Source organism: Capra hircus, chromosome 26 (assembly GCF_001704415.2).
Source record: "Capra hircus breed San Clemente chromosome 26, ASM170441v1, whole genome shotgun sequence".
Classification (NCBI taxonomy): domain Eukaryota; kingdom Metazoa; phylum Chordata; class Mammalia; order Artiodactyla; family Bovidae; genus Capra; species Capra hircus.
Genome location: NC_030833.1, coordinates 42,213,560 through 42,357,738, shown reverse-complemented (window position 1 = coordinate 42,357,738; position 144,179 = coordinate 42,213,560). Strand labels below are relative to the sequence as shown.

At 39.3% G+C, this 144,179-nt stretch overlaps 1 protein-coding gene and 1 pseudogene across 2 annotated transcripts; both read left to right on the top strand.

Moving 5' to 3' along the window:
• Window positions 31,773-34,206, top strand: LOC102187020 (annotated as a pseudogene).
• Window positions 51,928-85,514, top strand: MINPP1 (multiple inositol-polyphosphate phosphatase 1). 2 transcript variants are annotated; one of them, XM_018041630.1, is made up of 5 exons: window positions 51,932-53,627; window positions 56,545-56,742; window positions 60,590-60,687; window positions 65,160-65,293; window positions 83,906-85,514. In XM_018041630.1, the coding sequence occupies exons 1-5, from the start codon at window positions 52,991-52,993 to the stop codon at window positions 84,297-84,299; spliced, it is 1,461 nt and encodes a 486-aa protein (XP_017897119.1). In that variant the 5' UTR covers window positions 51,932-52,990; the 3' UTR covers window positions 84,300-85,514. The 2 variants fall into 2 exon arrangements, with proteins under 2 accessions (XP_017897120.1, XP_017897119.1); XM_018041631.1 differs by lacking the exons at window positions 60,590-60,687; window positions 65,160-65,293 and having other exon boundaries at window positions 51,928-53,627; window positions 83,906-84,009.

Sequence of the window (144,179 nt, the reverse complement as noted above, 5' to 3'; positions counted from 1 at the left end):
GCCTTCAAGTTGGGTGTAGCACAGCAAGATGGGGAACCCAGAGGCAGGAAGTGGAACCCTCTCATCACAGAGACAAGCTTCAGAGATACTGGAAGCTGTTCTGACTTTATCGCTCTGCATCTATAATATAAGAAAAAACTAGGGAGGAAGTTCGCTGGACAAGACTAGATATTTATAGTTAATAGAGGAACTGGGACCTCTGAGCACTATTTTATAATGTATATACAATTTCATTTTCTGCTTTCTCATTTATAACATCAGCGCTTCTCCTTATGATTAAAAATGCCTTTAACTCTAGAAAACAGATTGACAACTTCTCATGAAGTTAGTCCTTAACACATGACCCAGTAATCCTACTCCTAAGTATTTACCCTGCTGCTGCTGCTGCTAAGTCGCTTCAGTCGTGTCCGACTCTGTGCGACCCCATAGACGGCAGCCCACCAGGCTCCCCCTTCCCTGGGATTCTCCAGGCAAGAATGCTGGAGAGGGTTGCCATTTCCTTCTCCAGTGCATGAAAGTGAAAAGTGAAAGTGAAGTCGCTCAGTCGTGCCCGACTCTTAGCGACCCCATGGACTGCAGCCTACCAGGCTCCTCCATCCATGGGATTTTCCAGGCAAGAGTACTGGAGTGAGTTGCCATTGCCTTCTCTGAAGTATTTACCCTAGAGAAATAATAACTTATATTCACACAAAATCTTGTACAGTAATGTGTATAGTTGCTCTATTCACTACTGAACACAAAATGACCCAAATGTCCTTCAGTGGGTAAATAAACTATGCTACATTGCATTTGAATGATACTCATCAGTAAAAAGGGAAAGAACTATCGACATGTGCAGCAACAATGATGAACCTCAAAGTCATACTGAAGTGAAGGAAGCCAGTCCCAAAGGACTGAAGTGCATACCACTGAATCCATTTGTATGACTTTTCTGAAAAGACAAAACTATAAATACAGAAACAGTATTGGTTGTCAGGAATGGGTGGAGAGGCAAACATAGGGTGTGATAACAAAGGAATAGCACAAGGAGTTTTTTGGGGTGATCAAACTGTTTCTTATCTTGATTTTGGTGGTAGTTATATAAATCTATATAGATGCTAATATTCATAGAACTGGTCACAAAAAAATCAACTTCATTGTATCTTAATTTAAAAAATAGAATAGGTTGAAATGCTTTTAAGATATAATTTAAAATAACTTGTTAATAATCATTCCATTAAGAGGTGTGTATCATAATTTCTTCACCTTTTCCGCTGGTGCAAAACTGTTGGACTGTTCCCATCTCTGTGTAAATAAAGCTGTACTGAAAACTTTAAGGTGCACATCTTTGTTCACAGCTAGGATACAGTCACAGAAGTGGAATTACAGAGACAACAGGTATGAACATTTTTAGAACTCTTAGTGTATACTCCCCAGGTGCTTTCCATTCAGGGTTATATCAATTTGCCCACCTACTGGCAGTGTCTGAGAATAAGTGGTTTGGATATCCTAAGAATGTGAAATTAGGAGACTAATTCATGGTTGTCTGGAAAACCACTGAAGGGAAGAAAGAGAATGAAGAGAAGCAGAGGTGGGTGAGGGGTCTAGACCAGGAGAGGAACTAGACCTTCAGACCTGAAAGTTATCTGATTCATATTTTTGTGTTTTTCTTATAATATTCCTTACCCTTCTTTGTCCTACTAGCTTTCAGGATGGGTTTTTGTTTCTTATTTATTCTTCCTCCTCTCTTCCAACTTTAATGCAAGACCAAAGTTAGCAAGGCCATTTTACATAGTTAACTAAACAATCTCTTTTAAATACTAATCACGTGAAAGCACTGTGCTAACTATTGTGAGGGGTGGCAAAGAGTGATAAGAATGGTCTCTGTAATCACAGAGCTAACAATGCAACAGGAAGAGGTGAAGATAATATTTTTCTAGGCAATATCATGCTTTTCCCTTTAACACTGCTGCTGCTGATGGTGAAAACAGTAACACCAACAGATACTGTTTAGTTGTTTGAAGAAAGAGCTATCACTCCAAGTCAGGTTCATCAATTTCACAAAAGATGTGAAATGAAGTCATGCCTTGCAAGATAGGTGCATCCAACTAAATGCATTCTGGGTGGGGAAGTGACATGCGCAGAGGTAAGAACATGGAACTGCGCTTGTTTCCCCTTGATGTCCTTGTAAGGAAATAATCAGCACTAGAAAAATCTCCTCTCCTGAGAAGGATAGAAGCTGACTCAACAGCCCATTTCCATGCACCAGCTTGCTGGGGAGAAAAATGGAAAGGACTATTCCCCAAAGCTGTGTTCCTCTCACACAGATAGAGATATCATGTATAATAGATTGGGAAAACTTGCGAAATGAAACATCTGTTCTGCATGCTTAAGCATTGAGGCACTCTCAAGATACAAATTTCTATTCAGTATTCTAGGTGCTGTGGTGACGAGCTGAGAGTGAGTTTGGAAGGTTTGCCTCTTTCCAATAAAAACAGCTTCATCATCTCTCTAAAATTTTTATGATAATTATTTTGGAACATTATAGATAGGAAATTGAAAGAGACAAGAGAAAAAGAATGAGGATAGAACTAAGGAAGAATTTATGGAAGAGTCAATAAAGCTAAGAAACTTTGAGAAGTGAATTTTAATGATGAAGTCAATGCCTTCAGCTAATTTAGCCAAATCAACAAAGCCACTATACTGTATGTATATGGTGTTGATTTTGCTTCAGATCTATGTATACAGAAAGGTACATTGTGAAATACAAAAACCTCCTGTATTTAGGATCTGAATAATTGCATAGATGTTTGAGAAAATAAGATGTGGATAATTTTATTGTATGCTTTTAGAACAAAATGTCTTTCCCCCCCTGTAGTAAACATTTTATTCTTTCTGGATGGCCTCAATTTCCCCTACAAGGTAGAAGCTGTATATCACTTTCTAATAAAGCATTGTTAATTTTTAATCTAGACCAGTCTTCAAGTTTACTCTTGACCTTATAATATGCAAAAGCAATTCATGGGTAAGCAGGTGTGATTTTTTTTTGAGGCCGGTTTTGGCATAGATTATCTTTTTTCTTACCATGATGCTAAATATTATTGGTATTAATACTACATTTTATAGATTTCAAAGCCTCATTCCAAATATTATCTCATTGAACTTAACTAGAACTTGGAGACAGGTTTTGCAAATATTTTTATCCATCATTCTAATAAGAGGGAAACTGAGGGTCCTGGTTGACTTTCCCAAGGTCACACAGGGAACTAGGACAAGACACACGTCTTCTAAATCCCCACTGTTCTGCTCTTCTGTTGTGCTTTATACTTCATGTTTGAATATAACCGAGATGAGTTTTCTCTTAGGAAGAACTCTCAGAAGAAGTGTTTCCTAGCCCCACACCCCTTTGCCCTTGTCTAATTTCTGCTTAAGCCCATATCCTCTCTCATTTCCCCTTCTTGGCAGACATGTGTTATCTGCAATGTGGAGAAAGCTAGTGATGCCAGTCCAAAGGACAAAAACTTCATAGGCACTTTTAATCGTGGTCGAGAGCACTGCACTGAATTATTGGAGACACCAGTCACCAAGTGGGCATAGGTACCTGGATAGGAATCATGATACATGGGTATAGAGCCCCACATGATGAACTAAACTAGTGAGTATCATGGCCTAGCCACAGGGTAAACTGGTCTACCTCTGAGGGCAGTATTCAGAAGGGAGCTTTGACCAGCAGTGGACTAGGGTGGGTGATATCATCATTAGGATTGGCACCATAACAAAGTGGCCACTGGGACAAGGGTCAAGCGGGACAGTGATACCTGCATTCCAGCCTGAAGGGATGGGATAGCATGCATTCTGTTTTCTGCAGTGGTGGCCATCTGTGCACATGAGGGTACAATCATTTCTCCTAATTCTTGGACTCTTGTCTCCCCCCCGACCCTTCTTAGGAAAGAGAAGAGGCATGTGAAGGATAGGCAGGAGCAGAAAGAAACACTTTAATATTAACAAATAGTCTAGGAAAAACTGGGAATCCACAAACAGAGGGTGAAATTGGATCCTTATCTCACACTACATACAAAAGTCAACTCAAAATGGATTAAATACAATGTAAAACTTGAATCCACAAAATTCTGAGAAGAAAACACAAGGAAAACATATTGACATTGGTCTGGGCAATAATTATTTTGGCTATGATACCAAAAGCAAAGGAAACAAAAGCAAAAATAGACAAGTGGGACTGCATAGCAAAGGAAACAATTAACTGAGTAAAAAAGCAACCTGTGGAATGGGAGATAATACTTACAAACCATTTGTCTGATAAAGAGTTAATATCTAAAACATTTAAGGAATTCATACAGATCAACAGCAAAAAGTCAAGCAACCCAGTTAAAAAGCAGACAATGGACCTGAAAAGACTTTGTTTTTAAAGGAAACATACAAATGGCCAACAGATATATGAAAAGGTGCTCAATATCACTAATCATCAGGGAAACATAAATCAAAACCACAATGAATTATCACCTCATACCTGTTTGAATTTCTACTAGCAAAGAGACTGAAGATAAATGTTGGTTACGATTTGCAGAAAAGGGAACCCTTGCACACTGTTGGTGGAAATGTTAATTGATATATCCATTATGGAAAACAGTAAGAAGGTTCTTCAAAAAATTAAAACTAGAACTACCATATTGTCTAGGAATTCTACTTTGGGTTATATATCCAAAGGAAATGAGATTTTTATCTCAAAGAGATATTTACATCTCTGTGTTCATTGCCACATTATTTACAAATAGTTAAGAATTGAAAACAGCCCAAATGTTCATCAACAGATGAATGGATGAAGAAAATGTGGTATGTATATTCATGGACTATCATTCAAGCTTTAAAAAGGAGATCTTGCCACTTGTGACAACCTGGATGAAGGTAAAAGACATCATCCAAGGAAAATAAGCTAGACACAGAAAGACAGATATTTCACGATCTCACTTTTATGTGCAACCTAGAATTGTCAAACTCAGAGAAGCAGAGAGGAAAATAATGGTTGCCATTATTGGCGTACTTGGTGGGAAGGGGGACATGGGAAGATATTGGTCAAAGAGCACAAAATTTCAGTTATACAAGATAAGTAAGTTCTAATGTACAACAATGTGGCTATAGTTAACAATACTGTATTGTATACTTAAAATGGGCTAAGAGGGTCTTAAGTGTTCTCACCACACAAAAAAGAAAGAAAATGATAACTGTGACTCAGCTATGCTTATTAGCTATATGGTGGTGATAATTTCACATCAAAGAACTCGCCTGCCAATGCAGGAGACATTCAGTTCAGTTCAGTTCAGTCGCTCAGTCATGTCCGACTCTTTGCGATCCCATGAACTGTAGCACGCCAGGCCTCCCTGTTCATCACAGCTCCCGGAGTCCACCCAAACCCATGTCCATCGAGGTGATGATGCCATCCGACCATCTCATCCTCTGTTGTCCCCTTCTCCTCCTACCCCCAATCCCTCCCAGCATCAGGGTCTTTTCCAGTGAGTCAGCTCTTTGCATCAGGTGGCCAAAGTATTGGAGTTTCAGCCTCAACATCAGTCCTTCCAATGAACACCCAGGACTGATCTCCTTTAAGATGGACTGGTTGGATCTCCTTGTAGTCCAAGGGACTCTCAAGAGTCTTCTCTAACACCACAGTTCAAAAGCATCAATTCTTCAGTGCTCAGCTTTCTTTATAGTCCAACTCTCACATCCATACATGACCACTGGAAAAACTTTGACTAGATGGACTTTGTTGGCCAAGTAATGTCTCTGCTTTTGAATATGCTATCTAGGTTGGTCATAACTTTTCTTCCAAAAAGTAAGCGTCTTTTGATTTCATGGCTGCAATCACCATCTACAGTGGTTTCGGAGCCCAGAAAAATAAAGTCTGACACTGTTTCCGTTGTTTCCCCCATCTATCTGCCATGAAGTGATGGGACGAGATGCCATGATCTTAGTTTTCTGAATGTTGAGTTTTAAGCCAACTTTTGCACTCTCCTCTTTCACTTTCATCAAGAGGCTCTTTAGTTCTTTACTTTCTGCCATAAGGGTGCTATCATCTGCATATCTGAGGTTATTGATATTTCTTCCAGCAATCTTGATTCCAGCTTGTGCTTCCTTCAGCCCAGTGTTTCTCATGATGTACTCTGCATAGAAGTTAAATAAGCAGGGTGACAATATACAGTCTTGACACACTCCTTTTCCTATTTGGAATCAGTCTGTTGTTCCATGTTCAGTTCTAACTGTTGCTTCCTGACCTGCATACAGGTTAGAGACTTCGGTTTGATCCCTGGGTCGGGAAGATGCCCTGGAGAATGAAGTGGCAGCCGACTCCAGTATTCTTGCCTGGAGAATCCCATGGACAGAGGATCCTAGCAGGCTACAGTCCATAGGGTCTCAAGGAGTTGGACACAACTAAAGAGACTTAGCATGCATGCACACATGTGTCAACATTCATTGTACACCTTAAGAAAAAGAAGTCTTAAAAACTTAGAAATTGTTTTTAACTGAATAAAAATGAAAACACAATATATCAGAATTTGTAGAACTAAGCAAATTGAGTTTTTAGTTATAAATACTTTTATGTTAGAAAATGGATTAAGAGGGTGGGATGATTTGGCAGAATGGCATTCTAACATGTATACTATCATGTAAGAATCGAATCGCCAGTCTATGTCTGACTCAGGATACAGCATGCTTGGGGCTGGTGCATGGGGATGACCCAGAGAGATGTTATGGGAGGGAGGTGGGAGGGGGGTTCATGTTTGGGAACTCATGTAAGAATTAAAGATTAAAAAAAAAATGGATTAAGAATTTGATTAATATTTGGCAGAAAAGCAAAACGAAAGAGTTACTAAACTAACAAATTTTTATCAATTATGCCTATAACCACAGAAATGCAAACCAACACATATGTTATATATCACTTATTCCACATGAGAAAAAGATGTGGACAATACAAAATGTTGGTCAGAATGTTGGGATTTGGTGGCTGTGCTATTTGCACAATGGGTTTGGAGTAGTTTCATAAAATTGCAAAAGTTGAAAATCCGCTTGTAGATAGCTGACCTATTGAGGCACTTCCATAGGTTATAAAGAAAGCCAGAGTAAAATGTCTATTTAACACTGCAACTGTGAAAAATGAAAACCCTTTTGAATTTTTGGATTGACGATTAATTTAAAATACAGAATGAATTATATAATGCATGGTATGTTCACATGGTAGACTACGAAACTATAGTAAATAATTTCATTGGTTTTATATCTATCAGCATGGGTATCCTCAATATAGAATGTTAAATGAACATACAAATTAGAAATTAAAGAGAAATAATGTGGAAGCACCAAGCAATAGGAAGAGATACAATGAAGATATAAAAACATCCAGAACAACCTCGTCTCTGGGAAAGGAAGTATATGAATAAAGTCTAGAAAGACCACAAAAGGGTATTGCATCTATCTCTCATTTTCTTTCCATTGTCGTCTTCATCTTAAGGCACAGGACAAAATGTCAGCTATATGAGGGTTTCTTTATATGCTTGCCTATTTGTATGAAATGAAATGAATGGATAAAAACTAAAACAAAAAATAGGATTTCCCTGGTGGCTGCGACGGTAAAGGCATCTGCCTGCAATGCAGGAGACTCGGTTTGATCCTTGGGTTGGAAAGATTCCCTGAAGGAGGCAATGGCAACCCACTCCAGTATTCTCACCTGGAGAATCCCCATGGACAGAGGAGCCTGGTAGGCTACAGCCCATAGGGTAGCAAAGAGTCAGACATGACTGAGCAACGAAGCACAGCACGGAACAAAATAAACAGAAACTTCAATCGGCTTATGAATCACCTGAGAATCTTGTTAAAAGGCAGATCTAATTCATAGATGGGGACTGGGATTCTGCATTTCTAACAAGCTCCCGGGTAATAAAAATGCTGTTAGTACAGAGGGTACTTTGAATACAAAGATTGTAAAGTGTTTGTTTTCAAATCTGACTTCCCACTAGGGAAATCTTTGGGTTTTTTTTTTTTTTTTAGTAAAAATTGTTACTCTTAGTTCATTGAAACTGGTTCTCTTTCATTTCCTGTATTGACTCTTGCAATGGAAAGGAATTGCTAGGGGATTCTAAAGTGTAGACAAAGTTGAGAACCACTGGTCTAGTGAGACAAATGATGGAGTCAAAGCATCTGAAGATAGGACCTGGGCTTTCCTGGTGGTCCAGGGTTAAGAAATCGCCTGCCAGTGCAGGGGACTTCAGTATGATCCCTGGTCCAGAAAGATTCCACAAGCTGCAGGGCAACTAAGACCATGTGCTACAACTACAGAGCCTTCACATCCTAGAGCCCATCAGCTCAGTTCAGTTCAGTCACTCAGTCGTGTCCAACTCTTTGCGATCCCATGGACTGCAGCACGCCAGGCTTCCCTGTCCATCACCAACTACTGGAGCTTACTCAAGCTCATGTCCATCGAGTCGGTGAGGCCATTGAACCATCTCATCCTCTGCCATCCCCTTCTCCTCCCACCTTCAATCCTTTCCAGCATCAGGGTCTTTTCCAATGAGTCAGCTCTTCTCATCAGGTGGCCAAAGTATTGGAGTTTCAACTTCCGCACTGATTCTTTCAATGAATACCAAGGATTGATTTCCTTCTGATTGACTGGTTGGATCTCTTTGCAGTCCAATGTACTTTCAAGAGTCTTCTCCAACACCACAGTTCAAAAACATCATTTCTTCGGTGCTCAGCTTTCTTTATAGTCCAACTCTCACATCCATACATGACTACTGGAAAAACCATAGCCTTGACTAGACAGACCGTTTTTGGCGAAGTAATGTCTCCACTTTTTAATATTCTGTCTAGGTTGGTAATAGCTTTCCTTCCAAGGAGAAAGCGTCTTTTAATTTCATGGCTGCAGTGATTTTGCAGTCCCCCCAAATAAAAGTCTGTTAAAACGGTTTCAACTGTTTCCTCATTTATTTGCCATGAAGTGATGGGACCAGATGCCATAGTTTTGGTCTTCTGAATGTTGAGTTTTAAGCCAACTTTTTCACTCTTCTCTTTCACCTTCGTCAAGAGGCTCTTTAGTTCTTCTTCACTTTCTGCCATAAGGGTGGTGTCATCTGCATATCTGAGGTTATTGATATTTCTCCCGGCAATCTTGATTCCAGCTTGTGCTTCATCCAGCCCAGTGTTTCTCATGATGTACTCTGCACAGGAGTTAAATAATCAGCATGACAATATACAGCCTTGATGTATTCCTTTCCTGATTTGGAACCAGTCTGTTGTTCCAAGTTCAGTTCTAACTGTTGCTTCCTGACCTGCATACAGATTTCTCAAGAGGCAGGTCAGGTGGTCTGGTATGCCGATCTCTTTCAGAATTTTCCACAGTTGATTGTGATCCACACAAATCAAAGGCTTTGGCATAGTCAATAGAGCAGAAGTAGATGTTTTTCTGGAACTCTCTTGCTTTTTCGATGATCCAGCAGATGTTGGCAATTTGATCTCTGGTTCCTCTGTCTTTTATTAAACCAGCTTGAACATCTGGAAGTTCGTGGTTCACACTGTTGAAGCCTGGCTTGGAGAATTTTGAACACTACTTTGCTAGTGTGTGAGATGAGTGCAATTGTGCGGTAGGTTGAGTATTCTTTGGCATTGCCTTTCTTTGAGATTGGAATGAACACTGACCTTTTCCAGTCCTGTGGCCACTGCTGAGTTTTCCAAATTTGCTGGCATATTGAGTGCAGCACTTTCACAGCATCATCTTTGAGGATCTGAAATAGTTCAACTGGAATTTCATCACCTCCACTAGCTTTGTTCATAGTGATGCTTTCTAAGGCCCACTTGACTCCACATTCCAGGATGTCTGGTTCTAGCTGAGTGATCACACCATCATGGTTATCTGGGTCATGAAGATCTTTTTTTGTATAGTTCTTCTGTGTATTCTTGTCACCTCTTCTTAGTATTCTGCTTCTGTTAGGTCCACACCATTTCTGCCCTTGATTGTACCCATCTTTGCATGAAATGTTCCCTTGGTATCTCTAATTTTCTGAAGAGATCTCTAGTCTTTCCCATTCTGTTGTTTTCCTCTATTTCTTTGCATTGATCACTAAGGAAGGCTTTCTTGTCTCTCCTTGCTATTCTTTGGAACTCTGCATTCAAATAGGTATATCTTTCCTTTTCTCCTTTGCTTTTCACTTCTCTTCTTTTCATAGCTATTTATAAGGCCTCCTCAGACAACCTTTTTTGCATTTCTTTTCCTTAGGGATGGTCTTGATCAGTGCTTCCTGTACGTGAACCTTCGTCCATAGTTCTTCAGGCACTCTGCCTATCATATCTAATCCCTTGAATCTGTTTGTCTCTTCCATTGCAAAGGATTTGATTTAGGTCATACCCGAATGGTTTAGTGGTGTTCCCTACTTTCTTCAATTTAAGTCTGAATTTGGCAATAAGGAGTTCATGATCTGAGCCACAGTCAGCTCCCAGTCTTGTTTTTGCTGACTGTATAGAGGTTCTCCATCTTTGGCTGCAAGAATACAATCAAGCTGATTTCAGTATTGACCATCTGATGATGTCCATGTGTAGAGTCTTCTCCTGTGTTGTTGGAAGAGGGTGTTTGCTATGACCAGTGTGTTCTCTTGGCAAAACTCTATTAGCCTCTGCCCTGCTTCATTTTGTACTCCAAGGCCAAATTTGCCTGTTACTCCAGGTATCCCTTGACTTTCTACTTTTGCATTCCAGTTCTCTATAATGAAAAGGACATCTCTTTTGGGGTGCCAGTTCTATAATATCTTGTAGGTCTTCATAAAACTGCTCAAATTCAGCTTTTTCAGTATTACTGGTTGAGGCATAGACTTGGATTGCTGTGATATTGAATGGTTTGCCTTGGAAACAAACAGAGATCATTCTGTGATTTTTGAGATTGCATCCAATTACTGTGTTTTGGACTCTTCTATTGACTATGAGGGCTACTCCATTTCTTCTAAGGGATTCTTACCCATAGTAGTATAAATAATTGTCATCTGAGTTAAATTTAGCATTCCAGTCCATTTTAGTTCACTGATTTTAAAATATCAATGTTCACTCTTGCCATCTCATCTTTGACCAGTTCCAATTTACCTTGATTCATGGACCTAATATTCCAGCTTCCTATACAATATTGTTCTTTACAGCATCGGACTTTACTTCCATCACCAGTCACATACACAACTGGGTGTTGTTTTTGCTTTGGCTCCATCTCTTCATTCTTTCTGGAGTTATTTCTCCACTGTTCTCCAGTAGCACATTGGGCACCTACCGACCTGGGGCGTTAATCATTCAGTTTCCTATCTTTTTGCCTTTTCATACTGTTGAGGGGATTCTCAAGGCAAGAATACTGAAGTGGTGTGCCATTCCCTTCTCCAGTGGGCTGTGTTTTGTCAGACCTCTCCATCACGACCCGTCCATCTTTGGTGGCCCTACATGGCATGTAACTCAGGTAGTAAAGAATCCTCTTGCAGTGTGGGAGTTCAGTTCAGTTCAGTTCAGTTCAGTGGCTCAGTCATATCTGACTCTTTGCGACCCCATGGACTGCAGCATGCCAGGCTTCCCTGTCTATCACCAACTCCTGGAGTTTACTCAAAGTCATGTCCATCAAGCCAGTGATGCCATCCAACAATCTCCTCCTCTGTCTTCCCCTTCTCCTCCCTCCTTCAATCTTTCCCAGCACCAGAATCTTTTCAAATGAGTCGGTTCTTCCCATCAGGTGGCCAAGGTATTGGAGTTTCAGCTTCAGCATCACTCCTTCCAATGAATGTTCAGGATTGATTTCCTTTAGGATGGACTGGTTGGATCTCCTTGCAGTCCAAGGGACTCTCAAGAGTCTTCTCCAACACCACAGTTCAAAAGCATCAATTCTTCAGTGCTCAACTTTTTTTACAGTCCAACTCTCACATCCATACATGACTACTGGTGAAACCATAGCTTTGACTAGATGGACTTTTGTTGGCAAAGGAATGTCTCTGCTTTTTAATATGCTCTCTAGGTTGGTTATAACTTTCCTTCCAAGGAGTAAGCATGTTTTAATTTCATGGCTGTAGTCACCATCGGCAGTGATTTTGGAGCCCCCCAAAATAAAGTCTGTCACTGTTTCCAGTGTTTCCCCATCTATTTGCCATGAAGTGATGGGACCAGATGCCACTATCTTAGTTTTTTTATGTTGAATTTTAAGCCAAATTTTCCACTCTCTTTTAGTATAGATTTTGAAAAGCCACAGATAAAAGATACATTCATTTCCTAATAGTTGATAATAACTAGTGGTTTTCCCAGGTGGTGTTAGTGGCAAAGTAACTGCTTGTCATGCAGAGATGTAAGCAATGTGGGTTCAGTCCCTGGGTTGGGAAGATCTCCTGGAGGAAGACATGGCAACTCACTCAAGTATTTCCTGCCTGGAGAATCCCATGGACAGAAGAGCCTGGCTCACTACAGTCCATAGGTCAAAAAGGATTGGACACAACTGAAGTGACTTAGCACGCATGCACACAACAGTTACTAGTAAGAGAAACCTAGTATCTTCTAATACTTCTGTCTTATTCTGGTCTTAGGATTTCTTTCTTTCTTTCTTTCTTTTTTTAGGATTTCTTAAACTAGATACATTACTGGAAGGAAGAGTTCATTGGCAAATGTCACATTTTTCTTTATTCACTTAATTATACTTTAGCTTTTGCTTAGGTTAAGATTAATTTTCCTATTCTGCTAATGTATAGCAAATGCCTTTAGTCTTTTATGGTAAAAAAGATGCCTTTGAAATTTTTAAGAATTGGGAAACTATTTCAGATAAGCCATCATGTGCATAAAGTTAATTTATTCATGTGAAATGTTCAATAATCAGAAAATACTGATTTAAATAAAACCATTTCCCAATTAAGTAATATTTTTGTTACGGACATTGATTTCTTCTAAGAAATAAAGTACCTATCTACATGAAGAAAAACTAAGATAATGGTAACAAATGTTGATTGGATCCAGCTAAGTAAGCAGCATCTTTGGTTTTACAGATATTGTTAACTGTCTTTAATTCTATTTCAGTGTCTGTAATGAAACCTTGCAATTGGAATAATAGCCTTATTCCTGAGACTAATAAATATTTTTCAGCTCCTCTGTCCTAAATTCTCTGCCTGATAATAATCCTTTTTAAGGGAAAAGAGAACATAATTAGTGATAAATCTATACCAAAACATTGCTTTTATCTGAAAAGTCCACACACCATCTACTTCTTGTAAACCTGGAAACTAGAGAAAATCAAAGACATTAAAACCTTTTAATATGATAATCAATGGCAATGTATTTAGGATCTTGTTATATTTTATAAAGATTTTCTTTCATATCACAGTGTCCAATTTTGTTTTCCTGATTTCTCACAACTGAGCTAAACACTTGTGGGATTTTTTTAAACATTTATCATCTCATTTAGACCATGAGCCTTTTGAGAGCAAGGACTGACTTTATTCCCAGTGCTTATCACATAATCGGCACTAAATAAATACACATTTCCAACCTGCACTACTACCTAAAGAAAGGAATTTTCAAATTTTACTGTCTTCATCTTAGTTACTCAAAAACATTTTCAAACTTCTAGGGGTGCCCCTTCGGCTTATCCTGGCATTTCGTTAGTAGAATACGTCTCTTTGTCTATATCTTTCATGGCTGCCTGGATTTTGATCATGCCCGTGGATCTGTACCTTTCACATCAGTGAGTCCCAATGTGCAGGCTGTCCCCCAAAGCAATTTCCTACTGCCCTCATCAGTTTGCTTGGTTGAAGGATGGCGGCCACTATCATCCTTCTCAGATGGTAGGCTTCCCAGGTGACATAGTGGTAAAGAATCTGCCTACCAATGCAGGAGATGCAAGAGATGTGAAATCAATCCTGGGTCAGGAAGATCCCTTGGAGTAGGAAATGGCAACTCAAACCAGTATTCTTGCCTGAAAAATTCCACGGACAGAGGAGTCTGGCCAACTACTGTCCCTGGGGCAGCAAAGAGTCGTACATAACTGAGCACACCACCATATATACAATACCACAGATGGCGATAATAATCTCCTAAATGTATTTGCTCATGATGCTCCCACCATTTAAGTAGTTTTCTACCCACTGGGATTTTAAAAAGTGGTGGTAATGAGATAGTACAGTTCAGTTCAGTCTCTCAGTCATGTCTGACTCTTTGTGACCCCATGAATCCCAGCATGCCAGGCCTTCCTGTCCATCAGCAACTCCCGGAGTTCACCCAAACTCATGTGCATCAAGTCGGTGATGCCATCCAGCCATCTTATCCTCTGTTGTCCCCTTCTCCTCCTGCCCCCAATCCCTCCCAGCATCAGGGTCTTTTCCAATGAGTCAACTCTTCACATGAGGTGGCCAAAGTATTGGAGTTTTGGCCTTCAGGAGAGATAAGAAAGCCTTCCTCAGCAATCAATGCAAGGAAATAGAGGAAAAGAACAGAATGGGAAATACTAGAGATCTCTTCAAGAAAATTAGAGATACCAAGGGAACATTTCATGCAAAGATGGGCTCAATAAAGGATAGAAATGGTATGGACATAACAGAAGCAGAAGATATTAAGAAGAGGTGGCAAGGATACACAGAAGAACTGTACAAAAAAGATCTTCATGACCCCGATAATCACGATGGTGTGATCACTCACCTAGAGCCAGACATCCTGGAATGTGAAGTCAAGTGGGCCTTAGAAAGCATCACTACGAACAAAGCTAGTGGAGGTGATGGAGTTCCAGTTGAGCTATTTCAAATCCTGAAAGATGATGCTGTCAAAGTGCTGCACTCAATATGCCAGCAAATTTGTAAAACTCAGCAGTGGCCACAGGACTGGAAAAGGTCAGTTTTCATTCCAATGCCAAAGAAAGGCAATGCCAAAGAATGCTCAAACTACTGCACAGTTGCACTCATCTCACATGCTAGTGAAGTAATGCTCAAAATTCTCCAAGCCAGGCTTCAGCAATACATGAACCGTGAACTTCCAGATGTTTAAGCTGGTTTTATAAAAGGTAGAGGAACCAGAGATCAAATTACCAACATCCGCTGGATCATGAAAAAAGCAAGAGAGTTCCAGAAAAACATCTATTTCTGCTTTATTGACTATGCCAAAGCCTTTGATTGAGTGGTTCACAATAAACTGTGGAAAATTCTGAAAGAGATAGTATAGGACTTGGTGAAATGCTGGCTTAGAGTTCCTCCTCCAAACCTCTAGACTATAATCTTTTCTCTTTTCCTTCTTCTTCAGCTTCTTTTTCTATAATAGAGCCCCTAAAGTGCACAAGGAAAGTTACTTTGAATGTGAAAATGATTGTCCTGCAGTTTTCTCAGGGTGGACATTCTTAGTGAACTCTTCCTGTGGGCATGTGTTTCGCTCTCAGTGTTAATAACTCCCTGAAGCTCTGTGCTCTTAATGCCAGTACCCACTGTTTAATGTATATCCCAGCAAGCAACAAAGACCTTAAGACTTTCCATATCCCTTTTTCTCCAGTCTTCTCTTCCAGTGTTGTAAACCTCTTTGCCTTATGGGTCCAGTCCAGGACCAACAAAGTACCGTATTCCATACATACAAATATAGTGCAGATAATCATAGACATTGTCCCATTTTTCACATTAGCTTAGCAAATAATAATAATATGTATATAGGAATTCTATAGGTATGCTGCTACTGCTGCTGCTGCTAAATCGCTTCAGTCGTGTCTGACTCTGTGCGACCCCATAGACGGCAGCCCACCAGGCTCCCCCGTCCCTGGGATTCTCCAGGCAAGAACACTGGAGTGGGTTGCCATTTCCTTCTCCAATGCATGAAAGTGAAAAGTGAAAGTGAAGTCGCTCAGTCGTGTCCGACTCTTCGCGACCCCATGGACTGCAGCCTTCGAGGCTCCTCCCCCCACGGGATTTTCCAGGCAAGAGTACTGGAGTGGGGTGCCACTGCCTTCTCCATCTGTAGGCATGACTCTTAGTTTTAGATTGTCTGTCTGATTCATCCTTTATTTATACATTTATTCTAACTCTAATGGTATTCCTCCCAGGTACTTTGAGATAAAGAGCAGTAGCTCCCAAGTCTTCCTTTATGTTCCATGATTAAAACGATTCTCTTTAGAGCTAGATTTCTTATCCCAGCTTGAGTGGCTCCCTTGTCCTGGATGGAGATGTTGTCTGTCTTGGACATCTGTCATCCTGAAAGCAAGGAAATTCACTCGTGCCTGTCCTCAGCTTCTGTCTGTCATGCTTCTTGTGCTTTTAACCCCTACTGTATCTCTAAAACAATTCATATGTCTTTTCATTATTAAACTTCTTTTTCCAGAGTTATCCTCCATAGCCTATAATCTTTCTTAAATGTAAAATATAATCTCCCTTCATTGCATTTCATTACCAAATTTATAATGGCAAAATATTTTACTTTTCATGTAACCATTCTTTTATTCTTTCAAGAGGAGGCACTGTCAAGTGATCATAAGTACCTAGAATTGCTCATAGTGTTCCTTGTAAGGGTGCATGATAAATAGATTAAGATATTGCTTGACAGTTGGATTTTATATGCTTCATGACAGTGCTGGTCCAATCTTAAACATATTGGTCTAATTTAAAAAACAAAACCCAAGCCAAATCTAATTAATAATACATTCTAGATTATTTGGAAAACATAATTAATTTCACCAGCCAGAAAGACATCTTTTTCCTTTCAATTTTTATACACATAAATTTAAACCAATCTATTAAAATGTGATCTGTAATACACATAGAGAATTGAAATAATCAAGTATTTCTATTAAATGTATATATATAAATGGTAATCAGGAACTATTTCCAATATTTGGTTGTTTATTGTGGTGTATCTTTTCCTCATCTTTAAATAGTTGTTTGGTTTTCTAGACTGGCCAGCAAATATTTATTTAATCTATAAAGTTACTGAAATGCTCTCCATCTTTAACAATGGTGAAATATTGTATCACAATTTTAGTGATTAAATGAAAGTAAAATATAATAAAAACAAAATTAAAATATTTATCTTAAATATTGAGAATTGACACAAAGTATATTTGATTTTCAATTGAATGAATATCAAGAGATAGTTGAAAAATTTTATAGATATATGGTGATTTTACAAAATGTTTTTGAATGATGGCACTAGTTATTAGGTTTATTTCATTCCAAAATTCCTTTTGGTCAGTGGAGGCATATTATTAACACTAGTTAACACTAGCTAAGTATCGGTTGATATACTGGATATGGAAGTGTTAGGTGAGGTCTTAAATACTGAAATATATATAATACTCAAGTTATGAATACTCAGCTGGAAAAGTCCCATGCTGGTGAATGGTTCTTTTACACTTCAGCTTCCTTCTTCACTGAATTGCCGCTCTGGGGAGCAACCTTGCTATGCAAGCTGATAGCACCACCTGCTGTCTAGTACCCAGGGCCCATGCACAGGGATTTTCTTATCTTCTCTCAGGGTCATTACAGCCCTTTTAGTGCTGGAGACCTTCTTACCTTTCACAACTGAGAATTAGTTTATTTGACTGAAAACAATTATCCACACAATCCTCTTAAACACTTTTTTTAAACCTCCCTATGGAGGGATTCTCTGGTGACTCAGACGGTAAAGCCCATAATGCAGGAGACCCGGGTTCAATCCCCTGGTCAGAAGATCCCCTGGAGAAGGAAATGGCAACCCACTCCAGTATTCTTGCCTAGAAAATCCCACGGATGGAGGAGCCTCGTGGGCTACAGTCCATGGTGTCGCAAAGGGTCGAACATGACTGAGCAACTTCATGGAGGTTTCCCTAGTTAGTTACTTCAGTTAGGTCTCATTTTTCCACTTACTTTCTTTCTTTAATTACCATGTTTTTGCTTTGCTTATTCTAGTCTCCTTTCCTGGAGATCTCCTTTCCTCAGATCATGAACTCCTTATTGCCAAATTCAGACTTAAATTGAAGAAAGTAGGGAAAACCACTAAACCATTCGGGTATGACCTAAATCAAATTGCTTAGGATTATACAGTGGAAGTAATAAACAGGATTAGATATGATAGACAGAGTGCCTGAAAACAATGGACAGAGGTTTGTGACATTGTATAGGAGGCAGTGATCAAGACCATCCCCAAGAAACAGAAATGCAAAAAGGCAAAATGGTTGTCTGAGGAGGCCTTACAAATAGCTATGAAAAGAAGAGAAGTGAAAAGCAAAGGAGAAAAGGAAAGATATACCCATTTGAATGTAGAGTTCCAAAGAATAGCAAGGAAAGAAAAGAAAGCCTTCCTTAGTGATCAATGCAAAGAAATAGAGGAAAACAATAGAATGGGAAAGACTAGAGATCTCTTCAAGAAAATTAGAGATACCAAGGGAACATTTCATGCAAAGATGGGTACAATCAAGGGCAGAAATGGTGTGGACCTAACAGAAGCAGAATACCAAGAAGAGGTGGCAAGAATACACAGAAGAACTATACAAAAGGATCTTCATGACCCAGATAACCACGATGGTGTTATCAGCTAGAACCAGACATCCTGGAATGTGGAGTCAAGTGGGCCTTAGAAAGCATCACTACGAACAACGCTATTGGAGGTGATGAAATTCCAGTGGAGCTATTTCAAATCTTGAAAGGTGATGCTGTGAAAGTGTTGCACTCAATATGCCAGCAAATTTGGAAAAGCCAGCAGTGGCCACAAGACTGGAAAAGGTCAGTTTTCATTCCAATCCCAAAGAAAGGCAATGCCAAAGAATGCTCAAATTACTGCACAATTGCACTCATCTCACACGCTAGCAAAGTAATGCTCAAAATTCTCCAAGCCAGGCTTCAACAGTATGTGAACCATGAACTTCCAGATGTTCAAGCTGGATTTAGAAAAGGCAGAGGAATCAGAGATCAAATTGGATCATGGAAAAAGCAAGAGAATTCCAGAAAAACATCTATTTCTGCTTTATTGACTATGCCAAAGCCTTTGACTGTGTGGATCACAACCTGTGGAAAATTCTGAAAGAGATGGGCATACCAGACCACCTGACCTGCCTCCTGAGAAATCTGTATTCAGGTCAAGACACAACAGTTAGAACTGAACTTGGAACAACAGACTGGTCCCAAATCGGGAAAGGAGTACATCAAGGCTGTATATTTTCACCCTGCTTAACTTATATGCAGAGTACATCATGAGAAATGCTGGACTGCATGAGATACAAGCTAGAATCAAGATTGCCTGGAGAAATATCAATAACCTCAGATATGCAGATGACACCACACTTACGGCAGAAAGTGAAGAACTAAAGAGCCTCTTGATGAAAGTGAAAGAGTGCAAAAGTTGGCTTAAAACTCAGCATTCAGAAAACCAAGATCATGGCCTCTGGTCCCATCACTTCATGGAAAATAATTGGGTAAACAATGGAAACAGTGACAGACTATTTTTGGGGGGGGCTCCAAAATCACTGCAGATGGTGACTGCAGCCATGAAATTAAAAGACACTTGCTCTTTGGAAGAAAAGTTATGACCAACCTAGAAAGAAAGAAAGAAAGAAAGTGAAGTCTCTCAGTCGTGTCCGACTCTTTGCAGCCCCATGGACTGTAGCCTACCACGCTCCTCCGTCTATGGGATTTTCCAGGCAAGGGTACTGGAGTGGGTTGCCATTTCCTTTTCCAATGACCAACTTAGACAGCATATTACAAAGCAGAGACATTACTTTGCCAACAAAGTCCTAGTCAAGGCTATGGTTTTTCCAGTAGTCATGTATGGATGTGAGAGATGGACTATAAAGAAAGCTGAGTGCTGAAGAATTGATGCTTTTGAACTGTGGTGTTGGAGAAGACTCTTGAGAGTCCCTTGGACTGCAAAGAGATCCAATCAGTCAATTGTAAGGAAATCAGTCCTGGATATTCATTGAAAGGACTGATGCTGAAGCTGAAACTCCAATACTTTGGCCACCTGATGCGAAGAGCTGACTTACTGGAAAAAACCCTGATGCTAGGAAAGATTGAAGGCAGAGGAGAAGGGGACAGCAGAGGATGAGATGGTTAGATGGCAACACCAACTCAATGGACATGAGTTTGTGTATAAGCTCCGGGAGTTGCTGATGGACAGGGAGGCCTGGTGTGCTGCAGTCCATGGGGTCTCAAGAGTCGGACATGACTGAGAGACTGAACTGAACTGAACTGAGTCTCCTTTCTTGTTTTCTAAGAGGTGGTCATGTATCTAGTATTTGCATCTAGTGTTTGACAATACAGGAAAAGGCTGGCTTGAAAGACTGTGAAACTGGGAGGCTGTTGCTTAGCACCACTGATGTACTGAGCAGTGTAGATGGCCGGAACAGAGCTATTAAGCACCAACTGAAATCCCAATGTGAGTCAAAGGGTCTTGTTGGCAACTTTTAAAGAGATCCTCAGCACTGGCAACCAGAGGGCAGATTAAGCTGAAAACCAGGCATATACCTTAATTCACAGTGGCAGAACGTCAGAGCAGGTGGCTTCTTGGCCTGGGCAAGGGCCCACAGTGAAATCAAGGGCCCTGGTAAGAAAGCAGTGAGACTGTGACACTTGGGATGCAGGCACCTGATTGTACGGTCAGCCCTCTCAAGGCGGTTGTTTTGCTCCAGTGGAGCATCCACTGCTTCTCCTACATCCTGCTCACATGACTGACCTTCCTACGGACTTGTCCCAGGTCCCAGCTAGTGAGCGTTCTTATGCAAGGCATGGTGAGGGGCATGCCCCTCTGCTAGGACCTTGGTTACTCAGTTGCCCCTGAACACCCTCTGGCCCTACAGAGATGGCCCTCTGTCTTGTTGGAAGACAGGAAAAATTTCTCTTTGCTTGAAAACCTATATAGAAGCTTCAGGTTAGTCAAGTATCTTACAAAATAACACTGGCCCTGCTCAGAATTCGTCTTATTTCTCTCTTACCAGCTAATTCTAGACTCAAATTTTAGTATGACCCACCTGGGGAAGTCCAGGGTCTATTAAGGGAAGAGAGAAATATATGGCAAAGGATCTGCTGGATCTGGTTGACATTTACCAGCAGGAATCCAGGGAATAAGCCTGGAAGCAGATCCCAAGGGTGCTGGATCAAGAGGATGGAATATGAAGCTGAAAAGGAGAGCTTGCCAATATTGTGGTAGTATTGTCCAGGGACACAGGATTTAACACACTGGGCAGAGCCCTGGAATGACTCTCGGAAGCTTGGCTATCCTATTTCTGTTACATTAGTCACATTTTAATCTCACCTGCCTCATCTATAAAGTAGAAGACTTGACATTGTAATTCAACTGTACTTCAATAAAAAATAAATGTAAAAAAGGCAGAAACCTCCCACAATACTGAAATTCAACTATACTTCAACTAAAAAGAAAATTTCTTAAAAAAAAAAAGGAAAATAGAGGACTTGAACAGTGCTTACTAATCAATTGTTTCAGCAAATATTTACTAGCTCTTCAACATACACTAAGTAGTGTGTCTTCAATGTTCCTCAAGATAGACATAGCCCTTCACCTCCTGGAGCTTAGTGGGAGAGACAGATAGTAATCAAGTAAACAAAACAATTAAGTAATTCAGATTGCAACAAGCTCTGTGAAGGAAATAAGATACTGTAATAGTGACTAGTGGAAGGGAGGGCCCAATTTAGCTAAGGTGATAAGGAAGGGCCTCTCTTAGGAGGTGTTATTAAGCTTACAACCAAAAGATAAGAAATCAGCCATGTAAACAGTAAAAGGTTTCCAGGTCAAAGGGGAATGGAAACTGAAAGGCCTTAAGGTAAGAAAGGGATTGGTACTGTGCTGTGCTCAGTTGCTTCAGTTGTGCTTGACTCTTTGCAACCCTATGGACTGTATGTAGCCCACCAGGCTCTTCTGTTCATGTTCTGGATTGTCTTCCAGAAACTGATAAAAGGTTAGAGGTACACTATGTTCCCTTACTGTTGTTTTGCTGCTTAGGTTTTGGAACTCTACTTAACATCAGAAGAAAAGTGAAAAAATGTCTAGGCAAAACTACCTTTGATGTATACTACAAATAAAATCGAGTTTCCCAGGTGGTGCTAGTGGTAAAGAATCCACCTGCCAAAGCAGGAGACATAAGAGATGTGGGTCTGATCCCTAAGTTAGGAAGGTCCCCCAGAGGAGGACATGGTAACCCACTCCAATATTCCTGCCTAGAGAATCCTGTGGACAGAGGATCCTAGGGGGCAACAGTCCATAGAGTCCCAAAGAGTTGGACACGACTGAACCAACTTAGCATGGAGGCATGCATAGACACAATAATTTAAATAATTAAAAGTTTCTAATATGAACTTGCATTGTTATTTTTGGATATAAACAATACCATTAGATTTCATTTATTCATCCTGCTAAATACCATGTACTTTATAAATACTCCTTAACTTTAATTTTCCCAACAATCCTTCAAGATGGCTAATATTATCCCATTTATAAATGAGGAAACCAAAGCCTAAAGAAGTTAAATAACTTGACTGAGGTCACTTAGTACGAGCAAGAGGATTTTTTTCCTACTGTGCTGTGCTCAGTTGCTTCAGTTGTGTTTGACTCTTTGCAACCTTATGGACTGTAGCCCACCAGGCTCTTCTGTTCATGGAATTCTCCAGGCAAAAATACTGGAGTCAGTTGCCATGCCCTCCTCCAGGGGGTCTTCCTGACCCAGGGATTGAACCCTGTCTCCTGGCCTCCTGCATTGTAGGCAAATTCTTTACCATTAAGCCACCAAGAAGTCCTTTCTTCTTGCACCAAAAGCCTACTCCAGCAGACCTGATTGTGTATTTCCAAATACAAAATCCAAAGAACTTTATTTTAGTTTAAAGATTTGGCCCTGAAATATAGCATATTACTTTATGACAGAGGAAAAAAAGAGGTTTTCTTTGATGGATACAATGAACACCAAGTTAACTTTCCTAGTTTGCATCTAACAATTCTCTTCTTAAGATAACAGGATACTATTTCAACAAATTAGCCCAGGTTCAATATGGATGGCAGGGCTAAAATAATTCAACAAGGTTTAAAAGCTAAATTCAGTAAATAAAGGAGCAAGAACTACATAATGACAACAATAACAAAGATAAGTAACCAATAGCCTGTTAAATATTTAAATTTTTAATGATTATGTCTGAAGAAACTCCTCAGTGTTTTATAATCTGAAGGGCTGTTGCTAGCAACTGAGGAAGCTCTGGAGTGTACTAGAGAAGAATTTACAAATTAAACTTATATTTTAAGGGCCAATCCAAAGGCTGTAAATCCAGTAGCTAAAATTCAGATGTGTATAGACATGTAAACAAGCGAACTTTGTACTGTTGCTGAGCTTCAGTTTCTTAATTATAGAACAAAAAGTCAATGTTATCCTTTCAAAATTCATAGGAAAATTACAATGGACTAAATGAAGGAACATTTTCTTGGCCCAGAAATATACTTGTTGAGTTAGCACAGGATCAGATTCAAAGGCTATGACTGGCATGTACTGAGGCAAGGATAATAAGCAGATACCTTTGGTCGAGCAATTCAAGGTAGTAAAAGAGATGGTGGCAGTTTCAGCTCAATAGAGCTTCCCCAGTGGCTCAGATGGTAAAGAATCTCAGTGCAGGAGACCTGGGTTTGATCCCTGGGTTGGGAAGACCCCCTGGAGAAAGGGATGGCTACCCACTCCGGTATTCTTGCCTGGAGAATTCCACGGACAGAGGAACCTAGCAGGCTACAGTCCCTAGGCTCAGACACAACTGAGTGACTAACACTTTTCATTCAGCATAATGATGAAGAGAAGACACGCTGAGAGGAGGTCTGCCTAGTCTTTCTAGTCAAAGTGGGAAATATAATGACATTGAAACTGCTCCATTATAAATGTCCAGTGACTCTCATTCCACCTGCAATGGAACCTGATGGCACTGAGTGACTAGCAAGGTTAGCAGGACAAAGAAGTGGGACCCAGGGTGAAAGGAGCAGAGGTGGGCAGTGGTCCTCAACCTAGACTGTGCATTGCCTTGGTGGAAATTTAAGGGGGAAAAAAAGATGCCCATGACCTTACCCCAGAACAAAGGAATCAGACCCTCTAGGTGTGGGGCCTAGGTATTAATGAATTTGAAAAACACCTTAGGGGATTCTAATGTCTAGTATGGATTGAGAATCATTGGGTTAAAGAAACTCAGGAGCTGTAAAGCAGAGTGGAGGGAGAAGGGGAAGTGTACAAAGCGAATGGATCTTGACAGACTGAAGGAATCATGCCCCTTAAAGTGCTGAGGGCAGGTTGAAGAGGATGAAGGAGCCACACCCCAACCCCTTAATCCCCTCTGAACCTTGTATGGTTTGGAAGATACAATTCAAACATATACCAGTTAAAGGACCAAAGCTTCTTCCTGACTTTTCATGCACATCACTGGCTGAAATAAAGATTGAACCACTCTTCCTCTTCACTTTTAAGTGCTTAGTACTGAGGTTTCATTCTTTTCCAAGGTTGTTCTTATAATAGAAATAGGAAAGTTTCAAATGGATTCACTTTCTCTGCCATCCATCATGCATTGCTTGTCACCTGTAAATTATTTCAGTTTGAGCTGGTGCCTGAAGACTGACCAAATTTCAGTTGCTAAGTGTCTGTGGTAACCAAGTCCTTCATAGCCTTACACTGGATTGTTTACACTACAAAGTCTACATATGAGCTACTGGACCTGTGCATGGTCGGTAAGAAAAAATTACAGAAACTCTATCACTTCAAGTAATACCTACAAAAGGAAATTCTGAGGAAACATAAAGGTTCCTCTTTAGACTTTGAATTGATGTAAGTTCAGAATAAAGAGTAAGCTAGGAGTTTAAGGATCCCAAGACAGCTTTTTTTCCCCCCAATATAAAAGGTTTCTACTGGTCCTTGTATTTCCCACATAAATCATGTATTGCACCTCAGTACAAGTGCAAATATTACTTCAGATAAATAGCAGCATTAGTTCAATTTATCACATTAGCCAGTCAGCTGGCAGAATCCTGAGAGCAGGAAGAATCACCAAGTTCTAATAAATGAAGAGAAAGATGTTAGGTTTGGGACGCTACCTTGGACTAGTAAGACTCTAAACTGGGAGACTCCAGACTTGAGCAATTTCTCTGAAATCATTGGGTATATGTGGGTGCCAAACATATATTAGCTTCTTTAAGTCTGGGTTTGGTGGCATGGGGGCTTAGTATGAGAATCTCCATTTTGAACCTGTCTTTAATATACTTCCTAATCTGAAGAGTGCTTAAACATAATGAAGGCTGCTCAACTAAGAAACATAGGGTTAGGATGAAGTCTCTTGAGTTCTGTTCCCTGAATTTCATAGTAAATCTGAGCTTTTTCCAGGAAATATGCTAGATATTCACTTTGGATCAGTCCTGTGATCTTACATTACATTGGAGACTCTACTAATAGAAAGATGATTGTACTTTCTTTCCTCTTTGACAGACAAGGGAATATATTGGTTATACCACTCAAAACATTCTAATACTTAAATAACCTCCTTATGTTAGGGATGGAATGTATTAGTTCAAATAATATTAAGGACCAATTGTTGGGGTTCTTTAATGGACCGGAACCTGGTGGTCCAGAGTCGATGATAAGAAAGTGAAAGAGAGAGCTGGAGAGAGAGAGAGAGAGAGACACGGGGACCCAGTCTCTGATGGAGCAAAGGTGCTTTAATGATCTTTCTGTGAGTATATATAGGCTGTTGTACAAGAAATTTCTTTCGACAATGATAAAGATCAGAAAACCAAATGTACAGCAACCATTAGCAAGGGAACAAGGGATTAATAATGGTCACCAGGTCAGGAGACAATCCATATCTCAAGAAAGAGGATAGAGACTAAGCAGTTTTGTTGTAAGGAGAATGTTTACTGAAGGAGAATCAAGCCTGTCTCATCCTATGACCTCAGTCCTGGGAGCAGCTTGCCATTCCACTGGTATCTGGCAACAGAAACTGATAAGGAACAGAGGATTTATGAGAAACAGCATGTAGGAATCCTCCTATTAAACATTCCCTGACAACCAATCTTTAAGATGTTCTAATGCCATGCAGAATAAACTCTGATATGGAAGCAAAATATTATATGTCTAATATCCCATTTATTAAACATCTATCCCGATCTCTTCTTTGCCATATTGTAAGTTTTAAGATGCTCAAGTCTCCTTTTAGTCTCTAACTAATCTAATGACTTTGATAATGCTTCTCACAATAAGACTCTCAGGAAGAAAAGAAGAAAATATTCCCTTGATATGCAAAAGAGCACACATTATCCCATATTGTAAAGCCAGTTCTGATGAAGTAAAGAATTTAGGACATCCACAAAAACATCACTCCTATCTCTTATCCATGTGAAGACCTGTGAAAGTGAAAGTGTTAGTTGCTCAGTTACATTCAACTCTTTGAAACCCTGCAAAGCTTCTCTGTCCATGGAATTCTCTGGGAAAGAATACTACCATGGGTATCCATTCCCTTCTCCAGGGGATCTTCCCAACCCCATGATCAAACCTGGGTCTCCTACACTGCAGGCAGATTCTTTACCATCTGAGCCACCATGAAGCCCCTGTAAAAACTACATAATATACTTTAACCTTCCTCTGTTTAAAAGAAGAGTCTTTTAAGATACTTGAATTCTCAGTATATTGCTATATCCTGTGAAAGGGACCTTATAGTTGTCAGATCTCTGTAATTATGATTGGTAGACTTATGTAATAACTTCTTGCTCAAATAACATTTAAATTGGCTGCTTTTTTTCTGAAAAGTATAAATGCTTGCAGGATTTCTTCACTAAGCATGAAGAGCTTCATAACGTCCTTCTTGTTCCTTTATATTTAAAATAGCAATAAACCTATGATTCTGTTCCATTCCTTATTTAAGAGTTTGAGAGACTTTGTCTCATTTAAATTCACACTGCTAAGTGCTATGATGGAGGTTAAACGAAGAATCATAGCTGTCAAGAGGAAGTAACAGTTCTGTCTGAGAATGAGGACCTGAGAAAGCTTCACATAGGAGATGACATTTAAGATTCTGTGATGCAACAGTAAAATCTCTGCAAGCGAAAAAGAGGAGAAAGGATTGGGGAGAGAACATTTCAGGCAGAAGAAGTTGAAATGCCTTGAAAACATAAAGTACCAAAAGTTTAAACAATATTGCCCATTTCAATGTGTAAGGGATGGGAACTGGTTACTAAATGAATCTGGAAGAATTGATTGAGTCAGATCAAATGTGATATTAAGTATTTTGGAGCTTTTTAAAATTTAAGTTGTGATATGCCAACAGATGTGTGTGAATCGAGAAGTAATGTGATTATCTATTTACTTAGAAATGTAAATAGCAGAAGGATGGAAGACATACTGAAGAGGAGAAAACCTAGACAGAGATACCATTTAGGAAGCTACCTGATTAGTTTCTGTGAAAGATGACAAGAACAGTAGTAATGAAAAAAAAAGAGATTGAGAATTCTAAAGACATTTCAGAAGTGTAATCCTTTAGAAATAGAAAATGAAGAAAAAGGTTGGATACCCCTAAAGCATAGGTTATGGAAAGGGGTTACAGTATCTCTTTTTAATTTTATGTTTGTAATATTTGCACTGTATACTGATGGGCTGTTTCAGAGGTGAAAGAGGAGTAAATTAATTACTTGAAGTTTTTCCTAATTCTATTATCTGTGATTAAAAGCCTATAGCCATATATGTAGCCTATCTTAGTGGAAATCATCAACAACAATTAAAATATCCTATACTCTCTTTCTATGAGACCATCCTAACATTTCTACTCTAGAGAACTTTAATAATATTCTTGTTCTGGAATGCTCATCTTTCAGCATAGTGACTTCCAAATTTACTCATATCCCAGAATGTAGCTATGTGAATAATGTAACCACTTTTTTACATATGCAGAATGAGTTTTGGCTTTCAGTTCAGTTCAGTCACTCAGTTGTGTCCGACTCTTTGAGACCCCATGAAACGCAGTACGCTAGGCTTCCCTGTCCATCACCAACTCCCAGAGTCTACCCAAACCCATGTCCATTGAGTCGGTGATGCCGTCGAACCATCTCATCCTCGTCGTCCCCTTCTCCTCCTGCCCTCAATCTTTCCCAACATCAGGGTCTTTTCAAATGAGTCAGCTCGTCACATGAGGTGGCCAAAGTATTGGAGTTTCAGCTTCAACATCAATCCATCCAATGAACACAGAGGACTGATCTCCTTTAGGATGAACCGGTTGGATCTCCTTGCAGTTCAAGGGACTCTCAAGAGTCTTCTCCAACGCCACAGTTAAAAAGCATCAATTCTTCAGCACTGAGCTTTCTTTATAGTCCAACTCTCACATCCATACATAACCACTGGAAAATCCATAGCCTTGACTAGATGGACCTTTGTTGACCTTTGTTTTGGCTTTACAGAGGGTCAATAATTGAACATTATAAGATGTTTCTATAATCCCCTCATTCACTCTTAATTTATCAATTGTTCCCATCCTCTGAATCATTTCTCTTTAATTCAAATTTTATTATTTTTGTCTTTAAGTTTCATTCACTTTTATGGTAAACACCTTTGGTAATATTTTTCATGAAGGATAAATTATAAAAATAAATGATACAAAGTAAGCCATTGATGTGTTACATCATTGGGATAAATGATGCTTGGTAATTTTAGAGCTCTAGTTTGATAAAAGTCACTAACGCAAGTGAAAAGGCTTAGCATTAAGGTGTTTTAAATTGTTATACATTGAGATTTAATTTTAGAAACGTTATGATCATGGAATATGCATCAACAAAATAAATTGATAAATTATCTTCATCTCCAGCCAACCACATTATATAATTTTCCAAGACATGAATTTTAATGTAATGCAGGGTAATTTTATTCTCTGAGCTATCTGAAATGCTTGTTATCAGAGACAGACCTTGTCAGCATTTTGATTTTTATTATAGATTCCAAACTATTAATGAAAACAAAAAAGTCAACACCAATTTATAAAAGAAGTAGGAGAAGAGGAAAACATGCACATTTCTACATATTTTGCAGTCATTCAAAACAGAAAATAGTTTTCTCTGCAAGGGCAAGACAGAAGTGGGTGTTTTGAATGCACATTATTGAGATAAGCAAACCATTTGGTTCTAGCAGATGGGGGCTATATTGAATGATTGTGTGCATGTTTGTGCTCAGTCTCCCAGGCATATCTGACTCATTGTGGCCCCATGAACCCCCTGGCCCACCAGGCTGCTCTGTCCATGCAATTTTCCAGGCCAGAAGACTGGAGTGGGTTGCCATTTCCTACTCCAAGGGATCTTCCCAACCCAGGGATTTATCGACAGATATTTATTGAATATCTATCTCTGTGTCAGGCACTGGGATTACAGCAATGTACAAAACTGATAAAAATCCCTGCCCTCATAGAGCTTAAGTTCAAAGGGTGGTAAATGTTATAGAGGTAAATGCAGACTGTTACAAGAACCCATTCAACACAAACCCAATAGTTGTCTAACCATTTGTTCAAATATCTCTTGGAAAGGGCCAGGAAACTGACTTCTGATATGTTTCCTCAGGAGTGAGTTCAGGCAGTAGTAGACTAGAGAGCCTGAGAATGATGGAGTAGGGTTTTGTTTATGCCTGAAGACCCTGTACCTTGCAATTATATTTTTTGCAACGTGTAACCACCATATTGATGAGGTGCACTTAAGTTAGTGGATGTCTCTTGCACAAACCTAGGCTGGAATACATACAGGAATGTGCCAGCATTGCCTATATGGATGTATATATGCTTCAAAATGGAAAAAAAGAAACTTTTTTAGCATAATGATGTATAGAAAATATATAAGACAACAAGGGAGTTGATCTTTGAGAAAACTGGCACAGTTTACTGATATGTTTTGTTGTAGTGAGGGATAATTATTAGGAAACATTTAATGAGCACTTATTCTATGTGGGCACTGTTTCAAGCCCTCTACATGGTCTAGTACAGGTGTGGGATATCTATGTGTGAATGTGAATACTAGGTGCAAATAATCTAACCACATGTATTCTTTTAGTTAATGTTTAAAAAACCACAGAGATACAGATATTGAATAACAAAATGGAAAAAGATGACTTCTAAATGAAAGAGATGAGATGAATCTTATACAGGATATGATTGAAGCTGAAACAACTGAAAGCAACATAGCTTAAAAAAGCTAAGAACTGTTTTCATTAACATGACTGTATTCTAGGAAATTCTTGCCCCAGAAAATAAAGTTACAAATAATTTTTTTGTTTGTTTTAAGAATGTCCGGAAAATCTATAGATCTGAACAAAAGACTACTCACACAGCCTTCATCAGAGCAAATAGCTCCCTTTCCAGAACAAGAGATCACTCAAATGACTATTCAGACGGCTTTATCCTTCAAGTATGTCTTCATAAACCTTGCCTCACCTTATCAACAATCCTACCATTTTCCTATCCTGAAGTTTGTCCTATCCAATCAGACCCACTACCTCACATTGAAAGACATACTCTAAAATTAGTCAAGAGGATCAAAAATATCCACTTTGGCAGATACTTTGAACTGAAGTCACTTACATAGCAAAGGACATCTGCAGATGTAATTAAGGTTACAGACCTGGGGAAAGTACCCTGGATTATCTTGGTGGGCCCAATCTAATTACAGGTGTCCTCTGTCTACGGTCAGAGGGAGATGTAAAAATTGAGGAGGGTCAAGAGAAATGAAACTTTGCTGGCTTTAAAGACAGAGGAGGGACTTCCCTGTTGGTTCAGTGGTTAAGACCTCATCTTCCAATGCAAGGGGTGTGGGTTCGATCTCTGGTCAGGGAGCTAAGATTCCACATGCCTCGGGGCCAAAAAACAAAACATAAAGCGGAAGCTATATTGTAACAAATTCAACAAAGACTTTAAAAATACTTCAAATTAAAAAAAAAAATCTTTAAAAAAAAGAAACAGAGGAAAGAGACCATGAGCCAAGAAATGTGGGCAATATCTAGAAGCTAGAAACACTGGGGAAACAGATTTTTCCCTAAATACCCCAGAAAGAAACATAACTCTTTCAACACCTTGCTTTTAGTTCAGTGAGGACCATGTTTGACCTCTGACCTATAAAACTATGAAATGATAAATTTGTGGATTTTCTTAGCTACTAAATTTGTGGTGATTTGTTATGGAAGCAGAGAAAACTAATACATGGTACGATGTAAAAGTTCATCATTTTTGTGTATGGATATACAATAGAACCAGTGGTACCATTTGTTAAGAAGACTATGCCTTCCCTATTGATTTACATATTTGTTGATAATCAACTGATCTCATATGCATGCCTATTTCTGGACTCTTCTTTACATTTCATTAACCTACATATGTATATATGCATAGTGTTATTATAATATTAGCACTGTAATATATAATAAGGATTTTCCTACTTATTAGAATTAACAGAAGCTAGGCATAATCTATTCTATTCATCTTTTTATATTTCAACTATCATTTTTATACTTTGTATAAATTTTCCTTTGGGATATCATTAGAAACTCATGGTCTTTTAAAAATTCAGTGAGTTCTAATTTAACATGATTATTATAATTTTTATTATCAAATTGACTCAACCTGGTTAAGGGAACATCCTTAAACTGGCCTGTTTTGCTTGTTTAGAGTTCCCTCTAATGATCCCAAGAACATCCTGACTTTCTTTAAAGAAAAAAAAGAATTTCTGGATGCTTCTCATTTTTTTCCTGCTGCAGGACATGACATTAACTATCCTCAAAAACCTCAGTTTCCTCTAGAAGAGAATGACATAGAGATCGAAGTATGGGCCCAGAGGTGGATTTTATAAGCATGGTGGTAAGCAAAAGTGCTTCTTCTGCGGCTGCACTGGACTGCCACAGTAAAGATTGCTCTTTATGGCTCGCATTGGTAGTTTCAGTTTAACACATTCTGTCATTGTACTTTACTTATTGTTGTATGGTTCCATCAATCACTAAGACTTTCCTCACACTGGCACTTCTAACAAAACAAAACAAAAGCCAGAAGTAGGATATCATTTTTCATCTTATACACGGGAGATTAAGAAGATTGATGATGCTCAGTGTAGGCCAGAGGGAAGGGAAACAAGACATTCCCATCAACTGTTGGGGGTAGTATAAACCGGTATTACATTTTTAAAGAACAAGTTGGTAACATCTACTGATAGCAAAATACTTGTTGACTTAGAAATTCCATTTTTAGAAAATTTTCTTACATATAAACTCATATACAAGTATGCATGATTACTGCAACATTGCTTGACATAGTATATAACAGGAAACCATCTAATGTCATCATGAGAGGACTCATTAAATAAATTATGGTACAGCCATAAGATAAAATGCTATGGAACCACTAAAAAATGCATTTCCATGGAAAAATGCCTAAGATACATTTTTGGGTGAAAAAGTAAGCTAAAGAAAATTAGTTTGATCCTCTGTGTGTGTATGTGTACATATACACATATATACACATACGGGTCATATAGATATACATGTTTGCATTCTAATAGCAAATGTTGGGATATATAAGAAACAATGGTTTTACCTTTGGAAATTTGAATAGGGAAGATCAGAGAGAGGAAGACTTTCACTCCCTATTTTATAATCTTTCGTACTAATATAACAGTTTAAAAAATACTGTCAAATTAAAACAGGGAATAGAAAAGAAGGTTGTGATTACAGTGTAGCAACTTTCTAACAAAGAATTAGCTATTGAAAGATGTTTTGGAATCTTATTAAGCCTAGGTTGAAACATGAAGAACTATGACATTTATTTACTGGAGATGGAATCCATGGGAAAGAGCTATGATGGGAGAGCTTATATTATCACTGGCATGTGGAATAGCAATGCATCAATATTTTGGCACTTAATGAAGAAACTCCAAAAGATAAACGAGTATATATGACTGTGGCAAAGGATATGGTAGTCACGGAGGCAGTGGAGGCTATCTATTTTCAGCTGGAGACAGCTGTACATGTGTACCCTGCAAAAGAGTGTTTGTGGCATTTTAGGAGAGACCCTTTTACTTCTTTACAAGGTTGGAACAGCCTGAGGGAAAAAGCCGTACCAATTCAGGAAATACATGAGGTGGTAAGTTGACAGTGCAAGTCTGAGAAGGAGGAACCAATCACTCCTGTTGGTGGATGGGGTCCAGTGTCACCGCAGGAGGACGAAGCAGAAGAGGAGAGTGATAATGAACTCTCAAGTGTGACAGGTGGTGTGTCTAAGGACTGTCCTGAGACGATCCTATATTCTGGGGAGAATTGTTAGGAAGATGGTACAATAACATTGGTGCACGACAGTAAGGGCTATCTGCTGTGGGAAAGAGTGGTGTTCCTGAAGCATTGAAGGAAGAGGTAATGATTAGCAGGCTGCCATGACAACGAGGCAATACTAGATAGATATCAATTTCTTATCACAGCGAACTAAGCCCAGGAGAGTGATAGTCATCATACATTTCTTGCATATAATTAAAGATACCAGAGGACATGGACAGGAATTGCTCTATAAGATCTGCAAGGCCTATGCTATGATGAAGACATTCATCAAGAACAGTTTTTTCTTGCTGCCGTATCACTGCTGCATATGCCAGAGGAACAGCACTCTGTGTTTTGGTGAAAATCAGGAATGACTGTTTATGAGACTTCAAGAACAGCTTTGAAGACCATCACTGCAAATTCTATCAGTCAGAGAGACTGTCAAGGGCAGTCTCTGGACCTGCACAATCACTTTTCTGATCTGAATCTGGAAGCTCATATGTATGAACCCCAGTGGTTTCTCACTCCTTTTACTGTCAAGTTCCACTCTGCCTGGTCTTCCCTATCATTGACTTACTGCTTTGTGAAGGATTGAACATAATCTTTCATGTAGCCTTGGCTCTCCTAAAGACGTAAAAGAGAGATTTTCTGTAAGCTGAATTTGAAGGTACTTTAAAGTTCTTCAGAGCTCAGCTTTCTAGAGTTAATTAGAGATGGCAGAATAGGAGGGAGGCTCAAGAAGGAGAGAGTATATGTACACATATAGCTGATTCACACTGTTGTACAGCAGAAACTAATACAATCTTGTAAAGCAATAATTCTTCAACTATTACAAAAATCAAGTTATTCAGAGATACAAGGCAGAGGAAAATGTAAGAAGGTTAATGGAGCAGGCTTGCAATATTAAGGTATCAACAAAGAAACTGAGGAAAAAAGAAAAAGAATATCAGACAATGTGAGAGTCATCTGCAACAGGAAGACCCAGTGGATCTATAGTTTGTATATTTGCAGGTAACTCTCCTCTTGTTTGTACTAGGAATCTTCATAAGCTGAAAGAAAGAGAGGGAAAAAGAAAGAGAAAAAGTGGATATCAACCACCTTCAAAAATGGGAAAAAAGGAAAATGACAAAGTACTGTTTTAGCTGTGCATGGTCACATCCTAATCTACTTTAATCTTTTCCTTCATACTATATTATATCCTTCAAGATCCCAAAGAAAAGCAATGATTTAGTCAAATATTTGATTAAACATAGTAACTAGTTATATTTGTTCAACTCTTATCACTAATAGTGTCAAGTTGAGAGCACTCTAAATGTCCAATACTTAAATTTTAAAACAACTTAAAATGTTCATTGCCTCATACCAAGCTTCACGTTTACATGATGCATAAAATTTATAATGTCTGTAGTACTTCAGAACATTTAGTGCTGATCGATTTGCAAAAGTTTTTAAACAATTTAAAGAAATTGCCAAACAAGCAAAGTATGCCTGATGGACTAAAAATGAATTAGAAAAAAATAAAAACTGAAATGGTAGAAAAAAATTTTAACACATTTTTTTGTTGTTACTTTTCTTATATGTACTTTTTTTCATATATTATGAAAGCAAGGCATAACATTACAATAGAAAGCAAAAAGAATATAATGTGCCCCCTAATTCTGTCTATCCACAGATATTAATAGTAGAATTTAACAATGTGGTAGAGCTTTGCTCCTAAACACATACTTTTCTTTCCTCTGAACACAATCATCTTTCATCCTAAGGAGCCCTGTCATTCCTGTCACCAGAGTCTTAATGTTATTAGTTTTTAAACCTGAAGGAGGAAAAGGAAGGCTGAAGGATCCAAAAGGAGCATAGTATAAAGAGGCAAAATGACTGAAATGAAACTTCATACTTCACAATTTTGCTTTGGATTAATTGAGGCCTAAAAACTACCACATAGCTACTCAATAACTGTTTGTCAAACAAATAAACAAATGTGTCAACAAGTAAAATCGATATAATACATATTTATTAATATTTAGTGTTCAATTTCTCATAAGAATGTTATTTCTATCTTTAGGATAAAATTTCAAAGCAGTTTTCAGCTCCTGACATATTTATCTTGGGCCTGACACTGTCCCTTTCTGTTTCAATTCTGTTGTATCACCATATCTGAACCAACCACTCTGAGGTAACTAGCACATTATCACTTTACATTTTCCTCACTTTCTTAATCCTATAACAGACATGAATATTTTGTTTAATCCTATGTACTTCAGTTGTTGCTCATGTGAAGAATAGATATCTTATCATTGGGATTTGGTTTGAGGGCAGAAATTCTGTCACAGTAATTGGCCCAAATATTAAGAATCTAGAAATGCCTGTAAAAAACAAGCAGCCATTCCTTATCTATATCCCAAATCATCAAATGTTTTTATATATTCTCTTTAAAAATTTTAAACTTCTTTAAAAATGTTTTATTGTATTCACATGTAAAAGAGAGGATAATAAGTAACCCAGTCCTCTAGATTTCCTATTGTTTGCAAACTGTATATATATGAAATACACATCAAATACTCCAGTTATAGGAACAATAGCAATTATTTAAGAACTTCAGTAAGTAATACTTTTACCTAATGTACAATGTAACAGTGTTCATTATAAAGAAGTTTCTCCCTTTTTAAAACATTTCCATTTATTTATTTTTGGTTGTAGTGGATCTTCGCTGCTGCGCACTGGCTTTCTCTAGTTATGGAGAGTGGGGGCTCCTCTCTAGCTGCAGAGGGCAGCCTTCTCATTGCGCTGGCTTGTCGTGTTGCGGAGCACAGACTCTAGAGAGCAGCTGTGGCACGCGGGCTCAGCTGCCCTCAGTATGTGAAATCTTCCCAGAGCAGGGATTGAATCCTGTGTCACCTGCACTGGCAGATGGGTTCTTAACCACTGGATCACCAGGGAAGTCCATGAAGAAGTTTTAATACGGAGGGGAACGTTCCCCTGCCCCCCCGCCCCCAGAAACTTTAAGAAAATATATTCTTCTTCAAGAACATTTAAGGTTTCTGAATGTTTGACTTTCAAACACCAAGCACAGATATTAGCAGAACAGTTTTCAGTCTTTTTACCTTGAGGATGATGTTACCTGGGAGTTCATTATATATAGCCTTTGTCATGTAGAGACAGTTCCCTTCTATCCCTAGTTTAATTAGGGTTTTTATCATGAAGAAATGCTGGATTTGTCAAATGCTTTTTCAGCATCAATTGAGATGGACATATGGTTCTCCTCCTTTATTCTATTAATGTGGTGAATTATACTGATTGACTTTTGTATGCTGAACTACACTTGCATTTCTGGGATAAATCCCCCTTGGTTAAGGTGTGTGATCTTTTTAACATGCTGCTGAATTCTATTTGCTAGCATTTTATTGAAGAATTTTGTATCTACATTCACAAAGAATATTGGCCCATAGTTTTCTTGTAGTGTCTTTTTGACTAGCTTTAGTATCAGGATAATGATAACTTCATAAAATGAGTTAATAAGTATTCTTTCCTCTTCTAAATATTGGAAGAGTTTGAGAAGTAATCATGTTAATTCTTTAAATGTTTGTAGAATTCACCAGTGCAGTTATGTGGTCCTAGGCTTTTCTGTGTTGTGAGATTTTCAGCTGCTAATCCAATCTCCTTATTTGTTATAGGTCTATTCAGATTTTCTATTTCTTCTTTAGTTAGTTTTGGTAGTTTGTGTGTTTGTTATAGGGGCTTCCCTGGTGTCTCAGATGATAAAGAATATGCCTGCAATGTGGGAGACTCAGGTTCAATCCCCGGGTTGGGAAGATGCCCTGGAGAAGGGATTGGCTACCCACTCCCATGTTTGTTATAATACTTTTTATTCCTGTAAAGTCAGTGATAATATCCCCTATTTAATTTCTGATTTTAGAATTTGAGTATTTTCTCTTTTTTCTTAATCTTTAGATTGGTCAATTTGTTGTTTTTTTCTTTCAATCAATTTTTGGCTTCATTGAGCCTCTCTATTGCTTTTTTAGTCTCCATTTCATTTATTTCTACTCCAGTTCTTATTATTTCTTTCCTCTTTATGGCTTCAAATTCAATTGAATATAACATAAGCAGGAATTAATTTTTTCTAAAATGCCTAAAATAGAAGAATAAATAATAATCTCTGAGTCATCGGGGAAAGACCAACCTATTTGTTAGATTTACTGTTTAAATCCATGATAACAGCTCTCATATAATTTGCAAAAGAATATTACTATATCATTATGAAGATACCATATTTAGAAAAGGGCAAAAGTAATGAGGGAAAACTACTATACTTTGAATGTTGAAGCTATCTTCTAGTTTATGAGACTTGTGCCAGGCTGAAAGAAGGTAGTACCATGGGCCTCTGGGATGTTTACAGGAAAAACTAAAATCAAGCCTCTCATTTTTAGACCATCATGTTATCATGAGACACATCCGAACTTGGTCTGTTTCTGAAGAAAACAAGCATGACAAGCATTCTCTTATATACCATGAACATTGACTTCTTCCTGGAGAGAAGAACATGGGTTGATGCCACTACTATAATATGGGTTTCACAACTGTCCCCCAAACATATGGCTCCTATGTCCCTAAGACTGGCTCTACTCAGAATAGTCGCCTTCTGCCGCGTATGACAAACCCACAGCTAATATCATTTTAAACAGTGAAAAGCTGAAAGCATTTCATCTAAGATCAAGAACAAGACAAGGATTTCCATTCTCACCACTTTTACTCAACATAGTTTTGGAAGTCCTAGTCAAAGAAATCAGAAAAGAAAAAGAAATAAAAGGGATCTAAATTAGAATGCTACCAGAAAACTATTAGAGATAGTCAATAAATTCAGTAAAGTTGCAGGATACAAAATTAATACACAGAAATCTCTTGTATTCGTTATATACTACAATGAAAGATCAGGAAAGGAAATTAAGGAAACAATCTCATTTACCATTGAATCAAAACACATAAAATACCTAGGAAGAAACCTATCTAAAAAGACAGAAGATCTGTACTCTGAAAACTATAAGATACTGATGAAAGAAATCAAAGATGACACAAACAGATGGAAAGATATACCATGTTCTTGAATTGGTAGAATCAATAGTGTCAAAATGACTATACTACCCAAGGCAATGTACAGATTTAATGCAATCGCTATCAAATTACCACTGGAATTTGTACAGACCTAGAACAAAAACTCAAAAATTTGTACAGAAACATGAAAGACTTCGAATAGCCAGAGCAATCCCGAGAAAGAAAAACAATGCTGGAGCAATCAGGCTCCCTGGTTTCAGACTAGACTACAAAGCTATAGTAATTAAAAGAGTATGGTACTGGCACCAGAAAAAAAGAAAACCACCAGAAATATATATCAATGGGACAGCTTAGAGAGTTCAGAAATAAACCCATACACCTATGGTTAATTAAGCTATGACCAAAAAGGCAAGAATATACAATGGTGAAAAGATAGTCTCTTTAATAAGTGATCCTGGGAAAACTGGACAGCTATATGTAAAAGAATGAAATTAGAAAATTCTCTAAAACCATACACAAAACTAAACTCAAAATGGATTAAAGACTTAAATGTAAGGCTGAACATTATAAAACTCTTGGAAGAAAACATAGGCAGAAAACTCTCTGACATAAACCATAACAGGGTCTTTTTGATCCATTACTCCTAGAGTAATGAAAATAAAAACAAAAATAAGCAAATGGGAACTAACTAAACTTTTTCTTTGCATAGCAAAGAAAATCATAAATGAAACAAAAAGACAACCATCAGAATGAGAGAAAATATTTGCAAATGAAGCAACTGACAAGGGGCTTAATCTCCAAAATATACAAACAGTTCATGCAGTTCAATACCAAAAAATAACCCAATCAAAAAATTGGCAGAAGACCTAAACAGACATTTCTTCAAAAAAGATATACAGGTGGCCAAAAAGCACATGAAAAGATGCCCAACATCACTTATTATTGTTACTATTTATTCACTAAGTCGTGTCTGACTCTCTCTAACCCCATGGAGCGTAGCCTGCCAGGCTTCTCCAACCATGGGATTTTGCAGGCAAGAATATTTGAGTGGATTACCATTTCCCTCTCCAGTGGGTTGTCATTTTCTTCTCACTACTTATTAGAGAAATACAAATCCAAACTATAATGAAGTATTACATCATATCAGTCAGAACTACCATTATCAAAAAAAAAATCTACAAACAATAAATGCTGGAGAAGATGTGGAAGAAAGGAAACCTACACTGTTGTTGGAAATGTAAATTCATACAGCCAGTATGGAGGACTGTATGGAGGTTCCTTAAAAAGCTAAAAATAGAGCTACCATAGGTCCAGCAATCCCACTCCTGAGCATATATCTGGAGAATATAATTATTCATAAAGATATATGCACCTTAATGTTCATTGTAGCACTATTTACAATAGCTCGGATATGGAGGCAAACTAAATATCCATCGACAGAGGATTGAATAAACAAGATGTGGTACACATATACAATGGAATATTACTAAGTCATAGAAAAGAATGAAATAATGCCATTTGCAGCAACATGGATGGACCTAGAGATTATCACACTATAAGTGAAGTAAGTGAGACAAAGAAAGACAAATATCATATGATGTTGCTTATATGTGAAATCTAAAATAAATGATACAAATGAACTTATTGGCAAAATAGAAACAGACTCACTGATTTCAAAAAGAGACTTATGATTACCAAAGCAGGAAACATAGGGGCAAGGGATAAATTAGGAGTTTGGGATTAATTTACACATACAAATATGTATAAAAAAGAAAATCAACAAGGATCTACTGTATAGCACAGGGACTTCTACTCAATATTATATAATAATCTATATGGGAAAGGAATCTGAAAATAATAAATATATGTATAACTGATTCACTTTGCTGTACACCTGAAACTAACACAACATTGTAAACCAACTATATGCCAACATAAAATAAAAATTAAATTAAAAAATAAGTAAAGATTTGAATACTGCCCCCTCCCACCCAGAAAAATAAATAGTTGCCTTCTCTCTGTTTTCATTTGCATCTCCCACTTAGCTTACATTTCACTTTACCTGACCAGGATCACCTCCATCACCAGGTATCTCATCCTACCCACTCACTTCCTAATTTTCCCAGTGTTTCCTATGCTTTATTAACTATGATCATTCAGAGACCCAAAGTCATATGTAATAGGTTGTAATCAGACAATCACCATCTATGATTTTCTGTTATTCTCAGTAGATGACTTAAGGGAAATCAAGAAAAGCATGAAAGGACATCCTAAGTGGTTAAGCGTGGTTAATAGATATCAATACTTACCCCAATTAGGAGGCTTTCTACAGAAAATAATGAAACATTGGTTTAAACAGGAAAGGCATTTATCACCTTAGATGACAAGAAGCTCATAGTGAGTATACTCCAGGTTTAATCCATCGGCTCATTAGCATCATCTAAGACAGGTTCTTTTCATTTTCTTCTGTGTGATCTTATTGCTTTAGCTTTGTTTTCAAGCTGGCTCCTTTTTTGGTAGCAAGATGATGTAGCTGGTCTAGTTATCTTCAGACATGCTAGTGTCCAGGGCATTTGCCTCTTCCTTGAGTGTATCTCTCTCATTTTAAGACTGAAAGTTTTTAAGATTATATTTTAAATTATTTACATCTTTGTGCTGCTGATCTTTTTCATCTTTCCAACCTTCAATGGCATCCATTAAAAATAAAATGTCTATGTAAAATACTTTAATAACATTCATGGAACTGTTGCTGAGTTAGGTGAGGGTTTTTAGGGGTGGGGTGGGCAGTGAGGTGCACAGGCTACTGGAAGGTGAGATGCTACTGGGGCTTAAGTCCAATAAGAACAGAATTTAGAAACAGGAACAAAAGTTTCGATTCAAAACTTCTTGACCTCTCATTTTTTTTAACCTCCTTACTTTTAAAAGATTTGGGACGTTGTTAATATTTACAAAATGATGAATTTGGAAATCCCTTATGACTTTACAGTGGAAGTGACAAAAAGATGAAAGGGAATTGATTTTTGTTGAGGAAGGAGAAGGAAGCTGCTGTCTCCTACATCATCAGTTTCATGATGTCACTTTCCAGGGCTTTATTCTTTTAAAATAAGTGATTTTTGAATATAGTTTTAGATTGGCAATTTTTCTTAGCACATTTAAGGTTTTTCCTACGTGACATTGGCTTCTCATGTTCTTAGTGACTCCGGTTTTAGCACAGATATTTTGCAATTTGAGGTAATATAAAATAAGTCTCTGTCTCAGTATTTTTCTCTTTGTCAATTTCTTTCTATTTCTTATCACTATAGCCAAAGTAAGCTAGGTTTTAATGTATTAATGAGCAGCCAATATTTTTTTTCTCATACGACGTGTTCTATTCAGTTTGCTATGGCAAAAGGGAGAGCAAGATAGATCAACAAGGGGAAACCATAGCTTTTGGCATGTCAGTCTTACCTCAAATAGGATTTTTTTTTTTAAAAAAAGAATTCTTAGCAACCTGAAGAGTATCATCAGAGATCTGCTACTGGTGAGATTGGAAAAGATATTCCAGTTGTTATCAGAATGTCTGATGAATTTTCCAGGGTAGAAACCTACCACAATAGTTGGAATTGAGGAAGATATTATCAAATATCACAGCAAGCTGGGAATATCCTTGGTAAATACTGTGACCACCCAATCACATTCTAGTTTACCCTTTGGCTCAGATCAAATACATTTAGACTGGACTGTGTCATTATTATGTATCATTTCAAAGTTCTCTTAACCTCACTGTCCTTAGTTTTGCTTCAGCTATTCGGAGATCCAACCAGTCTATTCTGAAGGAGATCAACCCTGGGATTTCTTTGGAAGTAATGATGCTAAAGCTGAAGCTCCAGTACTTTGGCCACCTCATGGGAAGAGTTGACTCATTGGAAAAGACTCCGATGCTGGGAGGGATTGGGGGCAGGAGGAGAAGGGGATGACAGAGGATGAGATGTCTGGATGGCATCACTGACTCGATGGACCTGAGTCTGAGTGAACTCCGGGAGATGGTGATGGACAGGGATGCCTGGTGTGCTGCAATTCATGGGGTCGCAAAGAGTCGGACACGACTGAGCGACTGAACTGAACTGAACTGAACTGAACTCTGTTATAATCTTCAAGCTTCAGGTTTTCCTGAAGCCTCAACATCGCCACAAATAGGATGTGAGCTCCCCACCCCGGCAAGCAGGTGCACCAGTGTGATGAGAGTGCCACAAATCCCAAATCTTCTCTTCCTCTGTGACCTACTTACATTCAAAAGCACCAATAAAATGCCCTCAGGTAGTTTCTTTCTATTAAAAAAAAAAAGATTTGGGAGACCATAGGGATGGTAAGGGGAGGGAGGAGGGAGGGGGATTCAAGATGGGGAACACGTGTATACCTGTGGCAGATTCATGTTGATGTATGGCAAAACCAATATAATATTGTAAAGTAATTAACCTCCAATTAAAATAAATAAATTTATATAAAAAATAAATAAAATGAAAAAATAAAAAAATAAAAGATTTGTATTCTATAAATTACCTTGGTTAAGCTTTCTTAATCGCATATTCTAAAATGTCTCAATTAACCAATAACAACCACTGTACCACCTCCAAAATATCCATTAAGCATTTCATTCACTAAATACCATTTTCCTTCCTTCCAGAATATTTTACTGTGCCAACTGCAATATTCCTCTGATTCAATAGAACTTCCAATCCATTGACCATTGACTGATCATCACTCCATCATTTAATTCTTTCTTAGACCCAAAAAAACTTTCCCAGAAACTTCCTAGTAGACTGACCTTCATATCTTAGTGGCTGGAACTGAATCATACGTTCTTCTTAAACTAAAATCGTTCAGAAAAATAGAGTTACCAGGATTAGTTTAAACCAGTCAGGATGTTTTTCCTGAGGTGGGACTAGTTTAATTTCCTGAGAGGCAACTACCTGCACATTAATTCCAAGAAAATATGGGGACTAACTGTTGCATAGTTAGCCAATAGTAACTGCTCTAGTGGTGGTGGTGGTTTAGTTGCTAAGTCGTGTTTGACTCTTGTGACCCCATGGACTGTCGCCCACCAGGCACCTCTGTCCATGGGATTTTCCAGACAAGAATATGAGAATGGGTTGCCATTTTCTTCTGCAGGTGCTCTTACCGACCCAGGGGTCGAATCTGTGTCTCCTGCATTGCAGGTGGATTCTTTACTGCTGAGCCACCAGGGAAGCCCAACAACTATAGTATTATACTATGTGTAAAATTTATTTTTTAGCCTCAGCTACAAGTGACACTCTTTGCAGTCACTGTTCATTTGTCAGGAATATGATAGGTATTAAGTATAGCTCTGTTTCCACCAATCACACTCTAGAACTGGTTCTACCAAATGCTTGTTGGATGACTTTAGGTAAGGCATCTAACCTCTTGATTTCCACACCCAAACATGATACAAATATTGTTCTTCATATGCCAGGGGATAGCTGGGGAAATAATTACACTGAACAAATGCAAAGCTATCTAATTTTAGCTCCCCATACTGCCTGTTCTATTTTCATTTATTCATTCATACACCCTTAAAACAAATAGTTGTTGACAGTATGCTTTATATAATATACGAAATAAATATTGGGGAATCAAAAAAGGTTTCACCATACCCCCTGCATCTAAAGTATTAAGCAGTGAATGATTTAGCAACAACTACTTACTCTTGGAGTACAGAATCAGGGAAGTAAAAGATGCCTTACAATGCAGTGTAAGATGTAAGACAAGAAAAGTTAAGTGGGATAATGAGAGGTGTTGTTTGTGGAATCATAATAGTTGCTTCAATTGGCATGTGATCCACCCTATTTACTAAAGTGGCTGCACCCAAGTGTGTGGGTCCAGTGATGCCTACATGGCTTTTCTAGGTTAAGTATTAACTGGGTTTTAATATTTACTGATACATAATATAAGCAAAACAACAAGATGAGTTTATGCTACAACAAACCAGTGAACAAGAACTAACAGAAGACTGGTTACTGCCTGAGCTAGTGAGAAAAAAAATGAACCTGCCATTAATGGACTAAGTAAAAAAACTGCCTTCCTGATGAACTAATAAACTTTTGTTCTGGAAGTTCCCCATTGTTTGGAATGATAAAACAACAACAACAAAACACTCATGGTTTCAGAGTCAGCTGACCAATTGTCTAAAAGATCCCACAGGTCAAAAATATTTTTCAATTTTGGAAAACTAACATTTCAGAAAAAAAAAGTTAAAATGCAATTGCTATTGTCTGTATTTGTTCTTAAAAAATATAAGGGAGAAAAATGTCAGACTCTTTTTGACCCCATGGACTGCAGCCTGCCAGGCTCCTCTGTCTGTGAGATTCTCCAGGCAAGAATACTGGAGTGAGTGGCTGTGCCCTCCTCCAGGGGATCTTCCTGACCTAGTGTCTTTTATGTCTCCTGTACTAGCAAGCAGGTTCTTTATCACTGGTGCCACCTGGGAAGCAATATATCAATATTTTGGATGGAAGAGACTTCTGGAGGGAATTATGCTTCTGGCATGTTGAAACTTGTTACAGAACAGGACTAGAAAGTGAAAAGCTACAGGTTCCTGCTATTAATGGGAGTAGGAAAGCATAGAAAGAATATTGGTAATTTAAACTTATGATAGTTTTGTATCTGATTTCTCAAATAGTTCTGTAGATTCAGAACCAGTATTTGATGGGAGGGGAAAATTCCCAAAATCAAAATCCTAGGATTTTGACAGTAGAACAGCAGAAGAGAAGCTTTGTCACTGCCAAATAACTCCCTTAGCAGGGTATAACAGAGAAAGTAAAACAGCGAGTCACTTCCATTTTTGCTGTGTGGTTCAGTGAAGTTCTAATTCATCGGTTGAAACAACTTAAACAATTCACATTAGCTTTGCTATGCTGGAGAACAATATGGCAATGCGCTCCTTTGGAGCAAAGCTATCCTGCAGTCTGTGGAGCTTGTGATCCTTGCAGCCTCTATATTCAAGCAAGGTTGAAGGCACTGTGGTTGAAGCATGGACACCTCTTCTGTTGTCCTCTTCTTTCACAGTAAAAAGCAAGTAAGAGCCAAATCCATAACTGGCAAAGGAAGGATGAAACAGCAGGGCACTGAGATACTAGACAAAACTTTCTTGGCAAAGGCACAAGGTAAGTTGCTTGACATAGCTGTGAGATAATAGATATCTATGAAAAACTGGTTACTTGTCAATTTACTTGGTTAAAGGAGAAGCAATAATAAACATTTTAATTTTGTTTGCTAAAAGTAACTGATACTTATTTGGGGCCAGGAACTAACATAGCATTTATGTAAACTGTTTCATTTAATCTTCTGGACAATCCCATGAGATAATTACTTTCCTCACTTCACAGAAAACAATTGAGGCAAAAGTTTAATTTATTTAAGATATCACAGATATTAAGTGATGGAGCTGGAATTTTAAAAGCCAGGAATTCTGACTAGAAATCATGTTCTTAGTATATACTGTCCTTTCAGAGACTATCCTTTTCCACATAGAATTTATCTTTTTCTTTATCTTTACTTCACCCGAAAGCCATCTTTCATAACTTTTGTTGGGGGGGGGGGTGCTACACCTAGAGCATGTGGGATCTTAGTTCCTCAAGGGATCGAGCCCTCACCCCCTGCTTTGGAAGCACAGAATCTTAAACACTGGACCACGAGGAAAATATTTTAATAACGCCTTTAAAAGTATAGTAGGTAGCTGTAATGTAAAATACTAAATATATGTCATCATGTAATCTTAAGAGTGGAATTACTTTGTTGTTTCAAAAGTCCTATGAATAATCTGACAAATAACTTATTCTTTAATGTAGTAGATTGATTAGAAAAGAAGTTCTACTTAAGACAAATTAGAATAATGTAGAACAATAGAATTCAGGTTTGGTTTTTTTTTCCACTCTGACACAACAGATAATGTTGACTTCTGGATAAAATTGTATAGCCACGTGCAATTCAAGTCTTTCATTTGGGTTGTCTCAGAGCTAACAACCCAAACTTCTGGTTATTTCCCCTTTTCTCTTCACTACAAATCTAAGCCATTTCCACATTCCATGGGACTTAATTCCCATTCCCTCATCTCTTCAGACAATTTTGCCTCCTATGTCACTGAAGAAGGTGAGATCACCAGGCTTGAAATCCATGAATTCTCTGCTGCTAGACTAACAAATGTATCCAACTGTGTATCCATCCTTACAATCTTCCCTCAGAAGATAAAGTCTCCTCTCCTTTTGGTCCAAATTGAATTCTCTGCCTGTGCTCTTGGTTCCACCCTCTTCCATCTCCTCAAGGAAGCAGAACCATGAATTTTCCATTTCATCTCTTGTGTTGTGGTAGATTTGTCAAATACATTGCTGCCATGCCCACAGCCTCTTATGTGGGAAGGGAAACCATCCAGTCTTTAGGTGAGATGAGTGGATTTTTTTTTTTAAGAAAAGTTATGAAATGATCTTTGATGTGTGTCTTGTCTGTGGAGGTCATTCACTTTAAGATGAAAGTTTATACTGCACAGTTGCTAGAGAACTAAGCATCTCAGCACAGGAATGACAACAACATTGAACATTATTTATGGTAAAAATATAATTCATAGCAGTCTGTAGGCTTTAATCATCTTCTATTCTCAAAGAATTCCTGCAGGACAGGTTCTAATATTCCTACTTTCAGATAAGGAAACCAAGCCTCAGAGAACGTAGGTAATTTCCCAAGGTTAATGAGTCACTGAGCTGGAGTCTGGATACAAAGCTTATGAAATTTCTGTTCTTGTCATGCTAGATTTTCCTAGCCAAAAACATGATGGCAAAAACATTAACATGAAGTTAATTCTATTTTATCATTTGCCATTCTGGCTTGACATAAAAAATAATTGGAGTTGGTTTATGTAAGTATATAATCAGTATAAATGAACAGATGAATAATTAGAGAAAGAAAAAATAAAATCAAGCTGGGGCAAATCTAGTGTTTTTGAAGTTAAACAAGTTCTCTAAAGATGACTGCATTAGGAAGGAGTGATGCTGTTAGGATTTCGTAGCTCCTGAGGACTCAAAAGATTGGTCATGAGACGTGATCATTATTTATTTATTTATCATTGCGCTGGGTCTTCATTGCTGCACTTGGGCTTTCTCTAGTTGCAGAGGGTGTGGGCTTCCCATTTCGGTGGCTTCTCCTTGCAGAGCAAGGACTTTAGGTGCACAGGCTTAGCTGCTCTGCAGTATGTGAAGTCTTCCCTGAACAGGGATCGAACCCCTGTTCCCTGCATTGGCAGGCAGATTCTTAACCACTGGACCACCAGGGAAGCCTGAGGTGATTATTAAATACATGCATGTATTAAGTAAATACATAATAAAATGTATGTATTTTATTAAGTAAAATACAATATGTATTAAGTAAAACATAGTGAGATGCATCTGGCACAAATGTTTGCTTAATGAACTGTAACTAACAAGGACCTACTGTTCTAGTCAATGTAATCACACTAGGACCACAGCCTTGTCTAACTCAATGAAACCAAGCCATGCCCGTGGGGCAACCCAAGATGGGCGGGTCATGGTGGAGAGGTCTAACAGAATGTGGTCCACTGGAGAAGGGAATGGCAAACCACTTCAATATTCTTGCCTTGAGAACCCCATGAACAGTATGAAAAGGCAAAATGATAGGATACCAAAAGAGGAACTCCCCAGGTCATTAGATGCCCAATATGCTACTAGAGATCAGTGGAGAAATAACTCCAGAAAGAATGAAGGGATGGAGCCAAAGCAAAAACAATACCCAGCTGTGGATGTGATTGGTGATAGAAGCAAGATCCGATGCTGTAAAGAGCAATATTGTATAGGAACCTGGAATGTCAGGTCCATGAATCAAGGCAAATGGGAAGTGGTCAAACAAGAGATGGCAAGGGTGAACATCAACATTCTAGGAATCAGCGAAGTAAAATGGACTGGAATGGGTGAATCTAACTCAGATGACCATTATATCTACTACTGTGGGCAGGAATCCCTCAAAAGAAATGGAGTAGCCATCATGGTCAACAAAAGAGTCCGAAATGCAGTACTCGGATGCAATCTCAAAAACGACAGAATAATCTCTGTTCGTCTCCAAGGCAAACCATTCAATATCACAGTTATCCAAGTCTACGCCCCAACCAGTAACGCTGAAGAAACTGAAATTGAATGGTTTTATGAAGACCTACAAGATCTTTTAGAAGTAACACCCAAAAAAGATGTCCTTTTCATTATAGGGGACTGGAATGCAAAAGTAGGAAGTCAAGAAACACCTGGAGTAACAGGAAAATTTGGCCTTGGAATGTGGAATGAAGCAGGGCAAAGACTAATAGAGTTTTGCCAAGAAAATGCACTGGTCATAGCAAACACCCTCTTCCAACAACACAAGAGAAGACTCTACACATGGACATCACCAGATGGTCAACACCAAATTCAGATGGATTATATTCTTTGCAGCCAAAGATGGAAAAGCTCTATACAGTCAACAAAAACAAGACCAGGAGCTGACTGTGGCTCAGATCATGAACGCCTTATTGCCAAATTCAGACTTAAATTGAAGAAAGTAGGGGAAACCGCTAGACCATTCAGGTATGACCTAAATCAAATCCCTTATGATTATACAGTGGAAGTGAGAAATAGATTTAAGGGCCTAGATCTGATAGATAGAGTGCCTGGTGAACTATGGACAGAGGTTTGTGACACTGTACAGGAGACAGGGATCAAGACCATCCCCATGGAAAAGAAATGCAAAAAAAGCAAAATGGCTGTCTGGGAGGCCTTACAAATAGCTGTGAAAAGAAGAGAGGCAAAAAGCAAAGGAGAAAAGGAAAGATATAAGCATCTGAATGCAGAGTTACAAAGAATAGCAAAAAGAGATAGGAAAGCCTTCTTCAGTGATCAATGCAAAGAAATAGAGGAAAACAACAGAATGGGAAAGACTAGAGATCTCTTCAAGAAAATTAGAGATACCAAGGGAACATTTCATGCAAAGATGGGCTCGATAAAGGACAGAAATGGTATGGACGTATCAGAAGCAGAAGATATTAAGAAGAGGTGGCAAGAATACACGGAAGAACTGTACAAAAAAGATCTTCACGACCAAGATAATCATGATGATGTGATCACTCATCTAGAGCCAAACATCTTGGAATGTGAAGTCAAGTGGGCCTTAGAAAGTATCACTATGAAGAAAGCTAGTGGAGGTGATGGAATTCTAGTTGAGCTGTTTCAAATCCTAGAAAGATGATGCTGTGAAAGTGCTGCACTCAATATGCCAGCAAATTTGGAAAACTCAGCAGCGGCCACAGGACTGGAAAAGGTCAGTTTTCATTCCAATCCCAAAGAAAGGCAATGCCAAAGAATGCTCAAACTACCACACAATTGCACTCATCTCACATGCTAGTAATGCTCAAAATTCTCCAAGCCAGGCTTCAGCAATATGTGAACCATGAACTTCCTGATGTTCAAGCTGGTTTTAGAAAAGGCAGAGGAACCAGAGATCAAATTGCCAACATCTGCTGGATCATGAAAAAAGCAAGAGAGTTCCAGAAAAACATCTATTTCTGCTTTATTGACTATGCCAAAGCCTTTGACTGTGTGGATCACAATCAACTGTGGAAAATTCTGAAAGAGATGGGAATACCAGACCACCTCACCTGCCTCTTGAGAACCTGTATGCAGGTCAGGAAGCAACAGTTAGAACTGGACATGGAACAACAGACTGGTTCCAAATAGGAAAAGGAGTACGTCAAGGCTGTATATTGTCACCCTGCTTATTTAACTTCTATGCAGAGTACATCATGAGAAACGCTGGACTGGAAGAAACACAAGCTGGAATCAAGATTGCCAGGAGAAATATCAATAACCTCAGATATGCAGATGACACCACCCTTATGGCAGAAAGTGAAGAGGAGCTAAAAAGCCTCTTGATGAAAGTGAAAGAGGAGAATGAAAAAGTTGGCTTAAAGCTCAACATTCAGAAAACGAAGATCATGGCATCCGGTCCCATCACTTCATGGGAAATAGATGGGGAAACAGTGGAAACAGTGTCAGACTTTATTTTTTTGGGCTCCAAAATCACTGCAGATGGTGACTGCAGCCATGAAATTGAAAGACGCTTACTCCTTGGAAGGAAAGTTATGACCAATCTAGATAGTATATTCAAAAGCAGAGATATTACTTTGCCGACTGAGGTCTGTCCAGTCAAGGCTATGGTTTTTCCAGTGGTCATGTATGGATGTGAGAGTTGGACTGTGAAGAAGGCTGAGCATCAAAGAATTGATGCTTTTGAACTGTGGTGTTGGAGAAGACTCTTGAGAGTCCCTTGGACTGCAAGGAGATTCAACCAGTCCATTCTGAAGAAGATCAATCCTGGGATTTCTTTGGAAGGAATGATGCTAAAGCTGAAACTCCAGTACTTTGGCCACCTCATATGAAGAGTTGACTCACTGGAAAAGACTCTGATGCTGGGAGGGATTGGGGGCAGGAGGAGAAGGGGATGGCAGAGGATGAGATGGCTGGATGGCATCATGGACTCGATGGACGTGAGTCTGAGTGAACTCCGGGAGATGGTGATGGACAAGGAGGCCTGGCGTGCTGCGATTCATTGGTCGCAAAGAGTCTGACACGACTGAGCGACTGAACTGAACTGAACTGTACACCACGGTGAACTCTATTCAATACTCTGTAATGGCCTATATGGAAAAAGGATCTAAAAGAGTAGATACATGTATAACTGATTCATTTTGCTATACATCTGAAACTAACACAACATTGTAAATCAACTATACACCAATAAAAAAAATTTTGTTTAATGGAAGTCTATAAAGAAAGATTAGATGTTCGTTAACATTAATTTGAGCATAGCCCTGTGAAATATCACTGACATAAGTATTCAGGCACTAACATTCCAAAATATGGTATAACAAAAAAGAATATATTCTAAAAATGGTAACCTGTCACGGTTCTTAAAATTTTGAAGCATTCAAGTTGGAATCTATTCTTGATTTTACACCATTTTCCTTACTGCTTAATGTTCACAGGTACACGTTTCTGGACCGGAGGGGCACTTCTATGGATAAAAAGGATAAAGCTAGAGACGGACTTACCAAGAGCAATTACCAAAAAACACTTATCAAAAGTGTCTTTGAAGGAAAAGCTACACTTAGAAAAACATAACCAAAACTTCCTCCTATTTGGATCATTCTATGACTTCTTTGGGCTTCCCTGGTGGCTCAGTCAGTAAAGAATCCACCTGCAATGCTGAAGACATGGGTTCAATCCCTAGGTCAGGAAGACCCCCTGAAGAAGCACATGGCAACTCACTCCAGTATTCTTGCCTAGAGAATCCCATGGACTGAGAAACCTGGCAGGTTGCAGTCCACAGAGGTGCAAATAGTCAGACACGACTGAAGCATCTGAGCAAAGATACATAATTTCTGTAATACTCTTTCCTAGCTGGCATATAAACTAGGATTCAAGTGGAAAAGGACAGAGTCTGGTGGCTCAGATGGTAAAGAATCTTCCTGCAATGCAAGTGACCTGGGTTTGATCATTGGGAAGATCCTCTGGAGAAGGAAATGGCAACCCACTCCAATATTCTTGCCTGGAGAATTCCATGAACAGAGGAGCCTGGCAGGCTACAGACCATGGGATTGCAGAGTCAGACACGACTGAGAGACTAACAAGTAGAGAAACCAAGGTACTGTTCAGATTTATGATTTCTGGAGTGAGATTCTGAGCAATAACCTACAAAAAACCCAGGGGTTGATTTGAGTATGTAATTACGTGGGAGGAAGAGTCTGGACTCAAAGTGGCGGTAAATACAGACCTCGTTTGCTTCACAAAGATTAGCTCATACTTAATAAAGGAGTAAATCTGTTGGGCCATAACTCAACGAACCCGAGTTGTCAGGATTGCTGTCTCTACTGGCTAAACCTTAGTTATGAAGCCAATACTTCTGGGATGCTGTCTCGCTGATGTCAGCTTTGACGCTCCATGTCAAAAAAGTACCAAAGGTTCAGGAATTACATTTCCTGGAGAACTGAGCCTCTTTTCAGGTTCTTCTCTGCCTGCTGTAGAGGGCAACTCAAACGCGGGAAAACCTTGGGCTTAGGAGGTATTTGGGGGCAGCATCCACGAATCTACATTTTCATCAATGGCTTCAGGCAGATTTGATGCAGCTGGTTCAAACTACATTTTGAAAAACAGAGTACAATATTAAGAATGATGACACAAGAGTCAGCTGTTAAAACGTGTCCTGTTTTGGCAGCTTTGGAGACTAAGCCTGAATCCGGGTTCATTCACAGCCAAGAGAATGAAAACAGCGTGGGAGTCTTCGAGTCAGTCCCTGAGGCGCCAGCTATGAGGAAACTCGCTCACGTTTCAGGGCCAGGAGATGCAGGCTCCACCTTAGCCACAGGTCTCCAAAACTCCTCGGAGATTTCTGCCGGCTTCACCTGAGCCACGGGTCCACTGGGCTTCTCGTTGCATCCCGCCTGTCCTCTCGGTGCTCTGCAAGGCACAGCTACCTCTTCAGAGCCGGAGGGCTGAGGACTCTCAGTGAATCCCAGGGGCACCGGCCGGAAGCGCCCTTCAGGCCCGCCCCCTGCCCTCCGGAGCCGGAAGTCGGGGACCCAGCCGGTACGTCACCCTCCGCGGGTCGCAGCGCACCATGCACCGCGGCCCGTGCAGCCTCGTCAGGGTCTCCGCAACGCCCGTCGCGGCCCTGGCTGTGGCGCTGCTCTCGTCGCTCTCTCGCTGCTCCCTCCTGGAGCCGGAGAACAGTGTGGTCTCCGCGCTCAGCCCCTACTTCGGCACCAAGACTCGCTATGAGGATGTCAACCCCGGGCTCCTGCCGGACCCCGAAGCGCCGCGGCGGGACCCGGAGTTGTTAGAGGAAACCTGTACCCCGGTGCAACTGGTCGCCCTCATCCGCCATGGCACCCGCTACCCGACGACCAAACAGATCCGCAAGCTGCGGCAGCTGCACGGGCTGCTGCAGGCCCGCGGGGCCGAGGATGACCGGACTCGCGCTGCCGGCCGCGGCGACCTGGGCGCCGCGCTGGCCGACTGGCCGCTATGGTACGCTGACTGGATGGACGGGCAGCTGGTGGAGAAGGGGCGGCAGGACATGCGACAGCTGGCCCTGCGCCTGGCCTCCCTTTTCCCAGCCCTCTTCAGCAGAGAGAACTACGGCCGCCTGCAGCTAGTCACCAGCTCCAAGCACCGCTGCGTGGACAGCGGCGCCGCCTTCCTGCAAGGGCTCTGGCAGCACTACCACCCGGGGTTACCGCCACCCGACGTCGCAGGTGACCACCCTGGGCCGCCCCCAGATCCTGGACTTCCCCGACTCCAGCCTCTCCTCGCTTCCCTCTGACCCCAGTCCCCCGTCCTTCTCCGCCCACCCCGCGTCCATCCTTCGGGATGTTCAGCACTTGACTCTCTCCCTTCTCATACATAATGTTCATTTATTCTTTCATCAGGGATGACTTTGGTTACCTTCTACGTACAGGAAGCTGTAGTAGACGTTGGGGGATCCAGTAGTAAAGGAGACAGGCCAGGGCAGTTTTTGATCATCCATTCCCAAAATGAATTTCTCTCTCTGAGCACCAACCAACCCTTGTCCCTTTCCTCTCTCTCTGACAGCGAGTTCTACAGTTGGGCACATCTTTTTTTTTTTTTTTTAATTTAATACAATCTATGAGTTTTTTCCTCAGGCTTTACCTCTGATAGTATTTGGATTTTGGTTAATTTTTTTCGTTAACTTTTTCAGATATCAGTTCTAGACCTACAATCTATTTTAGGAAGCAGCTCTCAGATTTTCTTTACCGCTCTGCTTTTTTCTCTTTTGTTGCATGTACTGTAGAGTTACTCTCTTTGTAGCTGTGGTCCGTCGTCATAGCACAGTATTTTACTAATTTATTCCATTACTTATGCTTTTGCAAAGTTTGGGAGATCATCTAGCATTGCTCTTATTTCACAGGTCATGGTGCTGAGCCCAAGAGTATCCCTTGCCTGATTGTCCTTTCTTAGTTTAAGGGCTAAGAGTCAGGCCCAGAATCCAGGCCTTATGTTTTCTCTGGAATGATGCTTTTTTCCTTAGAAAGTGTTTTAATAGTCATAGACAACAACAATAATAATAACAAACACTTAATGCTTGCTGTGTGCCAGGCATGCCTCACACTTATTTCACATAATCTTTACATCAGCTCTCTGAAGTTGATGGCATTTTTGCCCATCTTAACAGGTGAGGAGGTTGACACATAGAAGCAATAGTTTTTCTAATTTCAAACAACTAGGTAGGGACCCAGGGAAAATGATTTAGAACTTGATCTTTTTAACTATATCTACACTATATAGTTGCACTATATCTACAACTTCCATTTGTCCTATAACTTAAGGATGAGAATGAAAACATGACATTTTTTGTGCCAGAAAGATGAAGAAGTGTTAATACTTCTTGATCAGCTTTAAGGTAAAAGTTGAGGTGAGGCATCGTTTAGCTTTAAAAAGCCCAAGTGAAAAATAAATTAGAAGTAGACTGGTTTGTCATTTCTCAAATAGCATCCTCTCTTTAGCTGTTCAGCCATCTCCAAGAGGTTCTTCCTTTGACACTGTCATGTTACTGCTCTGTGGGTAACTTATTTTGCTGACTGGTGTTTAGTCACTTGTTGAATTGTGCTTTTGAATTAAATAGCTAGACTTTTTTCCTTTAATACGGGTGAAAGTTTCCCACAATTTTTTAAAATTAGCTGAATGTTGGTATACACTAGTGTACACCAGAAAGGAACTGCTGGACCTTCTGGGATGAATGGATTTTTGCCCTTAAATGGCATTGTGAGCGTTAGCTTTTGCCAGCCCTGGGTCAGAATAGTTCAGGGTAAGCTGCCCCTCACCATTTTCAGTCTCAGAGATTAAACCTTTTGCTTAGCTGCATTATTATTATCTACAGACAATTGTTTTGCCTGTTTTGTACATCTGGGCTTTGGAGGGAAGCCACTGAATTGGATTTTGTATTCTTACAGAAACAGAACAATGCCTTTGTTTCTGTTTAAAGAACAGCAGTTATTAGATAATAGCAGGGGTGAATTATCCAGATCCACTTAGGAAATTTTGAGGCCACAGAAAAAGATGATAAAGATGACTTATTTTCTTAGTCAAGATGTTTCTTAAGAACTGTAATCCAATTGCCAATTCAGTGGGCTTAATTATTTATTTCAGGATTTGGAATGAATACATACACATACATAGAGATATTTTCACAGACACATCCAAAACAAAATGGTATAACAAGACATAATTTTCTCATTTTAATTACAGAAACTGTTATATACTTAGTGTTTTTGTCATAGTAAATTTTTGCAGAAATGATGACTGAAAATCTGTGTATTTTAAATATGACTGAGAAAATTTAAAAGGCACCCCAATAGTTGGAGCATGATTATGAATGCTTTTCTAGTGTGTATTTGTTCCTTAATTGGGTAAATAATGTAACATAAAATTATAAATGGAAAGTTATGTAGGAGCTCCAATTAGAAAATAAACCAAATCGGAAACATCTAGCACAATGAAATATATAATACCTGAAACTTTAATATATCTTGTGTTGTTGTCAATACTTTTTGTCCAGAGCAGTCTTTTTGCAAAGTAACACAGATTTGAGAAAGTTAATTGAGAAAATAAAATACTCTTTATTTAGACTTTGGATTAAAGTAGTAAAACAGAGTCTATCTTGAATTCTCTCTCACCTTGTTATTAGAAGCTTTGCTAATTCTTTGTTTAATTTCTCAAATTTTCTATGCCTGATAGAAACAGGACCTATGTAATACATTTTTGTACTTCTTATGACATTCATGTCAAATCATTTTTTATTTTTTTAAGAAAACATTCATTTCAGTTTATTTCATAGTGTAGTATTGCTCTAACATTTTATTTTACCTTTGATGTTCTCTGTTTCATTAGTCCTTTTTAGCGTCTTTTTTTCATCCTCTTATGAATTAACAATCTTTACAAGCGGGAAATGGTTTGCTCCATGTCTTTCATAAGCAGTGTGTTTACTTATTTCAGATATGTTGAGGTGTGAATAGGTTTTTAGTGTTCCTTTTTATACTTGAAACAAAATTTTCAATAATTTGAAGTTGTCATTCCTATCAATGGATGTGTGTGTGTGTGTGTGTGTATATATGTACACACATGTATACACACAATATTTTTTTCTCCTTTCAGATATGGAGTGTGGACCTCCAAGAATTAATGATAAATTAATGAGGTTCTTTGATCATTGTGAGAAGTTTTTAACTCAAGTGGAAAGGAATGCTACTGCTCTTTATCATGTAGAAGCCTTCAAAACTGGACCAGAAATGCAGAACATTTTAAAAAAAGTTGCAGATATTTTGCAAGTGCCAGTCAACAACTTAAATGCAGGTAATGTGCCTGTTATGTTGCATTTGAACTCTGAAATAATTTAAGTGATTTTTAAACTGTAAATATGGAAAAATATGGAAGCATAAAGCTATTCCTTTTAAAGGACCACAATTGATTTTACATTGAGAAAATAATGTATTCTAGGTCAAGAAGATTCTTTCTCATGCTTACTATTTTTAGGTTCAGATTTTGCTTTGAGTTTTATGTAAGTTAATACACAAAATTCTTGACATAGACTGGATTTTTTTTTTTTTGAGGGCAAAGTTATATGAAGCTTCAACCCCAAGCATTATTTACAAAACAGAAATTATCTTTTCTGAATTATCTCCTAAAATCACTGCAGATGGTGATTGCAGCCATGAAATTAAAAGACGCTTACACCTTGGAAGAAAAGTTATGACCAACCTAGATAGCATATTCAAAAGCAGAGACATTACTTTGCTGACTAAAGTCTGTCTAGTCAAGGCTGTGGTTTTTCCAGTGGTCATGTATGGATGTGAGAGTTGGACTGTGAAAAAAGCTGAGCTCCGAAGAATTGATGCTTTTGAACTGTGGTGCAAGGAGATCCAGCCAGCCCGTTCTGAAGGAGATCAGCCCTGGGATTTCTTTGGAAGGAAAAAAAAAGCTGAAACTCCAGTACTTTGGCCACCTCATGTGAAGAGTTGACTCCCTGGAAAAGACTCTGATGCTGGGAGGGATTGGGGGCAGGAGGAGAAGGGGACGACAGAGGATGAGATGGCTGGATGGCATCACCGACTCAGTGGACGAGAGTCTGAGTGAACTCCAGGAGTTGGTGATGGACAGGGAAGCCTGGTGTGCTGCGATTCATGGGGTTGCAAAGAGTCAGACATGGCTGAGTGACTGAACTGAACTGAAAGTAATACATATGGAAAATCATATAAAAAATTCTTTAGCTTTTAAGTAGATGTTAATGTTTGAAAGGGATAAAGTTTTAGAAAAGGAGTGTGATTTTTTATTTTCTCTTTGAGGCTTTTGTCCTAGAGATTTTGAGAAAGTGAATAGACATATCTGTCATAAGCTGTTGCAGTGGATTCATTGCAGCCTGGGTAAAAGGAAACACTATTAATAATTGTGCTGGGAGAGCAGGTGGAAAACCAGGATACATGCTAACCTAGCAATGAGAAATTAAGAAGAATAATTTAAAAATTTCTGCTGTTTTCTAGGAATGCGTAATCCATACAGCAGATACTGACCAATCTATATATAGAGTGTGATTTCTTTATAGTGTGAATAAATTTCCAAGGACTAGAAGTAGGAGATGTTGGGAACAAATTAAGTAGACTAGCATCTGTTGATCTGGTGTCTAAATGCTTTATATGAGTGCATGCTCAGTCATATCTGACTCTGTGACACCATGGACTGTAGCCCGCCAAGCTCCTCTGTCCATGGAATTCTCTGGGCAGGATTACTGGAGTGGGTTGCCATGCCCTCCTCCAGAGGGTTTTCCCAACCCAGAAATCAAACCCCAGTCTCCTGCAGTTCCTGCCTTGGCAGGCAGATTCTTTACCACTGCACCACCTGGAATGCCAAAGGATCAGAAAAGTAAAGATGCCTAGTAGCATTTAAAATTGAGTTTTTTTCTCTTTCTTCAACTGGCTATGCATTGGAGTCATTTGCAGAGCTTTAAAAATTACTTATTTGGGAAATAATTCAAGTACATAGATAATAAAGGGTAATATAATGAGTATCTATATACCCACAACTTAGTTTGATCAGATTTTAAAATTATGCTTCAGTTAGTTGCTTTAAATAAATTGAGGGTCCTTAGGCCCTCTCCAGGATTTCATTCCTTTCCTTTTCTCCCCACAGGTAACTATTGTTATGAATTGAGCATTTAACTCATCCCATGCCGGTTTTTAATATTTATATTTATGTACCTAAATGGGATATAATTTGCAGATTTTTAAACTTCTAGGAATGATGTCAAACTATGATATCAGTCTGAAATTTGATTTTAATTCAACTTTGTATTTTTTATTTAATGCATGTAATTCTAGTTCTGCATTTACACTTATGTATAGAATTGCATTATATAACTACCAGTATCTAGCTGTTATTCTGTTAGTGGACATTTAAGATTAAGATTTTTTTTTTTTTAACTGTTTCTAGTCTCTGAATTGACAAGGATTTTTGTGTTTTGGACTTCTCTGGTGGGTCATTGGTAAAGAATCTGCCTGTCAATGTAAGAAACATGAGTTTGATCCCTGGGTCGGGAAGATCCCCTGGAGAAGGAAATGGCAACCTGCTCCAGTGTTCTTGCTTGGGGAATCCCATGGACAGAAGAGCCTGGTGGGCTATGGTCTGTGGGGTTACAGAAGAGTAAGACACAACTTAGCAACTGAAAACGACAACAAATTTCTGTTTTGCTGATTGGGTGAGAGCAACTTTTTGGAGGCAGTATTAGCATAATGGTTAAAATCATGGGTTCTGGAATTGGACTGTTTGCATTTGATTCTTGACTGTGTTATATTTTTGAATAACTCTGATCTTTATACATCCCAAGTTCCTTAATAACTATGTCATGCTTTCTTTCTGTGTAAAACAGATATAGGAATCGTACCTGCCTCATGGGATTATTGGAAGGATTATATTAGATTTATTCATGCAAAGCATTAACACAGTACCTGGCACAGAGTAGCTGCTCAAAAATACGTTAGCTATTTAAATACCTTTTCTTTTTTTACATAGAAAGGTGAAGTTGAATGTATTTTTTGTAATTTATTCTTATTTAGAATGTAGCTGTGTAATTTTTTTTAATTGTGTTATTTCAAAAATATATATGATACATTTTTAGGTCTATACTAGTTAAAAGTTATTTACCCCATCATTAAGTTTTACTGGTCAGAGAGGCTGAAGCTAATACAGTCCAGATTCTTTGTATAGGAAATTACTTTTCTACTGAGGTTTTTCTTAGTTTTTAACTCTTTCAAATAATGCAACAGTGAACATCCTTATAGTCTGCTTCTTGCACTTGAGAATTTATAAGATAAATATAGGTAGACTTATTGGATTAAGGAGCATGAATATTTTACATCTTGACATATACTACCAAATTGTTCTCTGAAAGTGTAGAGAAACTTATATCAGCAATATATGAGAATGCTCATTTCCCGTAATTCAGCCAATAGTGGATATTATTAGTCATTTTGATTAACGAAAAATGATATCTAGCTTTATTTTGTGTTTCGTTGGTTACTTGTAAGGTTGAACATCCTTTCATATGTTTATTAGTTATTTCATTCCTACTGTGAGTTGCCTCTTTATAAACCTTGGCCATGTTCTGTTGGATTATTCTGTTTTTTCTCATTGAACATGGGTACCCTTTATGTGTTATAGATATATTGATATATATTCTTTACCGTTGCTTAACAAAAGGATAAATGTTTTGCCTATTTTGTGTTGAGATCCAGGCAGCCTAGAATGAGTTACCCAAGATAATTAGTGGCTGAGTCCGGTCTCATAGTATGATTTTTCCTTCTTTCTCTCCTTCTTGACCCTTTGTTTCACCTTCCTCCTAACTCCTCACTTACTCTACCCTTTTTCTTCTCTGTTTTTTTATATCCTTCTCTGTACTTTCTTCTTAATAGTTATAAAGTAAATTGTTGTGTAGTTTAAAGAACTGTTCAATAAATGTCCCTTGTTATTGCTAATTTTCAAGTTGGGGATTAAAACGTTTTATAACTTTATCTCCCCTCTTCCAACCCTCTAAAATTAACAGAATCAAACTATGTTTTATGTAGTAAGTCCTTGACATTCTGTAGATATTCAGCCTTTGGAAAACTGCATAGAATAGTAACCCACAAATTTTACTCTTTTTTTTCCTCAGATTTAATTCAGGTAGCTTTTTTCACCTGTTCCTTTGACCTGGCAATTAAAGGTGTTAAATCTCCTTGGTGTGATGTTTTTGACATAGATGATGCAAAGGTATGTATTACTTTTGAAGTTTCTTTGCCTTCTTTGAATGGTTTTCATTGTTATTTGAAGCAGCTTTTCAAAAAAGAGTAGGGAACATTAAGTGTCTTGGACTATCTCATAATTTTCTTAACAAAGATTAATTGTTCAGATAGGACCTGTCTGTTTGTAAATAGTTTGTGTTCATAAAACTCTGGGAAACATTCTTCCTTGTGATTTGATTTCTAGATCCACCCGTTTAAAAACCTACTTCACCCATCAGCAAATTTTACTGCCGTAAAGGATTGTAGAGCTAATATAATCCAAATTCTTCTTTTTATAGGGTGAATGGATTTCCAAAGTTCAGAGAGGATGAATGGATTTCCAATACCTATTCTTTTATTAAATTTTCATAACATATTCAGTTCTGTGCTCTATCTGGTGATGGCAGTAATTCATCTACAGTTTCTGCCTGCCTAGTTGGTATTCCCTTTCTTTCCTCTTCATTCATATGGCTTCTTTGTAGAAGCCAAACTATTTTTGGAGCTGTTCCAGTGTATATCTGGAACCTATCTGGAAACCTATCTTTAGGCTTCTTCCCACATCTTTTTTTTTTCTCATTTTGTACTCTCTTTCTTAAATGATTATTTTATTTTCTTAAGTCTTTAGAATTCATGATACTATATTTAATTATAGTTTTCATCTGCTCTGTAGAATTTCTAGGGTGAGGGGGCTTTTTTTCTGGCTGTTTTATCTGTGTAGCTGTCTTGTTTTTAATTTATATGTTTGTATAGACACTAGCACTTTTTAAATTACTCATCTTTGCAATGAGTTCAGCTTTTACTTCTCAAGTGGCCAATAGGGATGAGCCTGTTGGTTCAGAGATAAGTAGTATTCCTTACAATTTAAGAGTTTTTCTCTGAGATTCTTTGCAGAACACTTCATGTAGAGATGGATGGTCAGTATGTTTCCTGTAATGGTGTTACAGACTGTCCAGGGAGGCTCCTGTTAGACATCATTGTTTCGAGCCAGGATTGCTGGATTTGCGTCTGCAAGTTACCATGTGCTTCGAGGATCTGTCTTCTGCTGGTTTTATCTGAGATGTTGTGTTTGATCTTTACTGCATTTGGCAGTCCGTCCTCATTTATGGTGGTGGCTCAGGGTACAGAGGATTTCTAATCTCTTTGAAAGGAGCGTTTGCCTTTCTCTTTCTGATTCTTGTTTTTTAGAGTGATTTCTGAGAGAAGAGAGCAGATATATCTTTGTATTTTCTAGTTAAGAGCACGTTCAGTTTTTCATTATAAAATATGTTTGGCATAGTCACCAGTAGTTATCCTTACCAAGTTAAGGAAATTTCTGTTTCTTGTCTACTCAAACTTTCTGTTTGTTTGTTGTTTTTAAAATTAAGGATGTGCTGAATTTCTGGCATCTAGGAAGATGATTATTTTTTCTTCTTTAATCTTCTAGCATAGTTAATTACATAAGTACATTTTCTAGTATTGAATTGTGCTTGTATTCCTTTTTTCTTATGATAGATTCTTTTATTGACTGATTTTTCTCCTGGTTAATGTTATGTTTCTTATTTCTTCATGTATTTCTAGTAATTATTTATTAGATAAGGGACACTGTGAACGTTACAGTGTTGAATACCTGGATTTTGTCTTTAAGTGTTGAATTTTGTTTTCTTCTGCAGTTAAGTTACTTGTGGATCAGTTTAATCCTCTTGAAGCTTCATTCTTCCTGAGTTTCATACTCTAGACCTGACCTTAAAAAACTCCGACACAAGAATTTACTTATACACCTGTCTTTACTATTAAAATATGACCCTTTGGCGTCCAGATTGAAATTCTGGATCTCTTGGTGTCTGTGGAAACTCTCTATTTAAGCTGCTTGGAAGGTGAATATCTCCTAGCCTTGTGCTAGTTCTGCAGTTGATCAGCTTACAAATCCCATAACATTAGCAACATAATCAAGGGGATTCCCCCCGCCCCCTCCCACCTCCATGATTTTTGGAGTTCTTTTTCTGCGTAGCTTCTTCCTCTCTTCTCTAACCTGCTAATTCCAGTCACTTAGACTTACTAAACTCTGAGTACTGACTCCTTGACTCAGCAAGATGCTGCATTCTGCCTGACATTCTTTTCCCTGTGTCAGTTCAGAGTGCCTCTTCTTTTCATTTCTGATTCATTTCTTGAAAAGATTTGGCAAAACTTTGTCTAATTCTTTTTATTTTCACTAAGCAAATTTTTACTTTGTCCTTTTGTTAATTTCTTTATTTAATTACCTCTTTAGCAACCCACTGCAGTATTCTTGCCTGGAGAATCCCATGGACAGAGGAGCCTTGTAGGCTAGAGTCCACGGGATTGCAAAGGGTTGGACATGACTGAGCGATTTCACTTTGGCTTTTAGTATTTGTTGAGCTTTGTTTTTAGTACATGGCACTGGCCTGTCCTTGCTCTTGCTTTTAAACTTACAGCTAGCACTTAATTTCTTTAGGGACTTTTCTGGGAAGAATGGCTCATAACAGCTATATAGTCTTCTCTTGTACCTCTTTTGGATTGCAACTTTTTATCCTCTACTTTTGGTGTTAGATCGAATGATACGTGAATACAAGTTTTAACATTCAGATAAAGGCTACCTTAATCACCGACTCCAAGTTAAGAGCTCTCCACAGAAAATCTACCTTTCTTGTCAGTTTGATGTGTACTTCTCAATCTTTTAACGTATGTGTATATTTTGGTAGTAAATGATATTGTACTGTATTTATTCTACTTTTTTCCTTTAACAAATGTCTTTTACAAAAATACAGAAATTCACAAAAAAATTGGCGTTTATTGAACAGTGTCTGTGTGCTAAGGGCATTTTTGAGGACTTTGCACAGTTCTGAGGAGGTGCTGGAACTCTGAGCAGATAATGCAGTAAATCTCAACTAAATTATGGAATGTGTCCAAGATTTCAAAACTCAGAATGAAAGAGATCCAGCATTTTAAATAGATCTCTGAAAGGCATAAGGCTCCAAACATTGAAAATAACTGCATAAATTATAGCTTTCGATTACTTCTCAGGAAAATAAAAAAAGAAGATTAATATATTCCACTACTAGTCCACACTTAAGATGTCAGCAGGACTGGTCTCCTCTGAGAGCTGTAAGAGAAGGATCTGTTCCAGGCCTTTCTCACTGGCTCACATATGACCATCTTCTATACGTATCTGTGTGCCAACCTTCCCTCCATCTTGCTCTTCTCTCATTAACAACAATAGTTAAACAACATACACTGGGCTACATAAAAAAAGTCCAGTAGGGTAGGAATACTCTGGCCATGACAGGTTCAGAAATGCCTGATATTGCCCCATCGCACTAAAGTGGGCTTCCCAGGTGGCTCAGTGGTAAAAAATCCACCTGCTAGTGCAGGAGCCGCAGGGGACACGGGTTTGATCCCTGGGTAGAGAAGATCCCCTGAAAGACGAAATGGCATCTCCAGTATTCTTGCTGAGATAATCCCATGGACAGAGGAGCTTGGTGGGCTACCGTCCCAGGGTCACAAAGAGTCGGACATGACCAAGCAACTGAGCATGTTTGCACACTTCAACAGTAGTTAGTGGTCTGATTTGCCTGTGGTGAGGCCAGCAAGTATTTATTATTCTTAACCAGCTGTTCTCATTCAGTATTATATCTTGGAGATCTTTCCACATCAGTTCATGTAGATCTATAAATAATCTTATAGTATCCATAGTATGTGTATATTATAGTTTAATTATCTACCTCTTAATGAAGTTTAGGTATTTCCAGGATTTTTTTTTCCTTTGGTTCCTATAAGCATTGCTATTCTAAGATATTCTTGTACATTGTCTCTCATGTTCCTCTGTGATTATTATAATAAATGGAATTAATAGGTCTTAGAGATGTGTGTCTTTTGCCAGTTTGTCCTTTAGAATGTTTTAATATATTAATACATTCCTTCTAATACCAATTTTCCATAATCTTGGTCTACTTTTATTGCTATTTTTATTACTGTTTTTGGTTACTTGAACCAAAGTAACTCATTTTCTATCTGGTTTCTACCTTCCTAAAATTCTTTAAAATTCCTGACTCACTGTGAGCAACTTTCTGTGCTATAATGAATATTTTTCTATGTATGTTTTCTTTTTTCTGTATCTATCTTTGCTATCATCTTAGTATAATTTTAGAAGAGAAGGGAGCATGTACCTGTCTTTATCCCACTCTTCTGAACTGTCAAGGATGCTGGGATTGTTGGCTGTGAATACTGCTGACTTGCTCTTGCATGTCAGTCTCTACATTCCCATTCAGGTTTGTGTCTCAGCATAAATCTCTGGGTCTCACCCTTAAATACTTGAAATGGTAAATAAAAATTTTGCAACTGCTAAGATTCTCCTGTGCTTTTTGTAGAATAGTGATTAAACAGTGTAACCTTTTATGAGAGATCATTATTAAATCAGAAAATCTGTTATAGTAATAAAAATGTAATTTTTGAAATGTTTATTTTTAGGTTTTAGAATATTTAAATGATCTGAAACAATATTGGAAAAGAGGATATGGATATACTATTAACAGTCGATCCAGCTGCACCCTGTTTCAGGATATCTTTCAGCACTTGGACAAAGCAGTTAAACAGAAACAATGGTAAAAACTTTTAAAAACTTTTAAAAACAGGATTAAAGCCCAATTAAGCTTCTGGAAAATGTTTTATAATGGGTGATTCTTAAAAATAGATTTTGCTTTTATGTTTTTAGAAAATAATTATACTTACAAAAGAATTAGATGACCTATGTAAGTTATAAAGCATGTACACCCTCCATTCAACCCAAGAACTGGAACATTAGTAATAATTTGCATTTGTCTATTTATATACTTGTCCGTGATTTCATTTTCCACTCTCCCCTGGCCCTATTTACTTCCTATCCCCTTTGCAGACTATTCTTCATTTGGTTCATATTATTCCATAGTCTCTGTAAAATTTTTTTTATTATGAATATATCCGTGCCCAAATGACATGCTTAGTTTTGCTTGGAGACATATGCTTACTGTGTTTTGGGATTGTTTCTTTCCCCCTCCAACATTACATTTATAATATTTATCATGTTGTTACATATACTATAGTTTATTCATTTTTATTAGAGTACAGTATTCAGTAATGTTCATTATTCAGTAAATAAATACCATAGTTTATATCATCTTGTCACTGAGCGTTTGGGTAGTTTCTAATTTTTGCTATATTTTAAATAGTAAAATTGTACAGGATTTCTGGTTTGAATTTTTCTAAGTTTTTATTTTAAATGAGAATTTCTCATCAAAAAGTATCTTTAACATTCATACATCTCAAAGTTAGAAAATACGTTTCATAATTTGAACCTTTGATAGAATCTAAACTGTTTGACAAATATGACTCCATGAAAGCTTTTATATTCACAGTTGGAAATGAAAATCTTTTAGTAAAAGATTGTGACAGAAAGACTGAAGATGGTACATTTGATTGAGTTTGTGGTATTAAGTTTTATATACATACAGATATAGAGAGAAAGTGTGTGTGTGTGTGTGTGTGGATGACTTTAGTTTGTGAAATTTCCTTGGGTTAGATGGGAGTTAGGGAAGAAAACCAGGTTTAGTATATGTGGTTCCTAATTCATGATTTATGATGATGGTTCCACTTAAAAGTTTTTTACTTTATGATGGTGCAAAAATGATACACATTCAGTAGAAGCTGTACTTTTCCCAGGCTGGCTATCTGCAGTATGATGCTCTCTCATACTGCTGGGCGTCGGCAGTCTGCTGGAGCTCTCAGTCAGCTGCATCTCCGGCAGTGACGCAGTCGCAAGCCAAACACTGCCAATATTCTTAGAACCATTTTAGACCCATGCAGCCATGCTCTGTTTCACTTTCAGTACAGTGTTTAATGTGAAATATTCAGCACTTTATTATAAAGTAGGTGTTGTCTTAGGTAATTCTGCTCAACTGTAGGCTAATTTAGCATTTTGAACACATTTAAAGTAGGGTAGATTTGAGCAAATGCCAGGAAATAGCAGGACAGGGAAGCCTGGGGTGCTGCGGTTCATGGGGTCACAAAGAGTCAGACACGACTGAGCAATTGAACAACAGCAAAAGGTTAAGCTATGATGTTGGGTAGGTTTCTGGCTGGATGTTTTCAGTTTAATGAAGTGTTTATTGAGATGTAACCCCACCATAAGTGGAGAAAGAGCTGTACTTAGTTTCTGCAACCAAACACTTTTTTGGCAGCAGAAACAAAATAGTCAAGGCAAGTTCCCTCTTTCAGATAGGTATTAATTTCTTTCCTACTTGGTTTTATGAATGTTTTAAAACCCTTAAACTTTATGAAATAACAGATCTTTGCTGTTTTTTCATTGTTTAATGTTTATCTCATTGATGAATGTGAGGTATGGCAAACTTAAAATTGTGTCTGAAAGATTCTTAAATAACTTCTGCAAAATTTGCTGTTAAAACTTGTTACCAGATTCAAAGCTTAAGTAAGAAATTTATCGTTGGTATTTTAAAAATGAGTGTTTCTGTACACTGAAAACTACAAAGCATTACAGAGAGAAATTAAAGATAACCCAAATAAATCCAGAGATATACTATCTTTATAGATTGGAAGATTCAGATTGATCATCTGTAGACTGACTACAATCCCTGTCGTAACTGCAGTGGATCTCTTTGTAGAAATAGAGAGGCTTATTCTAAAATCTATACAGAAATGCAGAGGATCTAGACGAGCTAAAACAATTTTGAAAAAGCAAAAGGACTTAATAAATACCTGACTTTAAAACTTATTATAAAATTGTAGCCATAAACAAATGGATCAATATAATCAAGTCAAGAAATACATTCTGATATATATATGGTCAGTTTTTTGCACAGATGCCAAGGTAATGTATTGGTGTCCTTTCAACAAATGGTGCTGGAACAGTTGGATACCCGTATGTTAAAAAAAACTGACACTCAGACCCTTCCCCACACAATACAGAAAAATGGATTATAGAGTTGTATAAAATTTAGAATTAGAAAACTTCTAGAAGAAAATGTAGACTCAAGCAGCAAGGATATATTGTGCAGCACAGGAAAACATAGCCATTATTTTGTAATAATTTAGAGTATAATCTTTAAAAATATTGAATCACTGTTATACACTTGAAACTAGTATAGTTGTACTACAATTTTTAAAAAGGAACAAACAAAATGTAGGATCAATGACCTGGATTTAAAAGCTATAACTATGAAACTCTTAGAAGAAAACATAGTAGTAAGTCTTCACCATCTTGGATTAGGCAATGATTTCTTAGATACAGAAACAAATGCATAATCCATTAAAAAAAATTGAAATGAACTTCATCAAAATTAAAAATCTTTGTGCTTCAAAAAGCACTGTTTGGAAACTGAGAAGACAGGCAACAGACTTGGAGAAAATAGTTGCAAACCATATACATGAGATTAAGGATTTGAATCCAAAATATATTAAAAAATTTATATCTCACTGATAAGGTGACACATAATCCAGTTTTGAAAAGGGGCAAAAATCTGAACAGATACTTTACTAAAGAAAGATATATGGATGGCAAATAAGCATGTGAAAAGATACTAATAAACTATTTGATAATATCATTAGATATTAAAATCACAATGCTGCTGCTGCTAAGTCGCTTCAGTTGTGTCCAACTCTGTGCGACCCCATAAATGGCAGCCCACCAGGCTCCCCCTTCCCTGGGATTCTCCAGGCAAGAACAGTGGAGTGGGTTGCCATTTCCTTCTCCAATGCATGAAAATGAAAAGTGAAAGTGAAGTCACTCAGTAACTCTTAGCAACCCCATGGACTGCAGTCTACCAGGCTCCTCCGTCCATGTTATTTTCCAGGCAAGTGTACTGGAGTGGGTTGCCATTGCCTTCTCCAAAATCACAATGAAATGCCACTAATACCCCTAAGTTGGCTGTAAAATAAGAGAAAAAATATATATGTTGGTCTCTGCCCCAGGTTCTTGACATTGGGCTCCTGAAACCATTGTACTGTCTCAGGTGGTAAGAGTTTCTTTTGTTTTAACGAGATGACTGGATGGCTTTAGGATGATGGCTGTTAACTGGAAATAACAAGCCGTGATTAGAAGCTTGGGATTTTCAGCCTCATCCTCCCCCTTCCCCCAAACACCACCACCATTCCCCACAGTTCTCTTGAGAAGGGAGAAGGGCTGGAAATGGAGTTAATAATCAGTCATGCCTGCGAGGTTCACAGGACTTCTGGGGTGGTGAACAAGTAGAGGAGTTGAGAAAGAGGCATGTCTGGAGAGGACATGGGAGCTCTGTGCTCCTTCCCACTTAGCTTTCCCTGTACACCTTTTCCATCTGGATGTTCATCTGTGTCTTTTATCATACCCTTTTATAGTAAACAGGTAAGTGCAAGTAAGTATTTTCTGGACTTCTGTGAGCCACTCTAGCAAATTAAACCTAAGAGGATCATGAGAGCCTTCTATCTGTAGCCATATCAGATAGAAGCTGTGGGTGACCTAGGTGAAGACCTACTACTTAGAGTTGGCACCTGAAGTAGGGGGCAGTCTCATGGGACTGAGCCCGTAGCCTGTGGGAGATAATGCGTAGAACAGCCATCTGGTGTCACAGAGTATTGCCTAGTGTGGGAAAAACCCTGCACATACGGTAACCAGAAGGGTCAGAAACATTAGGAATGTGAGAGGAAACGAGAAACAAAGGAGGAAAGGACTAAAAGTATTTTTCCTATTCACTGGCTAAAATAAGAAAAAAATTTTTTTAATTTTTCTTAAGTGTTGATAAGATGTGGAGCAGTTGGTAACCTTATGCATTTTTGGTGGGAAAGTAAAATTGTTTAAAAAGAATCTTTTTGAACATACACCTTATATGTGATTTATATTAAAATGAAATTCCAGGTTTAATTTATTTTGTTATGCTTTGCTTATCTTACCCACAAGTAAAGGATAGCGGGGAAAAAAAATTGCAATGGACTGACTATTCCATTATGTTAGGTAATAGCTAGTTGTGTTTTTTTATCTACTCAGACGCTAATGAGACTAATTTTCATGTCATGGATGTCTTGTTGAATGAGAGGCAGTAATAGAGAAGCCATGGGATGTAGTAGGCAGATGCTTAGATTTGGTTTTGAGTCCTGGTTCTACTGTATTGATGCTGCAGATTCCTCACTTCTGAAAAGAATTATTGTCCTCACAGGGTTGTTAATCAAGTGAGATAATTTCTATTAAAACACTTAGTATAATGTAGGATACAGATATGGTATTGTTACTGTATGTGAGAGCTCTCTGGTCAAAACATGTCCTTAATATCTTTGTCAGACATTCACATACATTTCCTCCCCCTGCTGCCATGATTATTCAAATATTAGAAACAAATACTTTCTAGTACTTAACCTCTTCAAATTTTTATGTTCTTGAGCTCATTCCTTAAATTAATTCCCTTTCCATCAGCAAGATAGAGAACATTTTTACTCCTTTTGGAGGATTACTCTTGTATTTGTGAATTGAAAAGAAGGTTCATTCAACAGTATTTTAAACATCTACTGTGATATGTGTCAGGCAGTATCATATGAGCTGGACAAAGTCATGCACTTGTGACTGTTAACAATATAGAGAAAATAGAAATGTATAAAAAAGCCATGGGTTGTGATATAGCTATTAATGTAAGATTGTAAAATAGTATGGTTATTCCCTCGTGGTTCAGTTGGGAAAGAATCTGCCTACAATGCAGGAGACTGGTAAAACAGTATAAAAGTTAAAGGAAGGAGAATTTGACCTTGTAAGACAAAATTTTTTTGGCCACTGCCTCCTTTTCTAGCTAAGGAAAGAAAGTCAGCACTTATTGTGAAGAAACTGGCAGATACTTTTCAGGTACGGTTTTCTCTATACTAAAAGACTGATTAGGGATTTTAAAATTTGTTTAACTGTATCAAGATGAAATCTTAAACAGGTAAAGGGGAAAAATTAAATTTAGAGACTTCTGTCAGATTGCTTTCCAGAAAACAGAGTGATACTAACCAATTTTATTAGCAGTGCCAAAATTTAGGATACTTCTCAAGAAAACCAATATATGCTCAGTACAGAGAGAATAATAGGTTTTAAAACCCCAAAACTAATAGACTTTGTTTTTTAGAGCACTTTTAGGTTTACAGCAAAAATGGGTGGAAATACAAAGTTCCCATAATCTATCCCTTCCCTCCCAGACATAGCCTCCTCCCCTACTAATTTCACACACCAGTGTGGTATAATAATAATGTTTTAACAGAATATTTTATATTTATATTTTTTATGAACTGTTTTATCAAAATATTATTTTTACTTCATGACTTTTTTGTATTTGCATTTAGAGTTTGTACTGAGTGTGTTTATATATGTATTTGTATACATATATACAGAAACAATATTTATCCTTAATATTATCTGAAGAAATGTCTTCACTCATTTCTAGAGTTCTGAGGCTATTTTTGCTTTCTCCATCCCTCCTCCACCCCGTATTGAGATGGTACTGTGTACACAGGTTGTGATCTTTTTTTGTTATCTTGTTATAGTAATGTTAAATCAAAGATATTCTTCAATGTTTCTGAATACTTTTCAATATAATTCTAATAGTGTGATTTTACTTCACAGGAAAATTGGAGATTGTAAATAATGTTAATTGATAATTATCAACATTTTGGTTAAATACAACCAGTCCTCCAGATCCATGATCCTTGACACTTATTAGGATCTTGACCTTATTTTCCTTCTTAACGATCACTACAGTCATGGGATTAAAGTTAAAACCAGTAACTTTAGTATTTAAGCAAATTTGAACAGCTATTGCTGTTTAAACAGCTGTGGTTAGAAAAGCAGGTTAAACTTGAATAAGTAGGATTTATCTGCATTTTATTCTACTTTCCCATTCCCCATTGTCTGTTAATATATTTTTATTTTTAATTGAGATTCAGTAAGTCACTTCCTGCTTTTTCAAAGAAAGGTTTATATTCTGAACTATGTGATTGCTTACCTCGTGAGATCTTCCATTTTGTCAGGGATACTCTCAGATATGCAAATTAATTATTGTAAATATATGTTACAGTCATTTAATAGCTCTCATTAATCTTTTTTCAACCTTTTCATTCACTATTGAATAAGGGTATGGCTTTTTAAGATTGTGTAGTTCCACGTGTTAACCTAAGATGGCAGTATTGAAATAAAAGTATAGTGACACCAAGTAATTACTTGGCCCATTGTAAGGAGTGAGCTTTGTCTTTTGAAGTTCTTAGAAGTGTATGCAGATTCTAAATTCTCAGAACTTGTTACTGTTCTGAAGTTATTGTTCCATGAGTTTAACTAGGTACCACAGACTCTTCTAGTGCTAGTTGTTGAAAGATACTGGCTGAAATAAGGTAAAAGTTAATATAACTAGTCTGGCTATGCTTTGAATTCAAATTCAACTGTCCATTTGTCTTTTGGAAAGACATGTTTTGACTTTCAGTGGACTGTAGATCTGTGATGGCTAGAACTTTATTTCCCTGGTCTGTCCTCAGTCTCTAGAGCATGCCTGCCATGCAGTCGGCGCTTAGTGTATAATGAAGGAATATCCACAGCTCTGTAGTCATTTATCCTCCTAGGCCTCTAAGCCGCAAACCTGTGTATTATTCTTGACTCTGCCTCCCTCACCTTCTACATCTACTCACCATAATGTGGTATTTGGTTGTTGTTGTATTTTCTTCACATCAAGTTCTTTTACTTTTCTTCGCCCCCACTGCTTCCACCTCAACTCATATCAAACTGATATCGTCTCTCTTTTTGATTTTAGCGGTCACCTCCTAAGTGCTTCCCTGATTTTAGTTTTACTTCTACTCAAATTCAACAGCTAATTATAGAGAATAATAGGTTTTAAAACCCCAAAACTAATAGACTTGATTTTTTAGAGCACTTTTAGGTTCACAACAAAAATGGGAGGAAATACAAAGTTCCCACAGTCTATCCCTTCCCTCCTAGACATAGCCTCCTCCCCTACTAATATCACACACCAGTGTGGTATAATAATGATGTTTTAACAGAGTATTTTATATTTGTATTTTTTATGAACTGTTCTATCAAAATATTAGGCAATGGAAGGTATATACAAAGATGAAGACATTTAAATTATGTCTCAAGGCACTCATGTCCTATTTTGGAGCATATCTATATAGCAGCACTAAAACGGGTAAGAAACAATACTGAAGAATTGATTTGAACCGTTGGGGGTTGGTAAAGCCTTTATGAGAGCAAGAGTCTTTGAGGTTGGTCATATCAACCCTTAACACTTAACTTTATGAAGTATAATTGATGTGAAATAAACAGCACATATTTAAAGTATACAACTTGATAAGTTTTCACCTATCTATACAGCCATGAAACTGTCACCATAATCAAGATAATGAACTACCCATCGCATGCAAACATTTCTTTGTGACTCCTTCTAATATAGTTCCCACCCCTCATTCCCAGGCTGATCCACTGATCTGCTTTCTGTCACTATAGATTTTTTTGTATTTTCTAGAATTTTATATGATGGAACCTTATGGGATGTATGTGTACTTTTTTAGGGGTCTGGCTTCTTTCACTTAGCATAATGGTTGTAAGATTCATTTGTGTTTTGAGTGGTTTCGTGGTTTAGTCACTAAGTCGTGTCTGACTCTTGTGGCCCCATGGACTGTAGCCCACCAGGCTCCTCTGTCCATGGGATTCTCCAGGCAAGAATACTGGAGTGGATTGCCATTTCCTTCTCCAGAGGATCTTCCCAACCCAGGGATTGAACCCAGGTCCCCCACATTGCAGGCAGATTCTTTACCGACTGAGCTGAGGGAAGCCCTTCAGATCCCGGATCTGGAGCGCTGCGACAGTATCAGTCATTTATTCCTTTTCATTTAGTATTTTACTTGTTGTTCAGTCACTCAGTCACGTCTGAGTCTTTGCATCACTATGAACTGCAGCACGCCAGGCTTCCCTGTCCTTCACTGTCTCCTGGAGTTTGCTCAAACTCATTTCCATTGACTTGATGATGCCGTCCAGCCATCTCATCTTCTTTGGCCCCCTTCTCTTTCTGCCCTCAATCTTTCCCAGCATCAAGGTCTTTTCCACTGAGTCAGTTCTTTGTATCAGGTGGCCAAAGTATTGGAGTTTCAGCTCAACATCAGTCCTTCCAATGAACACCCAGGACTGATCTCTTTTAGGATGAACTGGTTGGATCTCCTTGCAGTCCAAGGACTCTCAAGAGTCTTTTCCAACACCACAGTTCAAAAGCATCAGTGCTTCTGCACTCAGCTTTCTTCATAGTCCAGCTCTCGCATCCATACATGATCACTGGAAAAACCATAGCCTTGATTAGACGGAGCTTTATTGACAAAGGTCAACAAAGTAATGTCTCTGCTTTTGAGTATGCTGTCTAGGTTGGTCATAACTTTCCTTCCAAGGAGTAAGCGTCTTTTAATTTCATGGCTGCAGTCACCATCTACAGTGATTTTGGAGCCCAGAAAAATAAAGTCTGACACTGTTTCTACTGTTTCCCCATCTATTTCCCATGAAGTGATGGGACCAGATGCCATGATCTTCGTTTTCTGAATGTTGAGCTTTAAGCCAACTTTTTGACTCTCCTTTTTCACTTTCATCAAGAGGCTCTTTAGTTCTTCTTCACTTTCTGCCATAAGGGTGGTGTCATCTGCATATCTGAGGTTACTAATATTTCTCCTGGCAATCTTGATTCCAGCTTGTGCTTCTTCCAGCCCAGCATTTCTCATGATGTACTCTGCAAAGAAGTTAAATAAGCAGGGAGACAATATACAGCCTTGATGTACCCCTTTTCCTATTTGGAACCACTCTGTTGTCCCATGTCCAGTTTTAACTGTTGCTTCCTGACCTGCATACAGGTTTCTCAAGAGGCAGGTCAGGTGGTCTGATATTCCCATCTCTTTCAGAATTTTCCACAGCTGATTGTGATCCACACAGTCAAAGGCTTTGGCATAGTCAGTAAAGCAGAAATAGATGTTTTTCTGGAACTCTCTTGCTTTTTCCATGATCCAGTGGATGTTGGCAACTTGACCTCTGGTTCCTCTGCCTTTTCTGAAACCAGCTTGAACATCAGGAAGTTCACGGTTCACGTATTGCTGAAGCCTGGCTTGGAGAATTTTAAGCATTATTGTACTAGCGTGTGAGATGAGAGCGATTGTGCAGTGGTTTGAGGATTCTTTGGCATGCCTTTCTGTGGGATTGGAATGAAAACTGACCTTTTCCAGTCCTGTGGCCACTGTTGAGTTTTTCAAGTTTGCTGGCATATTGAGTGCAGCTCTTTCACAGCATCATCTTTCAGGATTTGAAATAGCTCCACTGGAATTCTATCACCTCCACTAGCTTTGTTCGTAGTGATGCTTCCTAAGGCCCACTTGACATCATTCCAGGATGTCTGGCTCTCGGTGAGTGATCATACCATCGTGATTATCTGAGAAGTGATTCAGTACTACACATTACAGCCCTGGCAGAGACAGGAAAAGCTGTTAAGGGCTCAAGATAATACCAGTTATGCTAACAGCCATACAACTAGTGATACTGAGGTTAGTTACCATCCTTGTGTTTACTTTGGTTAAGTGTTCAAATCTTTTGCCATTTTTTAATTGGGTTATTTATCATTTTTATTATTGTTGCTTTAAGAGTTCTTTAATGTATATTCTAGATACAGAGTTTTTCTGAGATTTATACTTTACAAGTATATTCTCCTAAACTGCGGTTTGCCTTTTCTGTTTTTATAATAACGTCTTTTATGGGCTAATTTTGCAACACTTTTGAGTCAGTTCCTCCTGAGCATCTATTTGGTACCCTGTATATTTTGAGATTTTCCTATAATGGCTTGTGTGAACACAAACTATTCCTGGCCTTTGTTAGCTTTGGGGATTCTTTCCTATTCTTTGTGTTCAGTGCTTTTTGCCTGGATTTGGATAGCTTTCTCACAGACAGTGATCTGATGAGTACTAGCTGACATCTTGGGAGGAGTCACTGCACATCTCTCTTCTCTGGTGTGCTAGCCTGTAGATTCTAGTCTGTTGGGCCTCGATGAATTTCCGGTTCCATCTCATCTCTCGGGAAGATTGATGTACTCTGTTTGGGTTCCCGTGCCCTGTGCTGCAGCCTGGAAACTAGGCAGTTAAGATGGGAGAGCTGTGGGGATTTGCCTCTGCTCACTCTTATTCTCACTATTGTTGAGTATCTGGAAACTGCCTTTTCATATCTTTTGTTTAGCTTTATAGTAGTTTAAGGCAGGAAGGTAAATCCAGTCCCTGTTACTACATCTTGGATGAAAGCAAAAGTTATTTCTATGTATTTTTCTTGAGAAAAAACTTTACACTTGAATCATTTCATTCTATATTTGTGTTAAAATGTCAAATTTGATACTTTTCCAAATGCCACATTGGAGCTGATGGTTCAATCAGATGTAAAATAGGATTAAATTCTTTTTCCTTGTAATTTTCTTCCCAGAGCATCTCATATATCTGGCAGTTCATGTTGCTTATTTGTGCACTTACATAATTGTGGGAATTACACAAGTCTAAAGCTCTATTTGATATTCTCAGATCATGTTTAAAAATACACTTTGTGTAACATTACTTGAGTGTGAAACATGATCTAAGAGCTTAGAAAAACCTAAGCTGAGTACATTTAGGAGAAAACATGCAGTTATTAGTTGTTTTTCTGGTTGAACTTTTTCCTGGGTCTTTTATCTACTTTGAACACATGTATACATGCATAGTTATCAAACCTCATTTAACGTTATTTTAGACTTCAATTTAACTTTCCTTTTTAATGGAAGATTTAATAAAATCTCCTTACCAACTTATGTAAGTAAAAAGAGGGCTGAAATTTGGAGAACTGCAGTCTTACTTGCTAGATAACATTAGGTAATTCACTTGTCCTTTCCCTATTTCTAAAATGAGAAGTCATGACCAGATTTCTCAACCCTAAAATATTAGAATTCCAACTGTGTATTTCTACATATAATTCATGTAAGTTATTCATTTGTTTTCTTGTATTTGTATTGATAGCATACATTTTCTAGTGTTTTTAGTTTTTAAAGCTAAAATGAACCTCTGTTAAAAGTGGTTTTGTCACTTTTTGGAAAATGTGATATCTCAAATTTAATGCATTTTTATCAGAGGGATAGGGCAGAATTAAAGGTACATTAGATGCCTTTTGTTCTTTTTTTTTGAGACATTGTGCTGCAAGTCCTAAAGAATAGCATTACAAGTCAGGGATATAGTTAATATGAGAGATGTGACTGACTAATAGAAGTCTATGTTGGAGAATTGGAGTATGCAGTCAGAATGTAAAGAATAGAAACTACACGATTCAAGAAAAATAGAAATGTTCACAGCAAATTATAAACTATCTGCATTTTCCTTAATTTGGTGTTGTGTATAAATTTAAAATGTAAATTAATCTATTTAGACATTTTAAATGTAGAGCTCATTAGGACAAAATTATCCGACTTCTCTGAAACACACATGATGCAGGAGATAAGAGCTAGTGTGGAACAGCATTGTAGATGCACTGCTCCTCAGGACGTCAGACTGTAATATACAGCAGAGGGGTTCTTAGGATGTGTAGAGTCTGAACTCCCAAAACTGTATTCAAGTTTTTATGGGTTTGAGCATTTCTCTGGGATGAAATCTCATTCCTTTAGATTTTCAAATGGTTTCATGTCCCCAATAATTATAAAACTATAGACGCAGTGAGTATTGAATACATGTCATTACTGATTGCCTTGGCAGTTCCTTCTTTAAAAAAATTTTACATCTTCCTACCAAAAGACTGCAGTTTTTAGTTAAAGGTAAAAAGCTAGTTCTTTCTGTCATGGCCTCCTGAACCTCACAACTCTGTTTATTGAATGGCCATATGATACAAAGAAAACTATATGGGACCACAGGTAGAATGGAATGTAGCAGTCTTTATGCTCTCTGCAATTTTCTGACAAAATTATGTGGCCTTATCACACACACACACACACACACACACACACACACACACACTCACACTCTGTACCCCATAGGCTGGTGCCAGTGTTTTGGACTTAATCATGAACCAACTTTGCTTTAAATAAGCTTGGGAATAAAACCCAGAAAATTTCTCATGGCATCCTTGAAACTTGGATATATTTAAGAAGAAGCTGGGGTTCTGGTTCTTTCAAACAGCAGTTGGGCTTGTACTTAAAGAAGTAAATCAGTTTTTAGCAGATAGCTTAGAGGGGGTTCACTGTGAGGATCTGGAAGAGTTCACATCCCCCATGACTGGTCCCCTGAAATTTTTAACTCTTACTCTTGTCTACACCAAGCCTCTAGCAGTTTGTCAATTTACAGTTTTAAGTTTTCTGACCCTGGCATAGGTTCCTGTGGAGGTTTCTGCTCCTGTAAATTGTGGTTCTCTGTGTCTGCCTGTCTCTCCAATATAGTGGGCAGCAGTTTGACCTGTGACCTCACCTCTCTAATGGATCTAAGATGAACCGTTTTCATTTTGTTTGGCTCTTTGCTGTTAGGGTACAATGGCAGTTTCTAAGCTCCTTACAGACTGAAAACTGAAAGTTCTAGTTTTTTTTATACCCAGAGTTTTCACAATTGAGTTTCAAACAATAAAGTAGAAATCAGTTCATGTATTGCTTGCATGCATGTGCGTGAGGCAGAAATACTGGAGGGGGTTGCCATTTCCTCCACAAAGGGATCTTTCCAACCCAGGGATCAAATTCACGTTTCTGGCTCCTGCATTGGCAGGCGGATTCTTTACCACAGAGACACTGGGAAGGCCAAAATATGAGATCCACATATTGTTTAGTCATTGTTTATAAGTGAAGAAAAGCGTTCTCACATTCTTAGCTGTAAATAGGCCCTTGATTTGAAGTATGTAGTCTAAGAGGACTGAAAAATTATTAGGTAAGTTCTTTTGAATTATGTACCTCATAAGTCAGATGTTTTACTTCTGCTATTTTAGGGAGCCTTGAAGATTACATGAAGAATTATATTTATTCTAGTTTTAGCACTTGAACCATTAAGGATTACCAAGTTGAATTCCAGCTAAGAAAAACAAATAGTGAAGAAAAAGTTTTGTTTGAGTCTCGTGATTTATATGCTGAGCTTTTATCTGTTGGGAATACTTTTTGAGTTAATGCAAAAATTACTTAACTTTTTTTTTTTTAATCTTGTAACTTACTTAGGAATGTGTTAAATTCTGCTTCTTACCCTTAAAATCCAACCTACATATTTTGTGAGCTCTGAATTTATTTTGAAATAAAATCAAGAATAAAGAGTTTTAGAATTGTTTAAAATATGGAGGTTCAGTTCAGTTCAGTCACTCAGTCATGTCCGATTATTTGCGACCCCATGGACTACAGCACACCAGGCTTCCCTGTCCATTATCAACTCCCAGAGTTTATTCATACTCATGTCTACTGAGTCGGTGATGCCATTCAACCATCTCATCCTCTGTCATCCCCTTCTCCTCCTGCTTCAGTCTTTCCCAGCATCAGGGCCTTTTCCAGTGAGTCAGTTCTTTGCATCAGGTGGCCATAGTATTGGAGTTTCAGCTTCAGCATCAGTCTTTCCAATGAATATTCAGGACTGATTTCCTTTAGGATGGACTGGTTGGATCTCGTTGCAGTCCAATGGACTCTCAAGAGTCTTTTCCAACACCTCAATTCAAAAGCATCAATTCAAAGCATCAAATGTTGGATCCCACCAAGGAAAGATACCCCATGTCCCAGAGCAAAGGAGAAGCCCCAGCAAGATGGTAGAAGGGGTGAAATCGTGTCTAGGATCAAACCCCATGCCTGCCAGAGATGCCTGGAGGGCTCAAACAAACCTTGTGTGCACCAGGACCCAGAGACCCCCAGAGCCTGAGCCAGAAGTGTGTTTGAGCTTATACCTCCTATGGAGTCATGGGTCAGCAGTGGACTGCCACAGGGGCACGGGCTCTGGATGCAATAGACCTGGGTATGGCATAAGCCCTCCTGAAGAAGGTTGCCATTAACCCCACCAAGGAGGTGCCAGGACTTACACAGGACTGGGGAAACACACTCTTGGAGGGCACAAACAAAAGCTTGTGTGCACCAAGACCCAAGAGAAAGGAGCAGTGACTCCACAAGAGGTTGACCCAGACTTGCCCATGGGTGTCCAGGAATCTCTGGCAGAGGCATGGGTCGGCTGTGGCCTGCTGCATTCTGGGGGCAGTGAGTCAGCTGTGTATGCATGGGACCTTTTGAAGGAGATCGCCATTATCTTCATTACCTCCACCATAGTTTGGCCTCAGGTCAAACCACAGGAGGGGAACACACGCCCACCCATCAACAGAAAATTGGATTAAAGATTTACTGAGTATGGCCCCACCCATCAGAACAAGACCCAGTTTCCCCCTCAGTCAGTCTCTCCCATCAGGAAGCTTCCATAAGCCTCTTATCCTTCTTCATCGGAGGGCAGACAGAATGAAAACCACAATCACAGAAAACTAACCTATCTGATCACATGGACCACAGCCTTGTCTAACTCAATGAAACTATGTAGGGCCACCCAAGAGGGACAGGTCATGGTAGAGAGTTCTGACAAATCGTGGTCCCCTGGAGAAGGGAATGACAGACCACTTCAGTATTCTTGCCTTGAGAACCCCATGAGCAGTATGAAAATATGGAGGTGGTTAAAGATAATTTTAGACACTTTAGAGTTTTTGTTTATGTTCATGTTGATAGTAGCATATTTTACAAAGTTTCATAAGGCATTCTTTTCTATTTTTTATAAAATAAAAAAGCTCTTTATGAGATAAAATTTCTCTAAGCCAGATTTTTAATACTGTTCCTTGGCACTTTTAAAAAAGATATAAACCAAACCAAGGCTTCCCTGGTACCTCAGATGGTGAAGAATCCACCTGCAATCCTGGAGACCTGGGTTCAATCCCTGGGTTGGGAAGATCCCCTGAAGGAGAGCATGGCAACTCCATTATTCTTGCCTGGAGAATTCTATGGACAGAGGAGCCTGGCCGGCTATAGTCAGTGGGGTTGCAGAGAGTCAGACACAACTTAGCACACACAACACACAAACTAAACCAGTGAAGTACCTTCTTACTCTGTGTTCAATAAAGATTTGTGTACATACATTTAGGAATGATTTACACATAATTCTTCAAAGTGGTTATTTGTTCTGAGTGATTATATGATACATACATACACATACGTACGTACATATGTTTGTGTTGTTTGTTACACATCCAACAAGGGGTGATATTGCTATCAAAAAAACAAGAAGTCAGGTACCATCCTGAAATAAACTAGTGCTGTATTTTGTAATTAGGTATCTTAGAAATGGGCAAAGTGATTTTAATTATGTCTGGGAAATGAGAGATAAAGAGGGGGAGATTGGTTGGCAAGGCAAAGATGTTCATCTATAGAGAAAAAAAAGTGTTTAGGAAATTGTATTCATTGGATCTGGATACAACTTCAGTACAGTGTTCCAGATAGCTATTACTTATTCATTGGAGTTGAAACATTTGACCTAGATACAGCTTCTCTGAAGTTAAAAATTGTCATTTTTTGACATATTCTCTTCGTGCTATAATAAAGGAGTTCCATACACTCTTTATTACTCAGCAAACTGAATTCAAGGCATAAAGTATAATTACTATGTTGCAGAAAATTAGGCACATCCATTTTTGTCCAGTGCTTTTTGTGTGTAAATACAAGGGACATCAGCCAGCTTCTTTTTCTGAAGTAGCAATAGCATCTGCTCTGTGTGCACGACCCTAAGGCACAAAGGGTAAAGGTAGGCAAAAAATAATTATGAGTGAAATGGTGCTCATTTCTCCTTTATATTTGGCATTATTATAAAAATATGTAACCTACAAAGAATTATAAGTTGCTTACTATTTTCTGCAAGCACATTTAATCTCTTAAGTAAGCTGATGATTTTAGTTTTTTACATTGTTTTGAGGAAGGCTACGTTAGTTTTGACCCTCTAATATGTAGTTTCCCTTATCTTTCATTATCACTGTTGTATTTATGGATTTAACCAGACCTTTAAAAATACTGTTTTTTATATATTTCATCCTTTTGTAATGGAGATTGATCTGTAATAAGATAATATTTAGGCCACTTACTTTTTAAATTGTGTTTTTCCTTTCTGTTGAAAATTTCTTGAAATTCTAAAATATCTTCTTTAATTTAGATGCATCATATGGCAGAAGACAGTCATGTATTTTTGTTGATTTGGCTTCATGTGAATCTAATTACATATAAGCTTGGTTTCCTGTAAAACTCCCAATAAGGATTTTTAAAGCACAGTTTTTCTCAACTTGCTTCTCAAAAGTAGCTGATTTTAATATGTGACTGAAAGTAGTCAGTCAAAAGAGAAAATGGAATTTATTGCACTTTATATAAATCTAAGGAATCTTGGTTTGAAACTTAAGTATGGGTAACAGTCTAGATTTAATTTCTTCTGTAGCTTGTGTGTATGAAGTTAATAGGACTTTGAACTCATCGTTTGTACCCTGTTGGTCTGTCGCCTTCCCCCAGCACACGTTTTTTTTTTTTTGTTTGTTTCATATGTGTTTTTGTTGTTTGTCTTTTATCTTTTTGTTTCCTGTTTTCTCTTTGATTGACTTTTGAACCCAAGTATGTAGGTAAGTCTGTTTACTCCACTGCCTATTGAACGCTTTTCCACACAATAGCCCACCAGCCACATGTGGTTATTCAGCACCTGAAAATGGGGCTGGTCTGAATTGAGATAGCTGTAAATGTAAAGTGCACGTGGCGTTTCAAAGATTTGGTAGAAAAAAATTAAATAGTTGTGACTGTTTCCCTTGGGTTTTGGATCTGCTATCCATTTGCTCCATCTATTTTTATGTGAGGAATCAGGAGGCTTCAGAAACTGCTGCAAATATTGCTGTCCTCCCAGAAAATATGTAACCTAATGTTTGGTTAACTGTGTTTGAATAGAGTTGTTTTGTTTTTTTTTTTAATTGAGTATAGTTGTTTTACAGTGTTGTGTTAGTCTCTGCTACACAACAAAGTGAATCAGCCTCACGTATGCATATATCCTGTCTTCCTTGGATTTTGTGTTTGAATAGGCTTACAAATTATATTTGAGAACAAAAGCCATAGTCTTTTGATAAAAGTTGGAGAAAAGGGGAAATAGTCATTTGCTGCTGTTTTTGAAAAATTATTTCTTTATTTTTGGCTGAGCTAGGTCTTCTTTGCTGCTCAGGCTTTCCTCAAGTTGCGTCAAGTAGGGACTGTTCTTTTGTTGCAGTGTGGAGGCTTCTCTTGTTGCAGGGCACAGGCCCCAGGGCACACAGGCTCCAGTAGCTGTGGCCGGTGGTCTCAGTGGTGGTGGCTTCTGGGCTCTAGAGCACAAGCTCAGTAGTTGTGGCACCCTGGCTTTGTTGCTCTGCAGCCTGTGAAATCTTGCCCAGTTCAGGGATCTAACCCATGTCCTGCATTGGCAGGTCGATTCTTTGCCAGTGAGCCACCAGGGAAGCCCTGCTGCTACTTTTGGGAGAAGTCTTTATCAGAGAAAAATCATAGAAAACTTGAAAGGAAATTAAAAGGTGACCTAGCTCATGTGTTGAAAGCTATTGTTTCTGGCAGTGTATAAACTCCATTCCCAACCACAGACCTAGTTTATTAGCTAGAATAGGTTGTGTCATTACCTTTTTTGTGACTCTCCCACATTTGGTGACCAAGTCAGGTCTCATAAAACATTGAAGAATTATATGCATTACCATTCACTGTTCAGACTTGGTTTTAACCAAGAAATTTACTGAATAGTGTCCTAATTCCCTAAAGATGAAATAACATTTGAAATTCATTCAGACGAGCTCCAGAGAGTAATCAATATTTACTAAAGGCCAGGTGCTCAGATGCATTCACAGAAAGGCAACAGTTTTGAAATCCATATCAACTTGAAGTTCCCTTATCTAGCAGTAAAGACTCAGCTCTCTTTAAGCTTAAAGAATAATATGTGTGTTTTAGATAGATTTACAATATGCAGTGATCCAAATTTTTAAAATGTAATTTTAGTGCTTTCAGTTCAGTTCTCTGCCACACAGAATTTAGCCATACTGTTGTTTATATAAAGACTTTTAAAAGATGAGAAAGTTAATTAATTCTAAGTGTGGTTTTTATGTTAAATTACTATGTATGTAGAAAATGTTTTATATGTACCTTTTTCTTTATTTCTTTTTGAAGTTCTCAACCAGTTTCCTCTCCAGTCATCCTCCAGTTTGGCCATGCAGAGACCCTTCTTCCACTGCTTTCTCTCATGGGCTACTTCAAAGACAAGGAACCCCTAACAGCTTACAATTACAAGGAGCAAATGCATCGGAAGTTCCGAAGTGGTCACATTGTACCCTATGCTTCAAACCTGATATTTGTGCTTTACCATTGTAAAAACGCTAAGACTCCTAAAGAAGAGTTCCGAGTGCAGTTGTTACTGAATGAAAAAGTGTTACCATTGGCTCACTCACAAGAAACTGTTTCTTTGTATGAAGATCTGAAGAACCACTATAAGGACATCCTTCAGAGTTGTCATACCAGTGAAGAATGTGAACTACCAAAGGTGAACACATCTGATGAGCTATGAGTGACTGCCAAACATTTTTAATTCATCAGCAATCTCCAGGGAGTGATTCCATGCTTAGAATAGGTGGGCAGTCCCTGAGTACAGAAAGCTTTAACATTTCTTGGATATTTCTGTTTTTTCAAAGAAAAATGTTTCTTTTTGAGTCTGGACATGGATATGTAAGAAATGATTTTTCACTGAAGCAGCTCTCATGGGAAATCTGTTCAGAGATAACTGGTACTACATACATTTACAGAAATTAAATTCTATTTATGTAAGAGATCTCACACTGAGATAGAACATGATTTCAGAATGATACACAGAAGTTTTGGAGTAACAAAATATTTTGTCAGTTGGACAATCCATAATGTGACTGGACTAAGTCTAGGAACCTTACCAGTTGTGCCGCCATTCTTTCTTTTTTCCTCAGGTAGCACAGTTCTAGCATTATCTTCTTAATCAGAGCTGTTAAGATTCACTGGGAGTATCACTTTGGAAGAAATTAACATCTCTAGTTGAGAATTTGAAACAATATTAAGAAACAGTATGATTAAAAAGAACACCTTCACTGAAGGAAGACAAAAGTGTAATTAAAATATCTTTGTTAAGAGCATTTATAAAGTATTTGAACACAATTTCAATAATTCCTTTTAACCTCTTAGTAAGTCTTGAAAGGCCGTTATTTAATTATTATCATACCTGTTTCACATATATAACTGGAAGAACAAAGAGGACCATTAGCAACAAGGCAGAAGAATAGAATCAAACTTAAATCCATTGCTTTATGTGTTTTAAACAGTTGTCACTTTGCTTGTGTTTGTATATTTTACTGTTATGTGAGATACAGCTTTTGAGGATTTAATTTCTTTTTTGTTCTTTATTTTTGTAAAGACTGACTTCATACTGGTGGGCTTTCAGTTTCACATATGCTGCTGCTTAGTCAGTCATGTCTGACTCTTCGTGACCTCATGGACTGTAGCCCACCAGGCTCCTCTGTCCATGGGATTCTCCAGGCAAGAATGCTGGAGTGGGTTGCCATTCCCTCCTCCAGGGGATCTTCCCGACCCAGGGATTGAATCCGGGTCCTCCACATTACAGGCAGATTCTTTACCATCTGAGCCACAAGGGAAGACCTTTCACAGATATGAACCCATTTCAAAGCAATATTTCTGAGTTCTATCAAATGTCATAAAAGTAGTTTCTATAATAATAAACATAATTCTTATAACTTTTCTACCCGTTTTTTTTTTCTGCTTTCCATATTGATACACAGTCAGTTCAGTTCAGTTCATTTGCTCTGTTGTGTCCAACTCTTTGCAACCCCATGAACTGCAGCACACCAGGCCTCCCTGTCCATCACCAACTCCTGGAGTCCACCCAAACCCATGTCCATTGAGTCGGTGATGCCATCCAACCATCTCATTCTCTCTTGTCCCTTCTCCTCCTGCCCTCAGTCTTTCCCAGCATCAGGGTCTCTTCCAATGAGTCAGCTCTTCGCATCAGGTGGCCAAAATATTGGAGTTTCAGCTTCAACATCAGTCCTTCCAATGAACACCCAGGACTGATATCCTTCAGGATGGACTGGTTGGCTCTCCTTACAGTCCAAGGGACTCTCAAGAGTCTTCTCCAACACCACAGTTCAAAAGCATCAGTTCTTCTGCGCTCAGCTTTCTTTATAGTCCAACTCTCACATCCATACATCACCACTGGAAAAACCATAGTCTTGACTAGACAGACCTTTGTTGGCAAAGTAATGTCTCTGCTTTTTAATACTCTGTCTAGGTTGGTGATAACTTTCCTTCCAAGGAGTAAGCGTCTTTTAATTACACAATCAGTAATTGATGGTAAAAGGATAGCATTTCAAACAGCTTTGACTAATCAGGCAATCTAAGGACATTTTCTTCCAATAAAAATTTCTGGGGAGGAAGGCTCAAGACAAAAGTAAAAAAAAAATAATATAATATATATATATATATATATGAAATTATGGCTGAATTGCATCATTGTATGGCAGAAACCAACACAACATTGTAAAGCAATTTTCCTTCAATTAAAGAATAAAAAATTTCTTAGGTTTTCACTTATTAAGAATGGAAATCTGTTTTGTTCAAAATCTAAATAAAATGTTACAACTGTATATTGAAATTATAAAAGAAGATGCATAGATCATTGATCTGTAGATCATTGATCTTCAACTGAGTGATGTTCACAGAATAGATGCTTAGCTGATAAATACTACTGATACATCAATACACTGCTGATTATTCCTACAAAGGTCTGATATTAATCATTTTCTTTTTTAAGAATTCATCTAAGGCAGACAAGAAGAGAACAATATAATGAGCATTCGTACCCATCATACTGTTTATCAAAATTAACATTATATCATTTGGTTTAGATCAAATAAGAAGAATTGAAGACTTTTATATGTCTACCTGATGCTTTTCCCTCACTGCCTGCCTGTAGGTAACCACCAACATGAAGTTCAGTATTCACCATTCTACTGCATGCTTGACTCTGAAATTTCATAGTATTTTGGGAATTTAAACTTTTCTATAAAAAGGACTTCACTGTGTGTATCATTCTTGAATAATTGATTAAATTGCTGTGTTTGTTTTTCAAGACTTTTTGATCATTTATCACAAATCAACTATCATTTCATGAGTCATGTACTTTTTATGTACAAAGACTAGGCTTAGACTGTGAGGGTGTTAAAGTTGAATAAGCCTAGTTTTTCTTTCAAGGGGGTTATCTTAAAAGACCTTACAACAAATTTACTTGATGTCTGGAACATTAAATAATTTGATTCATGAAGTTTTCATAGACTATTGAAGTTTTAAAGAAATTGTGTAATTTATCTATTGTTAAGTAGAACCACATAGTTATCATTGTAGTCTTTGGTATGTAAACTATTTCAGGATAGAGGGTAAGTATGGTCCATTTTTGTTGACGTTACAGAGGCTGTGACATTATTCTGGTGCTATTACTCTCACTTAAGAAATACCTGAAACTGAAGAATCTTATGATAAAAGCAAAAGGTCTTATCTAGGATAGGATATATAAAAAGTTGAATGTTGAGAAATAACCTTTGGCCAACAAGAATTCATTCATGATAGGTGACCAATTTAGTCAGTTAAGCCAAAATGTAATTACTATCGGTTCTGAGATTTTGGTCAATTAATAAATAGCCTGTGAACATTAGTCATTTTTCTGTCTATTGTCTACAACTTGATGTATGCAGTGCGTTTGTCTTTACTCTTTTTTTATAGTCATTTTATCATTTTGAAGTTTCTGCTCTCCAGCACATAATCCTGCACTTGAAACTGTCTTTGTATATAATCTTGATCTTAGTTTTAACACTGAAAGCAGAGTTCAACTTGTAAAGGAAAAGGAGCTTCATTTTTTTCAGGCAAAAGTCGAATTTTATATCTTTGAGTGCTTTCCTTTTGTAAACTGCAGAATTGATGCATGACCTTAAATATCTGAGAGTTACATACAACCAAACAAGAATTTGTAAATATAAATTTTTGGAATGTATTTCTTTAAGGTGGTATTTCATACAGTTCATTAATGATCCTTGGAATTTGGACTATTCTGCCAAATGTAAACTGAAAATAAATATTTGCATTACAATGTAATTTGCCTTTTATCTAGCTCTTCTCCTGAACTTACCCAGTCACTTAACTCTCATAGAATAACAGATCACTGAGTTCTCTATTCTTTTTCTCTCACTTACTTAAGCATTTCCTTCCACTCACCTATCAGCTTAACCTACCCTTAAGCACCTTCACATCAGTCTATTAAGCTATTTTTTAATTGGTGTATGTGTATGTGTGTGAGGAGAAAGAGAAGAAAAAGGAGTGAGCTTTTTTGAGAAAATTCCACAGCAGGAAGAAAGATGTCATATTATTCTAGTTAAAAGAATTGTAGTTTGGGCTTCATACCTGGCAGATTAGGAGGCACTTAACTTTCAAACTTCATTTTATCATTACTGGAGTAATACATTTTAAGATAGAAGGATTCTTAAATATATTATGTCTAAAACTGGTCTCAGTTTAACATCATCCATGTACTGTTCCCAGATGCTAAACCATTCTTTAGAGCCAAACAGTTTATATTCACACTTCTGTTTGTTGCACTGGCAGAACAAATAATTATTCATTAGAATGATAGCCTTCAAAGTTTAATAGGACTCCTAGTATATAATGAGAACATTTTGCTAACATATTTTACATTATTTATGAAGTAGCTAATGTGAAAATTGGGGTTCCCAGTGGTAAAGAATCTGCCTGCCAATACAGGAGACATGGGTTCAGTCCCTGGTTTGGGAAGATCCCCTGGAGAAGGAAGTGACAACCCACTCTAGCGTTCTTCCCTGGGAAATCCTGTGAGTAGAAGAGCCTGGCGGGCTGGTCTGTGGGGCTGCAAAAGAGTCGAACATGACTTAGCAACTAAACTACAACAAACAATATGGAGAATTAAGCTGGGATTTATTGATTGTGTTTTTCATTAGAGTTCATTCTACCAGTTTTGGTTCTGAATGTTGATAATTTGGGTGCTTTTAGAAACTTTTTTTCAGTGAACAATCTTATCCTGGAAAAAAAAAACTCCACCTTTGATGTAAATTATAAAAATTATACTTGTGAACCATATCTTTGGATACACACAGATGAGAGCGTTCTGTTGATAAAACATGCCTAATTGGAGATAGGAAGAACATCAGTCATGCTCTAGCTATAGTTTCTCTTCGTTTGAGCAGCCCTTAGTTTCTTTTTCTTACAAGTTTTTTTCTTTTCCTTGCTTTCCTGAGAAGCTAAGACTAGTCTTTGGAAGACAAAAAAAGTGCTTTTTTTCCTTCTGTTTGCAGCATTACTCCTTGAAATTATCTGTCACTCTTTGCATCATGGAGACTTGGTGAGGGCCTGGTTTCCTAATTTGACTATTTTAGGTAGAGCTGTGTAGCCTCCTAAGTTCTATCCATGGTGGGAAGTTACAGTTGCGTTTCATAACTTTGTTTGGTACTTCAGCACTAGATTACTGAGAAGAGTCTGAGGAGAAATACTGAAATCCTTGGGCAGAAGTCTGAAGAAATGAGAAACGATCTGCCTTTTCCTTGCTGAGAAAAACAATGCGTGAAGGTCCCAGATGGAGATAGGAAATAAGAAGTAGCTGGGATTCTAAATCCAATTGACTCTGGTTGCAATGCTTCAGGTCTTTCTAGGAAGGGAAATGGAGTAGAGCATTATGGGACTTTTTCAGACCATGTTACTAGTTTTTGCCTCAGTCACTGTTGGAGGTAGGCAGTTAAATAGAACTTCTTTTCAAGTCTAGCTGCTATCAGCCTAACTCTTAAAAAAAAAAAAATTATGACTAGAAGACAGTTCTCTACCCTGTGGGCCTGCATGAGCTTCAAAAGACTTTTTTTTTTTTTAAGACAAGCCTAAAAGCTCTTTGGTTCAGTTCAGTTCAGTCGCTCAGTCGTGTCCGACTCTTTGCGACCCCATGAATCCCAGCACGCAAGGTCTCCCTGTCCATCACCAGCTCCCGGAGTTCACTCAGACTCACGTCCATCGAGTCCGTGATGCCATCCAGCCATCTCATCCTCTGTCATCCCCTTCTGCTCCTGCCCCCAATCCCGCCCAGCATCAGAGTCTTTTCCAATGAGTCCAACTCTTTGCATGAGGTGGCCAAAGTACTGGAGTTTCAGCTTTAGCATCATTCCTTCCAAAGAAATCCCAAGGCTGATCTTCAGAATGGATTGGTTGGATCTCCTTGCAGTCCAAGGGACTCTCAAGAGTCTTCTCCAACACCACAGTTCAAAAGCATCAATTCTTCGATGCTCAGCCTTCTTCACAGTCCAACTCTCACATCTATACATGACCACAGGAAAAACCATAGCCTTGACTAGACGGACCTTAGTCAACAAAGTAATGTCTCTGCTTTTGAATATGCTATCTAGGTTGGTCATAACTTTTCTTCCAAGGAGTAAGCGTCTTTCAATTTCATGGCTGCAGTCACCATCTGCAGTGATTCTAGAGCCCAAAAAAATAAAGTCTGACACTGTTTCCACTGTTTCCCCATCTATTTCCCATGAAGTGATGGCACTGGATGCCACGATCTTCGTTTTCTGAATGTTGAGCTTTAAGCCAACTTTTTCACTCTCCTCTTTCACTTTCATCAAGAGGCTTTTTAGTTCCTCTTCACTTTCTGCCATAAGGGTGGTGTCATCTGCATATCTGAGGTTATTGATATTTCTCCTGGCAATCTTGATTCCAGCTTGTGTTTCTTCCAATCCAGTGTTTCTCATGATGTACTCTGCATGTAAGTTAAATAAGCAGGGTGACAATATACAGCCTTGACATACTCCTTTTCCTATTTGGAACCAGTCTTTTGTTCCATGTCCAGTTCTAACTGTTGCTTCCTGACCTGCATACAGATTTCTCAAGAGGCAGGTCAAGTGGTTTGGTATTCCCATCTCTTTCAGAATTTTCCACAGTTGATTATGATCCACACAGTCAAAGGCTTTGGCATAGTCAATAAAGCAGAAATAGATGTTTTTCTGGAACTCTCTTGCTTTTTTGATGATCCAGCGGATGTTGGCAATTTGATCTCTGGTTCCTCTGCCTTTTCTAAAACCAGCTTGAACATCAGGAAGTTCATGGTTCACGTATTGCTGAAGCCTGGCTTGGAGAATTTTGAGCATTACTTTACTAGCATGTGAGATGAGTGCAATTGTACTGTAGTTTGAGCATTCTTTGGCATTGCCTTTATTTGGGATTGGAATGAAAACTGCCCTTTTCCAGTCCTGTGGCCACTGCTGAGTTTTCCAAATTTGCTGGCATATTGAGTGCAGCACTTTCACAGCATTATCTTTCAGGATTTGAAATAGCTCAACTGGAATGCCATCACCTCCACTAGCTTTGTTCGTACTGATGCTTTCTAAGGCCACTTGACTTCACATTCCAAGATGTCTGGCTCTAGATGAGTGATCACACCATCGTGATTTTCTTGGTCGTGAAGCTCTTTTTTGTACAGTTCTTCTGTGTATTCTTGCCACCTCTTCTTAATATCTTCTGCTTCTGTTAGGTCCATACCATTTCTGTCCTTTATCGAGCCCATCTTTGCACGATATGTTCCCCTGGTGTCTCTAATTTTCCTGAAGGGATCTCTAGTCTTTCCCATTCTGTTCATTCCTCTATTTCTTTGCATTGATCACTGAAGAAGGCTTTCTTATCTCTTCTTGCTGTTCTTTGGAACTCTGCATTCAGATGTTTATATCTTTCCTTTTCTCCTTTTCTTTTTGCCTCTCTTCTTTTCACAGCTATTTGTAAGGCCTTCCCAGACAGCCATTTTGCTTTTTTACATTTCTTTTCCATGGGGATGGTCTTGATCCCTGTCTCCTGTACAGTGTCACAAACCTCTGTCCATAGTTCACCAGGCACTCTATCTATCAGATCTAGGCCCTTAAATCTATTTCTCACTTCCACTGTATAATCATAAGGGATTTGATTTAGGTCATACCTGAATGGTCTAGCGGTTTTCCCTACTTTCTTCAATTTAAGTCTGAATTTGGCAATAAGGAGTTCATGATCTGAGCCACAGTCAGCTCCTGGTCTTGTTTTTGTTGACTGTATAGAGCTTCTCCATCTTTGGCTGCACAGAATATAATCCATCTGACTTTGGTGTTGACCATCTGGTGATGTCCATGTGTAGAGTGTTCTCCTGTGTTGTTGGAAGAGGGTGTTTGCTATGACCAGTGCATTTTCTTGGCAAAACTCTATTAGTCTTTGCCCTGCTTCATTCCGCATTCCAAGGCCAAATTTGCCTATTACTCCAGGTGTTTCTTGACTTCCTACTTTTGCATTCCAGTCCCCTATAATGAAAAGGACATCTTTTTTGGGTGTTAGTGTAAAAGGTCTCGTAGGTCTTCATAGAACCATTCAGTTTCAGCTTCTTCAGCGTTACTGGTTGGGGCATAGACTTGGATTACTATGATATTGAATGGTTTGCCTTGGAGACGAACAGAGATCATTCTGTCGTTTTTGAGATTGCATCCAAGTACTGCATTTCAGACTCTTTTGTTGACCGTGACAGCTACTCCATTTCTTCTGAGAGATTCCTGCCCGCAGTAGTAGATATAATGGTCATCTGAGTTAAATCCACCCATTCCAGTCCATTTTAGTTTGCTGATTCCTAGAATGTCGATATTCACTCTTGCCATCTCTTGTTTGACCACTTCCAATTTGCCTTGATTAATGGACCTGACATTCCAGGTTCCTATGCAATATTGCTCTTTACAGCATCAGACCTTGCTTCTATCACCAGTCACATCCACAGCTGGATATTTTTTTTGCTTTGGCTCCATCCCTTCATTATTTCTGGAGTTATTTCTCCACTGATCTCCAGTAGCATATTGGGCACCTACTGACCTGGGGAGTTCCTCTTTCAGTGTCCTATCATTTTGCCTTTTCATACTGTTCATGGTGTTCTCAAGGCAAGAATACTAGAGTGGTTTGCCATTCCCTTCTGCAGTGGACCACATTCTGTCAGACCTCTCCACCATGACCCGCCCGTCTTGGGTTGCCCCGCGGGCATGGCTTAGTTTCATTGAGTTAGACAAAGCTGTGGTCCTAGTGTGATTAGATTGACTAGTTTTCTGTGAGTATGGTTTCAGTGTGTCTGCCGTCTGATGCCCTCTTGCAACACCTACCATCTTACTTGGGTTTTTCCTACCTTGGGCATGGGGTATCTCTTCACGGCTGCTCCAACAAAGTGCAGCCGCTGCTCCTTACCGTGGACGAGGGGCATCTCCTCACCGCCGCCCTTCCTGACCTTCCACATGGGATGGCTCCTCTAGGCCCTCCTGTGCCCGTGCAGCCGCTGCTCCTTACCTTGGACGAGGGGCATCTCCTCCCACAGCCCCTCCTGGCCTTCTACGTGGGATGGCTCCTCTAGGCCCTCCTGTGCCTGTGCAGCCGCTGCTCCTTACCTTGGACAAGGGGCATCTCCTCCCGCCGCCCCTCCTGACCGTCCACGTGGGATGGCTCCTCTGGGTATTTAAAAAGGACCACTGCAGATAGGCTCCCCTGGTGGCTCAGATGGTAAAGAATCTGCTTGCAGTGCGGGAGACCCAGGTTCAATCCCTGGGTTGGGAAGATCCCATAGAGAAGGGAATGGCAACCCACTCCAGTATTCTTGTCTGGAGAATTCCATGGACAGAGGAGCTTGGTGGGCTACAGCCCATGGGGTCACTAAGTGTCAGATACAACTGAGTGACTAACACAGTTTTACAATATAGGTATATGTGTTTGTTTGTATTTGCCCAAACAGAATGTGTAAAGCTAGTCTTAAGAGAAAAATCATTGTAATTCTCAATACTTAGCCATGTACTTGATGTTAACTGGGTTATCTAAAATATAAATCATTTGTGTGAAGTAATAGTTGTTCTTGAGTACAGGAAATATCTACACCTGCCAAGTACTGTATAGAAGTACTTTACCTGTTATTCCATTTAATCTTCATTATAGACTATGAAGTTCATAGTATGAAGCTTGTTTTGCAGATGAAGGAATTGAAATGGAGGATGAAAGTACTGTTTTGTTTTGTTTTACACTTTATGCCCTATTCAGATGCTGTATCAGGGGTAACAGTGGAATTTTGACTTCATTCATTTGGGGCACTTTGGCATGCAGATTGTTTTAAGTAATGCAACTGATTGTAAACCAGTTCAGTCTCTTGACACTACCCACCACTGGGGGAAAAAGTGCTTTTGAAGATGCTGCCACCCTCTGTCCTTCTCTGTAGCCATTAGCTATAATTGCTTAGGTCAAAAAAAGTTGTATACTTAGCAGGAAATGGGAAGAAGACAAAAGTCTAAGCAGAGCTTTGTACGTGACCATTTCCAGGACAAATCAGTTTATATCTCCAGGCTCAGCTCACTACCATGCACCTGGCATACAAGGCTTTCTGAGTTAATCAGGAGGGTGGGGCAGGTTAGTAGCTGTATTACAATCCATCCCTTAGAATTGCATTTGTAGCATTTCCATGTATAACACATTCAGACCTTATTGAAGATTCTAAATTATATGAATTACAGGATAATGGTAACTACAATTATATTGTGTACTTATTTTCCCTTCCACTGCTTTAAAGCAGTTCCTTAGCCTCATGCCCTTGACCCATCCCTGGAGTCCATAAAGCCAGGCCCATTGAGCACACGTTGAGCAGTGGTAGCTGGCAGAGGCTTTGGCTGATATCCGTGATGGGGAATTCTAGGGGATGAAAAAGGCAAGGCTTTGCTGAAAGTTGCACGTGTGTCATGCCATGTCTGTGGTCTCTGCCCCACTCCATCATGTAATAACCATCATTGCAATAACAATGTGTTTTACAGCAAACACCACATGACCAATTGTATGTCAGTAGAATCTTGTTACATACTAATGTTGCCCGAAAATACTTCCCAATCTGAGGATCTGAAAATAAAACTTAATCCCTGTATGGTTGTTAGCATAACTGATGCCATCTTGGGCCCTTACTGTTTCTCCCTCCACTGACCCTACCCAGAACTATACAGTGAACCACTTTTCTGTCATCAAGGGCTTTGTATCAAATAGTTAATAGGTATTGTTTAATAATGATCAGGACCAGGTGGCCTCTATGCTCTGTTAGTCCCCAAACAACGATGAAAACCTTTGCTGATGAATTCCTGGTGCCCAGGAGACTAGTTACCCATTCATGAATCTTAGTTAGGAACGCTTGTCCTGTTTCCAAGTACCTACCTCATATCCTAGGTTAACTATACAATTATCCCAATGGTCTCCCAATGATGTAGAGTATAGCTGTGAACGTTTCTGGATTATCCACCTGACCCCTTCCCTCCCTGTAAGTTACCCTACAGTAAAATGACCCATTGATTACACAGAGCTGCCTGCCTGGCATTTTGTTTTCAAGATGCCTTCTGTTTGGTTTACACTGCATTCCTTCCATCCTCCAATAATTGGCAAGCCAAGCAGTAAGCTGGAAACAACGCAGGAATGAGTAAAGGGGCCGTGCTAGGGGAAAGCCCATTGTTCACAGGGAAAATCCCAGGCTGGCGAGCTGCTTCCACAGAGGGTGGCCTGGCTAGGTTTATGGAACGCCAGGCATTGCGTGAGTACAGGAACACACGAAAAAGGCTCCAAAGGGCAAATAGCTAGATATAGTAATGGAAATGGGAAATCAAAAATGGGAAGAAAGTGAGCAAACTCTTGGTTGTTATGTGGCTTTGTTATGGGCTCTAAGTACTAGCACAGAAAAGGAATTACAGCTCAGCAGGAAACTAGATAAGACTAAAGGCAGTGCCTTTAGGGAGGGATGTCTGGACAGCATGCTCTGCCACCTGGGCCATTACATCAAAATAACAACGGGAAGAATGTATTGAAATGGTTGCATTTTACATGGTTAAAGTGCAGAGCCATAGGCTGCCCCATTCCAAGGTGAGGACTATTATTTTGCAGGAGAATTGAGACTCCAGAGGTGGGGTCATAACTAAATGGCCTGTGTTTTAGGACATAACTAAAACAGGCCACTAGGAATCAGAAATAATTGAGGTGAGATCCTTAAGAGCTGAAAACAACTAAGTGGGAATATTCCTCTGCTGAATTAGTAGCATTAGCCATCAGGTTTAAAACCAAATTGAAAGGAAATTTTTCCAGCTTTAGTATTGCATTTATAGGATGCTTGAGGAGGTGGTATTAAATGGATCAGAAATGTCCCCAATGGCCTGGGTTACAGTCATCCTGCCCTCTGGCAATATTTGCATGCATTTGGGGTGGGTGAAAACTGACAGCACCTAGCCAATTTGATTGAATGGATATGTGCAGGTAGTATATACCTGGCTTGGCCAAATGAGGGAGAGATGCTATTCCTCCCTTCCTGGGCATTTATGGAAGAGTTAAAAGAAATAATGAGTTCCTCTTCTGAAACTCCTGTTAGATATATGTTGGATCCTTTCAATCTATTCACCTGTAAGTTGATGCTCCCGGTCTCTTCACAGCCTTTTTATATATTTTTCAACCCTTTGCCTCTCGATGCTGCTTTCTAATTTTCGTACTAGTGTTGTCTAGCCTAGAGTTTATCCAATATGGTGAGGTCTTTTTGTTTTGTTTTTTAATTTGATTACTACTTTTAAAAAACTTCAAGACTACTTAAAAATAATTTCCAGTACTTCTAAGTGGTTATTTTTCATATTCACCTGTTTTATTTTTTTTTTTGTTTTATCTTTTAAAATGAAAGTTAACCTTCAGTTTGTCTCTTCGGGCATTCTAAATATCTATTTTAAAGTTTTTGTCATCCTGTAACTTAAAATTATTTTAAATTTTGTCCAGGATGAATTCATGTTCTTGTTGTTGATTTTATTGTTCGTTTTTCTTTTTCTTAATTAAATATAAATTTATTTATTTTAACAGGAGGTTAATTACTTTACAGTATTGTATTGGTTTTGCCATACATCAACATGAATCTGCCACAGGTATACACATGTTCCCCATCCTGAACCCCCCTCCATCCTCCCTCCCTGTACCATCCCTCTGGGTCGTCTCAGTGCACCAGCACCAAGCATCCAGTATCATGCATTGAACCTGCACTGGCGATTCATTACTTATATGATATTATACATGTTTCAATGCCATTCTCCCAAATCATCCCACCCTCTCACTCTCCCACAGAGTCCAAAAGACTGTTCTATACATCTGTGTCTCTTTTGCTGTCTCACATACAGGGTTATCATTACCATCTTTCTAAATTCCATATATATGCGTTAGTATACAGTATTGGTGTTTTTCTTTCTGACTTACTTCACTCTGTATAATAGGCTCCAGTTTCATCCACCTCATTAGAACTGATTCAAATGTATTCTTAATGGCTGAGTAATACTCCATTGTGTATATGTACCACGGCTTTCTTATCCATTCGTCTGCTGATGGACATCTAGGTTGCTTCCATGTCCTGGCTATTATAAACAGTGCTGTGATGAACGTTGGGGTACATGTGTCTCTTTCAGTTCTGGTTTCCTCGGTGTGTATGCCCAGCAGTGGGATTGCTTGGTCATAAGGCAGTTCTATTTCCAGTTTTTTAAGGAATCTCCACACTGTTCTCCATAGTGGCTGTACTAGTTTTCATTCCCACCAACAATGCAAGAGGGTTCCCTTTTCTCCACACCCTCTCCAGCATTTATTGCTTATAGACTTTTGGATCGCAGCCATTCTGACTGGTGTGAAATGGTACCTCACTGTGGTTTTGATTTGCATTTCTCTGATAATGAGTGATGTTATCTTTTCATGTGTTTGTTAGCCATCTGTGTGTCTTCTTTGGAGAAATGTCTATTTAGTTCTTTGGCCCATTTTTTTGATTGGGTCGTTTATTTTCTGGAATTGAACTGCAAGAGTTGCTTGTATATTTTTGAGATTAGTTGTTTGTCAGTTGCTTCATTTGCTATTATTTTCTCCTATTCCGAAGGCTGTCTTTTCACCTTGCTTATAGTTTCCTTTGTTGTGCAGAAGCTTTTAAGTTTAATTAGGTCCCATTTGTTTATTTTTGCTTTTATTTCCAGTATTCTGGGAGGTGGGTCATAGAGGATCCTGGTGTGATGTATGTCGAGAGTGTTTTGTCTATGTTCTCCTCTTGGAGTTTTATAGTTTCTGGTCTTACATTTAGATCTTTAACCTATTTTGAGTTTATTTTTGTGTATGGTGTTAGAAAGTGTTCTAGTTTCATTCTTTTACAAGTGGTTGACCAGTTTTCCCAGCACCACTTGTTAAAGAGATTGTCTTTAATCCCATTGTATATTCTTGCCTCCTTTGTCAAAGATAAGGTGTCCATAGGTGCGTGGATTTATCTCTGGGCTTTCTATTTTGTTCCATTGATCTATATTTTTGTCTTTGTGCCAATACCATACTGTCTTGATGACTGTGGCTTTGTAGTAGAGCCTGAAGTCAGGCAGGTTGATTCCTCCAGTTTCATTCTTCTTTCTCAAGATTGCTTTGGCTGTTCAAGGTTTTTTGTATTTCCATACAAATTGTGAAATTATTTGTTCTAGCTCTGTGAAAAATACCACTGGTAGCTTGATAGGGATTGCACTGAATCTAAATTGCTCTGGTTAGTATACTCATTTTAACTATATTGATTCTTCCAATCCATGAACATTGTATATTTCTCCATCTATTAGTGTTCTCTTTGATTTCTTTCACCAGTGTTTTATAGTTTTCTATATATAGGTCTTTAGTTTCTTTAGGTAGATATATTCCTAAGTATTTTATTCTTTTGGTTGCAATGGTGAATGGAATACTTTCCTTAATTTCTTTTTCTCATTGTTAGTGTATAGGAATACAAGGATTTTCTGTGTGTTGATTTTATATCCTGCAACTTTACTATATTCATTGATTAGCTCTAGTAATTTTCTGGTGGAGTCTTTAGGGTTTTCTATGTAGAGGATCATGTCATCTGCAAACAGTGAGAGTTTTACTTCTTCTTTTCCAATTTGGATTCCTTTTATTTCTTTTTCTGCTCTGATTGCTGTGGCCAAAACTTCCAAAACTATGTTGAATAGTAGTGGTGAAAGTGGGCACCCTTGTCTTGTTCCTGACTTTAGGGGAAATGCTGTTCAATTTTTCACCATTGAGGATAATGTTTGCTGTGGGTTTGTCATATATAGCTTTTATTATGTTGAGGTATGTTCCTTCTATCCCTGCTTCCTAGAGAGTTTTTATCATAAATGGATGTTGAATTTTGTCAAAGGCTTTCTCTGCATCTATTGAGATAATCATATGGCTTTTATTTTTCAATTTGTTAATGTGATGAATTACATTGATTGATTTGCAGATATTGAAGAATCCTTGCATCCCTGGGATAAAGCCCACTTGGTCATGGTGTATGATCTTTTTAATGTGTTGTTGGATTCTGATTGCTAGAATTTTGTTGAGGAGTTTTGCATCTATGTTCATCAGTGATATTGGCCTGTAGTTTTCTTTTTTTGTGGCATCTTTGTCAGGTTTTGGTATTAGGGTGATGGTGGCCTCATAGAATGAATTTGGAAGTTTACCTTCCTCTGCAATTTTCTGGAAGAGTTTGAGTAGGATAGGTGTTAGCTCTTCTCTAAATTTGTGATAGAATTCAGCTGTGAAGCCATCTGGACCTGGGCTTTTGTATGCTGGAAGATTTCTGATTACAGTTTCAATTTCCATGCTTGTGATGGGTCTATTAAGATTTTGTATTTCTTCCTGGTTCAGTTTTGGAAAGTTGTACTTTTCTAAGAATTTGTCCATTTCTTCCACGTTGTCCATTTTATTGGCATATAACTGCTGATAGTAGTCTCTTATGATCCTTTGTATTTCTGTGTTGTCTGTTGTGATCTCTCCATTTTCATTTCTCATTTTATTGATTTGATTTTTCTCCCTTTGTTTCTTGATGAGTCTGACTAATGGTTTGTCAATTTTATTTATCCTTTCAAAGAACCAGCTTTTGGCTTTGTTGATTTTTGCTGTGGTCTCTTTTGTTTCTTTTGCATTTATTTCTGCCCTAATTTTTAAGATTTCTTTCCTTCTGCTAACCCTGGGGTTCTTCATTTCTTCCTTTTCTAGTTGCTTTAGGTGTAGAGTTAGGTTATTTGACGTTATTCTTGTTTCTTGAGGTATGCCTATATTGGTATGAACTTTCCCCTTAGCACTGCTTTTACAGTGTCCCACAGGTTTTGGGTTGTTGTGTTTCCATCTTCATTCGTTTCTATGCATATTTTGATTTCTTTTTTGATTTCTTCTGTGATTTGTTGGTTATTCAGCAGCATGTTGTTCAGCCTCCATATGTTGCAATTTTTAATAGTTTTTCTCCTGTAGTTGAGATCTAATCTTACTGCACTGTGGTCAGAAAAGATGCTTGGAATGATTTTTTTTTTTAATTTACCAGGGCTAGATTTATGGCCCAAGATGTGATCTATCCTGGAGAAGGTTCCGTGTGCCCTTGAGAAAAAGGTGAAATTCATTGTTTTGGGGTGAAATGTCCTATAGATATCAATTAGGTCTACCTGGTGTATTGTATCGTTTAAAGCTTGTGTTTCCTTGTTAATTTTCTGTTTACTTGATCTATCCATAGGTGTGAGTGGGGTATTAAAGTCTCCCACTATTATTGTGTTACTGTTAATTTCCCCTTTCATACTTGTTAGCATTTGTCTTACATATTGTGGTGCTCCTATGTTGGGTGCATATATATTTATAATTGTTATATCTTCTTCTTTAATTGATCCTTTGATCATTATGTAGTGGCCTTCTTTGTCTCTTTTCACAGCCTTTGTTTTAAAGTCTGTTTTATCTGATATGAGTATTGCTACTCCTGCTTTCTTTTGGTCTCTGTTTACATGGAAAATCTTTTTCCAGCCCTTCACTTTCAGTCTGTATGTGTCCCCTGTTTTGAGATGGGTCTCTTGTAGACAACATATATAGGGGTCTTGTTTTTGTATCCATTCAGTCAGTCTTTGTCTTTTGGTTGGGGCATTCAACCGATTTACGTTTAAGGTAATTACTGATAAGTATGATCCCGTTGCCATTTACATTATTGTTTTGGGTTTGAGTTTATACACCCTTTTTGTGTTTCCTGTCTAGAGAATATCCTTTAGCATTTGTTGGAGAGCTGGTTTGGTGGTGCTGAATTCTCTCAGCTTTTGCTTGTCTGTAAAGCTTTTGATTTCTCCTTCATATTTGAATGAGATCCTTGCTGGGTACAGTAATTTGGGCTGTAGGTTATTTTCTTTCATCACTTTAAGTATGTCTTGCCATCCCTCCTGGCTTGAAGAGTTTCTATTGAAAGATCAGCTGTTATCCTTATGGGGATCCCCTTGTGTGTTATTTGTTGTTTTTCCCTTGCTGCTTTTAATATTTGTTCTTTGTGTTTATCTTTGTTAATTTGATTAACATGTGTCTTGGGATGTTTCACCTTGGGTTTGGCCTGTTTGGGACTCTCTGGGTTCCTAGGACTTGGGTGATTACTTCCTTCCCCATTTTAGGGAAGTTTTCAACTATTATCTCCTCAAGTATTTTCTCATGGTCTTTCTTTTTGTCTTCTTCTGGGACTCCTATGATTCGAATGTTGGAGTGTTTAGCACTGTCCTGGAGGTCTCTGAGATTGTCCTCATTTCTTTTAATTCGTTTTTCGTTTTTCCTCTCTAATTCATTTATTTCTGCTATTCTATCTTCTAATTCACTAATCCTATCTTCTGCCTCTGTTATTCTATTTGTTGCCTCCAGAGTGTTTTTTATCTCATTTATTGCATTATTCATTATATATTGACTCTTTTTTATTTCTTCTAGGTCCTTGTTAAACCTTTCTTGCATCTTCTCAATCCTTGTCTCTAGGCTATTTATCTGTGATTCCATTTTGATTCCAAGATTTTGGATTATTTTCACTATCATTATTCAGAATTCTTCATCAGGTAGATTCCCTATCTCTTCCTCTTTTGTTTGGTTTGGTGGGCATTTATCCTGTTCCTTTACCTGCTGGGCATTCCTCTATCTCTTCATCACGTTTATATTGCTGAGTTTGGGGTGGCCTTTCTGTATTCTGGCAGTTTGTGGAGTTCTCTTTATTGTGGAGTTTTCTTGCTGTGGGTGGGGTTGTACAGGTGGCTTGTCAAGGTTTCTTAGTTAGGGAAGCTTGTGTCGGTGTTCTGGTGGGTGGAGCTGGATTTCTTCTCTCTGGAGTGCAATGAAATGTCCAGTAAAGAGTTATGAGATGTCAGTGGTTTTGGAGTAACTTTGGGCAGCCTGTATATTGGAGCTCAGGGCTGTGTTCCTGTGTTGCTGGAGAATTTGCGTGGTATGTCTTGCTCTGGAACTTGTTGGTCCTTGGGTGGTGCTTGGTTTCAGTGTAGGTATGGAGTCATTTGATGAGCTCCTGTCAATTAATTTTCCCTGGAGTCAGGAGTTCTCTGGTGTTCTCAGGGTTTGGACTTGAGCCTCCTGCTTCTGGTTTTCAGTCTTATTTTTACAGTAGTCTCAAGACTTCTCCTTCTATACAGCACCATTGATAAAACATTTAGGTTAAAGATGAAAAGTTTCTCCACATTGAGGGACACCCACCCCAGTACTCTTGCCTGGAGAATCCCATGGACGCAGGAGCCTGGTGGGCTACAGTCCACGGGATTGCAAAGAGTCGGACACAACTGAGCGACTTCACGTTCACGTTCACGTTCAGAGAAGTTCACGTTCAGAGAAGTTCACAGAGTTACATGGAGAAGAGAAGAGGGAGGAGGGAGTTAGAGGTGATCCGAATGAAATGAGGTGGAATCAATAGAGGAGAGAGCAAGCTAGCCAGTAATCACTTCCTTATGTGCAGTCCACAACTGGACCACTCAGAGATGTTCACGGAGTTATACAGAGAAGAGAAGCGGGAGGAAGGAGACAGAGGTGGCCAGGAAGATAAAAGGGGGGAATCAAAAGGAGTGAGACAGATCCAGGCAGTAATCAGTTCCCTAAGTGTTCTCCACCGTCTGGAACACACAGAAATTCACAGAGTTGGATAGAGAAGAGAGTGGGTAGGGAGGAGACAGAGGCAACCTGGTGGAGAAAAAGGAGAGTCCAAAGTGGGAGAGAGCAGTCAAGCCAGTAATCTTGCTCCCAAGTGAAAATGGGTACTGAAGATTGGGTTCTTAAAGGTACAAAATTGATAACATATACCAAAAAGCAAAGATTAAAAATCTAGAGTAGAGTTTGGAATTTCAAAAACGCAATATTAAAGGAAAGAAGAAAAAAAAGAGAAAAAAAAAGTCACAAAAATTGTAAATAAATATATATATATATATATGAAGTTTGCTTTTAAAAAATAGGGTCTAAAAAAAATAAAAATAAAAATAAAATAAAAAATAGGGTCTTTTTTTTTGCAAAGTAATAGTAGATTATAAAAGTGAAAATTAAAGGAGTAATAGAGGACTTAAAATTAGAAAATTTTTTTAAAAATTAAAAAAAATGATTGTAAAAATAGTAAAAATATATCTAGAACTTTCTCTGGTGGTGTTGTAGGTATTGTGGGGTCAGTTCATTTTCAGATAGTTCCTTGATCTTGCTTTTATTTCTCAAGATCTATAGGCCTCTTCCTATGTAGTTGGTACTAACAACAGTGTTTTAATCTATTGCACCTGTCACTTCCAAGGTGGTTCCCTCTGTTTTAGCTTCTTCTGTTTGCTGGTCTCTTCAGTGTCTGATTTCCACCCTGATACAAAGGAGGCGGTGGTGGACACTTTTTTTAGGCTCACTTGTTCAGTCATGCTTTGGGGAGGGAGGGATGCTGCAAACAAATAACATCGGCTTGTGCTCGCAGTGCCTCAGCCACACTGGGCCTGCCCCCACTCACGGCGCATGTACCCTCCCTGCCCACACTGCTCAGGCTCTAGGTTGCTCCACCGGGAACCGTCTGAGGCCAGCCCTGGGTGCATGCACCTCCCGGGTCTAAGCCACTCAGGTTCAGGCACTCGGGTAGGCCTCAGAGGCGCAGACTCAGTTGGACCTGCATTTTGTGCCCTTCCCAGGTCCAAACAGCTCAGGTGGTGAGGTGTTTGGTGAGCGTGGTCGCTGCGACTTATCGCCTCCCCTGTCCCTGCCGTTCGGTTTTCTGGGTGTACAACCTTCTCAGGCGGATGTTGACTGTCCAGAACCCCAAGAAGTCTTAGCAAAGAAGCCTGCTTGCAGTTTGGTAGATAATGCTTCTCTGGGGCTGCGATTGCCCCTTCCGGCTCTGGCTGCCTGTCACTGGAGGGGGATGGTCTGCAGCCGGCTAGTTCTGTTCAGTCCTTTGTTCTGTGCGCAGGCCTGGCTGTGTCTTAGGGCTTTTTGCGTGGTAGCTATCCCACAGTCTGGTTTGCTAGCCCAAGTTAGTTCATTCAGATTGCCCTCAGGGCATTCAGGCCAGATCCTTACTCTAAGCAGTGCAGCCGGCGCCTCCCTGCCCAGCCCCCACTTGCTAGTGGCCGGTGCAGGTGTCTGCACTGCTTCTCCGCTGGGGGAGTTACCGTTGGGCTCGTAATCTGTCGGTTTTAATTATTTATTTGTTTTTCCTCCCTGTTATGTTTCCCTCTGTTCTTCCAAGGCTCGCCACAGACTCAGCAGTGAGTGTTTCCTGGTGTTTGGAAACTTCTCTCTTTTTAAGACTCTCTTCTCAGGATGGAGCTCCATCCCTACCTCTTTTGTCTCTTTTTTTGTCTTTTATATTTTTTCCTACCTCCTTTCGAAGACGATGGGCTGCTTTTCTGGATGCCTGATGTCCTCTGCCGGCATTCAGAAGTTGTTTTGTGGAATTTACCCAGCGTTTAAATGTTCTTTTGATGAATTTGTCTGGGAGAAAGTGGTCTCCCCGTCCTAGTCCTCTGCCATCTTAGGACCGCCTCCTTTTTTCTTTTCTAAATTAGATTTGTTTTCATTTGAAATGTCTTTGGCACTCTTGTTTAGCATAGAGGTTGTGTTTATTTATGTCTTTTTCTTCTTTTCCTTTTTTTCTTTTATTCAGTCTTTCTATCCTTACATCTGTTTAGTGGTTTTGCAGTTGCCGTAGTCTAGATACCCAGCCAAATCCATGTCTCATAAAGATAGTTGGGGATCTCCTATATCATCAAGCCATTCATAGGCATAGGCATTGTCCTCCTGATCCCTGAATCCACTGTCCCCTGTTCCCTGACCTGCTACAGCCTACCGCTTCCTCTTAGACCATGTCTTCTAGAAATGGCTGTACCGCAGTTTGTTTTTTCCATCTTTTGAAATCCTTTGTTTTAACCAGTAAGTAATTAATTTCCCATCTCATTTAGAACATTTTTAGTCTATGTACAATAGGAAGGTTTTCATGTGTTTGAGAACAAAACAAAAGCCCTAGACAGAAGTCCAGTCCTGCAGTCTAGTGTGACCTCTGCAACTGACAAGCTATGTGACTTGAAGAGGGTCACTTAGCTTCTTCACATTACACCTTTTTATTCTCACCTGGGAAATGAAAAGAGTTCCAGAGAGAGTATGTTCGTGATAGAACAAACAAAAAAACATATCATGAAGTCTGGAGGATTTTTACCTTCTTTGAATTCTGTTCTTTGTTTTCAAATACAAAGTGTCCTGGTTAGTTGAATTTCAGTTTCCCCAAGTTAAAATATAAGCCTGTTAATATAAGTCAGTTTATTTTTTATAGATCGTGGGGATAAATGAATAGGAATCTTAAGGAGCAGCTCAAAAAAACAAAACCAGGCTCTATGATGATTTAATGGAGTCTGTCCTGAGCTTTCCATGGATTCTGCAGCTCCATTTGGGGACCAACATTAGTATAGCTGATGACTGGGACTGGTCTGGAAAGGAAGTGTCTGGTGGAGCATCTTTTTGTTGTTTCTAGAACCTGGTCTCACCTCAGCTCATGACACTTGAGTGGATTATTATTGCTCTCAGCTACTCTTGTATGAAAATCTTCCTGCTTGGGATGTCAAGCAGGCAAATCATTTCCTAAAGCAAACAAGTACAGACTATCTACCTGAATCTCATCTGTCTGGTGCAAGCCCAATCAAGATCAAAACTTAATTTTCTATCTGGGGCCAAAGGACAGTCCAGTGACAGAAATGTGAGGTTTGTAATAACTTGGAACTGAGACGGAAGGCCTAAGGCTTTGTGTCTTGAGTTAAAATCTAAAGAGGCTTTGGGAGAACAGAACCCACTGGGATCAGCAGGACCACTGCTTTTGACCTTGATGCTGATAAAAGTGAAACTAGGAAAAGCAATCAAAAACATATCTCCTCTCTTGATATCCTCTGTTATTTGCCAGCTCTGGAACCTTAAACATGTCTTCTGGTCCCTCTCTTTCCCTCTTTCACACCCTGTCCTCAGGAAGCTGCAAGGCAGAGGGCAAAATCATTAACAGGAAGGGAAGGAGTTAAGTTCTGAGGAAAAGGGCAAGATTGAGGTGCACAGGGTCTAGGGCTTGAATGCTCTTTTTGGTTATCCTTGACTTCTAAACTGGGATGCATGGGTTTCAGCATCTGGAATAAGTGCCCAGCACATCATAGGAGCTGAACAAATGAAGAGACTAGAACAAGGTAAAGTTCTGAGCCAGGTGTGCTGATTGCGCTTGACTCTGTCTTCTGAGGCTTCCCTGGTGGCTCAGATAGTAAGGAATCCGCCTGCAATGCAGGAGACCCAGGTTCAATCCCTCGGTCTGGAAGATTCCCTGGAGAAGGAAATGGCAACCCACTCCAGTATTCTTGCCTGGGAAATCCCAAGGATAAGAGGAGCCTGGCAGGCTATAGTCCATAGGATCACAAAGAGTCAGACATGACTGAGCAAATAACATTGTCTTCTGACTTCTCTCTCTTCAATGAATATTTATCTAGGCCAGGAATCCTGGGGCTCACACTCACCTGCTAAGAAAGCCTGGACCAGGTGAGCACCAGGTGAGGGATGCATGGTCTCTTGAATGTGTTGCTTCTCTGCTGACTTGCTTGTTCTTCCCATATCCACTTTTCCATGCTGTTAGAGTAGTCACATCCAGAGAATCCTGGGTATGGACTTAGGGAGGAAAGGATTGCAAGGAGCTCCTTTGCTTTTAGGCCCTAGGCCTGCCTCTAGCCACGTGAAACAGATGTTCCCCAAAGGCCAGCTCAGCTTACTCTCGTCTGCATAGGGATTTAGGCCAAAGTCTTTTAACATGTATTTTCCTGACCTGTTTTTTGTGCGTCTGTTTTTGTTTCCTTCAAGAAAGTAAGGTGGAAAGGAGGCCAAGGGGAAAGAACAGGAAGAATGGAGGCATTTAAAATCCTGAGTCCCTGCCATCTCTTCCTCTTTGTAATCTCTGGTCCTTTCAAATATGATTTACATTATTCATGGAAATCAATCCAGAGGAAGTTGTGGTCAGAAGCTGAAACGTTGTCTACCTGCGTGCCAGTGGACTGTTCCACTGATTTCCATCATTCTGACAGGCAGGAAAGCACGAACAGATTGTGTGCTTAGATTGCTGGGCCTTGAACTGAATCATCCACCTGTCTCAGTGATCCTCACAGTAATCTATGAGGTAGATAACTGTTATCATTTTCTCTTTTATAGTTGAAAGAAACGAGGCTCAGAGCAAACTTGTCCAAGGTCAGGAAGCCGTAGGTCTGGGAGACAAATTCCAGCAGTCTGACTCTGCAGTTAGTCTTCTTACCTGTTATCTGCACCTCTCTCCTTCCCCCACGTGTACAGAGGAAGAGCCAGCAGTGTGCTTACCTCCGTCGACCTAGGAGGAGTTCGCTTCGGCTCCCAAGAGCTGCTTAGACTGCATGGTTGATGTTTGGGATTCCACCATTACACAGGATTCCTTGTGACATAAAGCTGTGTCCAGTACATGAAGTCACATCCTAGGTTGCATCAGTCACTTCCTCAGCATAAAAGAATAAATTCAAGGTTTTCCCGAATGGACTTCTGTCAAAGAGTTGCCATTTGGGTCTAGTCATTATTTATTTTAACAGAAATTACCTAAACTTGAATTTGTCTATCATTCCTAAAACACTTATTGACTAGTATAAATAGATGCCTTTTATAGTATTTACATATCATTTTGGAAAGGGCATCAACCCATCATTATTCTTGTCTGGAATATTTCAGAAAAAGAGCTACAGAACCTGAACGTATTAGGCCAACTCAAAACCAGAGGGAATGGATGTATTTCTGTTCTCAGTGAAGTAGCACTTTGTTGGCACTAAATATGTGTTTCAGTTTGAGATGATGAGCAGGTCAGCCAAGGGACAAGAGTACTGTATTTCTTTTCAGTAATGTAATTGGGAGCCTTTGGAAATCACTGAGTCTGTCCACAAAGGAGAAATGACATCAAGAAACCCCATATTCACCACAATTATAATTCATTTTTAAAAGACCTTTTTAAAAGGATCTGGAGTATATTCAAGGGAATATATTCAGAAATAACATCCTTATATGCCAAGCACATGTATCTTTAGCACGTAAAATGACTTCATTTTTCACACAAAACTGGCTTCTTTAAATGACTAATTTGAACCTTGTCAAGCTCGGAAATGAGACTAATCTTTGCTTTACTCCTCCCTCCTGCTTTTTCAGATATTTATGAATGCTAACTAAAGCTGATTCATTCTTAGATGTTCCATTCAAGATAATTGTGCAACGAAACAGCTTAAAACTGTGTCAAAGGTGACAGCACAATAGGATCATTAGACAAAAGCGTAACCGATAAGGCTCTTCTCAAGTTAAATAGCACAGTGACAGAGACAGTTTTCTTGTCTATGTCTAGATAGGTTGGAGAAGGACATGGCAACCCACTCCAGTGTTCTTGCCTGGAGAATCCCAGGGACGGGGGAGCCTGCTGGGCTGCCGTCTGTGGGGTCGCACAGAGTCGGACACGACTGAAGCGACTTAGTAGCAGCAGCAGCAGATAGGTTAGTTTCTTTTATTGTTATTATTACCTAATGCTATATTTATTTTTGTTGTTGAAAAAAATACCCTTAGAAAATTAAGATATTAAAGTCTTGAAAAATGGTTTATGGACATGTCTAATTACTATCAATATATTTCATAAGATCTTTAAAATGTAGAAATTTAGTAGACTGTATTATGAACATATATTTAGCTGTTGGACTATAGCAATTAAAATAGAATCATTTACAGCTTATGGAGTGAATAAATGTACCTCTATAAAGATTCACATTATTCATTTAAGTAAGTTTCTAATCTCCATTTTCTGATGTCATTTTTCAAAAACAGCCGGGAGACCCATTGTCTAACAAGTCAGTAATCTCACATGTGTTTTAGGCAGAATTTATATAAATTGGGTGCCCAGGATTTGGGCTTCAGCCTTTGGGCATTTACTGAAGCTCTGTTTCCATGCTGGGCACTGGAAAAATCACATGGTGCCCACCTCAGGAAACTCATGGCCTTCTGAGGGAGACAGACCCTTAAGAAGATCATTGCAATGTACTGTACAAGAAGATACATAGAATGATCAGCTCTGATGCTCAAAGAAGCTTCCTCAGTGAGGTAACCTCTGAGCTGAGTCATGAAGCCTGTGTAGCACTCCCATGGTGAGAAGGGGCAGATGGTGCCAAGTCTCAGCACAGTGAAGAGCTGTGTTTTGGGAACTGCAAAAGCATGTCCCTTAATCTCACATTATAAAACTTGAGTTTTATTCAGCTCTGGACAAAACGGTTGTGACAATTACTGGTTTTCTTGAGAAGTATGAAAACAGGGCCTTCATGTTTGAACACACTTAGCTTCACATCCTGATTCTACCACATGCCAGTATAATCTTGAGATTATACTGTGTGAGAGTGTTAATATTACTGTCTCTCTCTGAATATCAGGTACCTTATTTGTAAAATTAGCATTCTTACTTTGCATAATTTTTTAAGGGGTTATGAAAAACAGCATAGGTAAAGACCTATAACAAGTAGGATTGCCTGATCTGGTGAATAAACATACAGGGCACCAAGTTAAATTAGAATTTCATACAAAAAAATGGATAATTTTTAAAATATAACTATGTTCCAAATGGGCTTCCCTGGTGGCTCAGATGATAAAGAATCTGCCTGGAATGTGGGAGACCGGGGTTTGATCCCTGGGTCAGGAAGATTCCCCTGGAGAAGGAAATGGCAAGCCATTCCAGTTTTCTTGCCTGGAGAATTCCATGGACAGAGGAGCCTGGCAGGCTATAGTCCATGGGGTCACAAAGAATCAGACACAACTAAGCGTGATTAATACACATATTCCAAATATTGCATGGAGTACACTTACACTAAATAATTATATGTGGTTTACCTGAAATTCACACCCAAAGGGGCATTATTTAATATTAAACTGTATTATTTAATATTAAACTCATAATCGAAGAAGAGATGCTTTTGCATTGTGGTGCTGAAGAAGACTCTTGAGAATTCCTTGGACTACAAGATCAAACCAGGCAATCCTAAAGGAAATCAACCCTGAATATTCATCTGAAGAACTGTTGCTGAGGCTGAAGCTCCAATACTTTGGCCACCTGATGTGAAGAGCCCTGACGCTGGGAAAGATTGAAGGCAGGAGGAGAAGGGGGTGACAGAGGCTAGGATGGTTAGATAGCATTACCAACTCAATGGACATGAATTTGAGCAAACTGTGGAAGATAGTGAAGGACAGAGGAGCCTGGTGTGCTGCAGTCTGTGGGATGGTAAAGAGTCAGACAAGACTTGGTGTTCAACAACAGTAACAACAAACCCGTAATAAGTGAACTGTAACTCAGTAAGTTATTGGCATAATAGGTGTTTTTTATGCTGGAAAGCACTGACTTGGAGGAAATAGGAGATTTGGAATAAAATTATAGACTCTACATAGTGTGTAAATATGTTGCACTCTACATAGATGTAGATACACATACATGTGGTGGGGTGGTGGGGTAATAGTGGGCAAAGTGGAGGGAGGGTTTTAGTTCATATTAGGAATCCGGAAACTTCTCCAGGATTGATGAACATATTCTCTTAAGAAAAAAATTTTTTTTAAGTTGGTTAACAACAGTAACAAAATCAACACATTTATAACAATCACTTGTTTAAAGGCCATGCCAGCAGGATCTGAGTTTTGGTACCATACTTCAAACTTGTCATCAGTCTGTAGTGGTAGAGATGTTGGCCTTCTTTCCAGGCATAAAGACAGTTTTTAGGCCCTTAATGTGTCAGACTTTACGTTTATTCTCTTCTTTCTCCTAATAGCACTGACAGGTCTCAGAGTCCTTGGCTACTGAGAGGGTGATGCACATTGGACCAGCTAAAAGGTCACTGAGTCTAGCACTTTACAAAACACTTAGCTTATGTCAGGAACTGGGGGGGAGGGATTAAAAAAAGGATAAGTCCAGTGCCCTCCAAGAGTGTGCAATCCTATTGAGTCTGGAAAAGAAAACTGAGAAATTTAGTTTGCTGCTGTAACATATGTTCTGTGAAGGCCGAGTGGACTTTACCAGTGTATCCCCAGAGTTTAGGATGGTGCCTGACAGACAGTAGAGGTCCCATAAACATTTGGTGAGTAAAAGAGTGTGTGGGCTGGATTCACTAAGGAAGGTTTAATGCAGTAGTTTAGTCAGTGGCTCAGATAGTAAAGAATCTGCCTGCAGTGCAGGAGACCTGGATTTGATCCCTGGGTCAGGAAGATCCCCTGGAGAAGGGAATGGCTACCCACTCCAGTATATTGGCCTGGAGAATTCCATGGACAGATGAGCCTGGCAGCCTACAGGCCATGGGGTTGTAAAGAGTTGGGCACAACTGAGCAACTAACAGTCAGAAATGGACCTTAGAGGAAGAAGGTCTGGCTGAGCAGAAAATCATTTGCGTCATCATCATAGCAGCTGGCATTTGCTATGAACCAGGCACTGAGCAAAGGACTTTATGTGAATTCTGTTCAGATGTTTCCGGTAGCCCTTTAAAGTTTAAGTACACAGCCCCAAAAAGCCCATTTTGCTTCTGCAAATCAGCTTGCATGTTCCCTCGTCAGGTAGATCATCCCTGACCATACTGTCCAGAAGCATTCCTTCCTGTTACTCTATCTCAACCCCCTGTCCTTTCAGGGCACTGGTGACACTTCATGTGAATCTAGTCAATATCTTTGGTTTATATTTTTCCAGCCTCTGAGGACAGAGGCTGTGTCTGGTTTTATCACAGTTGTGTTCCTTCTATCCACCAGCCAGTTCATTCCCTGGCAGTTGGAGGATACCCAATAAATAATTATTGAACAAGTACATTCTTCTGCACAGAATCATCTTCTCAGTTCAAAGAAACAAACAAAAAAAAGTACCTCTAGAAAACTAAAAACAAACAAAAAAACATAACCTACCATGACTCCAGAGTCTCTGGGTCCAAATGTCCATTAGTGGGTCAAAGCATCTATTTCTTTTCTTTTTCAAAATCAAATTCTGTTTGTGCATCTGATACATCGCTAAAGAAGAGCACTCTGGTGAGAGCAGCGTAGTGTAAGGAAATTCACCATATGAATTCATGATAAAATCTGATGGATACAGTTTCCTCCATGCAATATTTCAAGTAAAGCTTCGTAGATCTTTCTCTAAGAAACATATTAGCCATTACCTTTGGCTCAATATAAACTGGTTTCATACCTAATCATACCCATCCTGTTCTCTCCAACTTTAAAAAGTAAGAAAATACTACAAGCAACAAATACATTGAAATTAAAATGTATTTTCCATGACCTTTAAACACGATAAGATGGTCAAACTTATTCAGAATAAGAGAGGTGAAAATTATAACTATGTTGGTATCACTTCTCATCTATCTGATGGCAAAAGTGCAAAAGTTTGACAACATTTTATTGGCAGGACCACAGAGAGACAACCACTTTGATACATTGTTGTGTATGTTAGTCGCTCAGTCATGTCTGACTGTGAAACCCAGTGGACTGTAGCCCAGCAGGCTCCTTTGTCCATGTAATTTTCCAGGCAAGCATCCTGGAGTGGATTGCCATTCCCTTCTCCAGGGAATCTTCCCAACCCAAGGATTGAACCTGGGGCTCTGGTATTGCAGACAGATTCTCTACCATCTGAGCCACCAGAGAAGCGCAAAAGAAAATCCGGAAAAGTGATGATCAAGATTATAGACTCTTGGTCCACAGTGATAAAGCAAACACAATGTCCATGGCAGCCTTTCCATGCTGAATGTGTCCAAAGGAGAAATAAAAAAAATATTTTCAGGATGATGAGGAGGAGAAGAGAAAGATAGTAGTGAGAATTTTGTGAAATAGTGACTCCTGTGTAAAAACGGATGAAGGACCAAACTCTAGGAGCCATGGTTTGAAAGGACCTAGGGTATCAACTTCAGATTCCACTTAGTCAAAAGGTTCTGGGTCAAGTCTGGGGTAGAGGATTTCACATGTTTTATCTGATTTAATCTTAGTTCTATATTTTAGCCATGCGTTGCCCCCTCCTTCATCAAACTCTTATAAATGAGTATTAACATTTACCTTTTTTATATCATCAATCTTCTCTGGAAGTGCTAATGCATAGTCAGGGTGTGCGTGCTTAGTCACTGAGTCGTGTCCAACTCTTTGCCACCCCATGGGCTGTGGCCTGTCCTCTGTCAGTGGGATTTTTCAGCAAGAATACTGGAGTGGGTTGCCATTTCCTCCCTCAGGGGATCTTCCTGACCCAGGGATCAAACCCGAGTCTCCCACATCTCCTGCATTGGCAGGCAGTTTCTTTACCACCGAGCCATCTGGGAAGCCCCATAGTTAAGGTATGCAGAAGCAAAACCAGAGAAGCCTGTTGTAGTAGAAAGAATAGTGGAACTCCAAAGATGGCTATGTTCTAATTCCTAAAACCCATTAGGTCATATGGCAAAGGGGAATTAAGGTAGCAGATAGAGCTAAGGTTATTAACAAATTGACCTTAAGAAAGAGAGTATACCCTGGATTATTCAGGTGGGCCCAATATAATCATAACAGTTCTTAAATGTAGAAGAAGAAGGCAGAAGGGAAGGTCAGAGTGATGCAATGTGATGAGAACTCAGCCAACTGTTGTTAGTTTTGAAGTCGAAAGGGGGCCATGTTCCAAGGGATGCAGGCAGCCTAGAGAAGCTGGAAAGAGCAGGAAAACAGATTCTCCCATAGAGCCCCCAAGAGACTGCAGCCCTCATGACACCTTGATTTAACCCAGTGAAACCCATCTCGACTTCCAGCATCCACAAAACTGTAAAATAATAAAGTTGAATTGTTTTAAGCCGCCAAGTGTGTACTAATTTATTATAGCAGCAATAGCAAACTATTGCGCTTGTTTATGGCCACAAACTGAAAACAAAACTCACTACAGATGATCCCACAGATCGGGTGCCTCAAAGGGGTGATGACGGACGAGTTCAGGATGGTCAACCTGGTGGTGGCCTGGTCCTTACTGAACCTGATTGTGGAGATACAATCTATACTAGCTGACAACAGCATTGGTGAAAGGTCATTCATTCTTGGCAGAGCACAGAGGGGAAGGATGAGCAGCTCAAAGGAGCCTGAGAAACTACCAGAGATAGCGGGTGTAACTCCAGTCCTGGATCCAGGACTTGTGACAAGCAATTACTCTAATAGTTCAAACTTTGACACCCTTGTCGTTTCTGCAGCCCTCCTTCCTGTCTATGATTTCATCTCTACATGAGAGGTAAAGAATACATCTCATTTTATGCTTACAGTTTTTCTTGTACATCATGTCTTTCTCCTATATGTAGCACACTTTAAAATTTTTTGAAACTAAAAGAAAATTTTAATAGGACATGTCTAGATGTTCACTTTTTTCTTACCTTTCACGTTTGGGTATATGATGGGCTCTTGAATTCCATGCACTGTAATACATCTTCATATCAGCAAAGTTTTCTATTAATTAATTAATTTTTAATAATCTGTTTCTGTTAATTTATCGCTTATGGTTTTTTCTGCCTTGGACCTTAGGAATAATTTTTATCTGGAATTATTATCTAGGCTCTGCCCTACCTATTTATCACATTTTCACTCTCAGCATTTCCATTTTCCTTGTTTTTAATCTTGAGTAACCTTGAGAACACTCCCTCCCAGTGTTCTGAGAACCACAGAGTTAAGATAATAGATATCCAGGGGGGGTGGCACTGCTGATTGGCCATTCTGAAGATAACAGTTCAACATTCTCTTTTGTGCATGGTGGGGAAAACAGATGTCACAGAGTGATGTTTGATTGATAGTTATAAAATCAAGGGGGTGAGAGCACAGTGAGAATAAATTCTGAATTTCCAGTCAGTGGATCTTTTAGGTAGAAAGCAGATGAAAACAATGAACAAATAAGCAGATGAAAATCACACTACTCAGAAAAAAATAGGTTACTTTCCTGTATTTTTTCTAATGCTTCCTTCTTCTCAAGCTAATTCTCCAAATCACTGCTTCAGTTTTCTTCTCTGTCAGTGTGTGACTAATTATGTGATTATATTTTAACTTCTTTTTTTTTTTAACAATGGTCCCATCTGATACAGTTTTTGATTTCTGATTCCATCTCAACTAGCTCCTTTTAAAAAAAATCAGTTTGTTATCATATCTATTTATATCTATTTCATAGTTCATCTTTTATTTCAAACATCCATGTTTTCCTTAATCTTATTCAGAGTGCAAAGCTGATGGTTTCTAAAATCAATTAGGTCTCCTATAGAAATATTTTCCAAACACATGTTATTCTGAAAACCTCAAGGGCCAAATTCTCTATCATTTATGTTATATAATGTTTCATAGGCTTCCCCTACCACATTTTGAATATTGATTATCCTTGAAAAGGGAGAGCTATATTCGGCTCTGGTGAATGCCTGTAATCATGGGGCAACGGTGAGTGTTGGAATCCTCTGTTTGCCTCTCAGACTGGAGGACTGGATGGGCAAGCCACCTAGCCCATCTTTGTTAGCCTGCGGTTTTCTTTTTATCCTGAATCTGTCCACTCTAAAGGATAGATCCCCCGGTCCTTACGAAAGAGGACTTCTGATCTTCAGGATTGATTCCTCTGCCCTCATGGGGGCAGTCCTCTCTAGCAGTCTGTAGTTCTGCCCGTATTCACCATCTCACTTTTCCCTACTTAGAACCCCTCTAAGTTACATCCCCCTAGCTTCTCATTCCAGGCTTTGCTATGAAAACGTCCTTCCTGACATCTGGCAGATATCTGGGGAGCATTCCTAGTTGGTAACGCCAGTGTGACTTTTTCATCTTCTCTCCTTGTGCTCATGAGTACTTTAATAGGAAACAGGGGAAGAATAACCAGTACTGCTTGGTTTCTGCTCTCTGGGAGCTCTGGTTGAGAATCAATGGAGACTTTCCTGCTGGGCTTTCAGAAACTTGCTCCACTTGCTATTTTGCCTCGTTTTCCATGTAGGAATCCTGTGCTTCAGCTCTCCTAGTTTCTTCGCTTCCGCTCTGAAACACTACCCTCATTCATAGCCAGCCTCTTCCTAACAGTTTCACAAGACGGCCTCCGCAAAGCCAGCTCCAAGCTGGTGACTAGGGTGCAATGGGTTCCTAAAGGGAGACTGAGGTCAACGCCTGTGGAAAGATGCAGGGAAGCAAGATTAAACAGAAACTGAACTCCCATTGAAGGCTTTGGGAGCCTTGAGGGTGGAATGGTCCTTTAGATATCCCACACTGGGAAAAGAGGGGCAGGATTTTATATCTCACCAAGAATTCTTCAGGCATGGACTGCCCTCAGAGAAGACATGACTGTGAGGAAGGTAGTTTCAATGGGGTTGGCATCTTCCAGCAGCACTCCCAACATCTGAGGCAATAAACTACTTGTTCCTCAGAGGGATCTGGGTAGCATAGCAGCAGTCAGTGGATAAGATGGCCCAATACCTTAGCCTCTTGAGTCATAAGAAACTGGATCGAAATGCTACTAACACAGAGTGCCATCTTTCATTGGGTTGATTAAGTTAAAGGGCAAGATTATAAACTTCCTGCCTTCAGTTAGAGTAAGATGACAACCAGATGGCCTTAGATTAGAACCAGAATTGTTTAGAGTACTTAAAACTAAAATGATTTTTTTTAAACTTATGAGATATGGTTGACATTTAACAATATATTGATTTCAGTTGTACAACATATGATTTCATATTTTATATATTGCAAAATGATCACCACAGTTTAGTTTAACATCCATCACCTTACATAGTTACAAACCCTTGGTTTCTTTTGATGAGAACTTTAAAGATATACCCTCATAGAAACATTCAAATATGAAATACAGTATTGTTAACTACATTTATGTTATTATAACTATATATTTTGGGCTTCCCTGGTGGTGCAGAGGTTAAAGCGTCTGCTTGCAATGTGGGAGACCTGGGTTCAATCCCTGGGTCGGGAAGATCCCCTGAAGAAGGAAATGGCAACCCACTCCAGTATTCTTGCCTGGAGAATCCCATGGACGGAGGAGCTTGGTGGGCTACATACAGTCCATGAATCGCAAAGAGTCGGACACGACTGAGCAACTTCACTTTCACAACTGTATACTTATTTTATTTACTAAAGGTGGTTTATGACAATTGATAATGAAACTACAGAATAGTATTAGATAAATATAATTAGTAGTAAGTACTAAAAACTAGGAGTTGTCTGTTTTGAGAGAAGACCAAGATGCTGATTTTGTGAAGAGAATTTATGTTGTCTCTATAATTTTCCTTCCTATAATGTAAGAGCCTGAAAGTAAAATGATCACAAGCTTTAAATACCTATGGAAGAGATTTTTGTTTCATTCAGCTGTGAAGCAAAACCCTCATTTATGTCCTGTCACCTTATAGGTCAGCAAGGCCATGAGTAACTATGACTTAGAAATTTGATATATGCTTCCTCAGAGACAGTTGATAACTAGAGATGGAAAAAAAATTGAATCAGTGGTTACAAAACACATGTGTGCAGAGGACCGGGAGTGGAAGGGCAGTGCCTTTCATTTTCCAAGAGAAGGTAGAAATTCAGATTTCTGTGTGAAGTTTCCAGATTTTTTAGTGTAGGAGACTAATGCAACTTTAAAAAATTATCATGTGAGTCAAACAATAAATGTTATAAAGTGAAATCAGGCCTGCGGGCTGCCTGACTGTAACCTATGAGTTCAGTGTTTCATCAGAATCCTTTTTGGTGAAGTCAATGAAAGTTGCGACACAAACAGAACAGTGCTGTCATTTATTGCAATAGCATTTCCTCCAAAACCTTTGTTATAACGTTACATCAGCCCCAGAATATTGCTGTTTAAGTAGACAACCAACATCAAGAATATCACTAATATACAGTAAGAGTATAACGATATATTCCTTTATATTTGGCAATAGTTCCGGTGAGTAAAATTTTAAGGCTTTTGACCAAAGGCCATTATAAAACTTCTAGAGACTAAAAATCTAGTACCTTTTGCTCTTCAAAGTCAGTAGTGACATGGACACATAGTATTTCGTATTATCAGTTTCTCCTCTTTCTACTGGAAATAACATTTCCCAATTTGTGTCCCAGTGGTAAAGAATCTACCTGCCAATGCAGGAGACATGGGTTTGATCCATAGGTCAAGAAGGTACTCTGGAGAAGGAAATGGCAACTCACTCCAATAGTCTTGCTTGGGAAATCCCATGGACAGAGGAGCCTGGTGGGCTACAGTCCATGGGGTTTCAAAGAGTTGGACACGACTGAGGCAACTGAGCACGCGCACAGGCGTTCTTGAGAACCACTCTTCCTTTTTCAGTCCTGTGATTCCTTTGGGAGCTGCCATGTTTTTGTCTTGGGTTGATTTCCTGTTCACTATTAACTGATCTAGTCCTGAGTGTCTGACCCAAGGCAGATGAATCAGAGCTTCCTGAGAAAAGGAGTCCGGCCCTGTCTGATGGCAGGAACTTACAGGAGCCATGTGGAAGAAGTTTGTCTCTGATGAAAGAGACAAACACACAGCTCACCTGCCAGGAAAACCAGAGCAGGTGATAAGGAAAGAGAGAGGGAGTCTTGGCTGCATTTGTGACCCTGGCTCCAGTTGTTTCTGAGACCCGGCTGTATCCCTACACTACTTTCGGTCTGATTGTTCACCAAAACATGCTCAACAGCACATGTCATTAGGTAGTACAAATCAAAACCACGGTGAAATACCTTTTAACAAAGACTAAGTGGCTATAACCAAAAAGACAATAGCAAGTATAGGTGAGGATGTGCAGAAATTGAAACTCACATTATGGTAGGATAATAAGATGGTACAGTAACCTTTGAGAATAGTTTGGAAGTTTCTCTAAAAGCTTCTTGAAAATTGGAATGGTATGTCTGCACAAAACGTATTAAGTGAATGTTCATAGAAGCATTGTTCATAATAGCCCCAAAGTGGAAACAACCTAAATATATCTAACAGCTGATGAACAGACAAATAAAGTGTGATAAATTCATTAACAAGGGGCTTCCCTGGTAGCTTAGACGGTAAAGAATCTGCCTGCAGTGCAGGAGTCCTGGGTTCAATCCCTGGGTCAGGAAGTTCCCCTAGAGATGGGAATGGTTACCCACTCCAGTATCTTGCCTGGAGAATTCCATGGACGGAGGAGCCTGGTGGGCTACAGTCCATGAGGTCGTAAAGAGTCAGGCACCTCTGAGCAACTAACACTTTCCCTTTCAGGTCCTCTATAAGCAAAGAAAGAGTGATCCAGGTAGGGGATGTTTTTTATTTTGCACATGGTCAGGAGAAAATCCTGGCCTGTGAGTGCAGCAGGAAAATAAATATGACTGGAAGTACTTTCCTATGTGAATAAAACTGATTAGAAACTCTACTTGGAACTCTGAGGAACGTTAGACCTGGGAAATCGGCTCTCTGAGGTTGATTTATTTTATGGCTATTTAATTGTCCCCAAGTTATCATCTCAGGTCAAACTGAGTATGAAAATACTGTATAAATGGCATAACTTGTGTTTCATTTTTGCTTAATTTTGGTGGAAGAAGTTGATTTTTTAAAAAAATCCTTTTCCAACAAAAGATCGTGTGTCCCAGACTCTGAGATGGACAAATAGATGGCATCTCTCTACAGGGCTAGGGAATGGCAAAGTCGAAATATTGAAAAGCCAGAGAAATGAGGAATCTAGCAATGGGTGAGCTTTTTTCATTATTTATATCCTGTATGTTTCCAAAAATAAATTTTAACACACTGTGGTGAAGTGTGAGCATTTAATTCAGCATGAAAAGGAAGGCAAGTGAAGCAAAAATATGGGTGATGAATATGAAGGCTGAATTAATTAAGATGCTTTGGGATGAATTCATGTGGTAAAAACCCATCTAATCTAATTTTAGCCAAAAGGGTGACTGAATGACTCAAGTAAGTAAGAAGTCCAGGAGTGCACCTAGAGTCAGGCAAGGCTTATTCCAGGAGTTCAGACAATGTCACTAAGGCAAAGTCTTTTTCTCTTGACTCTCCTTTTTTTTTTCCATTTCTTCTTCTCTAGTCCTATCTTTTATTGTGTTGACTGCATTTTCTTTTTTCCACATTTCCCACTTCTACTGTTTTATATATGTGTATGCATGTGTGCATGTAAGTGGTTACTTTATTTAAACACACAATTTAATCAAAATCTCTATTCTCCAAGCAAAAAAAAAGACACTTGACTTACTGTTATTTCTCTCTACACTATTCTTCCCAACTTCCATGTTACTGCTTTCTGAAATTTTGGTCCCAGCTTGTTTTTAAACACATAATTTTTAAAGCATTATTCATTTTGATCTACTATTATGTTTTTGTTGCTTTATTTGCTCACTGTGACTTTTTGCACCCTTCCTTTAGATTCACTTTTTTTTTGCTTGCAAGAGTACACCCTAGTGTAGTTTTTTCAGTGAGAGTCTTTGGATAGTAAATTAAATTTTTTCAAATATTTGTATGTATTAAATACCTATTTTGTCTTTCCACTTGGCTAGAGATAGAATTCTGAGTCCAAAATTATTTTCCTTTAGCATATTGACTGATGATCTCCAGTGTTGTTGATGATTTCATTGTCTTTCCTTTCTTGTATTATTATGTCTTTTCCCTCTGATAGCTTTTAGAATGTTCACTTTGTCTCTGATACTCTGGAATTTTACATGATATGCCTACAGGTGTGTTATTGTTATCTTCCTATTCACTTGATAGGAATTTTCTATATGAGAGCTCATTTCTTCCCCTTTAGCTTTGGGTTGTTTTTCCTAGTATCTCTTCAATATTATCTTTCCACTATTTCTTCTGTTCTCTGCTTCTGACACTGTACTAAATATATAGATGTGTTCTGTTTGAACTTTTCTTTAACTTTTCATTCTCTTTATCTTTTTGAACTCCATTCTGGGAGATAAACTTTGACCTTCTGGTTTGCCCACTCATTCTTCAGCAGTAAGGAAGCTGATATGAATCTCATCTATTCAATTTTATTTCCATACTATATTTTCATTTTAACATTCCTAGTTGGTCCTAGTTCTAGCATGTCCTAGTTTCAAACTTTCTCTTGTTTCGTGGATTTTATTCCCATCTAAATTTGTTTCCTTGAGGATTTTGAGAATATCCTCACTGGAAAGTTCCCCCTTCCAGTATTCATTGATACTAAACAATAAAAGTACATTTATGAGTAGGTTACATTGAAATAAATGTCTCAAGAACTAGAAGCTTCTAAGGGATTGAGAACCAAGAATATCCTCTTCTCTCTTTCTATTTTACATCTTCTCAAAAGATAGTGTTAGGTAGGTAGAATAGGGAAACGGAGTCCAAAATGGCGGTGGCTAAAAAGCAAGGAAGGTCAAAGGAAGGTCGGAGGACCAGAGTGAAGACTTCAGGTAGAAGGAACAGCACTCCTGGCTGAGCCCAATTTGCACAGGGCAGGCCCAGGTGGAGGCAAAAACATATAAAAGGAGGAGCCAAAGTGCTCTCTCTCTCTCTCTCTCTCTCTCTCTCTCTCTCTCTCTCTCTCTTCCTCCCTGCATGCGTGCGCTCTTTCTCTCTCTCTCCCTCTCTCTCTCTCTCCCCCTCTCCCACGCACTCCTCCACTCTCTTCCCTTCAATTCTTTGGGTTGGCATGCCCTCACGCTTCGAGGATGGATTCTCCTGCTATCTTCTAAATAAAATAGAGCTGTAACACTGATTTGCCTAAGAGCTATAACACGGTTTGTCCAAGACCCCAGAGCTGTGACGCACCGAGGGCTTTAATGTCCGTCACTCCAAATCTTTGTTGTGATGAGACAAAGAACCGAGAACATGCTCTCGCATGACAGTAGCATTTGGGAATGAAATGGATTTATAAAATGCATTTGACCCATTTAGAAATACTTGTAAGAAATTATATTCCTCCAGAGAAGAACTAGGAAGTTATTTTTTTTTCTCTTCCCTTTCCAATCTTGATAAAAAGTGCTAAGGACACATAAATCAAGATCAAAACTTTGCTACCTCAAAAGCTTGCAAATGAAATGTAGCAAGGCAGTCTAAGACAACAAACACAGAGAATCAAAACATCCAGGACTCTCGGCATCCTCAGGTTTGCTCTGAAGCTTAAAGGGTGACACAAAACCAGCTGCAAGAAGTGAGAGTGAACTATGTCTTTAACATTTGCAATCTGAGATCAATAATCAGGTAAAATTGTAATTGGATTTGGAAGAGATTTAGCTTCTCCTCCCATAATAATCCTATTTTGAAACCTGAACTTTGGGAAGGCTAAATAATTTGAATTTCTTAAGGCTACACTGAGAAGCCTTGAGTTTTGCTTAATTGTTTCTAAATATGGAAGAAAACAAAACATGAAAAGACTGGTTTTGATTAGGTGGAGTGAACATTTAGACCTGCTAACCTGGAAACATCCTATCACAGGCCAATAAAACACAGTGTCACTTAGATAATTTTTTCATTGCTAATTTTATTTTACATTTTGCCCCAAATAGTAGTTTACTCTCTAAAGTTTATTTTTGTTACAGTTTGATTTATTCCTTCTTTCAGAGATAAAACATTTAGGAAAAAATCATTGATTACAAATATAAATTTGTCTGATGACTTGGAAATATCATGGGGCAAGATGGAAAACCTCTGAACTATTTAGTTTGCTGAGTGTTTCTTAGCTTCTATGTTGTCTAAGTAGCTCACCTCCTGCATCACTTTAAAAAAGTAATGCATTTTGCCAACAATAAATTGGCAGTGTTAGACAGACTTAAGTAATTTTTCTTTTGTTTCATTTTCCATGTGTCTTTTGCAATTGTCTTTCACGATGTCATGAAAGAGAAAACAGATTTATCAAGAAGCTTGGAAATTTGCTTTGAGTTATAAATAGAACCACTATCATATGTTTCTTCAGTGGAAAATCTATTTTACAAATGGATTTTCATTGTGTTTTGGGGAAACCTTTTGTTCCAAATGAATCAGCAAAAAAATTTTCTAAATCCTGTTGGAACCACAAATTGAAGTTACTAGTGATATTTCATGGAGAAGGCAATGGCACCCCACTCCAATACTCTTGCCCGGAAAATCCCATGGATGAAGGAGCCTGGTGGGCTGCAGTCCATGGGGTCCCTAAGAGTCAGACACGACTGAGTGACTTCACTTTCACTTTTCACTTTCATGCATTGGAGGAGGAAATGGCAACCCACTCCAGTATTCTTGCCTGGAGAATCCCAGAGACGGGAAGTCTGGTGGGCTGCCATCTATGGGGTCACACAGTCGGACATGACTGAAGCAGCAGCAGCAGCAGCAGCAGTGATTTCACAATTCCATTTTGTTGGAAAATACCTTGTATAGTAAAAATGATGGACCTATGTTAAATATATTTCTACTTTTCATCTATTTAAATGAACCACTGTCCTATACAACTACTGGATTTATACACCAGATTAAAACACAGCTTTTCAAAAATTATTTCAAAGCCTGAGAAAATCAAACACACCCATTACTGAAATCTATCCTTCCAGTCCATGAAATGAATTGCTTCATTGAAACCTAGTTGTTTCTACCAAATCCCCTTGTTATATGTTGGCTCTACATGGATAGACAGTTTTAGAATTTTCCAAAAGTGATCACAGAGCTGACTCAAGCTTTCTGAATCTGTAGCACTCAGGGTGTTTTGTGGTTTGGCTCACAAACATGAAGTTACTCCAGTCTTCAGTAGAACCGTAAGCCTTGCCCTTGGCAGATTAAATATTCAATTCAATTTTTCAGACATGTGCTAAATGGAGAAGGGAGAAAGATGGTAGGAATAATCATGGCCCAAGATCCACAGTTATCACTCACAACACCTTGTTAAAACAGAATCTCCTTCTGATTTTGGCAACATGATGGACTGTGCTAATGCCCGATTTTAAAAAAAAATTCTGTTATCAGATAAATTTTCTAATTAACATTTGATAGTATAGTCCTTATGACTATCTAAATATTTGCCTCTCTAGAATGTGCAGGTAGAGAGGGGCCACATTATTTTTAAAACAAATAAGCAAACAAATAAATAAACTGATAGGATTACCACGAGAATCTCAATAAGCACTAATGTATGAGCATAGTGCTAGGTACTTATTAAGCACATAATAATTGGTTAAATGCCAGTCCAGTGCCTTATGCTTTATTTATAGGTGGTATCAATTAGCTATTACTGTACAAAAACTCTGAAAACTCAGTGGGTTAAAACAATGACCATTTATTGTTGCTCAGGGGGTTGTTAATCATCTGAATGGTTCTTCTGGTTGTGGATGGACTCACTCATGCACTTGTAGACTTGTAGGCAGCTTTTCTGATTTTTGGACTAGCTTATTCATAGGTTGAGTGTCAGTGGCATTCTGCTCTAAGATGAGCCTGGCTGGAATCAATCAGTTCTGCTCCATGTGGCCTCTCATCCTACAGTAGAGTAGCCTGGGTCTTGTTTACATGGCAGTCACAGGGCCCCAGGAGATGGATCAGAAGCAAGCACAGCCTTTTGAGGCCTAACCTTTGAACAGATGCTTCATTGCTTTGACCACATTCTGTTGTCCAGAGCAAATCACAAACCCAATCCATTCCATATTCAATAATGGGGAAACAGACTCCATCTTTTAGTGGGAGGAGTGAGCAAGTCCCATTGCAGAGTTACATGAATACATGGAAAGATAGATAATTGAAGCCAGTTTTGCAGTTAGGCTGCTAAATAGATTTTCCACTAATGTAAGAGAATATGTAAAAGGAAGGGATTTCACTTATACATATTTCACCGCTGGATAATGTTATCTACATTTAGGGTTTCCATTTCCTTTAAATTCTGGGTTTGAAGTTTGGGTTCTTTGATTCTTTGGTGATGTGCAGTAGAAATTGCAGGTAACAGGCAAAAGAAAAGAAAGAGAGAGAAAAAAAAATATAGGCTTGCTCACAGACTTTAAGGATAAGCTTCAGTAAGGACAGGGACCCCGGATCACTCAAAATTTAGACAACAAGAATTAATCTGTTCAGGGCACTGCCTTGGGATTCAGCTTTCCTGGAGAGAAAGCCTAATTGGCCTCTGGGTTAGTTGCCCAGACCTTGGTCATAGGAGGGTCAGGTACCTTGATTCTAAAGTGGTAGCAGGAGTGCAGGCTAAGAGTCTGGACAGTTCTCTAAGATAAAATGGAATTCACTACCAGATGAAGGGAATTCAGGGCAGGCAGATATACAGCAGTGTTTTCTACAAAGTTTAAACAGCTTGACCCTAGAAAAGAAGATCCAGCGGTGGTTAAATTCCCACCAGTGAGGGCCTGGAGAAGTCAGCTGTTCTGTCCCTTCTTATCACTCTTTCCAGCAAGTAAAATTTAGAAAGTAGCCAGAGGCAAAAGATGCAGATTATTCAGATAGAGAAAGTAAATTGGGGCTGTCTTTCCTCTACCCATTCAACTGCAAGCAACAACTTACTTCTTTAATTAATTCTTCATCTGCCTTGGCTTGATGAAAGCATATTCCGCAGATTATTATTAAGCCCTTACTCTGCTTCAGAGAATGTGGGAAATGTATGGACAAAAAGAGAAGGTACATTTTTCAGAGTTATAGAAGTTAGGAATGCTTCTGGCCACTGTGACTTTACTGATGGGATGTTTATTGTTACTGAGCAGGAAGTCCTAAAGTAGTGGTTCCAGAGTGGGTCCAGAAACTCAACAGAGTCTTCCAAGGACCCGGTGCTCAGTGTAGCTGCAATGTCTCCTCATAGCTACAAGACGGCCGCTGCATCTCCCAGCATTATATTCTCACAGGACAGTATCTCTGGCAGAAGGGAGAGAGGAAAGAGCAAAAGAAACACTTTTGCTTTGCTCACTTCCCTTTACCCAATACCCTTTGGTGTTATCCTTTAATGCTCTTACATTTTATTGGCCAGGACACGACCATCCTTAACCTACTCACTCTAGAAGGGAAATGAGATCGCCACAATGGGCTTAGACCAATTTTAGTTCAAACTCTCAAGTTTGGCACATTGCCTCTGGCGCCAGTGGTGCCTCCACTCACATTTACTTGGCTTTGTCCCTAATTCCAGCCCCAAATGGGGTCAGGGCTGGGTTCATGGGGCACGGGACCTACGTAGTTGCACAGGACGTCTCGTTTAGAAGGGCTTGGGTTAGTGCTCTTCTGTTGGTGTCTTGTAATTCTCAATAATTTTTAAACAAAGAAGCCAGCCTTTTCATTTTGCCCTGAAATCCCACAAATTATCTAGCCAGTCCTGGCTGGGGTGGGCGTTCCACACAGGCCTTGACTCAGTTCTCCCCAATAATCCTTGGTACAGGAAGGCACCCATTCAGTTCAGTTCAGTCGCTCGGTCATGTCTGACTCTTTGCGACCCCATGAACTGCAGCACGCCAGGCCTCCCTGTCTGTCACCAACTCCCGGAGTCCACCTAAACCCATGTCCATTGATTGGGTGATGCCATCCAACCATCTCATCCTCTGTTGTCCCCTTCTCCTCCTGCTCTCAATCTTTCCCAGCATCAAGGTCTTTTCAAATGAGTCAGCTCTTCGCATCAGGTGGCCAAAGTACTGGAGCTTCAGCTTCAGCATCAGTCCCTCCAGTGAACACCCAGGAAGGCACCCATGGGTGTACTCAATAGGCTGATGGAGGGACTCCCCTGGTGGTCCCGTGGCTAAGACTCCAAGCTCCCAATGCAGGGGTCTGAATTGAACCCCTGGTCAGGGAAGCAGACCCCACATGCTGCAACTAAGAGTTCATATGCCTCAACTAAAGATCCTGTATCCCTCCACAAAGACTGAGGGTGCCCTGTGCTGTAACTGAGACTCCCTGCAGCTGATAGATAAATCAGTATTTTAAAAAAATCGGCTGGCAGACATGGATAACTTGGAAGGGTGGGGGACTAACCCAAACTAACCACGGCCACACAGGACCAACAGAGAAGTGATAGTGCGTCTCATCCTCCAGGGGCATTCTGCATGCCTCGTGGAAGGTCCAGGTGGAATCCAGCTCCATTGCCCACAGTAGTGACCTTGACAACATACTCTTCAATTGGCCTGTCTTCCTTTTCTGCCCAACTCTCCTCAGACCCTCATTCCTAGTCCCTAGAATCACCTTCCAAATAAACATGTGCTGCGCGCACACTAGTCTTGTCTCAGGCTCTGCCTTGAGGAGAATCCAAGCTCAAATACCATTCAAAAAAAAATCATGGTTTCCTGTCAAGAAGTGTACATGACTGTCTGTTGGCTAAGCAACATTAACAATGTCACCATAACGCTTGTGGGATGATAAGGAGGAACCACCAGATCCTGTCCCCCTGACTTGCACAAAAGAAATCTAACACTTCTTGAGTACCTACTCTGTGTCAGATACTGTGCTGTTTTTGGATGTATTCTCTTATTTCAGCTGCACAACAGCCATATGCAGTAGTTGTCCTCGCCTCCATTTTACAGATAAGAATACCAAGGATCAGAGAAGTCGAGTGGTTCTCCAAGGTCAACAGGTGGAAGACCAGAAATTCAAACACAAGTTACCTGAGCAGTCTTCCCACAGTGTGGCCCTACTGAAAGAAAAGACACTTGATTTATAGGCCAACTAGCTAGCAATGTGGCAAGATGGGTGCAGCCATGCTCTGAGGTTTGTGATCACTCATAAAATACAAAGTACCTCCTGGAGAACAGCTAGTGGGCAGGAATGCTAGCAAAGGGGCAGACTTTCCCCTCAGTTTCTGGTGCTTCTATAAAAGTGTTCACAGCAGTGTTTCAGGCACAGAGGGAGGTGGCCAGCACATTGCTCAGGCGTTTTCTTTAAACCAATAACAACCTGGCAACTGTATTTTCCAAGCCTGGCTAGACAGATCATTCTATTTTGCTTTGTCACTTCCAAGGCAGTTTTCTGCTCCTTCACAGACTCGGGGCTGTGTAGCAGACTACATTTATAGAGTGTTCTGGATAATGAGGTCAGGCGAACATTTGAAGAGACAGATCACAGACTACAGGGACACCACTGTCTTTTTCCAGGGCAAGCAGAGAAAAGAAGTCGGACGCTGGACCAGACAGCGTCTGTGGTACCCACCAAATGGGTAAAGCTTGCCAATGCCTGGCTAGCAGTCAGGGACATGAGTGAAGAAAGAACTGTAATGTTATCATTCTCCAAGAATGTATTTTTGGTACACAGTATATAAGGTGTGACCCTCTTCTGTGGAGCAACACAGAATGGAAATTTGCTTAATACCAAATTACTACCATATGATGAAGAATTGAAATGAGTTGAAATGATAATTTCAGAGAACTTTCTAATAGAGACTTTCAGATTAGTTTTTATTTTAATCATATATAAAAATTCCTTTGGTATTCTTAATATAAACTAAAATTTGATATGTCAGTACCTCTTGCTGATTTTCTTACATCCATTTCCCTGTTTTTTTTTTTTCCCTGTCATCTGACAGGATGCCAAAGCAGTGATCTGTAATTTTGTTGATTGTGCCCCACATTAATAAAAACTGTGTGCATTAATATCCAATATATGGCAGGGGGGGTTGGGAGGGTGGGGTGGAACTGGGAGAGTATCACCAGCATGCATACACCGCCATGTGTGAAATGGCTAGCTAGTGGGAGGCTGCTCTAATGCGCAGCGAGCTCAGCTTGCTGCTCCCTGGTGGCCTAGAGGGGTGGGGTGGGGGCTCAAGGGGGGAGTATATGTGTACACATAGCTGATTCACTTTGTTGTACAGCAGAAAAGAATACAACATCATAAAGCAATTGTACTCCAATAAAAAATCCAATATGTGTATATTTACAGTTTAGAAATTTTATCTCTATACTCCTGCACTACTATTTTATGTACTCTATGAAATAGGCCAGCTTTAAAATTTAAAGGGTAAGATAAAGATTACACTATTTTAAAGGTATTTTTAAATTACATTTTACTTAGTAACAGTACAGGCCTTGCCTTGTGGTACTGTGGATAGGAATCCACCTGGCAATGCAGGGAACACAGTTTCAATCCCTGGTCTGGAAAGATCCCACGTGCCACGGAGAAGCTCAGCCCCTGCACCACAACTACTGAGCTCATGTGCTGCAACTACTGCAGCCTATGGGCCAAGAGCCTGTGCTCCACAGCAAGAGAAGCCGCTGCAATGAGAAGTTCATGCACTGTCCGAAAGAGTAAACCCCACTCGCCACAACTAGAGAAAGCCCTTGCAAAGCAACAACGACCTGGCACAGTGGATAAATAAAATAAAAATAAATAAGTAAAATTGTAAAACGTAGTAATGGTCAAAAAAACCAAACTGTTTTTGCTAGAAAGCAGTATGATTAAATATACTTTTTTCTTAAAAAAAAAAAAAAAAAGCAGTTTGTCGCTCTGTGATACTGCAGTTCAAATTTTTGGATTAGTCCAGTTTCTTATTAATACAGTATTTGTATTTTTTAAATCTTTTAAAAATTGAGATATAATTCACATACCATAAGATTCACCCTTTTAATGTACACAACTCAGTGATTTATAGCACACTCAGCAAGTCATGGAACTACCACCACTATCTAATTTTAGAATATTTTCATCAACTCAAAAAGAAACCCCATACTTATTAGCAGTCACTGCCCATTCCCTTCTGGCCTGACCCCTGGCAACCACTAATCTATTCTCTGTCTATGGATTTGGCTATTATGGACATTTCACATACGTGGATTCTTTCAATATGTGGCTTTGAGTGTCTGATTTTTTTCACTTAGCACAGTGTTTTCAAGGTTCATCCGTGTTGTAGCATGTATCAGTACTTCATTCTGTTTGACGACTGTATATAATATTGCAGTATATAAATAAACCACATTACCTTTATTTGCTGATGCACATTTGTGTTGTTTCCACTTCTCGCAATTATGAATAATGCTGCTATGAACATTCATGTACAAGCTTCTGTGTGGACTTCAAAAAAAAATTTTTTTTTTCTGGATATTTACTTAGGTGCAGAATTGCTGGGTCATGTACTAACTTAATGTTTAACCATTTGAGGAAATGCCAGATGGTTTTCCAAAGTGGATGCACCATTTTACAATCCCACCAGCAATGTAATGAGGGTTCCAATTTATACCTTCACCAATACTTGTTATTGGTCATCTTTTTCTTATAGCTGTCTTAATGAATGCGAGTGGCTTTGATTTACATTTCCCTAATCACTAATGATGCTAAGCCTCTTTTCATGTACATATTGGTAGTTTGTATATCTTTGGAGAAACGTCAGTTCAAATTCTTTGTTCATTTTTAAGTTGAGTTATTTATCTTTTTGTTGTTGAGTGATAAGCTCTTTATATATTCTGGACACTAGACCCTTCTTGAATATATGATTTGCAGTTGTTTTTAAGCTTATGGGTTACCTTTCTCTTTTCTTAATAGTGGCCTTTGAAGAACAAAAGATTTTGTTTTGATGAAGTCAGTTACCTTTTATATTTCTTTGGTTGCATGTGCTTTCGGTGTCATGTCTAAAAAGCCAGTGTTTCATCCAAGGACCCAAAGCTTTATACTTACGTTTTTCTCTAAGGTTTTATAGTTTTAGCCATTACATCTAGGTCTTCAAACCAGTGAGTTCATTTTTATAGATGGTGTAGTAGGGGTTCAACTTTATTTTCTGAATGTGGATAGCTAGTTGTCCCAGTAAATTTATTGAAAACACTATTCTTTCCTTCACTGAATTGTTGTGGTAAGCTTGTCAAAAATCAGCTGACTGTAAATGTATTTTTTTTAACTCTCAATTCTATTCCATTGGTTTATATGTCTCAATACCTGGTTCTTAATGTATATATCTGATGAAATAATAACTCACAAGGATTCTTAGATCAGTTGGGGGGAAAATGGACCATTGACTCCTTTTACTCATAATCTTTTTAATTAGATAGTTAAAAATTATCCAAATGTTTAACTGACTGCTGCTGCTGCTGCTAAGTCGCTTCAGTCGTGTCCAACTCTGTGCGACCCCATAGACGGCAGCCCACCAGGCTCCCCTGTCCCTGGGATTCTCCAGGCAAGAACACTGGAGTGGGTTGCCATTTCCTTCTCCAATGCATGAAAGTGAAAAGTGAAAGGGAAGTCGCTCAGTCATGTCTGACTCTTCGCAACCCCATGGACTGCAGCCTACCAGGCTCCTCCATCCACGGGATTTTCCAGGCAAGAGTACTGGAGTGGGGTGCCATTGCCTTCTCTGTTTAACTGACTACCTTGGGTGAATTTCCATCTTTCTGATGTCTATGAGTTGTTCTTGCAAACAAATAGGTACAAGCTGCATTTCCCCCCCTTTTGACAACATACATACAAAACTCTTCATTTAGAAGATTTTAAAAATAGGTTAGCAAACTCTTCTTTCATATTTTCAAAAGTAGCAACTATGAGAGCTGTTAATACCTTGCCTGGAGAACTAACTGAAAGTTCTTATGATTATAGTTGATTAGAAGTAAAGGATATAGATTAAAATCAGTCAAAGAGACACACTGGGCAGAGTTTGAGGGGTCCCCAGTGCAGAGCACCCATTGGCCTCTCCTTTGGAGCCAGGATACTTTACCCTCTTGGCATCGACGTGTGACAATGTACATGGAGCAATGTCAACCAGACAAGTTCATCTAAGTCTCAATGTGCAGAGATTTTTAAAAATTCTAATTTTTGAAAAAGCTTCAGGTACACACTGTATTGATTTAAGAAGTATTCAGGGACTTGCCTGGTGGCCCAGCAGTTAAGACTTTGCACTTCTACTGCAGAACAAATGGGTTTGATGGGGGAACTGAGATCCTGCGTGATGCACAGTGTGGCCAAAAAAACTATCCAGAGTGTACTGGGGACTCCAGTATGTAGATGTGATTGACTGATAGATTGTCCCTATAGTTGAACCCAGTCTCCTGGTCAACTTATACTATGTGACTCAAAACCCCAACTCTCCAGTTTCTGTAAAACAATAGGAATGAAGCTTAGGAGTTAATTCTTGGAATTTTCTCATTTCTGGAAACCTCTTTTCAACCAACTGAATCTGACCCAAGTTTTCCTGGCCCAGGTCCCACTCTCCCCAGTGGGTAAAAAGTCTCTTGAATTCTTAACTACTCTCGGTTTGAGGGCAGACTTTCTTTTGTAGGCCTGATCAATTAGGAAATCAGGTCTTTGTAAAAACTGCCTTCTCCATTCAATTCTTTCAGCTTTCCAGCAAACCTAAAATAACACTTTCTCCTGTGGCCCTTTTTTCTGACTCTCAATTTGAATAATTCCCTCTTCTCTGTATGCTTCATAAAAACTTTGGTGCTGGGTTAGAGTACTTATCGAACTGTTTTCCTTTGTTGTTGTTTATTTGGTCTTCACTAGACTGTGAGTTTCTTGTTTGTTTATTTTAGATACAAAGAACAGGCAGGAATTTTAAAAAGGCACATAGTACAAAGTTTATCTGGATCAAGTTACTGGTATTTATGTAAGAAGGTGGACTCCAAGATAACACAGAGAAATTATCTTTAAATATGTGTCACAGTTCAAAGAAATATTTTTGCTGTTGTACACCTGCAACTAACATGATATTATAAATCTACTGTGCTTCAAATTTTAAAAAGGAGGGAAAGGAAAGAGTACCTCTAAAAAAAATCAAGAAATAAAAATAAAAAGAGCCAAGATTCCATAGCGACCTCTTCCTGGGGTTAATGGTTGCCTTATCTTCTGTTCTCCTTGAAAGTATTTTTCCAGTTAATGTTTCATCATCTGTGTTGCTATAACACTTGATTCCTCAAAAGTATATAAACAATAAACATCTATATGAAAAAATAAGTTTTTAAAAATAAATATTTTGGAAGAGGCAGCAAGCAGATTGTCCAAGTTCTTGAGGTCAACTAATAATTTCTTCAATCTATGTCTTGAAAAATATATATCTTTGCAGCAAGAAAAGACTGTGTAGACTCCCTTGAATTTGCTTTCCATTCTGTAAAAGGAGAGAATAAGTTCTATTGTTTGTTAAGATATTTTCTTTACAATAATTTCTTGTATTTTAAGGGCACTTTTTGAAGTTTTTGTTTAGGAATTTAGGAGATACGGATCAAAGAGTCAATGTCTGACTACAAGCTCAGTTTGCACAGATGTATCATTATTACTAATAAATTTGATGTGTAAATTTGCACAAAGACAATGGCATAGTTTTTCACTTGTATGCAGTACTCTCCAAAGGGAGATAAGTACACAGGCCACAGTATGGATGAAAAACACCCCCCAAGAAAAACATTTGTAGTGTGAATGCCTGGTATTAAAGTTTTTGATAGTAATGTAAGTGCCTGACATTAAGCTTTTGGTTGCAGGGGCATCAATTTCAAAGACTTTCATCTCAGATAAACCTATTGCCAGTTGTATGAGGAAGTTATTATAGAAAAAACTAGATAAGGAACCAAGCTGAGTACCACCTCAACATCCACGAATTCCCGACTTTAGAAAACTTTGGGTGACCTAGGTAATTGACCACGTTGGCTTCAGAGGGAGAGCAGTGAGCAGTTCTGAAGAGAGATCTTAGTTCTTTGCCCAGGAATTAATGCTGTGTAACCTGGATGAAAACTAGGAATCTTAGCCACCAAACCAGCAGGAGCTAGAGGCTAGAGGCAAGTGGCTCTAGTTCTTGTCCCTGTTTGAAAGCAAGAAAGTTTCAAGGAGGTAAAAACTGTAAAAAGGAGTGCAACGTTTATTGTTAGAGACAGTACAATGGATGGGAAAGCACACAGGAAAACAGGTTGTTTACTTAAGATAGAAGCAAGACAGAAATACACACCAGAGAGAAGGGGTATGGGAATCCTCTCTAAAGAGAAGGCGTGCAGGAAGTCAGAAGGTAGACAGAGACACACACGCAGAGGGGAGTGCGGTGTCCTGAATGAGGGGGAGTGCAGTAAAGAAGTGATGTAAATTACTTTTATAGGATCATCCTCCTGGATCTTTGATTACCTTTGGCCAATTACCTTGCTTCTTTCTTCACATCCAACTGGCCCATGGACCCTCCCAAAGATGTGTGAGCAACTTTTTGCTAAGATGGATCTCACCGCAGTGGCCTATGGGTGCATGTCCACACTTATTATGGTGTGGTGCCTCCTCCCTTTTGGATCCCCAAGAAGCCTTCCTGAGCATGTGCAGACAGGGAAATCTTCCTTGACCTCAGGAGTGGGCACCTTATCTCTTTGTTTTAGCAGAGCTCAGCTTTTGCCACTAGCTTTGTCCTTGGAGCGTCTGGGTTAGAACAAAGTGCGAACTTTACTCCACTTGGCAAACACCAGGTGTCCAGCCCAGAGGCCCACTATCTCCTACCTCAGCTTGAGTGGCCAGCTTCTTTCTCCTTTCCCACACTTTGTGTGTATGTGTGTGTGTTGGTTGCTCAGTCGTGTCTGACTCTTTGTGGCCCCATGGACTGTAGCCCTCCAGGCTCCTCTGTTCAGTATTCCAGGCAAGAATGTTGGAGTGGGTTGCCATTCCCACACCTTATTCCTACTCTTCTGCCTTAACTTTGCCAAAAAAGAGTGAACCCATGAAACCTTATGTACCCCACCTTTGCGTGCTAATAAACAGAACCCCAGGCCCGTGCTCCCTCCCTCTCTCACTACCCAAGACCTGTATCACCCTCTAGCATGTCAGGTACCCTCCAGGACCTGTGACTAATAAATCTCATTCGTTACAATTCCCTGATGGCTCTGCTGAGATGTGGGCTGCAGTCATAATAAAAAACCAAAGAAAATTAGTCACAAGATTGGCCCTTGTGGTGGGGGTGGGGGTAATGTCTGGCCGATTTAGAGACTGAGTTTATCTATGTGGGTGATCAATCAATCAATCAGTCATGTCTTCATAATGGAGCCCCAGTGAAAACCCTGAACACTGAGGCTCAGATGAGCTTCTCTGGTTGGCATTACTCCATGCTCACGTCACACATCAACACAGGACTGTAAATCCAACAAGCAGCCCAAGATACAAAATTAGGTGCTAGTCAGGGATGATTCAGGCCCCTGTTCCAGACCTGGAGCCAGGCCACAAACCCCTGGGAGGACCCCATAAGTGCAAGTTTCAGAGCTCCTAGGGCATCAGGGTAACACCATAGGCACAGGGCAGAGGCCAGAGAAAACTCTGCAGAGAAGAAAGCAGATACCTGGCCCAGTGAGTGTCCAGGCCCCAGACTGGAAAGGGGTCCAGTCCCGTCCCAAAGGGACTTGGAAAATTTCAAGGAAGGCGCTTCAAAGGGTAGGAGCCTGAAGAGGCAGGGCTGGGGTGGAGGCCCCTCTTACAGCAGTTACCACAACCGAGAAAATGTTTCTTTCAGAAATGCTTGCCTTTTGCACTAGTTATGTTCTAATAGCACTAGTCCCCACCTCCCCCTTGGAATTTCTGTGACCATATGCTAATTAAATTAGAAAGCTGAGTACAGCAAAAATAGAGATTTTTAAAGACCGTGCTCTAAAATCCTCCTCTTCTCTAATTCTTTGAGTTGTTAACCTCTAGACAGCTCTCTCAGCTGTACTAAGGCCTTTCACAGCTGCAAATCCTCTTTCTAGAATCTTTAATGCCCTAAACAGATCAAATTTCCCTAGAAGATATTCCTCCTTGCCTGTGTTATTAATATTCCCATTTCCGGGAAGTGTTTTACATCTGCGTTGCAAAAGAGCAATCATGCCTCCTCACTTACCATGGCAGGATAAATGTTCCTTGCCCGACAAGCAGTTTGGATGCCTTCCAGCCCCCAAGGCTCTGTGCATCAATCCCTATGGAAATCCTTTCCCTTTCCAGACAAGTTGTCGTCTCCAGTACAAAATGGGTCTTGTGCTTGCCCTAACTCACACTGCCTTCCCCCATACTCTCTAGCAGTCCAATTCTTCTAGCAAGGAGGTGGAATAAACCATTTCTGTCCTGCCACACCCATCTTCCCCTACACCCCTGCTGGATGAATGTCTCCTCTGTTTCCCTACTTTCACGCCTTTGATCATGTTCTTTACTGCACCTGAATTCCATCTCCATCACTCTCCTTCCCCTCATGTCACCTCAGAGAAAGAGGAACACCAGTTTCATCTCAAGGCCAAGTTAGAGGACCGTCTTTCCAAAAGCACGATTGTGGCCATTTTCCTTTCAGAAGAGTCTAAGAAAAACAGCACAAAGTTTCTCCTCCTGTCAGGATTTCCAACTTTAACTAGCACACAGGCTCCAGGCCGGCAGATAGAAGTGGAAGGGGACACAGCATTTTACCCAGCTACAAGCTGAACTCAGCGGCAGTCTATTGAAAAAAATTAAATAAAAAGGACCAAAGTGCATGGAAGGATGTGGAAGAAGGCAGAAAAAATAAATAAAACACTGCCTACAAATAGAAACATGTTTTTAAAATTTCTACAGGTAGAACCGTTAGGACAGCTTATCGACTTTCATGGGCCCTACACATTTTGGGCCTACAGGCCTCCACCTAAACAATGCCTTTTCATGGGCATGAAAACTGTAAGAAAAATAATTAAACATTTTCTTCAATCCCAAGTTCATTTTTTTTCTTTTGATTATAAAAGATATTTAAACAATTTTGTGAGCCTCTAAAGTATTGTGGGTGTCTAGAAATTATGCATAGTGGATAGTCAGCCCTTAGACTATATCTTATAATGTAGCATAAAAGTCATGGTTTGTTATAGTGGTTAAGAGTGGTAATCCTAGAGCCAGGCTCTCTGGGTTTGTATCCTGTTTCTGCTCTTCTCTATCTGTGTGACCTCAGGGGAGTTATTTACTATCTGTCTTTGTGACTCAGTTTCCTCATCTGTGGAATAGGAATAATACTATTGTATAGTTTACTGGGTTATGGTTAAGGTTAAATGGACTAACGTGAGCTAATATCAAAGACTATGAGTACTATATGTGTTAGCTATTGTCATGATTAATTATTGTCAATATTAGGTGCTTAATCAACATATGGCTTCCCTGGTGGCTCAGTGGTAAAGAATCTACCAGCAATCCAGGAGACTGCCTGCAGTGCAGGAGATGCAGGTTCCATCCCTGGGGTCAGGAAGATCCCCTGGAGAAGGAAATGGCAACCCACTCCAGTATTCTTGCCTGGAGAATCCCATGGACAGAAGAGCCTAATGGGCTACAGTCCACAAGGTCACAAGAGTAGGACACGAAATATAATCAACATATATTAAATGAAACAAATGAATACTATTCTTATGCCAAGATATTATTTTGAGCAGCATCAAGCCACCTTAAAAGAAGGGTTTTAAATCTGGACATAGTTATTTCTATTTTTGAGAAAGAGGAAGAGAAAACAAAACCTTCTGGGAAATGAAACCAATCCTTGATAATATATGACTACATCCTGTTCTACACGTTTCGAAATCCCAAACTGTTTTCAGCTGGAAGCGTTTAAGAGGCCATCTAGCCTAGTGCTTGAAACAGTGAAAAGAATCTTCTTCTATAACAGGCTCCTTGATCAATTTCTGGAACATGGAGTTGAATCTTTCATCAAGCATCCCACTTCACTATGAATTAGATCAAGTCTGAGAATGTTCTTCCTCACATGCTAACTAAAATATTGCCTCCTTGCAACTTTCATTCATTGACTTTCTTCTTTGAAACTACTTAGAACAGGTCATTCTTTTTCAGACAGCAAGCTCCCAAGTATCTTTAGATGGAATTCAAATCTTTTGTCTTTTTTTTTGCAGCTCAGGGTAGTATCCATTCTTTTCATCAATTTTCTAGGGCCCATGTTACCAAACTGAGCTTTCTCCCCAAAGCGTAATCTAATGCCATTTTTAATTCTTGGCTGTCCATTGTGAACATAGTACTATAGCTCTACTCTTCAGGACCCCTGAAGCTGTGACCTTCTTTGTTGTGAATGCTAGAAATATAGGCTAAGATCACTTGAGATGTTTTGGTAGTTTCATTGTACTGTTGGTTTATATTAAATTAGTGAGCAACTAAACTCTAGGTTCCTTTTATGTAAAAAAATGATCAAACCAGGTTTTCTCCATTTTTTACTTTCACAGTTCATTTTATAAACCCTACTGGAGAGCTTTGCCTTATTATGACTACTTCACATCTTACTACTTTTAACTCAATTTCTTAGCCTACTGAATCTTGATTTTCTTGTAGCAATCACATTAATTTTCCCACCCGTCCTTTCACCATATAGAAACTTGGTAAGCATATTTTCTGGGATCTCATCTAAAGTATTCACATATATATATATATATTTTTTTTCGGCTGTACCATAAGGCAGGCATGTGGGATCTTAGTTCGAACCCATGCATCCTGCATTACAAGCACAGAGTCTTAACCACTGGACCTCCAGGGAAGTCCTTTTTCACATGCATTTTATTTACTGCAGAGTCAGAACACTAATCTAAGAGGTTGCCTCTGGGTTGACATATTTTGGGGATAGAGTTTCCCAAACAGTTTAACCCTGGACAATTCCACAGACAGAGGAGCCTGGTGGGCTACACAGTCCATGGGGTTGAAAAGAGTGGGACATGATTGAGCGACTAACACTTTCACTTTTCACTTTCAAACAGTTTAAAGTATCCTGATTATCATCATTTAGCTTGAATGTTTTGATCTCAGCTGCAGTATAAACAGGGATGATTCCATCAACATTTAGCTCATCTAGGCCAGTAGTTTGCCTCAACATCAGAATCATCTTTCAGAATCTCCTTCTTAAAAATATAGATTCCCAGGCCCCACCACTCTGAGTCTGTAGGTCCTAAGTGAGTCTTGAGAATTAGTACTTGAAAAAAAAAATCATTTCTATTGTGACTAGATCTGGGAACCAAATGCTCTTCTTAATCCTAGTGTGGCTTGCAGATCAGCAGCAGTACCTAGAAGCTAGTTGGAAAACGCTTAGACCTATTGAATCAAAATATACAAGATCCCCAAGTGATTCATAGGCACATTAAAGTTTGAGGAGTGCTACATAGGTCATTCCCATAAGTTAGCTCTCTAATTACTCAAGAAGAAGGAGAAGGAGAGGAGGAAGGGGAGAGGAAAGAAGTTCTGCCTCCTCCATTTATTTTACTTTTGGACTTGGGCAAATTATTTCACCTCCCTCTACTTCTTTTCTGTCAAATGGGCATGGCAGTCATTCCTGTCTCACAAGGATGCTGTAAAGGTTAAATGAGTTAGTGTGAAACACTGAGAACAGCCCCTGCACACAGTAAGTTCTTGGTGTATCTATTTTGGGTTAAACTGGGTCCCCCCCACCTGCAAAAAATATATATATGTATATATTGAAGTCCTGACCCTTGGAAATAGAGTCTTTGCAGATGCAATCAACCTAAGATGAAGTCATTAGGGTGAGCCTTTCTGGTGGCTCAGATGGTGGTAAAGAATCTGCCTGCAATTCAGGAGACCCAGGTTCAATCCCTGGGTTGGAAAGATCTGGAGAAGGAGATGTCAACCCACTCCAGTATTCTTGCCTAGAGGATTCCATGGACAGAGGAGCCTGGCAGGAGCCAGCTTCTATGGGGTCACAAAGAATCAGACATGACTGAGCAACTAACATTAACTAATTCAATGTAATAGGTATCTATTTGAAAAGACCCTGATGCTGGAAAAGATTGAAGGCAGGAGGAGAAGGGGACAACAGAGGATGAGATGGTTGGATGGCATCACTGACTCGATGGACGTGAGTTTGAGCAAGCTCTGAGAGTTGGTGATGAACAGGGAAGCCTGGCATGCTGCAGTCCATGGGGTCACAAAGAATTAGACACGACTGAGCAACTGAAGTGGTAAGAACAGGAAAGTGCCATGTAAAGACATAGGGAGAATGATGTGCCACCAGAGGCCAAAATTGGAGTGATGGAGTGATGTAGCCTCAAGCTGAAGAACACCAGGGACTGATGGCCACCCAGAAGCTGGAAAGAGAGAGGGATTCCCTATACGCTCAGAGGGAAACTGGTCTCTGGGAATTGGTGATGGACAGGGAGGCCTGGCGTGCTGCGATTCATGGGGTCGCAAAGAGTCGGACATGACTGAGCGACTGAACTGAACTGAACTGAGCCTCAAGCCGAAGAACACCAGGGACTGACGGCCACCCAGAAGCTGGAAAGAAAGAAGGACTCCCTATAGGCTCAGAGGGAAACTGGTGCTGTCACCACTCTGCTTTCAGACTTCCATTGTGCAGAACTGAGACAGCACTGTGAGACCCAGTGTGTGGGACTTTGTTACAACAGCTTTAGGAAACAAATACAGTATCTTAGGTGTAGTAATTATGGTTGTTACTATTATTTTTTGTTATATATTTTTAAACTTTTAATTTTGTATTGGGATATAGCTGATTAAGAAACAATGTTGTGACATTTTAAAGTGAAGTGCTGGCACTGGGCTGAGCACTGGGGAGACTGTTACCTCTGAGATAATCTAGAGAGAAATAACCTACTTCTGCCCTCAGGCAGACTATAGCTGGAGCTGTTCCAGGAGTATAGTGATAAGCAGCATGAGGCCCTTCCGGGCCTTTGGAGGAGGACCACAGTGGGAGAACAGGGGAAAGGCACTGAGCAGTCTGGAGGGTCCAGAAGGACTTTCAGGGGAGGTGTGATCTCCTCTGGGGGAAAGCTAAGGTCAAGTATAGGCAAGAAGCCTACATGTACTATTCCAGGTGGAGGGACCGTGTTTGAAGACATCTCTGAAATCACATCACCATTTCTCTCAGTCTTTGGTCTTATACAGCACCTGGAGATGAGAAAATGAGTTCTTTTTACATGGCCAAATATCCTTACTTTTTCTTCTCCACCTGGAGCCTAAGTTCCCCTCTTTAGTGCGAGTGCCTTTCACACTTCATTTGAACACTTTGTGGAAAGGGGACTGTGAAATGGTGCTGGAGTGGCTCTGTTATCCCGCTTGGGCCCTCCCTCTTTCTCTCTCTTGTTCCAGCATCGTGCTGACATGGTCCTTCTGTCCACTTACTATTATATGTTCATGCACCCTGCATTCTAGTCTCCCCAGTACTTTTCTGATAAGGGATATTGGTTTGGGGGATTTGTCCTTAATTAAGCATTACGTCTTGCCCCTTCTAAGTTTCTGCTGTGCATATTCTTTTAGAAATGTTCCCTTATCAGAAAGCTACCTATGTGGCCACACTTTTTTCTTTAGAACTGTCAAGAAAATTGCTTTTATTCTCATTGAATTCATTTGCAGCTTTATTTTTAGTATTTTCATTTTTAGAACCTTGCATGCCTGTCGAACAGATTCTCTCTGGGAGCTTCTAGCCCATAGATTCGTATCTGTCTTCCCTATGAACTTTCAAAGTTTGTTTTTTTTTTCCCTAAAGTTAGAGACGTGTTTGTTCATTCATTCAGTTAATATTATTGAGCATCTAAACTGTATAACAGGCACATAGAACCCTGAACAAAATGATCCACAGCTTTGTAGAGTTTACAGTCCAGTGAAGATTTGTGTCTGGTTGAGTCACACACTCCGCGGGTGAGGCGGGGGGCAGGGCGCGAGCTGTTTGTTTGCTTTTCAATATTATGAACCCTAAGGTGACAGAGAGTCCCTGTCAGGATCCTAACAGCAAGAAATATAATAATGAAGAGGTGTCATTGAGGATAGTCTGTGGAGGGACTGTTTACAAGGTTGTGAACAGGGTTAAAAAGGATAAGGACCAGCAGTGACAGGATGCCAGTTCCTACCCCTGTGTCAATGTTAGGGAGGGAGCTGTAGCTGAAGGCCAGTGCCAGCCGGTTGGAACAGTACAGCCAGCACTAACCTGCAGCTTGGCAGCGAGGAGCAAAGGCAGTAACTTCATGTGAAAACTTGGCGAGGCCATGCACTCAGTTTTCGGTGAAACAGCAGCCTTTTTTTTTCTTTTTATTTTATATTACAGTATAGGCAGTTAACAGTGTTGTGGCGGTTTCAGGCTGACAGCAAAGGGACTCAGCCATATAAACACATGTATCCATTTTCCCACCAAACTCCGTCCCATAGAGGCTGCCACATAACACTGAGTGAGTTTCCTGCGCTGTACAGTAGATCCTTGTTGGTTATGCATTTTAAGCAGTGTGTACATGTCCACCATAAACTCCCTGACTATCTCTTCCCCCCATTCTTCCTCCTGTCAACCGTCAAGTTCATTCTCTATGAGTCTGTTTCTGGCTAAAACAGCAGTCTTGATGCTTCTATGAAGGTATTGCTTTGCTTAGATGTAATTAACATTTAAATCTGTAGACTCTGAGTAAAGCAGATAACTCTCCATAATGTAGATGGCCCTCATCTGAGCCGCTGAAGACTTTGAGAGGGAAAAAGACTGAGATGCCTGAAGGAAGAAGGATTCTGCCTCCAGACTGCCCTCAGACTGGAGATTGTAACAGCTCTTCTCCAGGTCTCCTGCCTGCTGGCCTGCCCTGTAGATTTTGTACTTGCTGGCCCCCACAGTTATGTGAGGCTCTCTTTCTCCATATTTATGTGTGTGTGTATATATATATATATATATATGCATATATTTACACACACATACACATAAACAGGACTTCCCAGGTGGCTCAGTGGGAAAGAATCTGCCTGGCAATGCAGGAGACATGGTTTCAGTTTCTGGGTCAGGAAGATCCCCTGGAGAAGGAAATGGCAACCGACTCCAGTATTCTTGCCTGGGAAATCCCATGGAGGTCACAAAAGAGTCAGACACAACTTAGCGATGAAATAACATACATATATACACATATAAACATACATATATGCATACATGTATACATATATGGAACTATACACACATATTAATATATATAATTACGTATTTGCACACGTGGTTATGTCTCTCTGGAGAACCTAAATAACATAGAACCTAACTGCTCCCGCACCCTTGGTTTCCCTCCAGTGCTTGTCAAACACAGCAAGTGAGCCTGTGGATGCTGTCCACAGAGGTTAACCTCTTGGGGCACAGAGTAGGAAGGAGAGGGTGATTCTGGAGGGGCAAATCAAGATTGTCAAGACAGCTACTTCCCCACAGAAAGGTTTTCAAAGCATAGATCTGGCCGTGCAGATGATGGCTTAAGTACCTTTCCCTGAATGGAGCAAGGCTGAGGCTCCTGGCCCACATGACTGGCTGCATCTCTTACGACCCCAGCCTTTCCTTTCTCACCAGCCTTGCCTTCTGCCCCTGTACCACCTTCTGCTTTATGTTTCCATGGCAATTCCCCGAAGCACTAATAATTCCCTTGCCTGAGCAGGTTTTTCACGCTGCTCTGCCTCTCTGTACACACCACTCTATCTGCCCGGGCTGCCCTTGGCCCCCACCCGCTAGCAACGTCTTGCTTATCCTACCAAATCTAGCTCGCGTTTCACGTGCCTTGTGGAATCTGTGAAGTCTGTCCTGCTTGCTTGGCCCCTGGCTTTCCTCGCTGTCACCCCTGTGGGATACATGGCTCCCTGATCACCCAGAGCGTAGTCATCTATAGAGTGCTCTGCCTCCACCTGCACTGTTTGGTGCCATAAAGACAGTGATGGCTGTGAGCCCTCTCCACGCCCAGCCTCCAGCCCACAGCATAGGAATAGCAGAGGTGGTGAGCCGAGTGCCCTGAGAACTTGGGCTTCTCATTGAGATGTGAACGTGCCCCTCTTTCTGGGACAGTTTCAAATGATAACTCTGGCTTTTTAAAACCCACCTATTCTGAATATACCTGCATTTCTGCACATCTTCCATTTTGAGGCAGCCTAGGAAATGTCCTGCAGATTTCTTTGCTGGCAAGGATCTGATGTCAACCTCACTCATACCAGCTACCCACAGTGTGTAATGAAACACACTGAGCTACATTCTTTGGCTGCTTCTGGCAGCATGAAGTGCATAAAAAGCAATTCAACAGTTGGACAAGGCTCTCTTGGTTCATCTCGACCTGAGGTCTCAGCACAGACTCAAACTGTTCTAAAGCCCTTTTCAAAATGGTTTCGCCAGTTGGATGCTAGAGATTCATTTCATGGAGTTCTGTTAAGGGAAGGATTGCACTCGACACAGAGATATTTCTGTATGTGTTGGGAGAGCGTGAGGGGAAAACATAACATATTTATTTAGTTCAATTTTTTAAAATATAAGCCTTA

Excerpts from the sequence above, each read along its gene's own strand:
- MINPP1 (XM_018041630.1), top strand. The coding sequence starts at position 52,991 with ATGCACCGCGGCCCGTGCAGCCTCGTCAGGGTCTCCGCAACGCCCGTC. Across the intron at positions 53,628-56,544 it reads ACCGCCACCCGACGTCGCAG|ATATGGAGTGTGGACCTCCA; the intron begins GTGACCACCCTG and ends TTCTCCTTTCAG. Across the intron at positions 56,743-60,589 it reads AGTCAACAACTTAAATGCAG|ATTTAATTCAGGTAGCTTTT; the intron begins GTAATGTGCCTG and ends TTTTTTCCTCAG.